This window comes from Cannabis sativa, chromosome 7, assembly GCF_029168945.1.
Source record: "Cannabis sativa cultivar Pink pepper isolate KNU-18-1 chromosome 7, ASM2916894v1, whole genome shotgun sequence".
NCBI lineage: Eukaryota > Viridiplantae > Streptophyta > Magnoliopsida > Rosales > Cannabaceae > Cannabis > Cannabis sativa.
The window spans coordinates 62,105,371-62,249,549 of NC_083607.1; the positions used below are offsets into that span (position 1 = coordinate 62,105,371).

General features: G+C 33.0%; 7 protein-coding genes, 1 non-coding gene and 1 pseudogene across 11 annotated transcripts; 5 read left to right on the top strand and 4 right to left on the bottom strand.

Annotated features, from left to right (window-relative positions):
* Positions 1 to 45,345: 45,345 nt before the first annotated feature.
* LOC133039813 (dynamin-related protein 4C-like) lies at positions 45,346 to 46,239 on the top strand. The gene has a single exon (XM_061118770.1). It carries the CDS (start codon positions 45,346 to 45,348, stop codon positions 46,237 to 46,239), a length of 894 nt encoding a protein of 297 aa, XP_060974753.1.
* Positions 46,240 to 57,040: 10,801 nt separating this feature from the next.
* LOC133039941 (dynamin-related protein 4C-like) lies at positions 57,041 to 59,309 on the top strand (annotated as a pseudogene).
* A 10,204-nt stretch (positions 59,310 to 69,513) lies between these two features.
* LOC115698423 (small nucleolar RNA R71) lies at positions 69,514 to 69,621 on the bottom strand. The gene has a single exon (XR_004008170.2). It is a non-coding gene; the product is annotated as a small nucleolar RNA R71 (small nucleolar RNA).
* A 446-nt stretch (positions 69,622 to 70,067) lies between these two features.
* LOC133039942 (acyl-acyl carrier protein thioesterase TE1, chloroplastic-like) lies at positions 70,068 to 80,589 on the top strand. 2 transcript variants are annotated; one of them, XM_061119076.1, is made up of 4 exons: positions 70,068 to 70,411; positions 71,708 to 71,820; positions 72,615 to 72,739; positions 73,986 to 74,073. In XM_061119076.1, the coding sequence occupies exons 1-4, from the start codon at positions 70,111 to 70,113 to the stop codon at positions 74,002 to 74,004; spliced, it is 558 nt and encodes a 185-aa protein (XP_060975059.1). In that variant the 5' UTR covers positions 70,068 to 70,110; the 3' UTR covers positions 74,005 to 74,073. The 2 variants fall into 2 exon arrangements, with proteins under 2 accessions (XP_060975059.1, XP_060975058.1); XM_061119075.1 differs by lacking the exon at positions 72,615 to 72,739 and adding an exon at positions 80,274 to 80,589 and having other exon boundaries at positions 70,083 to 70,411; positions 73,986 to 74,081.
* Positions 80,590 to 99,106: 18,517 nt separating this feature from the next.
* On the top strand, positions 99,107 to 103,120 carry LOC115696813 (putative disease resistance protein RGA3). Its single transcript, XM_061119077.1, has 4 exons — positions 99,107 to 101,971; positions 102,181 to 102,369; positions 102,466 to 102,586; positions 102,672 to 103,120. Exon 1 carries the CDS (start codon positions 99,155 to 99,157, stop codon positions 101,951 to 101,953), a length of 2,799 nt encoding a protein of 932 aa, XP_060975060.1. The 5' UTR covers positions 99,107 to 99,154; the 3' UTR covers positions 101,954 to 101,971; positions 102,181 to 102,369; positions 102,466 to 102,586; positions 102,672 to 103,120.
* Positions 103,121 to 104,029: 909 nt separating this feature from the next.
* On the top strand, positions 104,030 to 108,568 carry LOC133039943 (putative disease resistance protein RGA3). Its single transcript, XM_061119078.1, has 5 exons — positions 104,030 to 107,537; positions 107,634 to 107,682; positions 107,833 to 107,927; positions 108,057 to 108,148; positions 108,252 to 108,568. Exon 1 carries the CDS (start codon positions 104,100 to 104,102, stop codon positions 107,352 to 107,354), a length of 3,255 nt encoding a protein of 1,084 aa, XP_060975061.1. The 5' UTR covers positions 104,030 to 104,099; the 3' UTR covers positions 107,355 to 107,537; positions 107,634 to 107,682; positions 107,833 to 107,927; positions 108,057 to 108,148; positions 108,252 to 108,568.
* Positions 108,569 to 113,585: 5,017 nt separating this feature from the next.
* On the bottom strand, positions 113,586 to 117,581 carry LOC133039944 (putative disease resistance protein RGA1). Of its 2 annotated transcripts, XM_061119079.1 has the most exons (4): positions 114,412 to 117,581; positions 114,209 to 114,256; positions 113,981 to 114,079; positions 113,586 to 113,865 (listed from the first exon to the last, which is right to left on the bottom strand). In XM_061119079.1, exon 1 carries the CDS (start codon positions 117,439 to 117,441, stop codon positions 114,430 to 114,432), a length of 3,012 nt encoding a protein of 1,003 aa, XP_060975062.1. In that variant the 5' UTR covers positions 117,442 to 117,581; the 3' UTR covers positions 113,586 to 113,865; positions 113,981 to 114,079; positions 114,209 to 114,256; positions 114,412 to 114,429. The 2 variants fall into 2 exon arrangements, with proteins under 2 accessions (XP_060975062.1, XP_060975063.1); XM_061119080.1 differs by having other exon boundaries at positions 114,209 to 117,578.
* Positions 117,582 to 122,457: 4,876 nt separating this feature from the next.
* Positions 122,458 to 125,614, bottom strand: LOC133039945 (disease resistance protein TAO1-like). Its single transcript, XM_061119081.1, has 3 exons — positions 124,961 to 125,614; positions 123,593 to 124,876; positions 122,458 to 123,231 (listed from the first exon to the last, which is right to left on the bottom strand). The coding sequence occupies exon 2, from the start codon at positions 124,453 to 124,455 to the stop codon at positions 123,595 to 123,597; it is 861 nt and encodes a 286-aa protein (XP_060975064.1). The 5' UTR covers positions 124,456 to 124,876; positions 124,961 to 125,614; the 3' UTR covers positions 122,458 to 123,231; positions 123,593 to 123,594.
* An 11,533-nt stretch (positions 125,615 to 137,147) lies between these two features.
* On the bottom strand, positions 137,148 to 141,904 carry LOC133039947 (putative disease resistance protein RGA3). 2 transcript variants are annotated; one of them, XM_061119083.1, is made up of 5 exons: positions 138,768 to 141,904; positions 138,567 to 138,614; positions 138,339 to 138,437; positions 137,839 to 138,223; positions 137,148 to 137,744 (listed from the first exon to the last, which is right to left on the bottom strand). In XM_061119083.1, exon 1 carries the CDS (start codon positions 141,744 to 141,746, stop codon positions 140,460 to 140,462), a length of 1,287 nt encoding a protein of 428 aa, XP_060975066.1. In that variant the 5' UTR covers positions 141,747 to 141,904; the 3' UTR covers positions 137,148 to 137,744; positions 137,839 to 138,223; positions 138,339 to 138,437; positions 138,567 to 138,614; positions 138,768 to 140,459. The 2 variants fall into 2 exon arrangements, with proteins under 2 accessions (XP_060975066.1, XP_060975065.1); XM_061119082.1 differs by having other exon boundaries at positions 138,768 to 140,449.
* Between the last annotated feature and the right edge of the window lie 2,275 nt (positions 141,905 to 144,179).

Consider the following 144,179-nt stretch of genomic DNA (forward strand, 5'->3'; position numbering starts at 1 on the left):
TTTTTTCTCTCAATCTCTCTCTCTTTTTCGGCCCCTTTGAAGCAGCAAGAACTTGAAATTTTCCTTTGATTTTCAAGCCTTTTTCCTTTCAATCTAAGTGTTCTTCAAGCTTTGGTAAGGTTTCTAACCTTTCCCTTTTGTAATTTATGAAAAAATGTTTAAAAAGATGATTGTTGCATGTGATTTGTTGTGATGCTTGCTGCTGTGATTTGTTGTGGTTTTCAGAGGATTATTCTTGTTATTTTAAGTAGATTAGAACTAGGTTAATGCATGTTATTTGCTTTGATTCAAGATTTGAAGTTTTTAGCTCAAAAATATGGTTTTTCAAAGAAATGTCTTGAATCTGTTGTTTACTTGCTGTAGATGTTTGCTGCTATTTTCAGAGGTTATTTTATGCATGATTAAGTAGGTTTGGGCTGAATTGAATGCATGTTAGTGGGGTTTGATCAAGTTTGAGTTTAGAACTCAAAGCTTGATGCTTTAATGGTGGTTTTGGTTTGGTTGCATGAAGCTTGGTTTTTATGTTTTAGAATTGTTCCTTAGGGTCTAAATAGCAGGTCTGGAAGTTTTGGTATTGTTTGGATTGGATTTGTGCAATATGTGAATTTTTGAAAAGTTCCTGTGAGGAACCAGAATTCCGGTTGTGCAACCGGAATTCCGGATGAGGGTTCAGGAATTCCCGTAACCTAATTCGGTTGCAGTAATCCTGTCCTACCAGTTGGGGAATTTTCAAGAACCCTAGATTTCCTCGTTTTTATGTTATTTGGGGTATTGCCATGCTTTTTATCGATAGGGAAACTTTTAGTTCCTAGTTTAAGTCCCCGGGAAGTGATTTAGTGTATCACTTATAGTGTTGTGATTTTTATGGTTTAGGAGCCTGTAATCCGCCGCGCAGATAGTTCCAGTCAGGTTGACCGGCACACCTGAATTCAGAATTGAGGTAAGATTAGTATAACAGTATGCATATGTAGATTACATGTTTAGCGTGCATGTTAGGAAGCCTGTTAGATTACATTAGATATGTATGTTGGCTTCGAACCATCCGTCTGTGTCACATCGGTATAGGCTGGAGTATGACCAGCAGCTGGAGTATGACCAGTATGGCCGAGTATAGGCTGACACTGTATCACATCGGTATAGGCTGGAGTATGACCAGCAGCTGGAGTATGACCGAGTATAGGCCGATACTTAGGTTGGTGGTTCCGTACTATTTGACGTATCACATCGGTACAGGCTAGAGTATGACTAGCAGATGGAGTATGACCAGTTCGACCGAGTATAGGCTGATACTGTAACACATCGGAACAGGCTGGAGTATGACCAGCAGCTGGAGTATGACCAGTTCGACCGAGTATAGGCTGTTACTTGTCAATAGTACCGTCCCTATGAACGTTCAGGACTCAGTATCGTGTTGGACACGGCAATTAGGGTTATGGTCAGGGGTATGGGCATCTGATCATGACCGAAATTTATGTATGAGTATTATTATGCTTTTCTTACTGAGTCTGTCGACTCACAGTGCTATGTTTATGTGTAGGTAAGGGCAAGGCTAGAGCTTATGGACCGTGAGCGAGCCGGTGAAGATTGTACATGTTGGGGCGGTTAGGCCTGGAGTGTACGATCATCGGGACAGCGAGGCTATTTTTGTAATTAGTCGCTAGGCGACAAGTATTTTGTATAGACAGTAAAACTTTTGTATATGGTTTTGTAATCGGGATCTCGAGTATTTTGTATAAATATTTTACAAGTTTAATTAAAAAGCAAAAATTTTAATTAATCACGTTTTCCATAAACCTCGTTGATTAGCAACGAGCTGCACAGTATGTTTAAAAATCACGTAATACGCCTATGCTAGTTAGGGTGTTACATCTTTCAAATAGGAGTCTGGTCTCGAGTTTCTAGTGAGAAAATCTCACTATAACACATGCCCCTAGTTTCGCGACTTGACAGGTGCGGTCATGAGGGAAACTATAAGCGAGAGACAGGTGAAAAGTTGTCACGAGGTGGTGACCTTTGGTTGTCCCATCGAGGGTTTCGAAAAATGACGGCTATAATTATTGCATTTTATCCTGCCGATGGTGCCACGTCACGAAACTCTTCGGTTTCCGTGTAGGCGTGCCCATGGCTAACCGTTGGATGGGAAGACCTTAGGCATTCCTGTTGCCACGTGTCATAATCCCAATTTATGAGGTCTATCAGTATTTAAGCTTCCTGATACGAAAGGATTCTCTTACTTTCCCTCCCATTCTCATTTTTCCATTTACCCGAAAACTCTCAAAGGCAAAATCCCTCTTTTAGATAAATTTGTGCTTTGCCTCTTTTGAATCTTCAAAGTTTCTGAACCGATCGAAACTTTTCACAGGGAGAATCGTCGAATCTCAAGGTTAGTTTTTGAATCTTCCTTCGAATTTGGTTTCTGGGTTTGAGAAAAACTCTGCATTCTGAATTTTTGAATTTTTGAGAAGTAGAAAATGCATGTTTATTTGTAGGGAATACACGTAGGGCTTTATTTTTCCGTTAGAAGTGGGTAATTCTCAAGAGAAAATAGATCTGAAATTTGTATAACCGTGAATTCTAGGAAGAATACCTTGAGTATTCGCGTCTCTTTAATTGCTATTTTGAATACTCGCCAGTATTTGGATGAACATCTTGAATACTCGCATGTATACTTCCTTAGGAATTCTGGAGATTTTGTCACTCTGACCCATTGTTTAGAACTTAGGGTTTTCTTTATACTCTCTGTGTATTTTTGTGTGGGAATACTGGTTAAGTCTTTCAAATGGTTAGTGTGTCATCGTGGCCCAATGCTCATGGGTGCGATCGCATGTTCCTTGAGTCACTGTGAAACCCCCAGCCATTTGCGACGTATAGCCAGTTTTCTTTTTCCTTGTGCAACCACGTGACTAGAAAGGCATGTGCGGTGTGTTCGCAGGTTGTGGTTAGCTGGATTTCTTGAAATGGTGGGTGTTTCCCAGTAACTCTATGGTCATGCTTAAGAACGCATGCCCCTTGGGTCACTGGGATACACCCAGCCATTTTTTGAGGCACTCTGCTAATCGCACACGTGTGATTTACGCCTTGGGAGAGTTGGTTGGATTTTCTCGAAATAGTGGGTGTTTCCCAGTAACTCTATGGTCATGCTTAAGAACGCCTGCCCCTTGGGTCACTAAGATACACCCAGCCATTTTTTGAGAAACCAAGCCAATTTCCAATGAAATCTTATATTTTGTGTGCGGGTGAGGTCACTTATATTATTCTCGCACTTTCACCACGCTGAAAAGATCTTCTATCTTTCAGATGAGCGACTTGTCGGACAGCCAGATGCTCAACTCTGGAGGCAATGCTTTTGACGGTGACCAGGATCAAGAGGATAGCTTCATCCAAACTTCAATCTCTGAAGCGGAGACCCCCATTGCCAAAACCGCGGAGCTTGGCCCATTGTCTTCCGCGAACATAGAAAGCATGGTTCAGGAGCTCGCTGAATCGGGGACAATCGAGATCCACGATAGCGAGTCCACGGTATCTGCTCGTGAACATCTCGTTCACTCTAGGCATGCTCCTGATGCTGAAGTCGAAGAGATGGGCGAGGACTGGGAGGCTTCTGATCGCGAGTCAGATGAGGAAGAGGATGCTGAGGGGAGTGGGAGTGATTCAGTGGACAACGTGCAACTGAACGAGCCTTTCTCATGCGAGGACTTGGTTTCGCAAGTTACCAAATCTGACCTCACTACGTTTACGAGGTTGAATTTGCTGCGACTTGGCACCACGCGTCCCCGCTCCACCCAAAGACCGCACCTTCCTTTAACTAACACCGCGATCATACCTTCAGACGATGTAGTTGTTTCCATTCCCATACTTCGATGTGGAGTATCGATTCCTTTCCATCCATTTATCACTGCTATTCTTAAGCGGTATGATGTATCCCTCTTTCAACTAACCCCAAACAGTTATCGCATAGCTCTTGGGTTCTATGCGATGTACATGGAGTATGCGCATAGGGAGCCTTCGATGGAGGACTTCAGCTATTTTTATGATATAAAGAACGTGGGCCTTCATAATTGTTATATTGCTTCAGCAAGTGGGCCACTTCTGAAATCAACGGGGTGGAAGGCATGGTTTCCAATATGGGAGATTGGAAATCTAAATGGTTTTATGTGTTCAAAGTACCTGGAATTAGGACCAATTTTAATCGTCGACCTAGTACGTCGCAAGTTTAATTACTTAGTTAATATTCATGTTACCTTATGATATTGTCTAACACGCTCTTCCTTATTAACCGCAGATAGACAGGCTCGACCTGTACTGGACCCAGCTCGCAGAGAAGTCGCTAAGTTCTCAGAAGCATCCCTGTTCAAGATCGCAACTGGCGACTACTGTGCATGACCTTGAAGTTGCGGGAACACAAGCTAATTCCAGAGAACGCTAGCCTTCATTGGGAGCCAATATACAAGGAGCCATCTGAGAAGCAAAAAGAGAAGATAGACAAGCGTCTTTCCAAGCCAAATTCTCGACCAACATCAGGTAACATATCGCGCATACAGACTTGTGAATGTATTTGAGTTTATTTTTATTTTAACTTATCTTCTCTTATCCTCACAGAGATGACTTTCCTGAAGCAAGCCCCTGTACTTAATCGCAAGCCGAAGACTGGAACAGCGACGACCTCTCCTATCGTTCCCCAGAAAAGGAAGGTTGACGTCGTGGTTACTCCAGCCGCTGACTCGTCCAAGAAGAAAACCAAGCCTACCCAGGACAAAGGGAAAAAGGTTATGCTCGATCCAGCTATTTGGGCCCGAGATATCTTAACTCTCCAAGAGAAGTTCGTGGGTGAGGAGTTCATGTTGAAGGTTGAAGGGACTCCTTCTGAGGAACTAATGCCTCGTTCTGCAGAGTTGGCTTCGCAGTTCATCACTATGTTTTCGAGGGCATTCATTCCTGGTTCCAAGGAGGTCGAGCTTTTGAAGAAGCAGATCGTCCAGCTTCAAGAGTACAACAAGAAACTGAAGCAGGATGCGAATACCAAGGACAAGGAGCTCGAGGACCTTCGGAAGTTAAAGGAGCAGGTGGAGCTGGAAGTCAAACTTTCTTAGACGAACATCGAGGAGCTGTCTCGCGACCTAGAGGTCGAATAAGAGAATGGAAAGAAACAGTACGACCAAGCAGTCTCCGACTACATATACACGACTCTTTCCAAAACACCAGACTTCGACTTCTCAATCCTTGGAGCAGAGGCGGCTGAGATGGCAGAGGCTTTTCGTGCTATGTCGCCCACGCAAACTCAAGGAGGTGGGGGAATATTCTTCCTGAGGACATTGAAGCTGCGAATACTGAAGAAGTCGCTGACGAGGCCGCCAGCAAGGTTGCAGATGGATCAACCACTCCAACTGCCCCTACTTCTCCCAATGCTTGACTTATTTACTTTATTATTACTTTAATTTTGCCAAACTTTTTAAGCGATACACGGGTACTCGCAGTTTGTACTTAGACAAATTTATTTTTATTGTCTTTTGTATTTCGAACAACATATATTCCTTCGGGGATATTTATTTATGTTATGTTATAAGATTTTCGCAGTACACGGGTACTCGCATTTTTTATTATCTCGATTGCGGTTTAATTACAGCTTGGTGTAAAAAATGCTAAGGTAGGATCAATTTTTTGAAAGCTCGAGAAAATTCATCTCTATCAATAGTACAAAGTGAGTGGGTTATATACCCTCTATACTTAGAATATTTATGTAGATAAATTGACTAATTATAAATACATAACGAGTACAAACGATACATTGTGGGTACTATTGATAATAAAACTTCAAGCTTTCGCCAGGCTCTTCAAATCGTAGTACCATCGAGTTCGGCAAGTCGATATGTTGCGTTGCCAACTTTTTCAGCGATAAGGTATGGTCCTTCCCAGTTGTCTCAAAAAACCCCATGCGATGGGCTTTTCGTGTTTGGCATAACTTTTCGAAGAACCAAATCCCCTACTCGCAGAATTTTCTCCTTGACCTTAGAATTAAAATACCGAGCAGTACGCTACTGATAGGCCGCATTTTTCAAGTGAGCCTGGTCGCATTTTTCTTCTAAAAAGGTGGAGCAATTGTTTTTCCTCGTTCTAGGTAATGTTGAAAACATCTCTTCATAGGAAACCCACCCCAACCTCGACTGGTACCATGGCTTTGCATCCGTAGGAGAGCGAGAAAGGAGTTTCGCCAATCGTGGATCGGGGGGTTGTGTTATATGACCATAAAACTTGCGAAAGTTCTTCTCCCCATATCCCCTTACGCTCTTCAAGTTTTCCCTTGATAGTATGCTTAATTATCTTGTTGACGGCTTCAATTTGCCCATTGCTCTATGGATAAGCAACTGCTGAAAACGCATTTTTAATTTCCAACTCATCGCACAATTGTCGCATTTTCTTACAATCAAATTACTTTCCATTATCCGAGATGAGTTTGTAAGGGATGCCAAACCGGCAGATGATGGAATTATATACAAACTCGCGTATTTTGGCTGCTGTAATAGTCGCAAGTGCTTTTGCCTCATCCCATTTGGTGAAGTAGTCGACTGCGACTACGGCGTATTTGACTCTGCCTTTTCTTTTGGGTAACTCTCCAATTAGATCGATGCCCCAAACCGCAAAGGGTCAAGGACTTGTGATGGAGTGCAAGTGGCTTGGAGGTTGGTTGACATATGTGGCTATCCACTGACACTTGTCGCATTTTTTAGCGAAGTTTAAAGCGTCTCGTCGCAGCGTCGACCAGTAATACCCTTGCCGCATGATTTTTAAAGTAAGAGAATTACCCCCGCACTACTACAAAAACTTCATTTTAAGTCCATTAAAGTTGGACTAGATAAATCCTTCTAGTCCATTTGATGTTGGACATAGTATCCAAGGACATAAAATGGGTGTTTATCTAGTCCAACAAAATTAGACTAGAAAAACATTACTTGTCCAAAGTTGATGGACTTGATATTAGGACACACAATGAGAACCCCTTTTTAGTCCAAGTATGCTGGCCGTGAATCATATGAAAATTAAAGTTTATTAGTAATCCTGGACACAAAATTTTAGTCTAGTAATCCAAATTTTTTTTCTAGTCTAGTAATCCTGGACACAAAATTTCTTCAAAAAGATTTCATCTCCAACACCATTTTTGTTGGACATGAAAAAGGAACATGGAAAGGGTTATTTGTAGTAGTGCCGGTATGGTTGTCGCAGATACCACCATGCACCTCACGGAGGATATATAGTCACATATTCATCCCCGTCAATGCATTTGAGCAGTGGTTGGATGAAGCTTCTGCGATAAAGTCTTCCATTATAAATGGCATATCGAGCAGCTCGATATCGCAGTTTTCTTGCTTCTATTTTGTCTTCAGGCAAGATCTCCTTTTCCAATTAATTCACTATGGGAGTCTTCACGGATTAGTACCGAGCTATGGGAGTCTTCCATCGTAAAATTTAGTTTTTCTAAAAAATTGAATTTTAAATATATTATTTTTTATATCTAAATGAATTTTTTAATAAAAAATAAATAACTTTTTAAATCGATGAATTAGTTTTAATATTTTAAATTTTTTTTAATTTTTTTTAATAATTCAAAATATATATTTTTTTTAAGATCTAAATTAATTTTCTAAGATTTACTAAAAAAAAAGTGTTAAATCTTTCTCATATTTATTTTGAGGGGGTACGATTTGATAGTTGTCAAAGTTTAGGGGGCAAAGTTGCTAATTTACAAAGACATGTCATTATTTAAACGGAATAATGGGACGGGAGGACTAAATTTCTGTTGATGTAAAAGTTCAAGGGAAATTCTTAACAAGCTGTATATTTTAAGGGGAAAATTAGTATTGTCAAGAGTTCAGGAGTAAAATTTACTACTTATTCTTTAAAATATTATTGTACATTAGGCATTGTTGTACAATAATAAATATTATTATAAATATATCATTTATTTATATTTTATGCTAAATTTAACACCATATTATATATATATAGGTAACTATTCAATGGTTACATTTTTATGGTTACATTTTTCTTTGACCTGTAATAGTAGGTTACTAATAAATAAACATTCCATTTTTAAAATTAATTAATTATAATTAACTATTTTCTAAAAATAATTAATTAAATATATAAGAACACCTCTTTTAGCAATTAATATTTATAAATAATTTTTTTATTTATATTTAAATCCTTACTCTAATTATTTTAACAATTGAGCCATTTAATTATAATATTTACAATAAAATTTATTTTTTTTACAAAAATTAAACTTTTTTTTACACAAATTGAAATTCTTTTCTTTTAATAAAATTTTAAATAATTAATTATTTTTAAATGATATTTAATTATTTTGTTTCAATTAGATGAACTAAGTATGAGGCCTCAAGCTAGTCAATCGATAACAAGTGTAGCCATTTTTTTTCTAAAAAATCCTTCAGCTTATTTCACTTTTTACTTTTTAAATATTTAAATAAAAAAATTAAATAATTAAGTGTAATAATTTAAAATTAAAATTATAAGTATAATAAAATTTAAATTATGAAATTATATGTGTATAATTTTAAATTATAAAAAGTTTTGCTATAGAATTTTAAATAATTTAAGTACAAAAAAATAAATTGCTACACTACAAGAAATGTCACTTTTGCCAGCACAAAAATGTCCTGGCAAAAGTTGGTATTGCGCTGGTAAAATAAAATTTACTTGTGATGTGTTGGCAAAAGGAGGTTGGCAAATCAATGTTGGTATTAGAACTTTCGCCAGCATAAAATGAAAAGCGCTGGTAAAAATGACTTTTCTCAGTGCGTAAATGCGCTGGTAAAAGTTAGATTTTAGCGACTGCAAATGTACGCTGGTAAAACTTTGACCTCTTTGCCAATGCAGTTTGCGAAATGTGCTGGTAAAAGTGTAGCGAACTGTGCTGGTAATAAAAGTGATATTTCTTGTAGTGCTAAAAGATCCTTATAAGGAAATAATAATTATAATTAATTTATTTTTAAAATATAATTAATCTTAATTAAAGTTTTATAAGGAAATAAATTATTAGGTTACTTTCAAGTTACAAGTTATTTATTATTTATTTTTATTGAATTTCCAAATTAATAACAACCATTTAATAGTAATCCAATGGCTTAAAAAAATGTAATCATGATGGTTACAATAAAAATGTAACCATTAAAACATCTTCTATATATATATATAAATATGGGTGACTATTCAATGGTTACATTTTTATTGTAACCATATGGTTACATTTTTCTTTAACATGTAATAGCAGGTTACCAATAGGTAAACTTTCTTTTTTTAGATTTAATTAATTATAATTAACTATTTTCTTAAAATAATTAATTAAATAGACATTCTTTTTATAGAATTATTTAATTATAATTAACTATTTTCTTAAAATAATTAATTAAATATTTAACAAGAGCTCTTTTAGCAATTAATATTTATATTTAAATCTTTACTTGAATTATTTTAATAATTAAGCCATTTAATTATAATATTTACAATAAAATTTATTTTTTTACAAAAATTAAACTTCTTTTGACACAAATTAAAATTCTCTTTTTATAATAAATTTTTAAATAATTAATTATTTTTAAATTATATTTAATTATTTTATTACAATTATATGAACTAAGTATGAGGCCTCAAGCTAATCAATCGATAACAAGGGAAGCCATTTTTTTTCTAAAAAATCCTTCAACTTATTTCATTTTTTACTTTTTAAATATTTAAATAAAAAAAAAATTAAATAATTAAGTGTAATAATTTAAAATTAAGATTACAAGAATAATAAAATTTAAATTATGAAATTATATGTGTATAATTTTAAATTATAAAAAGTTTTGCTATAAAATTCTAAATAATTTAAGTATAAAAAAAATAAATTGCTAAAAAATCCTTATATAGTAATAAATTGCAAAAAATTAATTAATAATTATAAATAATTTAATTTTAAAATATAATTAATCTTAAGTAAAGTTTTATAAGGAAATAAATGATTAGGTTACTTTCAGGTTACAAGTTATTTATAATTTATTTTTATTTAATTTCCAAATTAATCACAACCATTTAATAGTAATCCAATGGCTTAAAAAAATGTATGATGGTTACAATAAAAATGTAACCATTGAAACCTCTTCCATATAAATATATATATATATACTATTAGTCAATTTGAATAATATAATAATTTAATATTTTTCTTATATAATTTAAATGATAAATACACTAATAATAATATACTATATTACTTGAAACTTTAAGTGCCAGTTAACACTTTTCCATCTTGTTATGATAAATGATAATGGACATTTATTATTTATCCAATTGATAATATTATTGCATTTACCTGAAAAAATTATTTCATCGTTTATGCTAATTTGATATTTCTGATTTTTTTTTTTTTTAATTATGTTCGTGCATGTTGTAAGTTTGATTGGAGTTTGTAATTGGTATATGCTTAATAAAAATAGCTGATTTACCAAAAAAAAATATTTATATATGGAGGAGCTTTGAATTACTAATTAATATTTTTGATAAGAAAAATATTAAAAAATACTAATAGTGTCTAGTATTGGCCTTCTTGGTATAAAATATTGGGTCTCATATAATTTAATTATAATAACTTTTAGAGAGTATTACTAACCAATTAAAAAGTGACACGTCTAAAAAATACTTAGTACTATTAATGTTATTTATTACTACTCGATATTTTATATCCTAGGAAATAACATATGAGATTAGGTAACCGTATGATATTTTTATAAGATAAGAGCCCTAGTAGAATTCATTAATATAATGTCTTGAAAAAATCACCGTAATTAATATTAATATGAGCATATTATAATATTCAATTGAACTATAGTACTACTACTATAAGTGCTATAAATATTGTTATTATTATAGTAACTCATACATATAATAACTTGAGAAATATTAAAGGGTACTAGTGGTGCCTAGCACCTTCCTATGTGTATTGTTATTAGTCAAACTAATTATCGGGTCCCATATAATTTAATATAATAGCTTTTAGGGAGTATCGCTAGCCAATTATAACATGACATGTCGAGAAGGTGCTAAGCACCACTAATTTCTAATAGCAATGTTCTAATAACTTACTAGTACATACAAGTGTGATCCATCGATATATTATATATGAATATGGAGAAGAGTACTAATAAAATTGGTGTAATGTTCATGATGATTATGATCATGATGTTTCTTCCATCTATTACTTTTGCAATTTCAGGTGAGAGAACTCTCAATAATATTAATCCACTACTTCACTACTCATCAGATCATCAATCAGAATCAGAAATAATTAAGGTCAAGATGAAAAGATTGGGACTATTAAAAATATAATTTTGAATAAGGAAAGTTTGTCACAATGTGGTGGTCAAACAAATTGCTCCCCTCAAAATACTTGCCCACCTGGATATCAATGTATTGGATTAGGGTCCTGGATTCGGTTTCGGGTCAGGGTCAGGGTTAGGGTTCGGGTTTGGGTCCTGGGTCCGGGTCCTGGTCCCGGTCTGGGTTTGGGTCCGTGTCCCAGGTCCAGTCCGGGTTTGGGTCCGAGTCCGATTCCAGGTCCCAAGAGATCCGAGTCTTGAATTAAGTTTTTTTTTTCTTTAAATAAATTGTAATCGGGTCGGATCAGATCAGATCTGATCCAGAAAAAAATTAGGCGGGGTGGAGCGGATTTGATCCAAGATCTAATAAGTATCTGAATGTTTCGAATCAGACGTGAACCGTCGGGTCGGAGCTCCAACCCGATCCAACTAAATGGATCTTTTTGACATGCCTATATTGGAATACCATTTGGTTTAAAACCAATTTGCGTTTAAAAATATGTACTTTATCCATGGATTGATACCTACATATATAATATATATATATGTGTAAAATATATAATAATAATGTCAATCGTATGTATAATTATAATGAATAATAATTAAGATTGTTACACAGGCATGTTGAATCTCTTTGCCATTGATGAACACTCAAGCAAACAACAATTACCAGAAAACAGAGGAAAAACAGAGACGAAGAGAAAGATGAAGAAAGAGAGAGAAAGGCAAGAAAAGAGAAGATTGAAACAAAGGAAAATCTTATCATTGAATGAAAATGAGTGTTGGCATTATATAGCCAATGATTACATGAAGGAGAACAAAATAATGATAGCAGAAATCAGTTAGAGCCAACTGTAACAACTAACTGATTTAAACAAACACTCAATAACAGAATAAACTAATTCCCCTAACACGGACCCTAAAGGTTACAATTTGAAGTATCTAGAGAATCTTTGATGTCTTCAATTGTAAGCTTGGATTGAAAAAGAGAGAACCGGTTTGTAGAGATTGCCTTTGTAAGACCATCTACAGGTTGGTCTTAAGCTGGCACATGTTTAACTTGAACCAGTCTCTGAAGTATCTTTTCACGCACAAAATAAAGATCAAGTTCAATGTGCTTGGTTCTTGCATGAAGAACCGAATTTGCTGTGAGAAGAACGGTGCTGAGATTGTCACACCATATCACAGGAGGTCGTCCAGTCTTGATTCGCAGTTCAGTGAACAATGAGTGAATCCAAGTGAGTTTAGCAACTGTACTGGCAAGACTTCTAAATTTTGCTTCTGTGCTTGATCGTGATATGGTGTGTTGCTTTTTACATTGCCAAGCAACAAGGTTATCTCCATAGAAAATGGTGAAACCAGAGGTTGAACGACGATCATCGATATTAGTGGCCCAATCTGCATCACAAAACGCAACAACTTCTTGCAAAGAAGACTTTTTGAGATGAAAACCATGATTGATTGTACCACTGAGATATCGTAAAATCCTCTTCACGACTAACTAATGGCTTAATTGAGGATCCTTCATGAGTTGACAGACTTTATTGACACTGAAAGAAATTTCAGGTCTTGTGATGAGGAGGTATTGAAGTGCACCAGCAATTGATCGATACAGCTGAGGATCAGGAGTTGGTTCACTACCATATGCTAATAATCTGAGGCTGCTAGCCATTGGGGTAAGAGATTGTTTGGCATCATGCATTTGAGCCTTAAAGAGCAGATCCCGAATGTATTTCGCTTGGGAGAGATGTAAACCTGAAGATGTAGGTTGCACATCAATGCCTAAGAAATAGTGTAAATCCCCTAGATCTTTGAGTGAGAATCGATTCTTAAGAGCAACAACCAAATCTTTGATTGCTTTATTGTTGCTGCCAGTTACAAGTATGTCATCGACATACACTAACACTAAGGTAGTGTATGTGGAAGTGTGTTGTATGAAAAGAGAATGATCAGATTTAGATGGAACAAATCCAAGTTGTAAGAGACAATGGTGAAGCTTGTCAAACCAAGCACGGGGGTGCTTGTTTTAAGCCATATAAGGCTTTATGCAACTTGCATACAAGGTTGGGAGGAGAAGTTATTTCAAAACCTGGGGGTTGTAGCATGTAAACTTCTTCATTCAATGTGCCATTTCGAAAGGCATAATTGATGTCAAGTTGCTTGATTGACCAACCATTTGATATAGCAATAGTAAGAAAAATTCTAATTGTCACAGGTTTGACAACCGGGCTAAAAGTTTCAGTAAAGTCAAACTCCGGTTGTTGATGAAAGCCCTTGTTAACAAGGCGAGCTTTGTACTTGTTATGTGTTCCATCTGAGTTCTCTTTTTCCCTGAAAAACCCATTTGTAGCCTATGGGAGTTCTGTCCTCAGGTAATGGAATCAGAGAATAAGTTTCATTTCTGGTTAATGCCAACATTTCATCTGTCTTGGCTTGGTTCCATTATTCTTGCTGCAGAGCCTCTTTGACAGTTCTTGGAATTTTAGAGATTAGATAGGCTTTAGGCTTGTGAATTCTTGATTTTCCCCTTGTTTGCATGGCATGAGAGTTGGTAGTGACTTGTGTTTGTGTAACAGGTTCTAGTGTTGGTGCAACAGCAGTGATGTTTGGTGTGGCTATTTCAGTAGATACTGTTGGTGCAGCAACAGGTATGTCAGCAGCTGGAGTGGGTAAAATAGGTGCTGAATTGTTGTTGTTGCTGTGTAGAGAGGCAGACTGCCTTGTATCAGTGGCCTGTTGGTTGATAGCAGCAGGTCTTGGTTCCTGTGTAGGCAAGGAATAAAAACTTGCCACAAATGGCACAGTATTAGTAGTAACAGCAGAGGGAACATCAAGACAAGATGAGTTGAATGCATTAGACAATGGGATTTTGTGCAGGTGTGGCAAATTCAGAGTACATGTATGAATCAGTGGCCAGTTTGGGAATGGAAGAAAAAGGAAAAGATGTTTCATCAAAGATGACATCTCTTGAAATGCATAATCGGCCAGAGGAGTTTAAACATTTATACCCTTTGTGGTTTAGACTATACCCTAAGAAAGTGCATGGGGAAGACCTAAATTCAAGCTTGTGTTTGTTATAAGGTCTTATATTTGGAAAACATTTGCAACCAAATGTTTTTAGGGTAGTGTAATTAGGGGTAATGTGGAATAGCTTCTCTATTGGAGATTGGTGTTGGAGAATAGGTGTGGGAAGTCTATTGGAGAGATAGACTGAGGCTCTAAAGGCTTCATCCCAATATTTGAGAGGCATAGATGCTTGAGCTAGTAAGGTTAGACCATTTTCAATAACATGTCTATGCTTTCTTTCTACTAGGCCATTTTGTTCATATGTAATGGGACATGGATGCCTATGAGCGATGCCAAATTGTTTTAGATGATTAGTAAAAGATCTAAATTCCCCTCCCCAATCTGTTTGAATGCATTTGATCTTTTTACCTAGTTGTAACTCAACCTCTGTTTTGAATTGCAAAAAGGTTTTCAATGCCTCAAACTTATTTTTGAGCATGTAAATCCATGTGAATCTAGAATAAGCATCTATGAAATGAATGTAGTATTTATAGCCATTAACAGAGGTGGTTTTGGCAGGACCCCATAAATCAGCAACTATCAATTGTAAGGGTTCATTGTAAACAGTCAATGATGCTTTTGGAAATGTTAACTTGTGTATTTTTCCTAAGCAACATGCAGAGCAAACAAACAAGGGATTTTTATTGTTAATACTGATATTACAAGTTTGAAGAACAGATTTCACAATCTTTTCTGATGGATGGCCAAGTCAGTTGTTCCATATATCATACTTAGATAGTTGAGATCTGTTACAGTGAGTACAACTTGAAGAAACAGATTCATTATTTGGGGATAGAGAAGCAGTAAAAACACATGGGACAACAGCTGGTGTGTTGGATTACACATGAAACTGACATTGTTTAAAAATATAGAGGCCATTCTGGTGTATCCTAGTGAGAAGGATGGCTTGTGTTTCCTGGTCCTTGACAAAACATTTATCAGCATGAAACTTAAAAAAGACATGATTATCATGAGCAAATTTAGAGACACTGAGTAAGTTTTTGGTAATTTTAGGAACATGTAATAGATTGTTTAGCACAAGAGGATGAGAGTTATTTGTATGAATAAAAGATTGGCCAATGTGTTTGATTGACAAACTTGTACATCTCCAACATAAAGCTGATCTGCTCCTTCATACTCAGTGCTGATGTTGAGGTTTTTGACATTAGGAGTGCAGTGGTTTGATGCACCAGAATCGGAATACCAGTTGCTGTCATCAACAGGAGTTGTTTGAGCCACATTCTCTTGAGCATTGGGAGAACTGGATGTGGGAAATACTCCTGTAAAGCTTTTATCAAATCTGTAAAAGCAGTCGAGAACAGTGTGTCCAAGCTTGTGGCAAAGCTGACACTGAACTCGACTTGATGAGGTGGAAAATTTGCATCCTCTACTGAAACCAGAAACACCAGAAGTACCACGACCATTAGCATAGTTAGGATTAGGAGAAGGATTAGTGTAGTTACCTCCATTGTTGCTAACACGATTGTTGAAGCCATTTATCCTAGCTGATCCAGAATAGGATGAGGGTGGGAATTTGCCTTGATTTGGGAATCTGTTGCCACGATTTGCATAATTTTGATAGGCGATATTAGCTTCAGACAATTGATCCATCTCAGTAGTGGCAACATTAACACTCAGATCACTTTCTTGATCAAGATCTGTCTTTTCGATTCGAGACTCGGAGGCGAGTACGAGAGCCTCGATTTCAGCGACTAAGTATTCTTCGATTCTGGGGTTGGTTGATATGATGAAAGTATCATATTCAGGTGGCAGGCCTTTAAAGATCGCAACAATGTGATCTCTTGAGCTCAGAACTTCTCCAATCGAGGCAAGAAGATCCACATGTTGTTTGACTTTTAGCAAGTAGTCATTTAGTGACATTTATCCTTTTCTTAATTTCTACAATTTTGTTTTGAACTCCAGAATCTTGGAAGAGACTTGTAGAGTGAAGTGTTTCTCAAGAGCACTCCAGATTTGTCTCGCTGTGTTGCATCCGACCATGCGTGTAAGAAGACTCTCCGTCATCGAAGAGAGTAGCCAGGAAACAAGAAGTTGATCTTGAACCTCCCATTCAAGAAAAGCTGGATTGTAAGTGTTTGAGGCTTGATCTGCATCATTTAGGAACTGAGGAGGAGGAGCACGATCTTGGATGAACATTAGCAATCAGTTTCCACGAATTACAGCAAGGACTTACTGTTTCCACAAAAGAAATTTGTGATCGTTTAATCTAATGGACATATTGTGATTAAAGTATACCGGATAGAACTCATCGGAGTTGTTTCTCGATCGACTTAGATTAGAAGCTCCATTAGGTTGCACGACTGGTCTGTTAGGATTTGAATTGTTCTGAGTGTTGTAGGTGTTAGCTCCAACGTTTGCCATGTTAGCCGAGAGTGGGGGAAAAGCTCTGATACCATGTTGAATCTCTTCGCCATTGATGAACACTCAAGCAAACAACAATTACCAGAAAACAGAGGAAAAACAAAGACGAAGAGAAAGATGAAGAAAGAGAGAGAAAGGCAAGAAAAGAGAAGATTGAAACAAAGGGCAATCTTGTCATTGAATGAAAATGAGTGTTATTATATAGCAAATGATTACATGAAGGAGAACAAGATAGTAATGCACAAATAAATAATATGGCATATTATATAAATCTTAATTAATTTAGCGATTGTAGTACTTAAATTACTAAAGTTATTTCTTTAGCACCGAAAATATATAAATTATTATATTTACAAAAGTTAAGTATTTTATCTTCTTTAAGTAATATTTTTATTGGTCATGTTAAACGGTCTGCTAACAAAGTCGTGCACTGTATTGCACGGGGTGCTTGTTATTGGTCATGTCGTCTTTTTTCTAAGAGTGATATTCCCTTTGCTCTTTAGTCCATTGTATTAGCAGATATTTCTGTCTAATAAAGATTATTTTCATTCAAAAAAAAAAAATTAATCTCTATTTGAATGCTATTTAACTGAATTGTATACACTTTTTTGTTCCAAAAGTCTATATACACTTCCCTGTTTAATTTGGAATTAATGTTTAATATTATTAATCCTATTAATATATTCATAAAATTTTGAATAAGCCTAAATTATAATGAGAAGAAAATTATCACTACAAAAAACTGCTACTTCTAGTAACAACTTTTTAGTCACAACATAATTTTTTTTGTGACTAAATGTGATTTTTAGTCATAATAAAAAATTATTTGTGACTAAAATATAGCATTTAGACATAAATTGTCACTAATTTAGTTTTAGTCACAATCACTACAAGAAATGTCACTTTTACCAGCATAGTTCGCTACTGCGCTGGTAAAAGTAACTTTTACCAGCGCATTTCGCAAACTGCGCTGGTAAAGTGGTCAAAGTTTTACCAGCGTACATTTGCAGTGGCTAAAATCTAACTTTTACCAGCGCATTTACGTGCTGGGAAAAGTTATCTTTGCCAGCGCCTTTTATTTATGCAGGCAAAAGTTCTAATACCAACATTGATTTGCCAACCCCCTATTGCCAACACAGCACAAGTAAATTCTATTTTACCAGCGCAATACTAACTTTTGCCAGCACAAAAATGTGCTGGTAAAAGTGACATTTCTTGTAGTGAATAAGTATTATGACTAAAAATACTTTTAGTCATAACAAATTGTAGTTTTTGTGACTAATACATTAAGCCACAGATCTTTTAGTCACAACATAAGAATAATAATTTATCATTAGTCACAATTTTTTTACTTTTAATCACAAATTTTGTTGTGACTAAAAGTAAGATTTTTTATAATGTATATATATAAAGATATGTTGTTGCTAAGAAGAAGAATTCATGGTATATAATACAGTAAGAGATAAGATATGGCTATTAATGAGGGCTCATCTTTCTTGAAAATAAAATCTCCCATCATTAGTCAATAACAATTATCTTTGTATTAATTAATATATAGTTGAGGCAAAAGAGATCGAAACTCATAAATGTCATGATAGAATAATTAATTAATATATATGATCAACATATTCAATTGAAGTAGTTGTAGAATACTGCTATAAATAGAATGATAATTATGAGAAATGATATATACAAATACAATAGTGAGTTCATCAAAATCAAGAAATCAAATCATAATCTAAAATATATATCATATCAATATGGGCAAGAGTGGTGTGATGATGATGGTGATTTACATAGTAGTTGTTGGTGTTGTGTTTGTGCCATCTCCTACTTTTGCAATCTCATCATTAGATCAGGATCGTATTGTGATGAACGGTCAAGATGGAAAAATGGTGAGTATTATGGACCGTGATACTCTTTTTGAGGTACTATTGAAGGAAAGGTTGTCACAAGACAATCGATGCGTGGGTAGAGGTTGTGCTCCTTGGAGTCCTTGCCAACCTGGTTGTCATTGTGCTCTACCCACTGGACCAAGTAATATCGGAATATGCATTTAAAAATATAAATATATATAATAATAATGTCATTTGTAATGAATAGTAATAAGGCATGTTATGTGTATGCATGCATTACATTATAAATGACTTTTATGTTTACGTACGTATAGTAAATACTTATATCTACATATATGGGTATATAACTATATGTACTTTTTATCATGTATTTTCTTTTATCTTTAATGAAATAATGAAATAACATTAGATATATATGCAGTTTTGTGATTAATGTTATCTCTACATATGGGTACAATTATATTTTGTGTTGTATAGTTATTAAAATACTTGAATTTTTTTAAAACAACTATATTAATACAAAACACATACCAATATTTAAAACAACAAACAAAAATTACAAAGACTTTAAAGCCCAAAACCAATCAATATCTACACTTATAGCTTTAATGGGAATGTAGGTAATAGCTTATCCTATTATGTACAATAGTCTTTACATTTGTGCTCCTAAAAAACAATATTTCTAGTAGTCATCCATGCATATTATGTACACAACAAAAAGAAGAACCGGCAAAATTTAGAAATTTTACTTCTTGACAACCACCCCAACCAATCCTTCAACTCTCTAAAATAAAATTTACTCAAACAACCAAAGGTGCTCAACTGTTTCTTCTTATTATCATCACAAAAAAGACACCTGCTATATGCTAGAATCGCCAAAGTATTTACGTCTATCTCTAGTTTGTAATTTCTTGGAGGCAACCAACCAGCCAATAAATTTACGCTTTGACATAGTACTCCTATTCCACACCAAATCAGCTCAAAACACTCTTTCAAGCTCAGAATTTAACAACTTAATTATAGGTATATGAAATATTGTAAGTACCTAGGTCAACATTTGGGATGCTCTTCAGCTAATCTTTAACAGAGACAATCTTACTTTAATACCAGCTTGCTTCAAGCGGGGCTTTATCAGGAAGAAGGTGATGAAATAGATGCATGTATATGATCACGAGGTTATATTTGTTTTTGTTGAGAAAAATGAAGAAACCAGTGACTAGTAACTTGTCACCAGTAACCACTTTGCTATTTTCTCCATTTGTAGCCGTTGTGGTCCTACTCTGCCTTTTGCTCTTGGTCTGACAACTCATCATTGAGGCAATCATTGCCTTATTAATTTTAGCACGTTTCTGTTATTCCCTTGTTATGGAATATTCCTTTTATTGTTAAGATTTGCTGAGGTGTAATGATCTAGAATGATCCTGTAATTATCTATATAAGGAATGAATGAAATCATGCTCATTGAGCTGAATATTATTCAAACCATATCCTCTGTATTTCCTTTCTTGGTATCAGAGCATTCAATTGGCAATGTCGACTGGTGAAAACCCAAACCCAGAAATGGCCACAAACCGTTCAGCTCCTACAGGAAATAATGGTACTAACCATTCGACCACCACAGCAGCAAATACAAGCCAGGGAGTTATCGTCCCACAGTTTGGAAGCACCCTAAATCAACCTTTTGCACTCAAGCTGGACAGAAACAATTTTTCATTATGGAAAACAATGGTATCGGCCATTGTCAGGGGACATCGTCTCGATGGATACCTCAAAGGCACCAAGCCCAAACCAGCTGAGTTTATTGCTACTGCTGCAGAAGAAGATGGACAGCAAAGTGGAGATCTGGAAATCAATCCAGAATTTGAACAATGGATCGTGCACGATCAACTTCTCATGGGGTGGCTCTACGGGTCAATGACAGAAGGCATAGCTACTGAGGTTATGGGATGCGATTCCTCAGCAGCTCTCTGGCAAGCTCTTGAAGCTTTGTATGGAGCACACTCCAAAGCAAAAATGGATGAATACAGGACCAAAATCCAGACAGCAAGGAAAGGTTCGCTTAGCATGGTCGATTACTTGAAACAAAAGAGGCAATGGGCTGATGTTCTAGCCCTGGCAGGTGACCCGTACCCTGAATCTCTCCTTATTTCTAATGTTTTATCTGGTTTGGATCTGGACTATCTTCCCATTGTGTTGCAAGTTGAAGCTAGAGCTTCAACAACCTGGCCAATATTGCAGGATATTTTACTCAGTTTTGATAGTAAGATTGAAAGGTTGAGTGCAATTTCTGGCACCAACAAACAACCAAACAGTTCTGCAGGTCCCAATGCCAACTATGCCAATAAGACTCCACACACAGGAGGAAACCAAGGATACTCAGGAAACAACAATGACTCGGGTCACAATGGTGGTCGAAGAGGGGGCCATAACAACAACAACAGGGGAAGATTTGGCACTAGAGGAAGAGGAGGAAGGTCAGGAGGACCGAGACCAACTTGCCAAGTTTGTGGCAAGTATGGACACTCGGCCGCTCACTGCTACAACAGGTTCGATGAGAGCTACATGGGGTCTGTTCCTGCTGGTGCAACAGGTGCAAACAAACCCAACAATCAGCAACACGCTTCTGCCTTCGTTGCCACACCAGAAATGGTGGAAAATGATTCCTGGTACGCTGATACGGGTGCGAGCAATCACACTACAGCAGATATCAACAACCTGAATCAAAAAGCTAAGTACACTGGTAAGGAAACTTTGACAGTAGGTGATGGTACAAAGTTGAAAATAAACCATGTTGGAACTGGATGTTTATATGCTATTGATAGAGGACCTTTGATCTTGAAAGAAATGTTGCATGTACCTGACATAACAAAAAATTTGATTAGCATTTCAAAACTAACCAGAGATAATAATGTTGATGTTGAGTTTACATCTGATTTTTGTTATGTGAAGGACAAGGAAACAAAGAAGGTGGTTCTTCAGGGGAAGCTTAAAGATGGTCTCTATCATTTCAGTTCACCAAACACAACATCCAATCTCAGCCGTAGTAGTTCATTTAGCTGTCAGTTTACTCCCTTTACTGGTGTCTCGAGTCTGTCCAAGTCCAATGTAACTCAGCATGTTGCTGAAAAGTCTTTTAATTCAATCAAGGACAAATGGCATAGGAGATTAGGCCATCCGTCCACTCGTGTTCTAAATTCTGTGTTATCTCAAGTTAATGAAAAGTGTCTTAAAAAAGATCTTGAGCATTTTTGTGAAGCCTGTCAACTTGGAAAATCTCACCTGCTGCCATTTAAAACTAACCATGAAAAAGCTAAGTCTCCTCTTGAATTGGTGCACACAGACATTTGGGGCCCTGCCCCAGTAATGTCCAACACTAACTTTAGATTCTACATACACTTCATTGACGATTATAGCAGGTACACATGGATTTACCCTTTAAAGGCCAAATCCGATGCTCTCTCTGCCTTCACTCACTTCCAAACACTTGCTGAAAATCTCCTTGACAGAAAAATAAAATCTCTTAAATCTGATGGTGGTGGCGAATATCAAGCTTTCAGCAATCATGTTGCTGAAAGAGGCATTAATTTTCAACAATCATGCCCTCATACCTCAGCCCAAAATGGGAGAGCGGAGAGGAAACATAGACACATTGTGGAAATGGGTCTAACTCTCCTTGCTCAGGCTGGCATTCCTCAAAAATATTGGTGGGATGCCTTCCAAACTGCTGTGTACTTGATCAATAGGCTACCTACTCCCGTACTTAAAGATAAATCACCCTTAGAGGTCCTCTTTGACAAAAAGCCAGATTACAAATTCTTGAAGACTTTCGGCTGCTCGTGTTATCCATGTCTTAGGCCATACCAATCCCACAAATTCCAATATCACTCAACCAAGTGTGTTAATCTTGGCTATAGTGATAGGCATAAAGGGTACAAGTGCCTTAGTAGCACAGGAAGACTTTACATTTCAAGGAATGTCATCTTCAATGAAGATGAATTCCCTTTTAAGTTAGGATTCCTCAATACTCATCAAAATGAACAACCAGTTCATGTGTCTGTTCCCTCTTGGACTGCTATGCTAAATATACCTCTTAGGTCGAGTCAAACTCACTCTGAGCAGTCGAATTCTCAAACAGCCACACAACCAGCTGCTGACCCTGAAGAAACATCATCTGCACATAACAACAATCAGGTACCTAACTCACCTTCTTCACTAATCTCTGGTGAACCTGAAATAGTTTTCGAAGAGAATCAAAATTCAGGTACTGATTCCACATCCGAGAACATGCCAGCTGATGATCATGAAGAAGTAATACAACCTCCTGCAGCAACCACTGTTCCCACTCATCCTATGATAACTAGAGGGAAGGCCGGAATATTCAAGCCCAAAATGTACCTGGCAGCAGCTAAATTGAAAACAATTCCATATCTTGATGTTCCAACTAATGTGCAAGAAGCTTTGGCACATCCAGATTGGAATCGGGCCATGAATGAAGAAAAAAACGCCCTGGTGAGAAACCGCACTTGGATCCTTGTTCCTTACATGGATGGTATGAATATTGTAGGAAACAAGTGGGTTTATAAAATTAAACTCAACTCCGATGGATCCGTTGAAAGACTTAAAGCGCGCTTGGTGGCAAAAGGATTCAATCAAAGGGCCGGTATTGATTATAGCGAAACGTTTAGCCCTGTGGTCAAAGCTTCAACCATCAGAATTATCTTAACCATTGCTGTCTCAAAAGGTTGGGCCATTCGACAACTCGACATAAATAATGCTTTCCTTAATGGGAAGCTTGAGGAAAAGGTCTATATGCAGCAGCCTGAAGGATTCATAGATCCTAACAAACCAAACCATGTCTGTCTTCTCAACAAGTCCCTCTACGGTCTCAAGCAAGCGCCTCGCGCTTGGTTCGATAAACTTAAGTCCACCTTAATAAACTGGAAGTTCATGAACTCTCGAGCCGATTCCTCACTGTTCTGGTTTGCTAATTCAACAGATATTATAATAGTGCTTATCTACGTGGACGACATCATCATCACGGGAAATGATGCTCTTAAACTTCAACAATTCGCAGACAAGCTGAATCAAGTTTTTGCCCTCAAAGACCTTGGAGATTTACACTACTTCTTAGGCATTGAAGTGGTGCGTGATGAAACAGGAATTTACATGAGCCAGTCAAAATACATCCATGAACTGTTGATGAAAACTAACATGATGCATGTGAAGCCTTGCCCAACTCCAATGACAGTTGGAAAAATGCTTTCAATCTCTGATGGAGAACCTTTGGAGAATCCAACAGAGTATAGGAGTATAATTGGTGCCTTGCAATACTTGACACACACCAGACCCGACTTAAGCTTCTCTGTAAATAAGCTAAGTCAATTCCTTAAGGCACCAACAACAGCTCATTGGTCTGCAGCAAAAAGAATTCTGAGGTATTTAAAAGGAACTTTGTTCCACGGGTTACACATCAAGGTGTGTGATAGACTTAATTTGATTGGTTTTTCGGATGCCGATTGGGCAAGTTGTCCAGATGATAGAAGATCAACAGCTGGGTATTGTGTGTACCTTGGAGATTCTCTGGTGTCCTGGTCTTCAAAGAAACAAGCAGTCGTTTCCCGTTCAAGTACAGAATCAGAGTACAGAGCATTGGCTCAAGTCTCAGCAGAATTGACTTGGATTCAATCACTGCTGCAGGAACTGAAATTTCCCTTGCCAACAACACCAGTGACTTGGTGTGACAACTTAGGAGCAAGTGCTCTGGCCTCAAATCCCGTCTATCACGCGCGAACTAAACATATCGAACTGGATATCCATTTTGTACGAGATAAAGTCCTGAACAAGCAGCTGGATATACGATACGTTCCTTCACACGACCAAACTGCAGATTGCCTCACCAAAAGCCTCACTGGTTCTCGCTTTCATTTTTTGATTGACAAACTAGGTGTGGTTGAATCCCCACTTAGTTTGAGAGGAGGTGTTGAGAAAAATGAAGAAACCAGTGACTAGTAACTTGTCACCAGTAACCACTTTGCTATTTTCTCCATTTGTAGCCGTTGTGGTTCTACTCTGCCTTTTGCTCTTGGTCTGACAACTCATCATTGAGGCAATCATTGCCTTATTAATTTTAGCACGTTTCTGTTATTCCCTTGTTATGGAATATTCCTTTTATTGTTAAGATTTGCTGAGGTGTAATGATCTAGAATGATCCTGTAATTATCTATATAAGGAATGAATGAAATCATGCTCATTGAGCTGAATATTATTCAAACCATATCCTCTGTATTTCCTTTCTGTTTTTCAATTTTTTTGTTATAAAATAGCTGATTTGACAAAGTTAGAAATTTTTTTATTAGAAATCATAAAAAATTTTGTGGTAACCTAAAACCATTTTTATGTTAGTCCATGTACTAAAGGTGATCAATATGCCCATTTAAATAATTAGGTCACTATTACAAAAATGAATTTTAGTGACCCACGCTAAGCAACACTAAAGATTTGTAGTGACCCTTTATTGCCGGTCACTAATGTGAGTTACTAAAAAAAATAGTATATACTGATCATTCAAAATGAATCACTATAATATTTGAGTCTCTATCACTATAGCCTATTAGAGTTGCATTCTGTCATTCTCTAAAGATGACAGCAATTCGCAATAAGCGTATCTATTATTTTTTTTTTAAAAAAAAAAATTATTTTCCTACATAGTGACCTTCACATAGGGTCATTAATGCATTTTATTTTTTTAATATCAAATTTCTCAGTATAGCCCCATCTCTGGGGACAAACGGTCTCCCTACAGACTTGTCACTGCAACTCAAAAGGACATTGAGATCCCCCATAAAGGCCCATGGTTCAAAAAATCGGTCGACATCCTTCTTAATGTTCTCCCAAAACTCGAATTTTTCTTCCTCATACGGAGTACCATAGGTAGCAAAAAGAGTCCAAGAAATAGACTTATCAAGATCCCAGATTCTACATACAAAGCCAAAAATACTCTTAGAAATAGAAATAATACCTGCCTATTTGTTCCAAAGTAAGCAAAACCACCCGCACGCCCAATCAAAAGAATGAATTCACCATTATCAAAATTCAGAGCACGACTGATCGTTATCATTTGTTCTATCCCCAGTTTTGTTTCCATCAGAAAAACGCGTACCTTAAATCTCTTCACCCAAGCCACTAGAGCTTGGATTGTCGAGGGTCTTCCAAAACCCTGACAATTCCAAGAAAGGGCTCTCATTGGGGAGGAGGGGACTTGACAAGGGCCGCCTCCTCGCCCACTTGAAAATTTTAATCCACTTGAATCTCAATAACCATACTTGTCTGTGATGTACTAGGATTATCCCCAACTTGAACAACATCACAGCTACCCAGGACACCAGAGTTGCATTGAAGAAGATATCCTATCCTAGCCAGTCGTTATTGACTTGATTTGGAGAGGGAGTTGGACTTCTTAGATCCTCTTCTTCCCCTCACCCCCTTAGAAGACCAAGAGATCTTATCATTTTTGCCTTTAGAGAAGGAAATTTGCCCAACATCTGGACTCAGAAAAAACTGGTCGAAGGACTATCAGTAGATGTGAAAATAACAGGTGTCACACTTCCACAAGCCTTTTTTTTTTGAAAGCTTGACTTTCCTCGTCTGATTGTTAAGGGATGAAAGGCCCCCTTTAACCACTGAAGGGGAGATGAGTCCAGTCAAAATAGAGGAGCCCAATAATTTCTTAGCCAACAGGGCCACCTTATCAGTATTGGGCGTCGGTAAAAAAAATTGGTTCGGGGTGATGGTGAGGTGTTCTAGATTTATAGATGGCTTCGTGGGGTAATTACACCATTTGCTCAGCAGTAGAGCCCGCATTGGACATGATACTAAGGATGATATGACTATCATTAGGGTTCTTATCTAATTGAGTAATATGGTGATTTGAAATTAGCTCAAGGGGATTGAAATACACCTTAGAGAGAATTTTGGCAATGGAATCTCCGTAATAATTGCCAGGTGTCGCTTTTTTATTCCTCCCTGTACGAAAATCATGTGACGAGCCACTACTCGTACTTGGGATCGTATTCGTACTACGAGTGGCACCACAACTCACGTCCTCTAGTACTGCATACCTTTCCTGCCCATCGTACCTTTTTCTTTCATCAATTTTGACGGTCTCTCCTCAATCGCAAGTTTCTTGCCATGGTCCTTGAGAAGCGGCGGGGGAGGGAATGCATATGCCCTTTGCTTCGTGCATCTACTCCTTTCGTGGCCCAGGTAGCCACAGTTGAAGCAAAAGGTGGGAAGTTTCCTATACTTAAATTGAATCCATTCCCATCTGCCTCTGGTAATTATACTGAGAAAAAAACCAGCTGGAAGTTGTTGGTCAATAAGAATATCGACCTTGAGTTTCAAATAACCTCTTAAAGCAATAACTCCATTCGCTGCACCATCTGATTTAATAAAAGTGCCCACCTTATCTCCGATGGCAAAGGAATTCTGGGCAGCCAGATATGAAGTCGGAAGACCATGTATCTCCACCCAAAAGGCTACTCTAGACATATTAACACTTTTCCAATGACCATCCTCTTGCCAGTCTCAAACGTTCAGTAACTGCTTAGAAATTATCCACGACGTTTTCTTCAAAACTTCCAATTTATATTCATTAAACTCAAAGAAAATCTGCAAAGACCATTCCATAGTTTTCATACGTCATTTTCCTTCCAAAGACCAGATACCTCCCAAAATCTATTTGACTCTTCCTTTAGGAATCTGAGGCACCCAAAGCTTTTAGCGAGAACCCCACTTCTGGCAACTTCATCGTTGATCTCAAAATCAGCTTCCAGCTCGAGGGTGACTTCATCCAAAAACTGTTGTCATAATAGTTCTATGTTTTCTTCTAAAACAAGGTTTCCATCTCCATTAACCAGCCCCTGATTTAGGTCCATGATCTCCAACCTCACAAACACAAAAGAAAGGCCGAGAAAGGAAAATAGGGGAGAAATAGAGAAAAAGCACCCGACGACAAACGCAACCAGTAACACACCGGAAGAAAGAATAAAACCAACAACTCACACACGGGAGCACAAAAAGAAGATATTACTTGAATTGATGGCATATCCAGAATTTAAGTCGAGGGATAGTACTTAATCATGCAAAAAAAAAATATTATTATAATTTAAAATATTTACAATATTAATAAATTAAAATAACTATATAAATATTTTAGTTCTTATTTTAATAATTTTTTCATTCTAAAAATTTATAGTTGCAAAAATAAAGTTTAAATAGTTTTGCTTATCACGTGTATAAAAAAAATACAGTACTCATGTGTGTAATTAAATATTTGAACCTTTTTTTAGGCACTATAAATTATTTGAAAATTTTGCAGGTAATCTAAAATAAGTACAACGTACACATTTATGAAAAAAAATTGGAACAAAAACTTTTTTGAATACAAAAACAAATAAAAGTCTACCGAAACAAGATTTTAGAGAGTGTACTACTATAGACTTAATTATACCCAAAAGTTTCTTAAAAGTTTTGCAACAAAAAGAAAAACGAACAATAATTAATATCACAAACATACTATCCTTTGCCTTTTATCTAAACGTTGTTTCTTAACATGTCGTTTTGATTTGGTTGAAGTGTGGAATAGAGAGCTTCTCCTTAATTTCGCAATCAAATAAAAAATGATTAGAGATGCATAAGAGGAAAATGAAAATGCAAGTCAAATAATAATTTTTTTCTAATTTATTTTGTCTACAAATGAAGTTAAGTTGTACACTTCCTTAGATATATATAATTGAATTTACTGTTAATTACAACTTAAATTTAGAAATGGAAATGAGAATCTTGAATTAAGCTATTACGTACAATCCCATTAAAAGTATAAGTGTAGACATTTTTTTGATGAATTAAGTGTAGATATTGTTAATTATTACGTACATTCCCATTAAACCTATAAGTGTAGATATATAATGTCACTTTTATCAGCACGGTTGTTACTGAGCTGGTAACTTTTATCAACGCATTTTGCAAACTGTGCTGACAAAAAGATCAAAGTTTTACCAGCGCAAATTTGCAGTGACTAAAATCTAACTTTTACTGAAAAGTCATTTCTGCCAGTACTTTTCATTTTGTATTGGCAAAAGTTATAATACCAACGTTGATTTACCAACCCGTTTTGCCAACACATCAGAAGTAAATTTTATTTTACCAATGCAATATCAAACTTTTGCCAGTACAAAACTGTGCTGGCAAAAGTGACATTTCTTGTAGTATATATTGATTGGTTTTGGGCTTTAAAGCTTTGTAAGTTTATTTGTTGTTTTGGTAGTGCAAGTGTGGATACTTGATTATTGTGATAGTTTTTTCCACAGTTTTGTATTGTTTGTTCGTGTAAATAAAATTCTTTTACTTCCAATAAAAAAAAAAAAAAAAAAAAGAAAAAGAAAAGAGAGAAGAAGAAGAATATGATTAGGAAATATAGAGATTGGGTGGAAGCATATTCCATAAAGCTTTGTAAGTGATTATTTTGTGTTGTATAGTTATATTATTAGTTTTGAGATTAATATACAGATTCCAATTTACCAAAAAAAAAAAAAAACAGAAACATCATAGAGTTACATTCATCATTTATATATATTATGATTTTTTATAATATGTATTAATGTTACACGACTGCATATATATATATATAATGTCATTTCATTATTTGATTAAAGAAAATACATGATAAAAAGTACATATAGTTATACCCATATGTAGATATATAAGTATTTATTATACGTACGTTAACATAAAAGCCATTTATAATGCATGCATGCTTGCATACATATAACATGCATTATAATTATTCATTACAATTGACATTATATATATATATATATATATATATTTATTTATATTTTTAAACGCATACTCCAAAAGTACTAGCGGGGACTAAAATACAATGACATCCAGATTTGCAAGGATTCCATGGCATACAAAAACCCCTACAATTGTTATCTTGTGACAACCTTTCCTTCAATAGTACCTCGAAAAGGGTATCACGATCCATAATAGTCACCATCTTTCTATCTTGACCGTTCATCATGATATGATCCTGATCTGATGATGAGATTGCAGAAATAGGAGATGGAACAAACACAAGACCAACAACTACTATACAAATCATCATCATCATCACACCGCTCTTCTCCATATTGATATGATATATATTTTGGATTATGATTTGATTTCTTGATTGATGAGCTCACTATGTATATATATGTTTGTATATCATTCCTACATATCATCATTCTATTTATAGTAGTATACTACAACTACTTCAATGAATATGTTGATCATATTAATTATTTTATTTAATGAGAAAAGATAAAGAAACCACACCACGTGAAATGTGTCTAGGCATCCAAAGACGATAATAATAATAATAATAATAATAATAATAATAATAATAATAATAATAATAATAATAATAAGGTGTTTATTCATTTTTACACTTAAAAACTGTTTTTTTGTCTTTTTACGGAATCCTACATGGAAATTCCTATTGTAACTAGCGCTGCAACTTAAACTGTAATAAAAAATCGTATAGCAAAGAAACTACTAATTAGAAACTCAAAACGTAAATTTGGAAAAAAAAAAAAAAAAAGTTAAAACAATAGTATATGGAGTTCATTAGATATATATAATTGAATCTACTGGTAATTACAACTGAAATTTAGAAATGGAAATGAGAATCTTGAATAAAAAATTGAGTGGAAATAATCTCACAATTAAAGAAGAATTTTATTTTAGTATTATTATTGGTATAATTTATTATTAATTAAATAAATAATATAAAAAAAATATTAATAACTTATAAGGTAGTTCGAAGGTGTAACATTTCTAATGGGGATTGCTTAAGTGGTCTTTGTCACATGTACAATAATACCATCAATATTTTTAAACAAACTTTATCAATATCATTGTTTAAAATGCCATTTCCATGTGACATTATTTATTTATTTTTTTAAAAAAATTACTTTATCACTAGCTAACTTTTGTTTTTAAAAAGTAATATGTCGGGCAACTCTATAAAAGAGAAAATATATATATATATATATATATATATATATATATTAAAGTGTGTACTTTTTCATTCATTGAAAAAAGTTGAACTTTTTTTTTTTTTTTTTTTTTTTTATCTTGATAAAGTCTTACTTGGTAGTGATGATAATTTCATGAAAGATAGTGTTCTCTTTAAACTTGATTTTACACAATAATTGGCCACTACCACTTATTTGCATTGTCCTGTGATTGTCAAAAATAAAGTACTTTTCCAATTATAAGGTTGTATAGTATAATGTAATAATTAATAATAATATATTGAATTTTTTGGCATACAAAATATTTTCTATATTTTTTCTAAAAAAAAAAATATTTGCACTACAACAATGTGTAGTTTACGATGTGAATTTATATCACCAAAAAAAAAAACAAAAAAACTAATAATTTATAAAAGTATGCATGGGTATTACTTATAAATAGGTATTTTATTATTGGTCATTAGATTAAATATAATAGTTGATATTTACAATTGTTAATTAATTTTCAAAAATTAATATTTTTTATTTTAACCTATTAGACATGGCATTCATTTTTTTTCTTTCCATACTTTCTATTCCTTTTTCATTCTTAAATTAATGAAACTATTGAAAAATTAAAGTAATTCTGGATGGAACTGTTATAAATTTAAAAAAATAATAAAAACCACACGTCGACCCTCCTAAACTCACCATTTCTGGTTACTCTCAAGATTTCTACACTCTGGTCCAACACTCACTCTCTCTATATATATACTAGAAAAAAGTTACGTGTCAAGCACATATACTTAGTTTTATGTTAAGTATATTTTATTTTATTTACAAATAATACAATAAATAATTGAAGAAAAAATATTATTAATTATTGTTTGAAATTATTTTTAATGTATACAATAAATAAATAATACATTTTACATTAATTAATGTAAGTAATGGTGTTGCAAATTAAAAGTATACAGAATGCAATATATTAATTTTAAAAAATCTTGATTATCGAACAGCACATTGTTCTCAAATTAATTCAAAAATAAATTAAAAATTAATGTTCAAAATATTAATTAAAAAATATCGTACTTTTAAGAAATTTAAAATATTTTCACACAACATGAATTAAATAATTGTAATTAAAAAAACAACAAAAATATTATATATATGAATACGATATAATAAAACAACCTTTTAATCTTCAGCTTAAAATTAAAATCTAATCACAACAAGCTAATAGACTTTTCGTTGTTGATTGAGACCACCAACACATCTCACTCTTGGGTAACTACCATAACTTCCAATTGATATTGGTGCCACAAAGTTAAGAAATCAACAAAATTAAATTCTATTGCTCAATACTTCACAAAGTATAGGACTTTTCAAGAAAATAAAATGAAGATACGAAGCTACTCGATCTTTAACCAACAGTTTAAACACTTTCACAAAGTTGTTCTACATTTAGCTGCACACAAATTGAAAGAGGATGAACAAAAAACATCAAACTGAATTTATTATACAGATATATAAAACATAAATACAACTATTGTATTGTATTGCTGACTAAAAAGGAACATGATAAGGTATTACAATCAGAACCTTCTTTGACAATGAGTCAATGACTACAATAATAATCACAATTGTTCTTCTATTCATTAAAACCCAATAGCCATATTGGAATGTCAATGTTACAGAACCATTCCTATAGAACACACATAGATTACCTACATAAATATTTCTCTCAAAAAACTCAAATCTTGAAGCATTAAACTGAATCATATATCATAATCCACTAATTTTTAGAGTTTCTAAACAATCAAAATATTAATCTCAATATTAGGTATTTATTGAGATTATAAGAAATAAAAGATTGCAAATAATTGAAACACAAAGAGGTAAGCATAAGAATTTTAAAAACATTGAAGAATCATTATTCGACTTCAATAGATCCTTTTGTTTCTGTAAAATGTCAATTAAACTAAAACACTAATGTTCCATGATCATACACATATATATGCCAAAATCATCACCTAAAGAGTCAATCGTATTTTTTTTTTTATTTAATGAGATTTATTTTATTTATTTTATTATATATAAATAAAAAGTGATCCATGAATTTCTCATAAACTATTTTATTTTTAATAATAAACCATTTTTTTTTAATATAAATAAAAAGTCACCCATGAATTTCTCATAAACTAAGAATTTTGTTATATAGGCACACTTTATATAGAATAGATATATATCATTTGGATGCAATTATACTCGATGCACTTTATTTTTTTGGTATTTTTATGAAAATCGACATAGAAACACTTATAGTAACTAACGGAGCAACCTAAATCGCAACTAAAATTCACATAACAACATATATAAAAATCACTGGAGAAACCATTACTTGAGCAACTCTAACCGTAAATTTTAAAAAAATAAAAAATAATATATGAGTAATTATTCTTTTTTTATATATATATTTTTAGTTAATTTAAAAATAATAAAACAACATTACTTGGTATTTAATTTTTGTAAGAAAATGATTAAAATGATAGGAGTGTTGGTAATGTATAAACGGTTGCCTTCTAGTGCCAATGGCTTTCAACCAGCTCTTATGGGAGGAATGCAATCTATGACAGCATTTTCAATGGTCCCATTGATTATGGAATAATCTTTCACAATTTAAGTTTAACTGGGATGTATATTATCAATAAGTTAAATTATATTGTTCCTCCTAATTGTTTATTCAACCCTCTTAAATGATAAAGGACATTAATGACAAACACGAAAATTGATAATTCTTCCTCTAATCTCAATTTTTGCTTAGTATGTTGTGGAGGCTTGAACTCCCCAACAAGAACCAACACAACACCAAGAATAACACACACAGATCAAGAACACATTCAACATAAAACCAGCAACATAAAACAGAACTTAAACCAGTAAAACAACTTAATGAAAGCAGTAAAAGACAAATAGAACTTACGTGGTTGGGCTACACAATCAATGTGATCATGAGCTTAATCCACGGGAGAAAGCAACCTTAATCATGGCTGTGGTGATGAGTTTTATTGATCTGAACATATGTACAAAACAGGGATAAAACCTTTGAAACAAAATGGAGTCTTGCTCCTTACAAAGTGTCTCTCAAATGGCTCTCTCTTACAAACTTAAGAGAGACCAATTACAGCTTCCAACAACACTCTCAATCCTCTCTCAACACTCTGAATATTTTGTCTCTCTCTCTCTCTCTCTCTCTCTCTCTCTCTCTCTCTCTCTCTCTCTCTCTCTCTCTCTCTCTCTCTCTCTCTCTCTCTCTCTCTCTCTCTCTCTCTCTCTCTCTCTCTCTCTCTCTCTCTCTCTCAAAGTAAGAGGTCTTCAATATATATATGTTGTTAACAACTAACTAACCTTAACTGTCAAAATAGTTAAGTTAGTTTGGGAAGTTACTAACTGTCAAAACTGACAATGAATCCAAATTCAAGAGGTCAAACCTCAACAATTCCACTTGGTTTGATCACTTGAATACCTCTGTAAAGATTTCCAATGGGAAGACTGGTTTCTAATTCCAATGAAGGTTGTCTCCATGAGGAGACATGGCTTTAGTTGATTCTGAGTAAGTTTAGACAATATCTAAACTTGTCACTTGTAGTACTCTTTGTTAAGATGTCTGCAGGATTGTCATTTGTTCCAATCTTCTTGACTTGAACTTGCTTTGAACTGATTATATCTCGAATGAAATGTAGTTTTATATAAATGTGCTTTGACCTCTCATGAAACATGGGATTTTTCATGAGATGCAAGGCACTTTGATTATCATAGAAAACAGTGATGTTTTCAGATTCTATCTCCATTTCAGTCGACATTCCCCTGGGCCAAATAGCTTCCTTGATGGCTTCTGTAGCAGCCATATATTCAGCTTCAGTGGATGACAGAGCAACCACTTTTTGCAAGTTCGATTTCCAACTAACACACCCTCCATAAACAGTGAACACATAACCAGTTAGGGACCTTCTGGTATCAATATTTCATGCATAATCAGAATCTACATAGCCAGTTACATCACCATGTATTTGATCTCTGCTATCAAATACTAACCCTGTGTTCAGGGTTCCTTTAATGTATCTCATTGTCCACTTGAGTGCAGACCAATGTTTTCTCCAGGATTTGCCAAATATCTGCTTGTAACACTCATGGCATGTACAATATCTGGTCTAGTTACACCATTGAGTACATTAGGCTTCCTACACAGCTAGCATAGGGTATATTACTCACGTGTTTTCTTTCAGCATCAGTTGTTGGAGCTTGAGTAGCAGATAGCTTGAAATGTTGAGCTAATGGTGTTGATACAGCTTTGGAGTTAAACATTCCAAACTTATCAAGAACCTTCTTGAGATAGTTGCTTTGAGATAGTATGATCTTGTGAGGTCTTTCTCTGCTTGTGTCAATGCCTAGTATCCTTTTTGCTGTCCCCAGATCCTTCATTTCGAATTCTTTACACAATAGCTACTTTAACTTGTCAATTTCAGACCTTTCCTTCCCAACAACCAGAATATCATCAACATACAATAGTAGATAGATTTGGTTAGCAAAATAAACACAAGGATCATATTTGCTCTTAATGTAGCCAATCTTGTTCATGTATTCATCAAACTTCAAGTTCCATTGTCTAGGAGCTTGCTTAAGACCATATAGAGATTTCTTCAAAAGACAAACTTGATCTTTGTCTTTGCTTTCAAAACCTTCAGGCAATTGCATATAAATCTCTTCTTCTAGATTTCCATGTAGAAAGGTTGTTCTCACATCCATTTGATCCACCCCAAGATCAAATTTTGCAGCCTTTGACAAGATCATTCTTATTGAGGCTTGTTTGACAACTGGTGAGAAAATTTCAGTGAAATCTACACCCTCTTGTTGAGTGAAACCCTTAGCTACAAACCTTGCCTTAAATTTCTTTGTACCATCCTTGGAATCACCTTCCTTTTCTCTAAAAATCCATTTGCAGCCAACAACTCTTTTACCAGTAGGCTTCTTAACCACAATCCAAGTTCTATTTTTTCTGAGTGAAGTCATTTCTTCTTGAATTGCCTCTAACCAGGCTTTACCATTCCTTCCATTGACAGCTTCAAAATAGATTGAAGGGACTGAACTGTCAATTTCATCTGCAACAGTGAGTGCAAATGCTATAAACTCAGCATATCCAAGTCTATCAGGTGGCCTTATTTTTCTTCTATCTCTGTCACTAGCCAACTGATAGTTGCTGAGGTCATCTTGATCATCATCTGATCTATCTTGACTGCCATCAATCTGTTGGTCTTGTGTCTGAATTGAGTCATTACTTAGTTCCACCTCAAGTTGTAATCTGCTTGAATTTCTTTCTTTTGCAGGAGCAGCTTCAGTTTGACTTGTAGTCACTTTCATGGCCATCTCATCTTCTCTGAACACAACATCCCTACTTATGATACAGTTCTTAAAACCAGTTTCAAGGCACCATAACTTGTATCCCTTGATCCCATCAGGATAACCTAGAAATAAACACTTAATGGCTCTAGGTTGAAGCTTATCTTGTCTAATGTGAGCATAGGCTATGCAACCAAATACTATTAGATGCTCATACTTAGGAATTTGACTAGTCCACATTTCTTGAGGAGTTTCGAAGTTAATGGCTGTTGAGGGACACCTGTTGATTAAATAACAGGCTGTCTTTAGTGCTTCTCCCCAAAACTTTCTTTCCAAACCAGCACTATTCAGAATGCATCTCAATCTTTCAAGAAGAGTTCTATTCATTCTTTCAGCTAATGTATTTTGTTGTGGATTCTTGACAACTGTGTTGTGTCTTCTAATTCCTTCTCTTGTACAATAACTCTTGAACTCATCTAAGCAAAATTCAAGGCCATTATCAGTCCTCAAAACCTTGATGCAACACCCTGTTTGTTTCTCTATCATGGTTCTCCAAGCTAGATTCTTATTTTTTAGCAAGAACACCCAGACCTTCCTAGAGTAGTCATCAATGATACTGAGGAAGTAGTTTGCACCCCCAATGTTTGAATATTAGAGGGACCTCAGAGGTCAGAATGTGTGTAACTCAGTTTCTCAGTGGTTGTATGCATGCCCTTTGGGAATTTTACTTTGCAACTTTTTCCCAATGCACAAGATTCTCAAAACTCTAACTTTTCCTTTAGACCACCTTTGAATACCCCTTGCTTGTCAAGTTCTATCAATCCTCTTTCACTCACATGTCCCAACCTAAGATGCCACATTTTAATGCAATTTTCAAGAGTTTTGTCTATCACTGGTGCTGCAGAACCAGTAACAGTATGCCCATCAAGATAATATATGCCATTTCTAAGTTTTCCTTTAACAATAACATGTGAACCCCTGGTAACTTTCAATATACCATCATCTATCTTAATAGTATGGCCATTTTTATCAAAAGCACCAATTGAAAGAAAATTCCTTTTCAGATCAGGTATGTTAAAGGGTACAATTGTCATTTCTTGTTTTGTTAGTTAACTAACAACTGTCTTTCAGTTGTAGGTTAGCTATCAATTCTGTTACAAGACTGTTAGATCCAATCTTGGTTCTACTATCATTGTATCTTGTATATATATCTCAACTGTATCAATAATAAAGATTGAACTCTTTCATCATATCTTTGTCCTCTTCTTTCTCTTTCCTTTCTCTCTCTTTTCTCTGTTTCTGGTTTATCTTGTTCTTACTCATGCTACAATGTCAAGAAGGTTCAATACTCCTAACACTACAAGAAATGTCACTTTTGATGTGCTGGCAAAAGTTGGTATTGCGCTGGTAAAATAGAATTTACTTGTGATGTGTTGGCAAAATAGGGTTGGCAAATCAATGTTGGTGTTAGAACTTTTTCCAGCATACAATGAAAAGCGCTGGCAAAAATGACTTTTTCAGCGCATAAATGTGCTGGTAAAAGTTAGATTTTAGCCACTACAAATGTGCGCTAGTAAAACTTTGACCTCTTTGCCAGTGCAGTTTGCGAACTGCGCTGGTAAAAGTGACATTTTTTGCAGTGTAACATGGTATCAGAGCAGTGGCCTCCACTGGTGGCGAATATGGCAACCATAGGTCCTAGAACTGCTGCAACAAGAGCATCAACAGCTGACAATAGCAATGGTGTCAATCAGATTGGCAATCAAAGTCAAAACAGAGATACAGATGAGAACTCTCCAGTATACTTTAATAAGTCAATTTCCATAAAACTTAACGATCACAACTTTCTTCTTTGGAAACAACAGGTTCTCGCTGTTATCCGTGGAAATCGACTGCTAAAGTTCATTCAAAACTGAAGTCGAGTTCAGAAGTCTTGCCAATGTTGTAGCTGAAATTGCATGGCTTCAATCTCTGTTTTCAGAACTTCACATTCACCTATCTCATCCACCAACAGTTTGGTGTGACAATTTAAGCACTGTTTTGCTCACTACAAATCCAGTGCTTCATGCTCGCACAAAACATATTGAATTGGACCTTTACTTTGTGCGTGAAAAAGTCCCAAATCACCAAATTACTGTCAAGCATGTTCCTGCTACAAACCAATTAGCTGATGGCCTAACCAAAGATATCTCAAACCAAAGCTTTTGCAAGTTCAGAACCAAACTCACCATTTTGGATTCATCCAATGCTGAGTTTGCGGGGGAGTGTTAAAGGGTACAGTTGTCATTTCTTATTTTGTTAGTTAACTAACAACTGTCTTTCAGTTGTAGGTTAGTTATCAATTCTGTTACAATTCTGTTAGATCCAATCTTGGTTCTACTATCATTGTATCTTGTATATATATCTCAACTATATCAATAATAAAGATTGAACTCTTTCATCATATCTTTGTCCCCTTCTTTCTCTTTCCTTTCTCTCCCTTTTCTCTATTTCTGGTTTATCTTGTTCTTAGTCATGCTGCAATGTCAAGAAGGTTCAATACTCCTAACAAGGTACATACCTTACTTGTTGCAAAACTCTGATTTCTCCATCATACATTTTCATCTGAACCGAGCCTATTCCTTCAATTTTGCATGATTTGTTGTTGCCTAATAGGACACTTCCACCTTGTTCTTTTGACAGTGTGTTGAAGAGCTTTCTGTTTGGAGTCATATATGAAATGAGCACCCCGAATCCAATATCCATTCTTCACCAGAATTCATGCTTGAGGCAACAAGTACATCAGCAAATTCATATCCATCTGCAGCTAAATTAGCTTCACCTTTAAACTTGTTTTTCTTGTTTTGTTCTCTCTTTAGATTGGCTTTGAGAGCAAGACAATCATTCCTAAAATGTCCTTCTTTCTTGCAATAATAGCATTGTTTCCCTGCAGCATTTCTTGAACCAGATCTTGCTTTGTGTCCCCCATTTCCATGATGATTCTTGTTTCCTTTATACTCTCTTTTCATGCCTCTGCCTCTTGTAAACAGACCTTCACCACTCAATTCAATCTTGTTATCTTCTTTCCTTTGAATCTCTTTAGAGCTTAGAGCAGCCTTGACTTCTGTCATGGTGAGAAAATCTTTTCCATATAGAATAGTGTCAACAAAATGTTCATAGGCTTTAGGCAAGGAGCTTAGTAGGATAATTGCTTGGTCCTCATCATCGATCTTAACCCCAATGTTGCATAAATCTAGAATAATTTTGTTGTAGTCATCAAGATGTCTTCTTAACTCTTTGGATTCATCAATTCTTAGAGTGTAGAGTTTCTTCTTGAGGTATAATTTGTTGGCCAGAGATTTCTTCATGTAAATCTCAGAAAGTTTGTCCCATAATCCCAAGGCTTTCTCCTCACTAGAGACTTCTCTTCAGACTTCCTCACCCAAACTTAACAGAATTGCACTGTGTGCTTTGGTTTCTATTTCAAACTTCTTCTTCTTATCATCAATAACTGCTAGAGCTTTGAAATCCAAGGCCTCTGAAATACCTTGATGAACCAACAATGCTTTCATTTTGATTCTCCATAGACCAAAGTCATTTGTATCATTGAACTTGTCAATTTCGAACTTTGAGCTGGACATTCTCGATCTTCTTGGTAAGTTCTTTGAAGAACAGATTTGATTCTTAAATTGCCGAGATGAACCTCAGCTCTGATACCAATTTGTGGAGGCTTGAACTCCCAACAAGAACTAACACAACACCAAGAATAACACACAATGATCAAGAACACATTCAACATAAAACCAGCAACATAAACCAAAACTTAAAACCAGTAAAACAACTTAAAGAAAGCAGTAAAAGACAATTAGAACTTACGTGGTTGGGCTACACAATCAATGTAATCATGAGCTTAATCCACGGGAGAAAGCAGCCTTAATCATGGATGTGGTGATGAGTTTTATTGATCTGAACAGAGGTACAAAATAGGGATAAAACTCTTGAAACGAAATGGAGTCTTGCTCCTTACAAAGTGTCTCTCAAATGGCTCTCTCTTACAAACTTAAGAGAGACCAATTACAGCTCTCAACAACACTCTCAATCATCTCTCAACCCTTAAAATTTTTTGTGTTTCTCTCACTCAAAGTAAGTGGTCTTCAATATATATATGTGGTTAGCAACTAACTAACTGTAACTGTCAAAATAGTTAAGTTAGTTTGGGAAGTTACTAACTGTCAAAACTAACAGTGAATCCAAATTCAAGAGGTTAAACCTCAACACATGTTATTTCTGAAATTCTCCATCTTATTATTTAAGCACCATGTTATTTCTCGAGACTATACATGTATGTATATTAGATATTGATTAATCCAATCTGCGTAGTTGAGCCTACTATTCGCAGATAAATTGCATGTCCTAGCCACTAACTTTAATGATGTCCCAAGCCTTGAATCCCATCAAAGAAATACTAAAAATCAAAGAATAGAGAAGAAAGATGGTAACCTTGGTGATTTCTAGCTTGTAATCTCAAGATATCCTTAGTAATTTAGAGATATATTCAAGGGTTTTTTTTTTAAGTTTTCATGCGTTTCAAGAAAATTATTTGAGGATATTAGGTTTTTTTTCTTGATAGACTGTTATAATTATTTGAGGATATCTAATTTTATTGGATGCAATTGCCATAAAAAACTAAAAATATAATTCTATTAAAAAAGAAAATTAACTTGTTGGTGACTTGTTATAATAAGTCACCAATTGCCACATTATTATAATTTTTTATATGCATTAATAGATATTACCTATTAAAAAATGTTCCTGTATTGTGATAATATCATATTAGTTAAATCAATTAATTAGCTTGAATATAATGCAAGAGAAGAAAAAAAAAATCATCGATAAAGTGTGAAGTAGATAGTACTCTATGTAGGACTCAACTAGAATCAGTGTTCCCTCCCTAAAAGACAATTGATATACATTAAAAAAGAGAAGTAGGGCTCAATCCATTATTGTTTGATCAAAAGTACACACGTGGTCCGTACAAGTCATTGTCAGCTTTACAGAAAGTCTTGTAAATTTCAGTAATGGGAAACCAAAGAAAACATCACTTCAATAACACGTGATCCGTACAAGTCAATTAAATCAGTGATCCCTACACAACTCAATTTCAACGTGTACATCAAACAAGTAGGGCTCACTCCATTATTGATCACTCCTACAATGCACATATTATTGATCATTCTTATGTATATAAAGTTAAGTGGTATTGTTATATATATATATATATATATATATATATAAAAGGTTTACTAAGGTTATTTATAGTCTTCTCAGATATATAAATCTCAATCACATGCAAATTTTCTATGATAAACATAGAAATCTTATAAGCTATCTAAACTATACAGGTACTTTCGTCCTATATCAAAATTCAATTCTATTTCACTATAGTATAATCGATACTCATTTCTCAGATATCGCATCGAAATCATAAAATAGTTAATTGATGGCCAGGTAATTAAAATAATTAAGCACGAATGAAATAGATTACATAGAAATTAGAGGAAAAATAAATCATATTAAAACTGTAAAAAAAATGTCAAACAACATCCATCTAATCTTAATAAAGTGTTTAGCTACATATGTTCATGGAAGTAAAATCACACATATTAACTTAAAGAAAGAGAAGAAGATAGAGAATAATATAATGTTGAAAACCCTCTGCAGAATGCTTCCAGTATTGACTTCTATCTCTGAAATTCGTACTCCTTTTTCCCTCTGAATTGCCTTCCGTAAAACTATTGAAGTCCACTTATTTTATAGCCAAAAAATGATAAAATAAAATAAAATATTGCTGAAGAAAAAACTGCTTAGGATTAGAAAACCTATTCTGTCTAGGATTAGAAAAGAAAAGTGAGCTTTCTGTTGCGTCGACTGATAGTATTTTAGCCATAACTCTCTCGATATTACTCAGAATTGGACGATTCAAGATGTTTCGAAAAGATAAAAGAGGGATCTAGAACTTTTATGTTTTGACTTTTTTCAAAATCTAATTAGAATATAGTGGAATTCAGGCTTGAAGTTTCAGTTTTATTTTCTTGCACAATTTTCTCTATTTTATATATAATCTTTTTGTGAGATTTTTTTTTATCTTTTTTTTCATCTTATTCCTATGATATATTCTAATCTTCTTCTATTTTAAATATCCAAGAATAAAAGATAAAAAGCGTAAAATTGCTCCAAACAGAGTAGAACTAAATTAAAAATATACTAAACTTAATTTAAAATTAGTACTAAAAATAGCCTAACAGTTATAAAAGAGCCACGTAAAATACTCACTTGAGAAGGTTGGATAACATCTCTCTCCAAGCTCTTTAAATCTCCTCCAAGTAGAATAGAATGACTCATTGTGTTGTTGGACAAAATCCTCAAGATATAGCATCTGGATTTATCTTGCAGGTCAAACTCATCAATAAACATTAGTAAAATTAAAAAAAAAAAAAAAAAAATTTGAAACAACAAAATTAGTACTAAAAAACTTAAAAGTTTGAAACAACAAAATTAGTACTAAAAAAAATAAAAGTTTGAAACAACAAAATTAGTACTAAAAAAAATAAAAGTATGAAACAACAAAATTGGTACTAAAACTAAGAAGAAAAACTAAATTAGAGCAAAATTTAATTTTTAATAATATTAACTAACAATCCCCGGTAACGGAGCAAAAAACTTGTTGTGATATTTTGCACAGTGCACGTATCGTTTACAAGTAATAAACTCACCAAGAGTGAGATCGATCCCATGAGAATTGTAGTTGAGTACGTTAAAATTAAACTTTTACTTCTATTTGGTTAATTAAAAATTAAGAATAGGTTAAAACTAGGAAATAATAAAAACATTGAAAGGAGAAACAATTTAAGGAAATTAACATTTAATAAAAACTAGGACTTCGATTTCAATTGTATCTATTGAATATGAGTTAATATGATTATCTTCTTATTATCAATTTTTATGCAATAGCAGGTTTACTAAAGTAATTTATAGTCTTCTCAAATATGTAAATCTCAATCATGTGCAAACTTTCTACTCTCGTGATAAATTTAACATGCAACAGGTATTAAACACAGAAACCCGATAAGCTATCTAAACCGTACAGGTACTCTCGTTCTATATCAAAATTCGGCTCTATTTCACTATAGCATAATCGACACTCACTTCTCGAAATCATAAAACAGTTAATTAATGGCTAGACAATTAAAAGTAATTAAATACGAATAAAATAGAATACATAGAAATTAGGAGGCAAATAAATCATATTAAAACCATAAAGCAATGTCAAACAACATCCATCTAACGGTAATCAAGTGTTTAGCTACACATGTTCATGGGAGTGAAATCACACATATCAACTTTAAGAAAGAGAAGAAGATAGAGAATAAAATAATGCTGAAAACCCTCTGCAGAATACCTTTAGTATTGATTTTGGTCTCTGAAATTCATACTCTTTTTCCCTCTAATTTGCTTCCCAAAACTATTGAAATTCACTTATTTTTTAGCCAAAAAATGATAAAATAAAATAAAAATCGCTGAAGAAAAAAACCTATTTTGCTTAGGATTAGAAAACCTATTCTGCTTAGGACTAGAAGAGGAGGTGATTTTTCTGCTGCATTGACTGATAGTATTTTGGCCATAACTCTCTCGATATTACTCAGAATTAGATGATTCAAGATGTTCCGGAAAAGATAAAAGAGAGATCTAGAACTTTTATGTTTTGACTTTTTCCAAAATATGATCAGAACATAGTCGAATTCAAGCTTGAAGGTTCAACTATATTTTCTTGCACAATTTTCTCTATTTTATAGATTATTTTTTTCTGAGATTTTTTTTATCTTTTTTTCCATCTTATTTATTTGATATTTTATAATCTTCTTCTATTTTAAATCTGAAAAAATAAAAGATAAAAAACGTAAAATTATTCCAAACACGAGTAAAACTAAATTAAAAATATACTAATAAACTTAATCTAAAATTAGTACTAAAAGTAACTTAACAATTTTATATTATATTTTATCAAATGTGAATAAAAAACATTCCAAACTATATGAAAAATTCTAAGTTGATATGATTTTTCACTATTAAAATAAAATATAAAATATTTTTTTAAAAAAAAATAAGAGATTTAATTATTATTTATTTTATTATAATTAATTTATTTTAAATATTTTTAATTTTTTAATATATAATAAATAAGTAAATATAGTTTTAGTTCAAATAAATGTATTAGATTCTTTTAATTAAAATAGTTTTTTCTACAAGTTGAGTTGTACTAACTTTAGCTTTTAGATGTAGCTTTTTTATAAATTCTTCAAAAAGTTATTTTTTGATTATTTACCAAACACATTTTTATCACAGCTTTTTCAAAAAGTAGCTTTTAGCTTTTTTAAAAACTGTGCCAAACTGGCCTAGTCACACACAACAAATTATTCTGCATCAAAATTAACTTCAAAGCGAGTCATTTGTGAAGGCAAGCTTAATCTTCAATTGTTACGTTTATAATGGAGCTGACACTACAAAAAATCTTACTTTTAGCCACAACCAAACTTGTGACTAAAATTAAAAAAATTGTGACTAATTATAAATTATCATTTCTATGTTGTGACTAAAAAGTCCATGGCTAAAGGTATTATTCACAAAAATTATAATTTGTTCTGACTAAATGTATTTTTAGTCACAATACTTGTTGTGACGAAAACTAAATTAGTAACTAAAGACTATATTTTAGTGGAAGTGACATTTTGTTGTGACTAAAATAACAATTTTTTTTTTTTGTAGTGTGGGACGATATTATTGAGGAAAATGACAAAATTTCAATTTAAGGTTTGCAACCACCTTCCAACTTAAAAGAGTTGACTTGAGGGTATGGTTTTTCAAGGGTGTGACATTTGGAGGTTAGGAGTTAAGCAATTGCAAAGAATAGAGTTGGTCAAGAATCTTATGAAGAAGCTCGTTAAGAAGAAGCTAAGCTTTTTGGGACACATTCTTTGCTTTCTAAGATAGATAAATCGATTGTGGGAATTCCTGTTTTGTCTCAAAAACTCATGCAAATTAAAGCTAGAAGTATATCTCGAAACTTACCTGAAATAGTGAAAAAAAATCAATGATAATTAAGCTGAGTCATAACATTGTTGAGTTTAAGGCTCTTCCTAGGACTTTGACTTCTGTGGGTGAAGCCATGAGTGCTTTTATATGAAGATCATTGGTGGAGTCAAAGAGTCATTAAGGAAAGTTTTGTTGAGAGGTGAATTTGATGAGTTTCCAAATGATAAGAAAATGCATTGTAAAGCTAGGTTAGTTGAGATGCTCAATGGTTTTTCAGATGAGCTTAAGAAGTGTCCAGCTAGTGACCCAACTCGAAATTTCTTAATGGATGAGATAAAGCATTTGGAAGAAGCTAAAGAGATTTCACTTCCTAACTTTCTTCCTAGGAATATATTTCTCTCCATATTGCAAGAAAAGGTTAATGGGATTTCGAGTATTCCCAAGGCTTTTGTGAAAAAGCTATTTGGTTATGTAGAAGAAGTTGTTATGACTGTTTTGATGAGTCATGTTCAACACTATAATCATCTTCAAATCTCAGCCAAAAGAGCTGGACTTTATATGATTGAGAAGATGAAAGGAAAATCCATGAAGTGGGTTAAGGAGATTGTGGAGATGGAGAAGTTGACTGATTATACTTGTAACCCCGAATTCGAAACCAACTGGAAGAAGTTCATGGCACAAAAGGATGTGTTCTTGAGTAATGTCAACATCCAAAATTCTATCAATATTGAAGGTTTTGGCACAGTTGACTTGGTCAACCCAAGGAAGTCTCCTCACTTGTTACCTCAAGCTTCTGACTTGAGGATGAGATTGGTGGCTTATTGGAGCATTGTACAAAGAAGGCTTGTTTACTCAATGGCTCTACATTTACAACTGAGTACTGTTCATAGGCTTGTGAATGAGAATTTGGAAAGAGAGCTTGTGAGTCAAATTATGGGTTCAAATGAAAATGGATTGATGAGAATGTTGGAGGAGTCACCCTCGGTTGCTTCAAAAAACTCAAGGAGTGTAAGGAAATCTTGGCCCAAATTAGTCTTGTAATTAGCTTTGGCTTTTGGGGTCTAGTTTTAAGTATATTATATTAGTTATGATAATGTTGTGCTTTTGTGTTAAAACTATATTTTGTTATAAGTACTTAATGTTGTTCTGTTTATTAATTATTATTATGTTGTGTAATGCTAAGTACTCTTTTAAGTTAGCATTATGTAATATTATTATCAGAAGAATATTATGTTATCATTATGTTATCAGAAGAACTATCTGCTTTAAACTCCTCAAATTAAAATAGCATTGAAAAAACAAATACTCAATAGATTCATTATGCTGATCACAAATAAGACAATAAAAATCAGAAGTCATACTAAAACAAAATAAATAATCTCTTGTTGTTAATCTATTTTTCAAAGCCAATCACGAAATGAACTTTGTGCTTAGGCACACTTAAGTGATCCCAAATAAAAGAGTAAGTGATTAACATTCTCCTTCATCTTAGTATAAACACCTGCAATTATATAATTGTTCTTTTGGAGCTCATCAGCAATACCAATACCATTCTTTAACTCATCTTTGACTCGAACAATTTAAGTCCAATACCAACTAGCTACTAGTGCTTGGAGCAGAGTAGCTCCACCAATTATCATTCCTCAAGTAAATATTATGAACCTATTTTACTACAAATTATCCTCATCAGCTCCACAATGCAACATCTCTGAAGCCAAGGCCTCCTTGAGCTTTAGACTTACAAATCTCTTTTCATAATCTGATTTCTTTTCCAAAAAAAAAAGCTCAACAAATTTAATTAATTCTTTTAATTAATAATAGTATTTGAGACACGAGTAAGTGTTTATAGAGAACAACACAAAATTAATTAGAACACACCTTCTAGTGAAAGAGATCTTCAGAGAGCTCCAAATACGGATACGGTGTGTCATCTTGTCAACCATACACTCACAATCAACCTTTGAGATACGCTTATTATTGATCTTCATGATACCCAAGTAATTAAAAGGTAAAGACCCTTTCACAAACCCTTTCATAGAATCAAGGTATCCCACACTTCTTGATTCATAGTTGCTCCATAAATGGCTGATTTGCCTTTATTTGCTTTAAGCCAAGAACTCTTAGAGTTGAAAACCTCTAAATAAAAGATGAATTGAAGGAAAGTCACCCTTACTAATTAAAGAGAAGTAAATCATATATGAAGTAGAGATGGATCAATTTCAACTTCTCACAACAAAGATGGTATTTGAATTCATGTTTAGAGGCTTCTTTGTTCAAGATTCTTGTAAGGTATTCTACGCCAAGCACGAACAACAAAAGGCACATAGGATCTCCTTGTCGAAGACCTCTTTTAGCGTCTATGTATCCAGTGAGAGCACCATTGATCATAAAGGAGAATCGAGGAGTCGTAACACAGTTCATGACTAAGTCAGCAAACTTAGTTGGGAATTTAAACGCCAAAGCATTTCATAAAAGAATTCCCAATCAAGAGTATCATAAGGTCAATCTTGATCATGCACGAAGCCTTGCATTCTTCCTACCATAACTTCTCACAATATTCTGACAGACCATAATGTTATGAGCAATAAATCTCTCTTTCACAAAATCACTTTGATTCTCTGAGATTAGGAAGGGGAGTATCTCACGAAGCCTATAAAAAATCAATTTTATCGCCACTTTATAAACAAAATTACAACAGGCAATAGGGAGATACTCACTCACATTCAGAGGGCATTTATTCTTTAGGATAAGGATCACCGTAGTGGTATGATCTCTTTCAGAATCTTTCCAGAATGCAGGAATGAAAGAATAGCGTTAACAAAGTCCTTGCCTGTTATATCTCAAGTCTGCTTAACGAAAGCACTACCATAACCATCTAGACCAGGGGCCTTATCATCCAGAATTGAAAAGAGGGTAACCTTGACTTCATCTTTAGTGTAACACTGCTGCAAGAAACTAGCTTGATTCTTAGTAACCATTGAACCCTCTTCAACCACATCAACTAGAACATGTTTACGAAAAGACTCTCATTCGTACCCAAAAGACCTTGGAACTATTGACTGACATAGTTGTCATTCCTGGGAATCATCAGTTGGATTATTCTGATTATCATCACTGACAGGGGCTCTTAATGCCTTCCTAGCCTTCGAAACGCGAGGCCTTCCTCGAGGACGCCTTGCATGCGGGCTGGCCAGTTTGAGTAGGAGGTGCTGTTGGGTTTTATGCCCTAAATAAAACTCATTTCAATATAATCAGATTTACTTATTAATATAGATCAGAAATAACATTTAATGTTGCATGGTTCACATGATTTATTTCATGATTATATGTACATAATGTATAAATTCATCTGAAACCCTTTTCACATACTTGATTCTGTTTATTGTGCCGTCAACACATTGGAAAGTAAACATGACTATGTGAATAAAGTTTCCTAGATTTATCAGACATAGGGTTTTACTGATATGATAATCTACAACAGAGTTTACTTGCATTTGGAGAAGTGCTATGTTCTTTCCAGAGCATTGGTTAAAGTAAAGCTCAGGTTAGATGCATGGAGTATGCATCGGAAGGGACCGATATTGAACTTTGACTTAGATTTATTAAACTTACCGTAATATCTATTCAAGTCAATATCGCCTAGTTGATCCTAGATCAAATGTTCTTAATCCTGTTATGATTAGGCTCAATCTTGAAAGGCTATTCGTGTTCTTTGATTTGTTAGTTAAGCCTACTTTTAGGTCAGGGTGATACGTACATTTTGGGAACACGGTAGTGCAATTGAGTGGGAGCGCTATCATAAACATGGAATCTATAGCTTCTATCTGGCGAATAGTAAGCAAAGGATGATCTCCTTCGAGCTTGACCAAACGAACATAAATGGTGGAGTACTCATTTCACATAAGCTGAAATATCATTTATACGGGGTCAAGTGTTTTAAGGAATAAATACATTGTAGGGTGTAACGGTAATTTAATCCCTTTACAGTGTAGATCATTCATATAGAGGATCATTGATCACATTAGGATTATAACAATGGATAACTAATGATGTGTCTATATGGTGGAACATATAGAGCATTCTATATACTGAGAGTGCAATTCTAAGTTCTATGCGTGGATTCAACAAAGAATTAATAAGTTAGTGAATTTTAGTGCTAAATTCTTGATCTACTTATTGGAAGCTCGGTTATATAGACCCATGGTCTCCCCACTAGTTGAGATAATATTGCTTGTAAGACTCATGTAATTGGTTTTGATTAATCAATTATAATTCTCAAATTAGACTATGTCTATTTGTGAATTTTTCACTAAGTAAGGGCGAAATTGTAAAGAAAGAGTTATAGGGGCATATTTGTTAATTATGATACTTTGTATGGTTCAATTAATAAATATGATAAATGACAATATTATTTAATAATTATTTATAGTTATTAAATAGTTAGAATTGGCATTTAAATGGTTGAATTAGAAAATTGGCGTTTTTGAGAAAATCAAATGCAGAAAAGATAAAACTGCAAAATTACAAAAAGTGAGGCTCAAATCCACTTTGTAGGGCCGGCCACTTTTGTAGGGTTTTCCCTCTGATATTTTCATTATTTTAATGCCAAATAATTCAAACCTAACCCTAGTGGAATGCTATAAATAGATAGTGAAGGCTTCAGGAAAATTACACTTTTCTTCTGACACTTCTGATTCAGAAAAAACTAAGCCTTCTCTCTCCCTATCTTGCTGACCACTCCCTCTCTTCTTTTCTTCTTCAATATTTCGAAATTCTTAGTGTATGAGTAGTGCCCACACACAGCAAGTGATACCTCAATCATAGTGAGGAAGATCGTGAAGAAAGACTTTCAGCAAGAAGGAGGTTTCAACATCAAAGATTCAGAGAAAGAGATCCAGGTTCAGATATTGATAATGCTCTGCTACAGAAAGGAATCAAGGGCTAGATATCTGAACGGAAGGAGTCATTTAATTCCGCTGCACCCAATGTAAGGTTTCCTAAACTTTATATGTGTTTATTTCATCGTTTTAGAAAGTTCATATTTAGGGTGTTAATAAACATACTTGTGAGTAGATCTAAGATCCTGGTAAAATAAATTCCAACAGGTGCATCTCTCTACGCTGCTTTTGCTGCAGCTACTTCGCTTTCTAATTTTGCGTTAGTCAATCTTTCACAAAGTTTGAAATTTTTTAACTCCACCAATGGCTCATCATAGCGATTTCGATTGTAAGCACCACGATTCCTCTTTTCTAGAATTTCATCTTCATTAACATCTCATTCAAAATCCCATTCAGTAGGACCTTCCTGCATTTCAGTTTTCCTGGGTGTTTGCCACTTAAGGCTCTTTCCCAAGACGGTATGTTGCCCCCTTGTTTAGTACAGAATCATTGTTTAAAGTATTTTCCATGATCATGAGATGATTAAAGTTTCGTTAATGGAGGGAGATGCATTTTCTTAGAGTTTATTAATTTGCAAAGGCTCTCAATGAAAGCACTAAAATATTAACTCAGATTTTCATTAACTAATAAATGAGCCTTAATTGATAATTAAATAATACTGAAGAATGACTGTAAATAATAGACAAAGAAGTTTTACGTAGTTTTGAAGTTAAATCTTCATAGTGCACGAGTCCATCTTATTTTTAAATTTTTTGTTTACACAAAGTACAAGTATCATACAAGTATTGATCGTAAGGATCTTTGTATTCTTTGAATTCCCCCTTGCACCATAGGTTCTGTCCATATTTATAGAATTTTTGAGATTAGCGGTTATTTCTTTGAATTTAAATAACTGCTCGTGAAACGTGGACAATTCCCACATTTCATACATTCACAACGTGTTATTAATATGTACATGTTAAATTAACCATTTATTTAGCCTTATCATATACGCATGTAGTTATTTACCGAGATACCCACTTTTAAAGTGCTACTCGCAATTCACTTAGATAAACTTCTATGCAGACTTATCTCAACCTATCTCACAGTATACTTGCTCTTTGTAATGAATCATCATCTCGTCTTTGTACATATCTTTGTATTTCTTATAAGGACGCATTTGTCCTGTATTTAGTTATGCCTCGTGTTGTACGATGACGAGACGATATATGTGAGACACATGTTTGGACATTCTTCTCGCATTGATCATATGATGAAGTTTTGGGAATTCTTTTTCATAAGCTTTTAAGTAAGCTATCTTCTGTATCATTTATGCTCATTAGGTTAAACACCTTTATACTGTCTTGTTCGACCAATCAAAGTTCCTTGTCTTATTTTTCTTGTACTCTCCTCTTCCCGAGTTGGTTGTTATTGATCTTGCTGATCTACTAGTCAGCTATTATTTTGACTTATCCTTAGTCACCTAAGGAAAGAATTCAATGGTCTCAACTAGTATAAGGATCATGAGCCTATACAACTGGGCTTCCAATGAGCTGAACTAGAATTTACCGAGTAAATTCCCTAACTTATTAATTCCTTGTTGTATGCACTCATAGAAATTGGAATTGCACTCTCATTCATATAGAACGCTCTATATGTTCCACCATATAGATACGCTATCAATATTTAACCATCGTATAATCTCAATAATGAAAGATCCTCTATAGATGATTTACACCGAGTAGGAATAAATTTACCGTTTCACTCCTCAATGTGTTTTATCCTTAAAACACTTAGCTTCCTGTAAATGATATTTCAGTGAAATATAATCACTGAAATAAGAGCTCTTCCATTTACCTTTATTAAGCCAAGCTCGAAGAAAATCATCGTTTTACTTCTAAATACCTATAGAAGCTATAGATTCCATATCTATGTTTAGCGCTCCCACTCAATCATACTACCATGTTTCCAAAATGTACGTATCATCCTGACCATAAAGTAGGTTTAACTAACAAATCAAAGAACATGAATAGCACTCATGAGATTGAACTCAAGCATATTAGGATTAAGATCTTTTGATCTAAGATCAACTAGTGATATTGACTTAGAAAGATACAACGGTAAGATTATAATATCTTAACCAAGATTAATATCGGTCCAATCCAATGTATACTCCATACATTCGAAACTAGTATACTTTGCCAATGTTCTGGAAAGAACATAACACTTATGCTAAGTGTAAGTATACTTCATCGCTGATTATCACATCAGTGTAAATCCAATGCACTGATGAAACATGGTCTACTTTGTCTTTTGAAGCATATAATCACAATCACATTCCACTGTGTTGACATCACTATAATTGTAAATGACTATATGTTCTGGACTTAATAGATTTTGTATATACATTAAACCATAAACAGGAAAACTACATGACTTCTAATCTTTTATTGATAACAAATCCGATTAGATTGAAATGGATTTTATTTAGGGCATAAAATCCCAACAAACTCCCACTTGCACTAACATAAAACAAGTTGTGCATTTCAATCAATCTATTGTCTTGATCTTCAGATCAAGTGTAGTATATTTGACTCAACCCAAATTTCTGGAACTATGTTCATAAAACATTATGGAACATTATTTACTATATGCATTACTCATCAAGGAATACTGAATTCCTTACTGCTTATTTAGTACATCTGAATAAACAGAAGACACATCTCTCAATCTTTTAAAGAAAGAAATAGAGATAACACAGTGTAGAATTTTCTTCAGTTGAATAACTTTCTGGTAATTTCGAATTTACAAAGTTATATATCTTCACTAATGGAGCTTGAATTATTATAGATGGATTTTTACACTCTTCTAGAATAACTCCTCCACCCCCAGAGTAACCACCATCTCGAATTCTTTATGAGTTGGTGTAGATATTAGAACTTGTAATATATACATCCCTATTATCTAACATATAGGTCACTTTCATAAATCTTTCTTGACTGTCCCTTATGTTCATTGTTTGATTACATCACAGATGGCTCCCACTCAACAGTAGGAGTCTGGTTAAATTCATACATAAAAGTACATTTAACCTCTCTTACTATTGTTTTGAGGCATATCTAGTTGTGACATATTATTTTAGTCTGAAACTGTAAGTTCCTTCTAGACTAAGTCATCAACATAGCAATCTAGTATTAATGTAAAATACTTGCTTAAGATTAAGTAATCATTAGAAATACCATAAAATTTTATGAGGATTAGGAATTTTTTCCCAAGTCATTCGAATAGACTATGCAAGAATTCTACTATCTTATTCTCATAATCCTGATAAGTTATTTCTATCCATATGAATGGTTAGATTTACTTTCTCAGTAGTGTTCTAAAGTTCCTATCACAAGTATCAACCAAATAAAGATGGGTTAAGAATTTTAAAATTCTCCCTCTCAAATAAGGTAGTGTGATACAATGTCAAAGAATTTTATTGGTATAATTACTATTACAACAGTAATATATTAATTTGAAAATAATTCAAGATCAAGAATATATTCTGATAATTTGCTAATTCATTATATTACATCCATGTTTAAAAATATGTGAGACAAAGAGTATTGTGGTGTATTGAATATAGTCTAGAGTTCAAAACGAACTACATATTTCAATAGTATAGTCCACCCCTAAGTATATAGAGATTATGATCCACTCCTAAGGATTGTAGAAATCATGGTCCATTAGAGATCATGGTCCATCCCTAAGTGATATAGAGATTATGTGGAGTTATGAATATAATCCAGAGTTCAAATAGATATAAAAGATCATTGAACTGCATATTGTTCTTAACTTTTTCCACCCCTATCAGATCAAAAAATCTTTCTATTAAACAAATTCTTAATAATTAAGGGTGACTTCATCCAAAAACTATTGTCTCAACAGTTCTATATTTTCATCTGAAACATGGTTTCCATCTCCATTAACCAGCCCCTGATTTAGGTCCATGATCTCCAACCTCACAAACACAAAAGAAAGGCCGAGAAAGGAAAACAGGGGAGAAACAGAGAAAAAGCACCCGACTACAAACGCAACTAGTAACACACTGAAAGAAGGAATAAAACTAACAGCTCACACAAAGGAGCATAAAAAAGAAGATATTACTTGAATTGATGGCATCTCCAGAATTGAAGTCGAGGGATAGTACCTAATCATGCAAAAAAAAATATTATAATTTAAAATATGTACAATATTAATAAATTAAAATACCTATGTAAATATTTTAGTTTTTTTAATAATGTTTTTATTTTAAAAATTTATAGTCGCAAAAAAAAAGTTTAAATAGTTTTGCTTATCACGTGTATAAAAAAAATACAGAACTGACGTGTGTAATAAAATATTTGAACCTTATTTTAAGCTCTATAAATTATTTGAAAATTTTACAGGTAATCTAAAATAAGTACAACGTACATATTTATGAAAAAAAAGGAACAAAAACTTTTCCGAATACAGAAGCAGATAAAGGTCAACTGAAACAACCTTTTAGAGAGTGTACTACTATAGACTTATACCCAAAGTTTCTTAAAAGTTTTGCAACAAAAAGAAAAACAAACAAAAATATCATAGACATACTATCCTTTGCCTTTTCTCTAAACGTTGTTTCTTAACATGTCGTTGATTCGGTGGAAGTGTGGAATAGGGAGCTTCTCCTTAATTTTGCGATCAAATAAAAAATAATTAGAGATACATAAGAAGAAAATGAAAATGCAAGTCAAATAATAATTTTTTTCTAATATATTTTGTCCATGAAGTTAAGTACACTTCATTAGATATATATATATAATTGAATCTGAAATTTTGAAATGAAAATGAGAATCTTGAAAAAAAATTGAGTGGAAATAATCGCACAATTAAAGAAGATTTTTTTTTTATGAATCAGCGAGATTATTATTACTCTAATTAAAGAACCAATTACCTTAATAGCATCTCAACCGAGACCTGAGAAATAATTTATACATCAATAAATATTCACATGTGTATTTCTTTCTTACTTTTCAAACCATGATCTATTTTTAGCACTAACTTTTTTAGGCCAAACACTTTTAATTCTATACAAAATATCTATTTTTGTTTTACTTACTATTTGATCAACTTGTACATTTTTTCGTTCCCAAAGAACTAGAAGAAGAATTTTATTTTAGTATTATTATTAGTATAATTTATTATTAATTAAATAAATAATATAAAGAAATATTAATCACTTATAAGGTGCAACATTTTTAATGGGGATTGGCTTAAGTGGTCTTTGTCACATGTACAATGCCATTAATATTTTTAAACAAACTTTATGAGTATCATTGTTTAAAATGCCATTTCTATGTAATATTATTTATTTATTTTTTTAAAAAAATTACTTTATAACTAGCTAACTTTTTGTTTTTAAAAAGTAATATGTCGGATCATAGTGTGAGTAAATTTTAAAATTGTTAACTATTAGAGTAATTTTATAAAAAGAGCAACTCTATAAAAGAAAAAATAAAAAATATATATATTTTAAAGTGTGTACTTTTTCATTCATTGAAAAAGTTTGAACTTTTTTTTTATCTTGATAAAGTCTAACTTGTAGTGATATCATTTCGATGAAGAATAGTGTTCTCTTTAAACATGATTTTACACAATAATTGGCCACTACCACTTATTTGCATTGTCCTGTGATTGTCAAAATACACTTTTCCAATTATAAGGTTGTATATTAATAAACATTACGAATATTAATTAAATTGACCATATAATATAATTCATGACTCACCTTGCTCCACTAAAAAATGTCACCATCATCAAATTATAGCGTGAGAACTCCAACAGCGTCAAGCTGATCAGTCGATCTTTACGTAGAAGAATATTCACTGTTGATATATAATTTTTTGGGGTAAGTTAAAAAATACGCCTTTTATTAATTTATGAATTAAATTTACTTCTAATTTTATATTTATTTGAAACATATTTCTTTTTATATATATTGTACCTAAAATATTCTAACATAAGAGAGTCACATGGAGAGTATCTTGAAGTGATAGAGGCAAAATTGGTACAATGTAAAAAAAAAAAAAAAAGTAAAAATGATAGATTTTAAAAAAAAAAATAAAAATAAAAGAGGACAATATAAAAAGAATATAGAGTGTAATTTACTCTAATTTTATAAGAGATAATGTAATAATTAATATATTGAATCTTTTAGCATACAATATATTTTCTATATTTTTTCTAAAAAAAAAAAAAAATTTCCACTACAACAATGTGTAGTTTACAATGTGAATTTACATCACCAAAAAAAAACTAATAATTTATATATGATGTGATAATATCATATTAGTTAAATCAATTAATTAGCTTGAATATAATGAAAGAGAAAAAAAAAACCTATTATTATTATTATTATTATTATTATTATTATTATTAATTAGGTGATATATTCTTGGAAAGTTTGATGATGATGTCACCTTTTCTAGCTACGCACGTGCTATGCATGCAGCTTTCTTCACGTGCCTATATACGTACGTGTCAACTAACCAAACCCTAGCTACTAAAATCAAATCATAACCTATATTTTCTTTTTTGGTTAAAATAACCTATATTTACTTAACAGTCTTTTTTTTATGCTAAAAATATTTTCTTAATAGTCAAGGAAACTAATTTCTTATCAAAAATATATAATTTTTCAGATAAATGGGGAGTAATAATTAATTAAGATAAAACAAACCCTTGTCATTTCAATCAAAACTATTCAATAAATAGACTGATAGACCTATAATGCTATATGTACGTACGTGCCATGCATGCAGGTTTACTTTCCTTCACGTGCCTTACGTACGTGTCAAGCAACCCAAACCTAGCTACGTACTAATATTATCTTAACTTTTCTTAATAGTTAAGTAACTAATTTCTTATTAAAAATATAATTTTTCATTACGAAAAACGTACTCTATCTCACTAAAAGAATAACTTCGAAGATTTTGATGTTCTCTTTCAAAACAAAATTGATATATATATAATAATTATATTGTTATATAAAACCCTAGCTTCTCACTCACTCACTCATTTTTTAACTATATTCTCTCTTCAATCTCAGATAAGAAAAAAAAATGGGGAGTACTGATAAGAAAAAACAAACCCTAGTTACTGATCATGATGATCGTGAAGGCATTGGAAGCCTCTCACCAATAGTTTCTTCATACAACGATAAGATTCGTCCTGTGCTCGATGCAGTGGACAAGCTTCGAAACCTGGCAGTCATGGAGGAAGGAATACAGCTTCCCACCATCGTCGTCGTCGGAGACCAGTCTTCCGGCAAGTCCTCCGTCCTAGAATCCCTAGCAAGAATCAACCTGCCACGTGGACAAGGAATTTGTACAAGAGTCCCACTCATTATGAGACTCCAAAACAGCTCGAGTTCTCAGCCGGAGCTTTTTCTCGAGTACAACCAGAAAAAAGTTCCGACCACCGAAGAAAAAGTCTCCGAAGCCATAAACACGGCGACTCAGGTCATTGCCGGAGATGGTAAGGGAATATCTAAAACCCCTTTGACTCTCGTTGTGAAAAAGAAAGGGGTTCCGGATTTGACCATGGTTGACCTTCCCGGAATAACTAGGGTTCCGGTTCATGGTCAACCAGGGAATATTTATGATCAGATTAGGGATATCATAATGGAGTATATTCAACCCGAAGCAAGTATCATTCTGAATGTGTTATCAGCCACCGTTGACTTTCCCACGTGTGAGTCAATTAGGTTATCTCAAAGCGTCGATAAAATGGGTGAGAGGACTCTTGCCGTGGTGACCAAGTCAGATAAGTCACCAGAAGGGCTTTTGGAAAAGGTTACTTCTAATGATGTTAATATTGGATTAGGGTTTGTTTGTGTGAAGAATAGAGTTGGTCAAGAATCTTATGAAGAAGCTCGTTTAGAGGAAGCTAAGCTTTTTGGGACACATTCCTTGCTTTCTAAGATAGACAAATCGATTGTGGGAATTCCTGTTTTGTCTCAAAAACTCATGCAAATTCAAGCTAGAAGTATATCTCGAAACTTACCTGAAATAGTGAAAAAAATAATGATAAGCTGAGTCAGAACTTTGTTGAGTTTAAGGCTCTTCCTAGGGCTTTGACTTCTGTGGGTGAAGCCATGAGTGCTTTTATGAAGATCATTGGTGGAGTCAAAGAGTCATTAAGGAAAGTTTTGTTGAGAGGTGAATTTGATGAGTTTCCAAATGATAATAAAATGCATTGTAAAGCTAGGTTAGTTGAGATGCTCAATGGTTTTTCAGATGAGCTTAAGAAGTGTCCATCGAGTGACCCAACTGGAAATTTCTTAATGGATGAGATAAAGCATTTGGAAGAAGCTAAAGAGATTTCACTTCCTAACTTTCTTCCTAGGAATATATTTCTCTCCATATTGCAAGAAAAGGTTAATGGGATTTCGAGTATTCCCAAGGCTTTTGTGGAAAAGCTATTTGGTTATGTAGAAGAAGTTGTTATGACTGTTTTGATGAGTCATGTTCAACACTATAATCAGCTTCAAATCTCAGCCAAAAGAGCTGGACTTGATATGATTGAGAAGATGAAAGGAAATTCCATGAAGTGGGTTAAGGAGATTGTGGAGATGGAAAAATTAACTGATTATACTTGTAACCCCGAATTCGAAACCAATTGGAAGAAGTTCATGGCACAAAAGGATGTGTTCTTGAGTAAGGTCAACATCCAAAATTCTATCAATATTGAAGGTTTTGGCACCGTTGACTTGGTCAACCCAAGGAAGTCTCCTCACTTGTTACCTGAAGCTTTTGACTTGAGGATGAGATTGGTGGCTTATTGGAGCATTGTACAAAGAAGGCTTGTTGACTCAATGGCTCTACATTTACAACTGAGTGTTCATAGGCTTGTAAATGAGAATTTGGAAAGAGAGCTTGTGAGTCAAATTATGGGTTCAAATGAAAATGGATTGATGAGAATGTTGGAGGAGTCACCCTCGGTTGCTTCAAAGCGAGCCAAGTTGGATGGGAGCATCAAAAAACTCAAGGAGTGTAAGGAAATCTTGGCCCAAATCATGGACCGAAATCATGATCAAAGCTAGTTAGTCTTGCAATCAGCTTTGGCTTTTGGGGTCTAGTTTTAAGTATATATATTAGTTATGATAATGTTGTGCTTTTGTGTTAAACTATTTTGTTATTAAGTACTTAATGTTGTTCTGTTTATTAATTATTATGTTGTGTAATGCTAAGTACTCTCTTAAGTTAGCATTATGTAATATTATTATCAGAAGAATATTATGTTATCAGAAGAACTATCTGCTTTAAACTCCTCAAATTAAAATAGCATTGAAAAAACAAATGCTCAATAGATTCATTATGCTGATCACAGATGAGACAAAAAAAATCAAAAGTCATACTAAAACAAAATAAATGATCTCTTGTTGTTAATTAGTCTATTTTTCAAAGCCAATCACGAAATGAACTTTGTGCTTAGGCACACTTAAGTGATCCCAAATAAAAGAGTAATGCCAGCGATTAACATTCTCCTTCAATTAGTGTAAACACCTGCAATTATATAATTGTTCAGTAGCTCCACCAGCTATTATATGAACCTATTTTACTACAAATTATCCTCATTAGCGCCAGTTGTCCAAATAAATTTACCAATTGCACAATTATTCCACAATGCAACATCTTTGAAGCCAAGGCCTCTTTGAGCTTTAGACTTACAAATCTCTTTTCAAGACACATTACTGGGCCCATTATAATCTGATTTCTTTTCCAAAGAAAAGCTCACAACAAATTTGATTAATTCTTTTAATAATAGTTTTTGGCAAAATAACAATTTGAGACGAGTTCGTGTTTATAGAGAACAACACAAAATTAATTAGAACACACCTTAAAGATACGCTTATTATTGATCTTCATACCCAAGTAATTAAAAGGTAAAGACCCTTTCACAAACCCTATCATAGAAATCAAGGTATCCCACACACTTCTTGATTCATAGTTGCTCCATAAATGGCCGATTTGCCTTTATTTGCTTTAAGCCAAGAACTCTCAGAGTACAATTGAAAACCTCTAAATAAAAGATGAATTGAAGGAAAGTCACCGTTACTAAAGAGAAGTAAATCATCTATGAAGTAGAGATGGGTCAATTTCAACTTCTCACAACAAGGATGGTATTTGAATTCATGGGCTTCTTTGTTCAAGATTCTTGTAAGGTATTCTATGACAAGCACAAACAACAAAGGGGACATAAGATCTCCTTGTTGAAGACCTCTTTTAGCCTCTATCTATCCAGTGAGAGCACCATTGATCATAAAGGAGAATCGAGGAGTCGTAACACAGTTCATGAGTACTAAGTCAACATACTTAGTTGGGAATTTAAACGCCAAAGCATTTCATAAAAGAATTCTTAATCAAGAGTATCATAAGGTCAATATTGATCATGCACAAAGCCTTTCATTCTTCCTACCATAACTTCTCACCATATTCTAACAGACCATAATGTTATGAGCAATAAATTTCTCTTCACAAAATCACTTCGATTCTCTGAGATAAGGGGAGTATCTCACGAAGCCTAGAAAAAATCAATTTTGACGCCACTTTATAAACAAAATTACAACAGGCAATAGGGAGATACTCACTCACATTCAGAGGGCATTTATTCTTTAGGATAAGGGTCACTATAGTGGTATTGATCTCTTTCAGAATCTTTCCAGAATGCAGGAATGAAAGAATAGCGTTAACAAAATCTTTGCCTGTTATATCTCAAGTCTGCTTAAAGAAAGCACTACCATAGCCATCTAGAGCAGGGGCCTTATCATTCGGAATTGAAAAGAGGCTAACCTTGACTTCATCTTCAATGTAACACTGCTGCAAGAAACTAGCTCGATTCTCAGTAACCATTGAACCCTCTTGCACCACATCAATTAGAACATGTTTACAAAAAGACTCCTTCGTACCCAACAGACCTTGGAACTATTGACTGTCACAGTTGTCATTCCTGGGAATCATTGGATTATTCTGATTATCATCACTGACAGGGGCTCCTAATGCCTTCCTAGCCTTCGAAACGCGAGGCCTTCCTCGAGGACACCTTGCATACGGGCTGGCCAGTTTGAGTACGAGGTGCATCTCTCAACGCTGTTTTTGCTGCAGCTGCTTCGCTTTCTAATTTTGTGTTTCTCCATTTAGACTCAGTCAATCTTTCCCAAAGTTTGGAATTTTCTAACTCTACCAATGGCTCATCATAGCGGTTTTGATCGTAAGCAGCGCGATTCCTCTTTTCTAGAATTCATCTTCATTAACATCTCGTTCAAAATCCCATTCAGTGGGACCTCTTCCTACATTTCAGTTTTCTTTGGTGTTTGCCACTTGAGGCTCTTTACCAAGACGGCATATTTCCCCCTTATTTTGTACAGAATCATTGTTTAGAGTATTTTTCATGATCGTGAGATGATGAAAGTTTTGTTAATGGAGGGAGATGATTTTTTAAAAGTTTAATTCTCAAAGGCTCTCAATGAAAGCACTAAAATGTTAACTCAGATTTTCGTTAACTAATAAATGAGCCTTAATTGATAATTAAATAATACTGAAGAATAACTTTAACTAATAGACAAAGAAGTTTTGTTTGTGGTAATTTGCACACGCAAGTGTACGTATCGTTAACAAGTAATAAACTCACCGGGAGTGAGGTCGATCCCGCAAGGATTGTAGTTAAGTACTTTAAAATTAAATCTTTACTTCTGTTTGGTTAAATAAAAATTAAGAATAGGTCAAAACTAGAAAATAACAAAAACAGTGAAAGGAGAAACAATTTAAGGAAATTAACGGTTAGTAAAAACTAGGGCTTCGATTTTAATTGTATCTACTGATTATGGCCTAATATGATTATCTTTTTGTTACCAACTTCTATGCAATAGCAGGTTTACTAAGGTAATTTATAGTCTTCTCAGATATATAAACCTTAATTACATGCAAATTTTCTATTCTCGTGATAAATTAAACATGTAATAGGCATTAAACACAGAAATCCTATAAGCTATCTAAACCATACAGGTACTTTTGTCCTATATCGAAATTCAGTTCTATTTCACTATAGCATAATTGACACTCACTTCTCAGATCTCGCATCAAAATCATAGAAAGTTAATTGGTGATCAAGCAATTAAAAGTAATTAAGCACGAATGAAATAGAATACATAAAAATTGGGCGAAAATAAATCATATTAATACCATAAAGCAATATCAAACAATATCCATCTAACCCTAATCAAGTGTTTAGCTATACATGTTCATGGAAGCAAAATCACACATATTAACTTTAAGAAAGAGTAGAAGATAGAGAATAAAATAATGCTAAAAACCCTCTGCAGAATGCCTCCATTATTGACTTCTATCTCTGAAATTCGTACTCCTTCTTCCCTCTAAAATTGCTTGACTTAAATCAACTCTAGTTCACCCTTTATAAAGGTTTCAGGGACTAATAAAAGATATAAAAACGCACATGTTAAATGCCTATTCGAATTAGGAAACCACCAAAACCCACGTGAGACAAAAATACGATTTTTGTGCTGTTTAAGGGGGCAGGTCGCGGCCCCAAAAGGGCTGGGCCGCGGTCCGTGTTGGAGTTTCACCAGATGGCTTCGTTTCGACAGTGATTTTTCTACTACGTCGACTGATAGTATTTTGGACATAACTCTCTCGATATTTCTTGGAATTGGACGATTAAAGATGTTCCGAAAAGATAAAAGAGAGATTTAGAACTTTCATGTTTTGACTTTTTCCAAAATCTAATCAAAAGATAGTCGAATTCAGGCTTGAAGTAGCTTTATTTTTTTTACATAATTTTCTCTATTTTAAATATCATCTTTTTGTGAGATATTTTTATCTTTTTTCCCATATTTTTTCCTCCGATATTTTTCTAATCTTCTTTTATTTTAAATCTGCAAAAATAAAAGATAACAAGCGTAAAAATGCTCCAAACACGATTAAAACTCAATTAAAAATATACTAAACTTAATTTAAAATTAATACTAAAAATAACCTAACAAATTCTCTCAAACTAAGATTTTACTCGTCCTCGAGTAAAACACTAAATAAATATTAAATAAGTCAATATCCAAAACATGAGTCATTTTCAAGTAGCTTCAATAACATGATAATGAAAAAATTTACTTATGCATATAATCCAGAATTTCAGTTCAATTACACTCTTGACAGATTTCAATTTATTTTTATTTAGCTCATGAAACCATATAATGCAATTAACTAACAATTAAACCACTTTATGCATGCCAATTACAATCATCAATTTATTATTCCAAAATTCCATATGCTAGCAATACTTACTATTCTCCACTAATAGATTGATGCACAACTAAGAATCAGAAGGTCTTTCTAGGCTTGTAATGTTAGGCTTAGGGTAAAAGTAGTTGAAATAGTCATTTAGGCTTTCCTAAACCATAAGCTTCTCCAATTATTTCACCCACCATATTTTTCACACAATCCTAATACCCCTTTTTCTAATTACATGAGAGATATATTTTTCAACAAGGATGCAACAACTTTATATTTATTTTTTTTTTTCTAATTTTGACACTGGTTGTCAAATTTTTCTTTCTTTTCTTTTTCTTTTTTTTTCAAGCTATTGCCAATCAATTTTTTTTTATTCTCTCAATTTTCACATTTTTTTCTACACACATACAACAAATTTCCCATCCAAATTCCCCTAAACTAAAGATCTACTTATGGTATAATTAGGGTTAAATTGTGGATATTCATGGGTTTATCTTTTCTAAGCTCATATGTGTAGAAAAAAAATAAGTTAAGCCTCAAAAAAGGGTAACTAGGATAAACTTACAGGGATGGCTTGAAAGGCACAATCGATCCAAAAAAAATACCTAAATCACTTTCCTAGTCATGCATAATTTATTATTTCGCCTCAAATAGCAAGCAAGCAAGTTCTAGAATTTTTCAAACAACTTTCCACAAGTCAATTTTAACATACATAAATCAATTCAATTACTAGAAAATTACCTAATATGATTCTGTGTTCTTTTAAAACACAAAATTGAAATTAGTCAAGAATGTAATATCACCAAGCACACGCATATTTCAAAAAATAAATAAACTTTTCAAATCATGCTATCTACCTACTTTCAAATTGACTCATATTAAGAAAATTGATTCAAAACAATAAAAACTAAAAACTAAAAATTAAAAGACATAAAACTTAAAAAAAAAACTAAAAATAAAAATTTAGTCACCCCCCAAACTAAATTGACACATTGTCCTCAATGTGACATTAAAGAAAAAGGAAAGGAAACTTAACTGAGCCCCACATCAACAAGCGGTTGATGCCCGTAATAAGCATCATGCAAGACAACTTAAAAATTGTTGTTGTACTTGCCTTCAAGCTTGGCAAGCGATGAGTTTGAATCAAAGTCAGTAGCAACAACATAAGACTTTGGATGATGAGCTTGGGGAGAAGTCTTTCGTAGCTTGTAGAGTATATAATATGGTGTTGATGAAATATATGGATCCATTGGTGGTTTATTTGTCAATATCATTGATGAAGTCGAATCAATGTCATAGTATCTACACTTTCATCTAACAACCTTTCTTCTTGTTGCTCACTCTCCACTTGGCTATCCATACCCTTGCTTGTGATTTCATATTCAATGATTTCTTGATCATGGATGAATTCATTCTCTTCAATGATTTCATTCGCTCCACGACATTCATTATTTATCAAGTAAGAATCTGATGTAGCCAAATTTTGAGTTAATATTACTTCAAAGGGATCTTGATCTTCGATTGTGGACTCATTATCTTCATTGTATTCAACTAATGACCCTCCTTCATTGTATCAATAACTCCCATAACTTTCATTATTGGAGTTATTACATTCTGAATCATCAGTTAGTGAATTATCACATAAGGATCTCACCATGTCATTTAAGCGATTAATCTCTCCTGGAAGTAATTGTAGAAGTGCTAGTAGTTGCTCCTCTTTTTCAGTTTGTTGGGATGAATTTGGGCAATAAGGTTGGTATTGGTGACTCCAACCCTGCAGTGATGGATCCCAATGCCACTCGTAATCAAAATCTACCATATTATTTAACAGATTTATTACATCGTAGCCTCTCATTAATAGAGGCGCTCCAGTTGCCTCTGCTCCATAATCAATCCAGCTTCTTGTTTCATCGTTAAGTCCATTATAAAAGAGCCACGTAAAACATCCACTTGAGAAAGTGGGAAAACATCTCTCTCCAAGCTCTTTAAATCTCCTCCAAGCAGAATAGAATGGTTCATTGTGTTGTTGCGCAAAATCCTCAAGGTATAACATCTAGATTTACCTTGCAGGTCAAGCTCATCAATAAAACATTAGTAAAATAAAAAAATTAAATTAAATTAGTACTAAAAAAATAAAAATTTGAAACAACAAAAGTAGTACTAAAACTGAGAAGAAAAAGCAAATTAGAACAAAATTTAATTTTTAATAATATTAACTAAAATTCTCCGACGACGGCGCCAAAAGCTTGTTGTGGTAATTTGTACACGCAAGTGTACGTATCGTTAACAAGTAATAAACTCACCAGGAGTGAGGTCGATCCCACAAGGATTGTAGTTAAGTACTTTAAAATTAAATCCTTACTTCTATTTGGTTAAATAAAAATTAAGAATAGGTTAAAACTAGAAAATAATAAAAACAGTGAAAGGAGAAACAATTTAAGGAAATTAACAGTTAATAAAAACTAGGGCTTCGATTTCAATTGTATTTTTTGATTATGGCCTAATATGATTATCTTTCTGTTACCAACTTTTATGCAATAGCATGTTTACTAAGGTAATTTATAGTCTTCTCAGATATATAAACCTCAATTACATGTAAATTTTATACTCTCGTGATAAATTAAACATGCAACAGACATTAAACACAGAAACCCTTTAAGCTATCTAAACCATACAGGATCTCGTCCTATATCGAAATTCAGTTCTATTTCACTACAGCATAATTGACACTCACTTCTCAGATCTCGCATCAAAATCATAGACAGTTAATTGGTGATCAAGCAATTAAAAGTAATTAAGCACGAATGAAATAGAATACATTGAAACTGGGGGAAAATAAATCATATTAATACCGTAAAGCAATATCAAACAACATCCATCTAACCCTAATCAAGTGTTTAGTTACACATGTTCATGGAAGCAAAATAACACATATTAACTTTAAGAAAGAGAAGAAGATAGAGAATAAAATAATGCTAAAAACACTTTGCAGAATGCCTCCAGTATTGACTTCTGTCTCTGAAATTCGTACTCCTTTTTTCCTCTAAAATTGCTTGACTTAAATCAACTCTAGTTCACCCTTTATATAGGTTTTGAGGGACTAAAAAGATTTTAATACGCACATGTTAAATACCTATTCGAATTAGGGAACCACCAAAACCCACGTGAGACAAAAATATGATTGTTATGGTGTTAATTAGGGGGGCGGGCCGCGGGTCGCTGTCCGTGTTGGAGTTTCACCAGATGGCTTCGTTTCGATGGTAATTTGTCTACTGCGTTGACTACTTATAGTATTTTAGCCATAACTTGCTCAATATTTTTTGGAATTGGACAATTCAAGATGTTCCGGAAAGACAAAAGATAGATCTAGAACTTTCATGTTTTGACTTTTTCCAAAATCTAACTAAAAGATAGTCTAATTCAGGCTTGAAGTTTCAGCTTTATTGTTTTACATAATTTTCTCTATTTTAAATATCATCTTTTTGAGAGATATTTTAATCTTTTTTCCCATCTTTTCCTCTGATATTTTTCTAATCTTCTTTCATTTTAAATCTGCAAAAATAAAAGATAAGAAGCGTAAAAATGCTCCAAACACGATTAAAACTCAATTAAAAATATACTAAACTTAATCTAAAATTAATATTACAAATAACCTAACAGTTTTACGTAGTGTTGAAGTTAAATCTTCATTATCCACGAGTCCATTTCATTTCTAGGTTTTTTGTTTACACAGAGTACAAGTATCATACAAGTATTGATCGTAAGGATCTTTATATTCTCTCAATTCCCCCTTACACCGTAGGTTTTGTCCATATTTATAGGATTTCTGAGATATATTGGCGGTTATTTTTTTGAATTTAAATAACTTCTCGTGAAACTTATAATTCTCACATTTCATACAATTACAACGTGTTGATAATATGTGATTCTAAATTAACCATTTATTTAGCCTTATCCTATACGCATGTAGTTATTTTACCGAGATACCCGCTTTTAAAGTGCTGCTCGCAATTCACTTAGATAAAACTTCTATGGAGATTTATCTCAATCTATCTCACTGTATACTTGCTCTTTGTAATGACTCATCATCTCGTCTTCGTACATATCTTTGCATTTCTTATAAGGACGCATTTATCCTGTATTTAGTTATGCCTTGTGTTGTACGATGACGAGACGATATATGTGAGACACATGTTTGGACATTCTTCTCGCATTATTGATCATTCATGATGAAGTTTGGGCAATTCTTTTTAAGCTTTTGAGTAAGCTCTTCAAATTGTATCATTTATGCTTGCTCCTTAAGTTGAACTCCTTTATACTGTCTTGTTCGATCAATCAAAGTTCCTTGTCTTAATTTTCTTGTACTCTGCTTTTCCCGAGTTGGTTGTGATTGATCTTGTTGGTCTACTAGTCAGCTATTATTTTGACTTATCCTTTGTCACCTAAGGAAAGACTTCAATTTATAACCGTGACTAGTATTTTTTGAGGCAATATAAATAACATATTAATTCTTCAATATTCTAGCTGGTTCATTTTTCATCTCTTGTACATGTGTCGTGACCATATTTTTGCTCAAAATATGGGCATAACATAATGAGATTGGGGCCAAAAATTATTGCAAAGCTAGAGGTAAACGTTCTATCATCTAGATCAGTTGCAATTAGCATCACAAAAGTTCTTAAATTCATAATTTAGAGGCTTATTAAGTTAAAGGCCATAGTTGACAGTACCATTACATATCTCAGAATGCGCTTGATTGTAAGCCAATGAGTTTGGAGTGGTTTTTGCATAAACTTACATACTTTGTTAATGGAGATTGTTTAACATTTTATTTTGATTTTAATATGATTTAGTTCTTTCTCAATTTTCTATGTGCATATTTCATTTGTACTTAATTATTTTTAATTTCTTGATCACCAATTAAATGTTTTATGATTTTAATATAAAACCTGATAAGTGAGTATTGATTATGCTATAGTGAAATAGATATAAATTTTGATATAGGACGAGAGTGCCTATATGGTTTGTGTAGCATTTAGGATTTTTATGCGTAATGCCACCTATGTGTTTAAATTTATCATGAGAGTAGAAAATTTACATATAGGTTGAGATTAATATGTCTTAGCCCGAATATAAGTTTTTTTAGGAAATCTGCTATAAAATAAAAATTGGAATTTGAGAATTAAATTATATAACCATATAAAGTAGATGCAATCAAAATAAATCATTCTAAGTTTTAATCATTGTAAATTTCACCTTAATTATTTATTTTCTTTCTTTTTTTTTAGTAGAAATTAAATATATTATCTTATTTTTATTGTCACCAAATAGAATTAGAAATTTAATTGTTTGGTAATTAACTATGGTCCTTGTGGGATTGACCTCACTCTTGTGAGTCTATTACTTGTAAAAGGTACGTATACTTACGTGTTGGAAAATTTATTACAAGTTTTTAGCGCCGTTGCCAGGGACTATTTTAGTTAATATTAAATCAATTAAATTTTATTCTAATTTGGTTCTCTCTTTCTATTTTTTTGCTAACATGTTTGTGTCGATTTTTCTCTTTTCTCAAGAATAAGTAGTTTATGCGTCGTCAAAAACCAACTGCAAGAGTACCTGTTGATCTTGAGATTAACCTGCACACAAAATAGAAAAAACAAGTGGTTAGAAAAAGTTGCTACAAGGGTTGAATTAGAAGAAGTCATGGCTCATAATGGGCATAATGGTGTTGTGGATCAGGATAATGGCCACAATCTACCTGACAGAAGATTGAGGGATTATGTGCTACCCACCAGGGATCCAGTCTTGTATAAGGCCACCTGCCATTGAAGCAAATAATTTCAAAATCAAACCAGCCATTCTTCAAATGGTTCAATCCACAATCCAGTTTGGGAGACTTCCGTCAGAAGATCTAAACATGCATTTAGCTAACTTCGTTTAGCTTTGTCAAATATTCAAGATGAATGGAGTTAGTGACGATATTATTCACTTGAGATTGTTCCCATTCTCACTGAGGGAACGAACGAAGAGTTAGTTGTTGTCTTTATCACCTAACTCAATCAACACTTGGGATGAATTGGCCTTAAATTAAGTTTCTTTCCAAGTTCTTTCCTCCAACTAAAGCTATCAGGCTGAGAAGGGAGATCAATAATTTCTACCAGCTCGACCGTGAGTCTCTTTATGATGTTTGGGAGAGGTTCAAGGATCTTATTAGAAAGTGTCCCCCATCACGGGATGGCAAAGTGGATGCTGGTCCATAACTTCTACAATGGTTTGACTAGTAATACCCACACACTCATAGATATCGCTTCTGGTGGGGCCTTTATGTGAAAAAGCGTTAATGAAGCCCATGAGCTCTTAGAAGAGATGGCCATGATGAACAATCAACAATGGTCACTTAATTTTATATCACACTTTATAATAACATATACATTATACATATGTACCTACAATAAAATTTTAATCCAACAACCATTTCTCTCTCCCTATCCTAATTGTCTTCAATTCAGCCTTATATCGACTCATAGTTAACTAGCTAGTCTATAATATTATTGGGCCAGCATAATAGTTAATTATTGGGTATTTAATATATTCTAGGCCGGCCTTTAGGTTTGCCTAATTATAATCAATAATTTGCCAATCCTTTTATATTTTCTACTATATATATATATAAACAAAGTCCCCATATGAGTATTCGATAAAGCTATATAGAATTAGCAAACAATATGTTGCACACCATTTCAATATTGCCAACTCCTACCTACAATAATAGGCCACTAGGACATGTGTCCACGTGTCACGATCTTCACCGTTCATCGCCATCATTAGTAGCTTTTCCAGTTACTATTACTCATCAACGTCGTCTTCGGTCTTTGTTTTTCCCCATTATAAAATGCCATAATAATAATAATAATAATAATAATAATAATAATAATAATATTGAAATTGAGCTCAAAGTTCGTGATTATGAGCTTGATCACTATGGTGTCGTAAACAATGCCACTTATGCAAGTTATTGCCAACATGGTAAACATTTTTTTATATATATAATATATATATAAGTGATTTCTTAATTACGTAGTACGTACGTGCATGTGCATGTGCATGTTTATGTATGTGTACGTGCATGTGCATGTGTACACACAGGCTTGACCCTAAGTATAAATAGGCTATAGGTGTTTAGGGCCAATAACAGATTTAGAATTTTTACTTTGTAATAACTTATTTATCTTAAAAAAAAATATTTATATACTATAATCACTCTTCTTACATTTAATTTTTTAAAAGGTAATATTTTTTTTTATGGGGCTATAGCCCCACATTAATACTAGTAGTTTAATTTGTCCCTGCCTAGGGTCCACCTAGCCTAGGGCCCAAAAGAAATTTGTCACCTTTTAAAATTACACATTTTTTTACTAATTTTAAAAAATACCATATTTTTCTTTAAATAAGGGCCCAAAATATTTTTTTTCATATGACCCACTTAAATTTAAGGCCGACTTTGTGTATGTATGTGTTGCCCTATTAGCTTATAATATATATATATAGTAGAAATTACATTGTATACCCACTTTACTTTATTTGTTTTAATTTTTACTTTTATTTTCATATCCTTTAAGATACCCACTTTTATAGATGATGTTCTCAATTATACTCTTTAAGTTAATGTAAATTATGTGCTAGACTTAAGTGGAGAGTGAAAGTATATTGGGCAACTCACCCATTCACAAAAGTGGATACATTTTAATGAAATATAATATGATGATATTTTTAATTAATGGATACAAAAAAGAGATATTCTTGAAGTACTCATCTCTATAATATATTTGTTTTCGTTATTATTATTAATAATTTTTTTTTTGAAAATTAGTAAAAAATTATATTAATCACAAAACAATTACAATTTAACTACGCTAACCAAATATTTGTAATGGTAAATTTGATAAGTATATATTACCACCGAACAATACACTTTACAAACTAAGTAGCACCGCTTTTAAAAGGGTCTTCAAATAATTTTTAATACAATTTTTTGAACCAATCTATATCTTTTTGAGTAATTTTTTTACATCTAATTCTATTTTTAATTAACATCAACTTTGATTGTCTTTAAAATAGATTTTCCATTGTATAAACTTTCATATATTTCGAAGCGCCAACCAATTAATTACATGAAGTCTCTAACTACCATTCTTATCTTCTATTTAATCTTTGAGTATATGTACCTTGAATATAATTCTATTAAAAACAGAGTATATAAAAAATTATTTATTGATGTTTTTTTTATATATTTTATGTATAAATTTATATATTTTCATATAGGTTGTTATGAGGTCATGGAAAGTGTTGGTGTAAGTTGTGATAACCTTCTGCGCAATGGGAATACATTGTTAGCATTCTCAGAATTGTCAATCAATTTCCATTCACCTTTAAGAGTACGTATATTTAATTCTTTTTTTTTTTATCTCTTTAATAATTATGTATATGTATATATAATAATTATATTTGATATTTACGGTAAAATCTACTAATTATTATATATATAGAGAAATTTAAATAATCATACCACAAAATTTTAAAAATAATCAAAGATATTTACTCTATAGGTAGTGCCCTAATTTCATTTGATACCCAAATTACCTCTCTCATTGCAAAACTCATCTTTCTCTTTTCTCTATTTTCGATCTTCCCTCTCCCCCGTCTCTACCCAAACTAGCGTCTCCTCCCATTTCCTACAGAACAATTGATCCCACCCATGACTGATGATCATTAATGGCCAAGAGACCATCGTACATTTATCAACTATCGTACCATATTAAACCTTCATCCCTAACCTCTAAATTACATTAATATTGTAACCACCATCGTACCCTATCGAGTATTCACAAAAATTTTATCAAACTTTATCATGCCATAAATTTTTTTCATGACATAGAATGTAAGCAACTATCATACCACTATCTCGTACCACTATCGTACTATATCATGTGTACTTTTATCAACTATATCCTACCTTATCGAACCTTCATCCCTAATCTTTAGATTACATTGCTATCGTACCCAAAAAATCAAGGAGAACCTAAAAAAATACAGATTTCACCAAAACTCAATTTTTACTAAAAAAAAAAATATAAAGAAACTACAGATCATATATCTAAACAATAATGGTGAAAAGAGTCTCGATCGTTTTCTTCGATTTATGGGTCTCGATCTCTTTGATGGGTCACAGTGTGGTGGCAGTCATCGGTGTACGGTCTCTTGGTTGATGGTCGTCAGTATGGGCGGGACTGGTTGCGCTACGAGAATGGGAGGAGACACAGGTTTGGGTGAAGACGAGAGAGGGAACAAGAGAAGGTAGAGAAAGAGAGAGATGAATTTTGGGTGAGGGAGGAGTAATTTGGGGATCAAATGAAAACTAGGCTTAATTGCCTAGAGTGAGTATCTTTAGTTTATTTTTAAAATTTTAGACTAATAGAAGTATCATTAATTAAATTTCCCTGTGACCCTATAATAAAAGAAGAGTATTAAGGGCAATAATATATTTTCCCTAGTCTATTAAATGATAGTTAGGTCTATTAAATTTGGGGAGTTCTATTTGCATCCCATAAAATGATAATTAGTACACCCTATTATTAAAAGAATACTTAAAATAATTTTAAAAAAAATGCTCTTAATATATTTTTTAATTTTTTTTCACACGTTATTTTATGTTAACGTCAATACTTATTTTAATTTTATTTTCATATATTTTTTTAAATCATGTATATATATATATTTTATTTTATTGTATAAGATTTAAAATCTAATTTATTTTTATTTGATAGTTATATTTTTAAGAATATAAATTAAAAGAAAAAAGTTAAAAGAACTTAGGACAATCAAAAATATATATATTTTATATAAAATAAAAATTATTAAAATAAAATTTCTTCAAAAATATTTAGGGTGTAAATAAAATTTGTTACAACACATGCATTTTATTAGGTAACATTTAACAGACTCATAGCTAGCACTTAATAACGAAAAGAGCACCGCTGCAACAAAACAATAGCAAAAGAAATTTACACTATCGTCATTTTTTTCTGTAATTAAAGCATATGTTTAACAATTATAAATAATTAACGAACACTACAAATATCTTTAGAAAAAATTTACAATACACCTTGTCTATTGATGAACTCCCTATTTGTTTCGGCATAAGAGAATTGAACTAAAAAAAATTTCTCAAATATCGAAATAGATAGGTGTGCATCAATAAACTTCTTTTTAAGGGTGTGCATTGTGAGAACACCCATAACTTTATTATGCGTACAAAATACGTATTATTACATTATTGGTTTACTTTTAAAAAATAAATATATTACTTTATTGTTATGGGGGGTTGGGATGGGAAAGAATAGATATCATTTTAAGTTTATTTTTGTAAAACAAATATATGTCTGTATAAGTACTCTTTACAAATTCTAACATTATATATTCTCAAACTAATAAGACTGTTTTATAAAGAATTATACAACAAAAAACTTAAATCATTTTGCAAATTGAGATTAGTTAAAAGTACTAATTAAAATGGTTTATTAATTTTTGCTTATATTGCTAGAGTGGAGACAAGTTTGTAATGAAAGTTAAGTGTTCAAGAATTTCAGCAGTGCGCTTGTACTTCGAGAATAACATCTTCAAGCTTCCCAATCTAGAGGTTATAAATATTTATATATATATATATATATAAATATATATATATATATAAAAAACATATATATAGAAAAAATGTGTGTAATTTGAGTGTGTCTGAATCTCTATGATCTATTGCATTTGGTAGGTGCATTTGATATTTATTATTCTAAATTTTTCATATACACACTTTTTAAGTCAGTACCAAATTCGAACTTTTAGAAAGTTTCTAATTCTTATTCATTTTATTGAGTGATAATGTACTAAAAAATTCACAATAATAGTAAGAAAATATTTTGAATAATTTATTGGTGGATAATCTATTTTGTCATATATGTATAGAATATAGTTATATATTTAAATTTTATTTTGAATAAAATATATTAAATAAGTTATCTAAAAAAATTTTAAAAATTATGTAGAATTAATATTTGTTAGGGTTATTACTATTTTGACTCAGTGTTTTGTAAAAATTACTAATTAGCTAGATTTTTTATTTTGTTAAATGACAAAATAAACCATATATTTTTTAAAATTGTACAAATAAGATCATAAACTCAATTTTTGACAATTTTTTTAATATAACCAACTCAAAGATATTTCTTAATATGAACAAATGCAGAAAACAAGTTTTGTCAAAATACCTCTAAATTGGGTTTTTTTTTTTTTTAATGAATAAGATGATTTCATTACTCCAAACAACCAAATATACACCCAAAGAGCATCCTCAAATAAAAAGAGAGGACCTCACTTCTATACTATGTACACATTACAAGGACACAAATCACACTTTTACAATGAATCGAACCACATTTTGTCACAATTAGAGACTTTCTTTGGCCATATACATGATACTCTATTCTTAGTTACATTTTGTACTTGTTGAAAAATCACTCTACAATTATTCTCTTTACCCTCCCAAAACTTAATGTTTCGGCAGATCCATAGTTGGTAGATCAGGGCAGCAAGAGCAGCTGCGTGCACACCTCTCTTGAGCTTACTCATCCTAGCTTTTCCAAGCCACAACACAGCCTTTTCAACAGTTTGCACACTAGTCTTCCATTCCAACCAGTTTTTAACCAAATCGAAGCATTCTCGGGTGAAAGAGCAAGCAAAAAAGAGGTGATCAACACTCTCTTCTGCATTACTGCTGCATAAATGGCAGCTGCTGTCAATCTCAGGTCTATAAATCTTCACTCTATTCTTTGTCTTCAATCTTTGTAGCATAGCGAGCCATAAAATAAAACTATGTTTAGGACAATTCAATCGGCTCCACACCACAGATGTCCACTGTTTTTTCACACCAGCAGGAACCAGCTTTGTATAGCCAGTTGATACTTTATACTGATTACAGCAGCTTTGTCTTTCATTTTCATCAAAAAGCTCCATGACCTTACCCTTCAATGCAACTAATTTTCTCCAATACCATCTATCATTTGTGTTAGCACTATATTGCCACCAATCTGCCCCTTTAATATACACACAATGAACCCATTTCACCCATAGGTTATTCTCTTTTTTAGCTACCGCCCATATGGACTTAAACATTGCTGCATTGTTCCAATCCCCTACTGATTTCAACCCCAATCCACCTGCTGACTTTGTATTGCACACCTTACTCCAAGCAACAACAGCCACACCTGTCACTTTGTGCTTCCCATTCCACAAAAAACCTCTACAGATAGACTCTATTTCCTTTATAATGGTCTTAGGGAGGACCATTATTTTACTCCAATATGAGTGGATTGCCATTAACACTGAATTTATAAGCACTATCCTCCCTGCAAAAGATAAATTTCTAGAGCTCCAGGTTCTAATTCGGGCAACCATCTTTTCCACAAGAAGATCACACTGCTTAGCTGAAAGCTTTTTTGGGCAAATGGGAATATCCAAATATTTGAATGGTACTTCTTGTTTTGAAAAACGAAAAGCATCCAAAATTCTTTGGATATCTGCATCGCCCATGTTATTACAATAAACAGCAGTTTTAGAGGGATTCGGTTTCAAACCTGATGTTTGCGAAAATAGCTCAAGACCTTGGAGCATGAGATAGATGCTTTTGTAGTCACCATTACAAAACAACAGAACATCATCTGCAAAGCTAAGGTGATTGAGCTTCAAATCTCCACATCTATCATGAAACTTGAAATCCTATTTAAGCCCCACTTTCTTCATTATTCTGGATAAGTATTCCATTCCCAAGACAAACAACAATGGGGAAATTGGGTCACCTTGCCTCAAACCTCTTTTTGATTCAAAGTAACCATGAAGAGACCCATTAAACATCAATGAGAATTTCGGGGTTCGGACACATACCATAATTAGCTTGACAAAGCTAACTGGAAAATTGAAAGCCATAAGCATCTCTTCAATGAAATCCCATTCCACTGTATCATAAGCTTTTTGCAAATCCAACTTGATCATGCAATTCGCCTTGGAGGTTTTCCTTCCATAGTGCCTTATTAAGTCTTGACAGACCATAATGTTATGCCCAATGAACCTTCCCTGTACAAAACCACTCTGATTCTGTAAAATCAAATCTAGTAGCACTAGTTTTAGCCTTGAACAGATCATCTTGGACGCTGCTTTGTATAATACATTGCAGCAAGCTATTGGTCTATAATCACCAACAACATTGGGGCACTTTATTTTTGGCACAAGGGTTAAACTGTATTGTTCACCTCTCTAAGAATTTGTCCAGAGTGCAAAAAAGAGGTAATGGCTTCATAAACATCTTCCCCTACTAAATCCCAATTGTCTTGAAAGAAAGAGCTACTAAATCCGTCAGGACCAGGAGCTTTGTTTCCAGGAATATTAAATATTGCCTTCTTGACTTCCTCTTTTGTGTACTTCATAACGAGCATGTCCGCTTGATGATTAGACAGAGAAGGCCCTTGCTCTATAATTCTCTTCATAACTGATCTCCTCTTAGGCATCTTACTCCCCAAAATCTGATTGTAGTACTCAAGAAACAAAGTTAAAATTATATGAGGATTATCAACTCTTACCCCACTAATATCCATGATAGAGAAAATCTGGTTTTGACTTCTTCTAGCACGAATACTATTGTGGTAAAAAGCTGAATTCGAGTCCCCCTCTTTGAGCCATAAAATCTTTGCTTTTTGTTGGAGAAAAGAAGTATAAGCATTTTGGACCGAGGCAAAATCTAATCTGGCAGCAGCTTCACGGTTCTATAAATCTATATTCATCGGGTTCTGGTGTAGTTCCTTTTGACATTCCTCCAATTCCTCTTTGGCCTTGGCATGTGCAGCAGGTAGCTCGGCAAAATATTGCTTGTTTAACAGTTTAAACAGCAGCTTCAGCCCCTTCAATTTAGTGACAATCTGAAACATTTTCGTGCCCTTGTCCCTTTCCAACCATCTATCTCGAACCAACTTGTTATACTCAGGATGGGAAGCCCACATCTTGAAGTACCGGAAGGGTTTCTTACCACCAAGCAAAGGAACCGAAATCGTTAGAACAGCTGGAGCGTGATCTAGTAGCCCCTCATTAAGGAAAACGACTTCAACATTCGGGTGTGAGTCAAGCCAACTTGGATTTGCAAGGACTCTATCTATTTTAGAGTAGATCCTCTCATCTCCAAGTTGCTTATTACACCAAGTAAAGAAATTACCAACAAACTTCACATCCTCAAGGTTGCATTCTTCAACACAATCACGAAACTCCGAGGAGTTCTTATGCTTCACTTTGCTGCCTATTCTTTCTTCTTTAGTAAGTATGTCATTAAAATCTCCAAGAATCACCCAAGCTTCTTTTCTTGCTATGTCTCTTAAGTCCCCCCATAAACTCCTTCTCCCAATCTCATCATTAAAACCATAGACAAATGTCACAAAGCACTTTGTTTTCTTGTCTATAGTTGCAACAAAGAGATGAATGAGTTGACTAGTACACTTTATGATGTTGACATCAAAACTATTTGGATTCCAACTTACTATTATCCGACCACCCTTGTGCCAAGCAATATTGGAGGTGAAGCACCACCCCGAAAACATCCTTATATATAAGGCTCCCAAATTTCGAGCCTTAACTCTTGTCTCGAGAAGACCAACAAGACCAACCTTTTGAGAACTAATCAATTGCTTGACTAGGTTTTGTTTTTGTTGGCTATTGATCCCTCGGACATTCCAACTCAAAATTTTATCCATTGTTAAGAGAGGGCCCTCCCCCCCTCCTATGTTATCATCTTCTAGAATTTGCCCTGCTTTTCCTACATCATTATCTCCCTTTTCCTCACCAATTTCATCTCCATTATTCTCCCCCAAAGCAAGAAACTTGTTACTAGTTGTAGTAGCAGTATGTTCTTTCTCAGGTTTAGATTTCCATCCCTTTGGAACCTTTTGGAAGCCCTCGGCATCAACTTTGTTACTATCATCCTGTTCTTTTATCACACCCTGCTGCTGCCCAGTATATTTCTTGACCCACTGCTGCTGTTTTTTGGGTTCTTTCCTTCTACAATCAGCCGTCAAGTGCCCCAAACCTTCACAATGCGCACATACCACAGGTTTCCATTCATACGAAATGGTGACTGAAGTATTACAACCATTCTCATCCTCAAATTCTATCATCTCGGGCAAATCTTGCTTAATGGCAACCTCGATCAAGACTCTTGGAAAACTCAGTTTTTCTCTATTTTTAGTGGCCTCATCAACCATAACCGGCTTCCCAATTTGTCCAATAATCTTGAACAAAGATCTCTCTCCCCAATACTTCAGTTCTAGGTCATCTAGATGAACCCAAATAGGTACCATCCTAATGTCTTCTTTTTTCACATTGATAGAGGGCTCCCATTCTTTCATGACAACTGGTCTTCGGTTGAAAAAGATATAACCTCCCCTGAGCACATCATCTCTAGATTCAACTGAATAAAACCGAATGATATAGATGCCATATGACAGTAAACCAACTCTCTCAATCTTATCAATCCACATTCTCCTCACAAAACCCTCAAACACAGCTAACGGGGGATTTGCTCCTAGAACATAACAGACTATAGATGGTTTCCAGAAATCCACCTCCTCTTGAATATCATCATTGGTAATCTTCACCTTATTACACCCTGAATTTGAAAATAAATTCCTAACGACAGAACCAGATCTCAGTATAGGAGGATTCGTAGCCATACCTTGCGAAAGCTTTGCAGAACACTGCTCAGAGGCTTCCATGAAGTGGGCGAAATCCTTCCTGATGTCTTCCTGCTGCATAATCGATCGAAGAGAGGACTTCGGTGATAACGCCTCTGGTTCCAGCAATCCTGGTGGAATTCCATTAGATCCATCAATCGAATCTTCATCTTCAGCATCCGATAGCTCAATATGGGCAATACCAAGAACCGCATCCATTGATTTAGTCTTCTTGACATCCGAAACAGAATTCGGACCCTTCTTCTTCACCAGCTTCGTCGAATTCCCTTTCCCACGCCCTCTTCCTCTTGTCTTCGCCATAGCTCCTGCACCAGCTGCCAGGAGTCGAGAGAGAGAGAGAAAAAAAAAAGGATTGTGCCTAAATTGGATTATTACTAAGTTTTATTTTAATAAAAGTTCAGTTCAGAGTAATTTTAAAAAATACAGGATCTAATTTATCATTTAATAAAATACAGAATTCAACCAATAAATTTTATAATATACATAATTCAAAATGATATTAACTCTATTTATTAGGACTATAATGAACAATGTAATATATATATATATTTATATATGGGTGCACTTTTAATGGGTATTACCCATGAATGGGTAAAATTAGAAAATTTTGAGCTTTTATGCTTAATTTTTCGATCTAATTAAAAAAAATCTCTCTTTTTTATATCATATAGGCTGAGATTGTTCCATCGGTAAAAAAAAAAATTAAAAAAATTTTTAAGCAAGAAAAATAAGAAAAAAAAAAAGTTGAGTTTGAGTTAAATATTTTTGTATGCACATATTTTTGATATAGTGTAAAAAGAGATATTTTTTTATATTTTTTTTGATTAAGTAGTTAAATTACGCATAGAAATTCAAATTTGTGATTTCATTATTCGTTATTAGATCAAAATTCAATGGTTTGATATTTTTAAAATTAATATTTATAGTTAAATTTGTTTAGTAATCATTCATGGGTAATACCCATTAAGAAGTGTTCCATATATATATATATATATATATATATATATTTATATATTAAGGATTGTGCCTAATTTGTTATTGCAATTAAAACACAGCCTATTTTGGAAGCAAAGGTGACAGCAGTTTGGTTGGATAAGAAGTATCGCCCTAGCCCTATACCCATGGAGATCGTAACATCTTTACTTGATAAATTTATGATATAATTACATCAAAAAAAAAAAAAAAAATATAGAAGAAAATTCAAATATTATTATTTTATAAATTAATTTACAATAATGTATAGTAATTAAAAAAAATTAATAAAAAATAAATATGATCACAATATAGGCAATATATGTGGGAAATGTATTAGAGTGTGTTTAATAAAAATTATTCATCACTGTGCAATTAGTTTAATTATTTTCGATGTTAGATGTGTAGTAAATTAATTTTTATTGTACTGTAATTTTTATTGCTCGAATTCGATTGAGTGATGAATGCTCGACTGTTAGGGAGGTCGTATTGTATTGTATTGTATTGAATTAGATTATATATCATATTTTTATGTAATACTATGTTAAACTTTAATTTATATTGAAATATTATATATTTAGGTGTCCATAAAATTTAATACCACTTATAGTTTTACATAAAAATATTACATAAATGTTGTCGAGTGAATTTCGCAACACCAAATTATACGATACTATTAGTAACAGGGAGAAATTTATGTGAAGAACAAGTGCGAGTATTCAACCTAGAGTGGCGAATACTCAAACTGGGAATGAGAAATAATTAACAAAAAACTGGAAATAACAATGAGACAAAGAATTATAGTGGTTCAGTCAGATCACGGTCTGCTTAGTCCACTGTAGCAAGAGTTTCGTAGGTGCCATTTCACGGTGGATCACCCCTTTATACACAAAGCAGGTGTCCAATTAGTTACACAAGGATAGCATTCATTGCCAATCCGTTTTTACACATTGAATTACAATAATTAACTAAACAACGTTAACATTAATAAATGAACGGCAGTTACTAAGTTCATCAACGTATGCGTCTTCCAAATCTGCGAGTTGACTGTTCATATTCTGATGATAAACTCGCGGGTTTATCATTATGTTTAAGATGCCTGCGTCCTTAGATAATCGCCTTTTGCGGACGTCGCATGATGGGCTGATAGGACCTAAACATGCAAGTCTATATTGGCTTATCAAGGCCGCAGGGTTCTTAGGACAAACTCGCATTTACAGAGAGTCGGTCTCTTGGTTTATACACGGACACGGGGAGGATACTCGCATATAGTTCGATGTATGCGAGCTACTCTCTTGTCTCGGATGCGATTAGACTTCGGTCATGCTCGCTACCTTTCGCTGATTCTATTTTAAGCGAGGTTTAAAACTTCGAGGAGTCCCTCAGGGACATCTCAGCTTTCTTTGGGAAATCTGAGTATACGTGTCCTCTAAATAGAGGTCTGGTATCGAGTTTCTAGGTGAGAGAAATCTCACTATAACAATAAAATACAATCTAATATAATACAGTGTAATACAACATACTAAACGAATCCTATATGTCTATTTAAAACTAACGCTTATCACTTTTGTTTAGATGACTTTTACATAGAATATGTCTCTATTTTTATCCAATTAATATATAGTCATTAATTATTAATATTTAATATAGATCTGTGATACAGTAATATATCTTTATATATTAAAAGTGCCTATCTAACGGCATTTTTTGGTTTAACAGAATATACTTAAAAATAAAAGAATATTCTGTTAAATTTAACGATTAGATTTGATCTCCCGTTAACAAATAAACCCAATAATTAAACCCAAAAAATTAAACAATCTTTTAAATATTAATAATCTCTTTTTAAATTAAAAAAATCATCTTAGCCACATATCTTTCTAACAAACTTATCTTGGGAGAATATTAATAATTTTTTTTTATTTATTTTTTAAAAAAGAAAAATCTTTATATATTAAAGTTAACCTCACGTTATCTAATCTTTTCTCTGGATAAGCATAGGAAGCATAATATTAACACTTTACAGAATATTTATAGATATAAACTTACATTACAATGCTATGTTAAAAAAAGAACTAAATAGAATAATCTACTACTCCAATAATAAATTATTTACAATTTTATAATTACACTAATATTATTTTTAATACATTATTAAATAATATTTCAAATATAAATATTTAATTTTTTCAAACAAAAACTTTGTAATCTTTAAAAATAAAATACATTCAAAATCTTAAAAAGACCAAAATTTTAAATAAAACTAGCAATACGTAGCTCGACACGTACATTTACCTAGTATATATATAAATATCAATAACGTGTTTTTATTTATTAATTAAAAAAATACCCACTCCTAGCAAGCTAGGGTAAGCATATTATCTAGTGCTATAAATACAATGTCAATGTTCTCTCTAGGTATTGCAATGCATACAATATATATAGATCAAGAGTACTATTTATAATAATAAAAAATAAGTCATATTCATTTTTTGATGTGATGACAATGATGATGAGCTATGTAGTTGTTCTTCTTCTTGTGTTATTTCCATGTACTAGTTTTGCAGGTAGAGGAGCTCTCATGAACAATAACAACGACAATATTCAACTTTACTCGTCAGAATTAGAATCGGAATCAGAATCAGAATCGAATCACCGTCATCAAGATGGAAAGGGCATTACTAGTGTTATTGATTATTCTCATTCATTTATAATGCTAAGGCAAAGCCAAAATAATCTTAATAAAGAATGTCCGGGATGGTGCATTCCTATTTGGGGAGGTTGCCCAAATATGTGTGCGTGTATTTTCGGAAAGTGTGCTAATTTATAATAGGATAGATCTATAGTATACCTTCCACAAAGGATGTTTCGGTAGACCTCTTATCCGTTTTACTTTATTTTTTCAATAGACGTTAACGTTATTTATGATTCACTTGAAAATTTTCAGAAAATTTCAAATAGTTTACAATACCCAAAAATATGATTCATATATTTTATTGCACGTGTAAAGGTTTTTTTTATACGTGTGGTAAGTAAATTTTTGAATTTTATTTTTGATATTGTAAATTATTCTAAATATTCTGAAAATTTATAGATTGTTCTGAGTGACTACAACGTACATGATTATGAAGAAAAAAAAAACGAAAAAACTGTCAGAGAGTGTCTATTTAAACATCCTATAATTAAGAAGATTATACACTATAGATTTTTTCTATATAATATTATAGAGAGCAATAACTAATTATGTATGCCTCCATTTCTTATTAATAAAGCTTATTTCACTTTTACTTTAGCAATTACGAACATTGTTTATTTTAAATTAAATCTTTTGTATTTACATTAATCTATATTTACTTAATAATTATTAGGTCTTTTGTATATATATACATTATTCTATATGTTTTGGTGGGTGTGCTCTTTTTTTATGAACCCATTTTGGGTGTCCCTTTTGCTTATAAGTTTTGGTATCAAAATAATTTTACTACCAAAATTTGTGCATATTTTCAATTAGTTATTAGCAAAACGTACTACAATTAGGTACTATTTAAATTTCTTAGTATAATTATTTAAGATAATTTTGGTAATCTTCCACGTCGAGGCCAACGTACGTCTTCGTGTATTTAAACATAGCCAAAGACATAGGCGTTCGAAAATTACTCTAGCTCCTCACTTTTATCTTCGATTTTTAAATTAAACAAAGATAAAGCTGAAATTTTATTGAATGCCAAAGTAAAATCAATGAAACCATCCTCTTTAAACCTCTATACTGGGTGTTTTATTTTTTTCTCATGAAGAAGCTAAAGATAAATGTTTAATTATAGTAGTTTAAATTAATTAGTGGTTGTATAGTATGATAAATTACCATATTTATGAATACTTCTATTTAGTATACTATAGTAACATTTTGAGAAATACTAAAAGACATTAATAGGGTCTAACACCTTCCTCACTTTCATATTACTATTAGTGTAAATAAGTATTGGATCTCATATAACTTAAAAAAAAATAGCTTTAGAGGATCACTAACTAATTATAGGATATCATCTATAACAAGTGTTAGACATTACTGGTGCCCAATAATAATGCTCTAACATTTTGAAATAAATTATATTATAGAAGTTTTATAAGTCATCTATATTTTCTTACATACATAGGTGTTAATACCAACTAACAAAAAGGAAACTTTTATATTAGCAATCACAAAGTGTATATATCTTGAATTAAATTCTAGAATTTATGTAATTAAAACATAGATACAAATTTTCAAGTATCTCAATGAAAATGTAAATAATTGATAGAAAATTAAAATATAACTCGATCACTTAGCAAAAAAATATGGTATAAGAGCATTGTATTGGAGATGCAAATTGATGTTTTGCTAAAGTTATTTGTAACTAAAAATATAGTATTTGGATACAAATCGTCAATATATAATTTAGTTTTAGTCACAACAAATATTCTGACTATAAGAACATATGTAGTCATTGTGATTTTTATGCTTAATACTTTTAGAGACGGACGTTGTAGTCATAACATAGAATTGTTAAAAGACAAAGCTAATAGCCTAGTATTAATATTATTATTTGTGTAATTAAATTTCATATAATTTTAAAAAATAATTTTTTTATAATTATGAAACGCTACCTAAAGTGTTCGACACTAGTAATATCTATATATATATATATATATATTTATAGGATATGCATGAAATAGTTAATGTGACTTGGGTGTTGAGAGAATTTTCAGACCTAGAAATTTAAAATGTGCATGAAACTAGTTAATTATATTTATAATCATATATGTGAGCCGATCATTGATGTTAGAGAATGATTTGTTGACAATATTTTTTAAAAGTTATTTTTTTAAATTATATGATATTCGATATTTAATTACACTAATAACAGTATGACATTGAGAAAAATTCTAGGCACTAATAATACTCAATCCCTTTTAGTATTATAAAAAAAAAGTTCAAAATATTTGCAATTGAATTATTATATATTTTATTTGATGCATGATCTTTTCATTAACAATATGTAGATGCTTTTATTATTATACTATAATAATTTCATTAATTTAGATTATGTCGTTTTAAATATATTATACACATTTAGTGATGTGATCAAACCGATCACAATGTTCAAATATCAAGAACAACTTAATTGATTTAAGTCTAAGACAGATTAACAGAAACTTAATGCAAAGAAAAATGACAATAAAACAGTAAAACAAACTGAATTTAACAAGACAAGATTGAAATCAATATTCAGCCATTAAGGAACTTTCCATTAAACATGTATGCCAAGAATACAATGTACAATAATTGGTGATTCGAACTAGAGTAAGTAGAAGAGAAATTGAAACACAAACTGTGCACACCAGAGAAACTGGTTTCTGTGCACCAGTACACTGCTCTCTCTCTCTGTCACTCTCTCTCTCTTGTTTCTGTAAAATTGAGGAATGAATCACACTAGCTAAGAGTTAGTTGAGTCTATTTATAGACAAACAACATAACTAACTTAACTATAAAACCGGTAAGGTAGTTAGAAAGTCCTAAGTACATTCAGCTAAGACTAAGTTTCTAGGCCACTTTTACAACAATTCCACCTTGGCATAGACACTTAGACTTAGGGAACATGAGTAAGAAAGGCTGAACATTAAAGGGAAATGGAAACTTATCCAATTTCCTTGATGTTGACCAAGTTCAGACAGTGTCTAAACTTGGTTTGAGTGACACATTTTGTAAAAATATCTGCAGGATTGTGATCAGTGCAGATTTTCTTCACTTGAACTTCTCCATTGGCAATGATCTCTCTGATGAAGTGAAGTTTGATGTCGATATGCTTTGATCTATCATGGAACATCGGATTTTTCATTAAGTGCAAGGCACTTTGGTTGTCACAATGGACAGTCATGTCCTCAGAGTTGAACCCGAGTTCTTTTGAGAGACCTTTTAGCCACAGTGCCTCTTTTATTGCCTCAGTTGCAGCCATGTACTCTGCCTCTGTGGATGACAGAGCTACAACTTTCTGCAGGTTTGACTTCCAGCTGATACATCCACCTAAAGCTGTGAAGATATAACCTGTCAATGATCTCCTTGTGTCAATGCATCCAGCATAATCAGAATCGACAAATCCTTCAACCTCACATTCACTTTTCTCTGTAGTTTTGTAGATTAAACCCATGTTCAGAGATCCTTTAACATACCTCATAACCCATTTTACTGCATCCCAGTGCAGGTTTCCAGGGTCAGCAACAAATCGACTTACTATGCTCATGGCATAGGCCAAGTCAGGCCTTGTGCATACCATGGCATACATCAAGCAGCCTACACAGTTAGCATATGGTATGCCATCCATGTTTCTTCTTTCTTCTTCAGTTTGGGGAGCCTGCTCCTTAGTGAGCTTAAAGTGTTGAGCCAATGGTGTCATCACAGGTTTGGCTTCATTCATGTTGAACTTCAATAGGACTTTCTTCAGGTATCCCTGTTGTGTTAGCATGATGAAACCAGGTCTCTTTCTCCTGATTTCGATTCCAAGAATTTTCTTGGCTTCTCCCATATCCTTCATCTCAAATTCACCTTTGAGTTGACACTTTAACTCACTGATTTTGTGTTTATCCTTGCCTACTATTAGCATGTCATCAACATACAATAGAAGGTAGGTTTCCTTGTCAAAGTAAACACATGGATCATATTTGCTCTTGGTGAATTTTATCCTTGACATGAACTTGTCAAATCTGATATTCCATTGTCTAGGTGCTTGCTTTAGGCCATAGAGGGATTTGTGTAGCAAGCATACCTGGTTAGGATTACCATTGTCAAATCCCTCAGGTTGCTTCATGTAAATTCTCTCATCCAAAGTGCCATGTAAGAAAGCTGTCCTCACATCCATTTGATCTATTTCTAGATCTTGAGCAGCAGCTTTTGCCATAATGGCTCTAATAGAAGCTTGTTTCACCACAGGTGCAAATATATCATTGAAATCGACACCTTCTCTCTGTGTGAATCCCTTTGCCACAAGCCTTGCCTTGAACCTTACTGAATTTTCATTGACTCCCTCTTTCTGTCTAAACAGCCACTTGCTATCGATCAATCTTTGCCCTGGTGGTCTGTTCACAACAGACCATGTTTTGTTTCTGATCAATGATACCTTTTCTTCATTGATTGCCCTCAACCAGTGTTCCCTGTTCTTGCATTTCAGTGCCTCCTTGTATGTAGTGGGTTCAGAATTTTCGAGTTCACTGGCTGCAGCTAGTGCAAATGCAGAGAAATCTGCATAACCAAGTCTTGTAGGGGGTCTGATGTCTCTTCTTTCCCTGTCTCTGGCCAAGAGATAGTCATCAAGATCTCCTTGTGTTTCATGAGATTGTTCTTCAAGCTCTTGAGCTTGATTCTCATCTGCTTCTGAGTCTTTGTCTGTGCAGTGTGACTGATCCACCTCAAGATTGACTCTGCAATATGGCTCTACTTTCTGCAGTGTTGGATTTGGTAATGGTTTCATGGCCATTTCTTCTTCTCTGAATGTGACATCTCTGCTGATGATACACTTTTTGAACCCTGATTCAAGACACCAAAGTTTGTATCCCTTAACCCCTTCAGGATATCCCAAGAACATACACTTCACTGCCCTAGGCTTCAGTTTGTCTTGCCTCACATGAGCATATGCAGTGCACCCAAAAACCTTTAGATGGTCATAGGTTTGAGCTTCTCCAGTCCACTTTTCTTGTGGTGTCATGAAATTGATACCAGTGGAGGGACATCTGTTTATTAGATAGCATGCTGTGTTCAGAGCTTCACCCCAGAATTTTCTTTCTAAACCAGCTCCTTTGAGCATGCATCTAACTCTTTCAAGCAGAGTCCTATTCATCCTCTCTGCCAGGCCATTTTGTTGAGGAGTGTCTCTTACTGTCAAGTGCCTGGCTATCCCTTCTTTGCTGCAGAACTCCTTGAACTGGTTTGAGCAAAATTCCCATCCATTATCTGTTCTGATCTTCTTAAGTTTCTTACCAGTTTGGTTCTCAAGGAGTTTTCTCCAATTGACAAATGTGTTGAAAGCCTCATCTTTGGTTTTCAAGAGATAGACCCACACCTTTCTTGAGTAATCATCAATGATACTCATGAAATAGTAAGCACCACCAAGTGTAGGAATTCTTGAAGGGCCCCAAAGATCTGAGTGCACATATGCCAACTGTTCTTTGGTTGTGTGCTTTGCTGGTGTGAACTTCTGTCTGCAGCTTTTGCCATATATGCACTCCTCACAGAAATCCATTTTGCATGACACCTTCCCTTTGAGAATTCCTTGCTTCTTCAATTCCATCAAGCCTCTTTCACTCACATGTCCCAGTCTCAAATGCCACATTCTTGTCAAGTCATCATCACCTGTACCTGTAACATTTGAAGCTAGGCCAGTAACTGATTTTCCATTAAGAAAATACAATCCATTTCTATATATTCCTTTCATTACAGTAGTGGAACCTTTAATTACACTAAGTGAGTTTTCATCAATTTTGATTTTGCATCCTTTTGAGGCTAAAACACCAATAGACAAGAGATTTCTCTTGAGTTCAGGAACATACCTGACATCAGTGATGATTCTTTGAGCACCATCATTCATCAGCATCACAATGGATCCAGTCCCTTGAATTGTGCATGCCTTGTTGTCACCCAATAAAACAGTACCCCCTGTTTTCTTCTCAAGATTGCAGAACATTTCTTCACAAGGACACATGTGAAAAGAACAGCCAGAATCGAGTATCCATTCTTGTCCAGAATCTGTGTTTGACACCACCAGAACACCAGCTGAGTCATAACCATCAGCAACATCAGCTTGTCCCTTTTCTTTGTTCTTTTCTTTCTTCAATTTGTTCTTCAAAGCAAGGCATTCATCCCTGAAATGTCCTTCTTTCTTGCAATAGAAACACTTCTTGTCAGTTGTGTTTCTTGAACCTGTCTTTGCTTTCTGGTTCCCTCGATCACCACCATGTTTGTAGTTCTTGTGTCCTTTCTTGTCATGTCTTCCTTTGACAAATAGACCTTCTCCATTGTGCTCTGTCTTGTCATCTGATTTGCTTTGAATTTCCTTAGAATTCAAGGCTGCTTTCACTTCAGACATAGTAAGAGTATCTTTGCCATAAAGAATTGTATCAACAAAGTGTTCATACAATTTTGGCAAAGAACTCAGTAGGATTATGGCTTGATCCTCTTCATCTAGCTTCACACCAATATTGTTCAAGTCAAGAACAATCTTGTTAAAGTCATCTAGGTGTCTTCTAAGCTCCTTGCCATCTTCCATCCTCAAGGTGTACAGTTTCTTCTTCAAGTACAGCTTGTTTGCAAGGGACTTCTTCATGTAGATCGTAGCAAGCTTTTCCCACAGTCCAAGGGCTTTCTCCTCATCTGCAACTTCTCTCAGTACTTCATCTCCAAGACTGAGAAGAATTACAGAATGTGCCTTGGTCTCGATTTCTTGTTTCTTCCTCACATCTTCAATTGCTTTCAATGCATCCACATTAATGGCTTCTGCAATGCCTTGATGTACCAGCAAGGCCCTCATCTTGATTCTCCAAAGACTGAAGTCATTAGCTCCTGTGAACTTGTCAACCTCGTACTTAGTTGATGCCATTTCTTGATTTCAATCTTGTTGCAGTTAGACTTTAATCAAACACTTCTTGATCTCCTCGATTGAACCTCAGCTCTGATACCATTTGATGTGATCAAACCGATCACAATGTTCAAATATCAAGAACAACTTAATTGATTTAAGTCTAAGACAGATTAACAGAAACTTAATGCAAAGAAAAATGACAATAAAACAGTAAAACAAACTGAATTTAACAAGACAAGATTGAAATCAATATTCAGCCATTAAGGAACTTTCCATTAAACATGTATGCCAAGAATACAATGTACAATAATTGGTGATTCGAACTAGAGTAAGTAGAAGAGAAATTGAAACACAAACTGTGCACACCAGAGAAACTGGTTTCTGTGCACCAGTACACTGCTCTCTCTCTCTGTCACTCTCTCTCTCTTGTTTCTGTAAAATTGAGGAATGAATCACACTAGCTAAGAGTTAGTTGAGTCTATTTATAGACAAACAACATAACTAACTTAACTATAAAACCGGTAAGGTAGTTAGAAAGTCCTAAGTACATTCAGCTAAGACTAAGTTTCTAGGCCACTTTTACAACATTTAGCATTTATTTTGTTGTTGATCGATGCTTTTAAGATACTTACAAAAAGATTCGTAACCATCTCCATATATAAATATATGTGTAGTGATGATATATACATGTATAAATAACATAATATTTTACTTTCATAGCTAGTACTTATATTGTTCTTCTATTGTGTTTTTTTTTCATGTATATAGTTATACGTGATTAAACATGTTCGTTCTTTATGATCTAGATCAAGATCGCATGTATATTTTATTTATTTATGATGGAGTTATTTCATGAAAAAATTAATATAATTTATAGATCTATAGCTGGTAAATATAGTAATAATATCACTCTCACGCACGTACCTATATATATATATGCAATAATTAAGAAAATTCTAAAGATTATATGTTTATATATATATGTATTTTATTTTACATCACGATTAACGTTTATATTTAAAATTAGGATAATTAATATTTTTGTCTCCCGAACGTTAATTTGTACTAAAATATCATGTCCGTTAAAATTTTAAGATCGTTAAAAATCTTTCTTTTGAATTTTTGAGATTGTCAAATTTAAGAACTTTTGTCTAATTTTAATAAGGAAAGTCTAACATGGATGAAAGTCAGAGGGCATGATTTAACACATGCATGTCAAAGTTTGAGAGTCATGATTTGATAAATATGAAAGTATGGGAGCATAATTTAGTACATGGACAATCGCAGAATTAATAAAATTGAATGAAATTAAGCAAAAGTTGTTAAATCCAATAATTTTAGCAGTTAAAAAAAAATAAATTTTTAACCGCTAGAAAAATTTAGATGGCATAATTTAATAATGTAAAAATTCTATGTAAAATTCTTAACGAGCCTTAAAATTAATATCTTTTACAAATCTAGCTAGTAGTAATTATATATTAGACTGACACCTATATGAAATAATTAAGGAAAATGTTATTGGATACTAATGGAGTTAGCTAGACTTGAAATTAAGGGGGCCAGATTATAATACTAATGGGAGAATTTAAAACAACGTAATTAAAAAATTTAAATGGCATAATAAGTTAGTCGTAATATTTAAGAGATATTAGTAAAGCCTTATATATATTACTACTGTATAATTTAATGTTAGGAACTATTTATTATACTTTAATAATAATTATAAAAAAATATTAACTAATTATAATACATGATCTCATAAAGATGTTAGGTATACTATGATGGGCAATAGCAGTACTCGTAATAGTTATGGTACATTGCTAGAAAAAATACATTCTTAAAATATATTTTCTCTCTCTTATAGTATCATATATATTTATACGAAAAATACTAAAAGGTATCAGTAGTAGTATCTAGTATCACATAAGGTATACATTATTAGTAATTAGTAATTTTTTCTCCCAAACTTTGATATATGTATCAAATCATGCTCCTTGAACTTTTTTGGCCGTTAGAAATTTCCCTGAACTATTGAGATTGTTAGATTTAAGGACTTTTGTCTAATTTTAGTAAAAAAATTCTAACATGGATGAAAGTTCTAGGGGCATGATTTAGTACATATTAAAGTTTGAGAGACATGATTTGGTAGATATCAAAGTCTGGGGAGCATGGTTTAGTACATAAACAATCACTGAAGCAGTAAAATTGAATGAAATTAGACATTTAACAATCTCAATAGTTCGGGGGGAATTTTTAACAGCCAAAAAAGTTCAGGAGGCACGATTTGGTACATGTCAAAATTCAAGGAAAAAAATTACTAATTAGCTTTTAAATATCAGATTTCACGTAAAGTTTTTTCTTTTTGATAAATTAGAAGTATCATTACTCCACAAACAATTTACATCCTAATAGCATCTTCAAGACCTCAAATTATGTATCGCTATACATTTTACAATATTTAGACCCATTCTCTAGCTATCAACTATGCTGACTTTTTTTTGGCCAAAACATAATTATCCCATGTTTAATGTTGTCACAAATTTTATCCCTACAATTAAATCTACATGCATTTTCTCCACTATTGTTCTATAACTTCAATCCTTACAATAAAATATATAAGAATGTTATGACTATTAAATTACACTAATAACAATATTACATCTCATAAAAATACTATAAACATCGTAAATACATTTTAACATTAATCATAAATAAAGTAATATATGTATATGGTAAGAGCTTTGAAATAATATTAATTAAGATATTATTGATAATAAGTAGCTAGGTAGATGCCATTTATTAAATATTACTCGAAATAATACATGAGGTTAGGTAACCGTATACAGGATCAGCAGATTCATTAATAAATGTCTTTAAAAAATCACCAACTCATATATATACATCATTAACAATTAATTAATATTCAACTGAAGTAGCTAGCTAGTACTAGTATAGTGCTATAAATAGAACGTTATTAGTAATGCTTAACTCATATACACATAATAACTTATTACTAATAATATATATAGTTATATATGAATATGGAGAAGAGTACTAAAATTAGTGTGATGATAATGATGATCATGATGAGCTACATAGTAGTTACTACTTATGCAATTTCAGGTGGAAGAAATCTCAATAATGTTATTCAACTTCACTCCTCAGATGAATCAGAATCAGAAATAATCAACGGTCAAGATGAAAAGATGGCGACTTTTATGGAGGCTGATGCTTTTGTGGATATGCTATTGAAGGAAAGGTCATTAAAATGCCCAGATAGACGTTGTGAGCCTGGGAGATATCCTTGCCCTAGTGGATGTATTTGTGTTAGATCATCAACCACTTCTACGTACGGAACTTGCAAGTAAAAGTACTGTACTTTATATATCCATATCGATTGACACCTACATATATAAATATATATATATATATGTGAAATATCTATGAATAATGTCAATCGTATTATAAATATTGTAATGAATAATAAGAATGCTATACTATACATGCATGATGATATCGTGTGATGCATATGCATGCATGCATGTGTGGCTTCTATGTATGTATGGTGTAACCAACTTTATGTATTTCTTTATCGTTAATCAAATGGAAAAGTACTATTATCATATATATTGATTAGTAAGTATTGTGTATGTTTCACTATATATTATTGTGTTTAGAATAATAATTAGTACGAATTTTGATTTGGCTCCAAACTATTATCAGTTTTTGATTGTAGCTGATCCTTAGAATGTTTTCAGTTCTTAAAAAAAAATCTTAAATTGCGTTGAAATATAAGATTTCTATTTTTTTTGTTCCTATCTTTGATTAAATTACATCTAAAATATTCCAATAACTCATGTAGTCTTTGGAGGTCTATGCCTTTAGTTCTTACCAATAACCGAATACATAGAGTCTTTTGTTCTCGATTATTACAAAATCACAACAAAAAAACTACTACTTTTAGTGATAACTTTTGAGTCACAACATTATTTTTTGTGTCTAAATGTGACTTTTAGTCACAAATTATTTGTGACTAAAACATATAACATTTAGACACAAGCTGTCACTAATTTAGTTTTAGTTACAACAAGTAATGTGATTAAAAATACATTTAGTTAAGTACTTTAAAATTAAACCTTTACTTCTATTTGGTGAATTCAAAATTAAGAGAAAATTAAATTTAAGAACACTAGTGAAATTAAAAAGCAAATAATTCAAAAGAGAAATTAACAATGATTAAAGTTATGGCTTCGATTTCAATTGTATCTATTGATTATGGCCTAATATGATTATCTTCCTATTACCAATTTCTATGCAATAGCAGCTTTACTAAGGTAATTTAAAGTGTTCTCAGATATATAAATCTCAATTACATATAAATTTTCTACTCTCGTCTAATTAAACATGCAATAGGCATTAGTACAGAAACCCTACAAGCTATCTAAAGTACCATACAGGTACTCTCGTCCTATATCGAAATTCAATTCTATTTCACTATAGCATAATTGACACTCACATCTCAGATATCACATTAAAATCATAGACAGTTAATTGGCGTTCAGGTAATTAAAAGTAATTAACTACAAATAAAATAGAATACATAGAAATTGAGAAAAAATAAAATCATATATTAGAACCATAACACAATGTCAAACAATCTCCATCATAGACCCTAATTAAGTGTTTAGCTACTCATGTTCATGGAAGCAAAATCACACATATTAACTTAAGAGAAGAGAAGAAATTAGAGAAGAAAAGAATGCTGAAAACTCTTTGAAGATAATGCCTTCAGTATTGCAGTTGATCTCTACAATTCGTATTCCGTATTCTGCTGTTTATTTCCTTCCGAATTGCTTGACGAAATTAACTGAAATTCAATGCTTGTATAGCCATTGAGGGACTAAAGATAGAAAAATGCATATGCTGAAAATCCTATTCAGATTTGAATTAGGAAGCCACCCAAGCCCACGTGAAGAAGAAAAAAGATAAGATTTTTGTATCAGCAAAGGGGCGGGCCGCGGCACCCTCCTTGTTGGGCTGCGGCCCGTGTGCTAGCTTCACACGTAGACGCCTGCTCTTGAGGATGTGGGTCGCGGCACGCCCAATCCTGGGTCACGGCCCGTGTGTCTTTTTTGTACGATGCATAATATCTTTTCTTCTAGACAAGATTCCGATTTTTCACATTAATATTTTATCCGATTTTTTATCTTTTTTTTTCCTCATCTTTTTCTGTTGATATTTTTCTAATCTTCTTCTATTTTAAATCTGAAAAATAAAAGATAACAAGCGTAAAATTGCGCCAAACATGAATAAAACTAAATTAAAATATACTAAACTAAATCTGAAATTAATACTAAAAATAACCTATCAGAAACTAGATTATTCATTTATCAAAGTGTTCGGGTCAACATATTTTCCATGTGTCAAACCTTACCAATCGCATAAATTTTAGTTCCATTCACTTAAATGTGTTAACTTAGGCTATAGTGATCACCAAAAAGAGTACAAATGCCTAAGTTCACCTGGAAGGGTTTATGTCACTAGAAATGTCATTTCTAATGAAAGATAATTCCCTTTTTATAAATAAGGTTTTCTAAATAATTATACTCCAAAAAACAGGTTGTTGTTCAAACCTCATAGTGGTCTCAAGTACCAAATCTCCACATTCAAAATTTTATCCAAAATAGAGTCCAAAACCATGTTGATACAAATTCTGCTGCTGCACAAGAAGCATCTCATGGAGCAGCACTGAACCTCCTTTCCAAGAGGTAAGTGAAAACACATTATTTCAGCTACTGAACACACTAACTTTGACAATGATGATGTTGAAGATGCAGCTACTAAACCACTTCAGGACGTCCAACAGGAACCACGACCTACTCCTGTTCAGTCTCATCCGATGATAACTCGTGTCAAGGTTGGCATTTTCAAACCAAAAGTCTATATGTTGGGCAAGCTCTATGGAATTCAGTTGGAGAGGAACCTAGAAGCATTGAAGAGGCCTTGAAATCTAAAGTCTGGAATCAAACCATGAACAATGAGATGGGTGCCTTGAAGGCAAACAAAACCTACACATTGGTGCCATATATTCATCTCACTATAATTTAGTGGGAAACAAATGGGTATACAAAATTTAAAGGAATATGCAGATGGGTCTGTAAAGTGTTTTAAAGCTAGACTTGTAGACAAAGGCTATCATCAATGACCCGGAATTGACTTCAGTGAAACTTTCAGTCTAGCAATAAAATCTTTGACCATCAAAATCATTTCTCACAATTACTGTCAGTAAGGGGTGGGAAGTTAGACAACTGGATATCAACAATGCATTCTTGATGACACCCTTGAAGAGAATGTCTATAGGCTTCAACCACTAGGTTTTGAAGACAGCACCACACCAAATGATGTGTGCAAACTCTACAAGTCATTATATGACTTGAAACAAGCTCTAAGAGCTTAGTTCGAGAAGCTCAAAAAGACACTTCTTGGCTGGAAGTTTGTCAACTCAATAACTGATACATCCCTATTCTTTTACATGACAAACGAGATTATAATTCTTGTTCTAATTAATTTATGTGGATAACATCATTATAACAGGTAATGATGATACCAAATTGAAGCAGTTTATAAATGATCTGAACAAGAATTTTCCTCTCAAAGACTTGGGAACACTTCACTTCTTTTTGGGAATAGAAGTACATCAAGATAATATAGGACTGTATCTCACAAAGAGCAAATACATCTCTGATTTTCTCCACAAATTTGATATACTGAATTTAAAACCTTGTCCTACACCCATGATTTCTGGCAAGCCTCTCTCAAAATCTGATGGTGAGTTAGGTTATTAATAATAAAAAAAATATGAGTTAAGTTTGATAATTTCATTCTTTCAACAATTATCTAGGTAGTATTAAGCATTACATTGACTTTGTTTCATACTGTCATGCAGATTATAGGGGCTCACTTTTGGGCCACCCTTTCCTGACCTATGGCGATCGAGTGGTCACCTCCTCCTTTTGATTGGATCAAGCTCAAGTGTGATGTTCATCTTGAGGAGAATGACATGTGTATCGCCGTTATTGCTAGGAACACCTTGGTGCACTGGTTTGGGTGGTTACAAAACCATTATATGCTTCTCTGATTTGCTTTGTGGGGAGGCAGTTGCTTGCCCTTTTAACTTTGGATGTCGCGGCATAGAAGCGTTACAAGTATATATGTTATTGTGGAGAGCAACTCTAGTGGGGTTATTGATGCCCTAAATGGTGTTTGTACTAATTGGGGGTTGATTACTGCACTAGTCATTGCAAAAAAAATTTATTTGTCTTTTGTTGATTTTTTATTTTCAAAAGTTGTAAGATATTGTAATTTTGTCGCTTATAATGTGGTTAAGTGGGCATTTTTTCTACAATTACTATAATATGGTAGAGATCTAATTTCAGTATCATTCTATGAACCTTTTTATTTTATTTTTTTTAAAAAGCTCATATCAAATGCCCCATATAATTCCTAGTTCAGTAGTAAAAATCTTATTTATTTTAATTTTTAATAAAATCAAATGAATTTTTTTGCTAAACACCAAGATGCAATCTTGGTTTGTACAACCTAAGTGAATATGATGGGTGATATTGCCAAGATAAATATTTAATTTAAAATTATTATTAAACTAGTTAAAGATAACAATATGGTTGATAATTTCAAGATGAATATTATTTAAATTGAAATTAAATATTAATTTCGAACTTAGAAATTGGAGAAGAAAATACAATCTTTGTTTCAACAACTGATTTAAAGAAAAAATAAATATTTATTTTTTAGCTAATAAAGACAACTGTCGATATTATTAAGATATATATTTAATAGTGGTCATAATTAGCATATAGCCTAGCAATTCACACTTTTTCTTAAAAAAAAATCTCAAATTAAAATCCATCTCTCCCAATATCAAATATATAAAAAATACTAAAAGGTATCATTGGTGCCTAACACTTTTATTGTCATATTACTATTGGTGTAATTAAATATATTGGTTCCATATAATTTAATATAATAGCTTTTGGTAAATATCACTACCAATCATAGGAGGCTACATCTAGAACGTGTTAAGATTTATAAAACACTCAAGAAATACAAATAATTAAAGATTTAATCATATTTTTAAAAGTGCTTTAATATAAAAAAAATCTTAAATTATATTTTATAGAACATTTGCTAAGTTAAAGAAGAAGAAGATAACGAGATGAGCAGAAGCACTAACCTGAATTCATTGTTAGAGATTGTAGAGAAGATTAATTATGATCTTCTAAGAATACACTATTTCACTAAAGTATTTTCTCTGATAGAGAAGAAAAGAATACATGAACCCTAGTATTTCTTGGAGACCACTACGTTATAGACTCATTATATAATGAGTTTTGGGTATTTATAAGTTGACCCCTTAACAAATTATAACTTAACTAACGGTATCTACATTATTTTTATGACAACTTAATTTTGTATCACACTTTATAATAGTATATACATTATACATATGTGCCTACAATAAGATTTTAATCCAACAAAGATGCTAAACAATACTGGTGTCTAATAACAGTGCTCCAAATATATATACATTTAATATTATATTTTTTAACCAATAACAAAGATGTCATTGATACTATCAACATGTATTTTATTTATTAAATAAAAGGCTATGTTTGTTTTAGCTATAACATTTTATTTATTGAATAAATATGATAGTATAATTACATAGTAGTGCTATAGTTTAACATTTCTCAAAATATAAAAAATAAAATATATATATATATTTATATATATATTTGCTACTTTGGTTAGACCACCATGGAGCAAAGAATCCATGCACATACGCAGAGATGTCTACTTAAATATAAGATAATTCATTTCACATTTTAATCAATAACCACTCTCTTAAGTTCTATCCTTATTTCCTTTCTAATCATACCTCATAAGTGAAAATGGCCGAAGGAGTTTTATTAGACATTGCTGCAACTCTTATTGAGATGTTGATATCCTCAGCATTCGAAGAGATTGGATTGCTTTATGGTGCAAAAGACAAGTTCCAAGAACTTGTTGACACAACTAAAGTAATCAAAGGCGTACTTCTTGATGCAGAAGAGAAAATGGTTGTCGATCAAAGTGTCAAAGTTTGGCTCAAACAACTTGGAGATGCTTTCTTCCTTGCTGATGACTTGGTGGACAAGTTTCATACCAAACTTCTTCAGCATCGAGTCATGTTTGGGAATAATAAGTTTACCAGACATGTATGTATTTTCTTCTCAAACTCTAATCAGGTGAGGGAAGAGGAAGTTATTGGGAGAGAGGATGAAAAGAGAGAGATTATTCGAATGTTGGTGGAAATGGAGTTTGGGGAGGATGTGTCATTCATTCCAATGGTAGGGATTGGAGGGTTAGGGAAAACTACACTAGCTCAATATGTTTTTAATGATTTAAAAGTCGAAAACTATTTTGAATTAAAAATGTGGGTGTGTGTTTCTGATGTTTTTGATGTGAAATTACTTGTGGAGAAAATTGTAAACTCTAATACTTCTAATAACAGTCTAGAAAATTTACAAAATGAACTTAGAAGTAAGATAAGTGGTAAGAAGTATCTCCTAGTGTTGGATGATGTTTGGAATGAGAATGGTGAGGAATGGGATAAGTTAGAGACGTTGTTAAAGTGTGGGGGAAAGGGTAGTAAAGTCTTAGTAACCACACGTAGTGAAATGGTTGCTAGGATAACTCAGACAGTTCAACCATTAAAAGTAAGAGGTTTGAGCAAAGATATGTCTTGGTCTTTATTCAAAAGAATGGCATTTAAGAAAGGTCAAGAGCCGGTGGAGGGCTCAAAAGAAATGGAGCTAGGGATGGAGGTTGTCGAAAAATGCAAGGGAGTTCCTTTGGCCATAAAAACAATAGGAAGATTATTGCAAGAAAAGTTATGGCTGTCTAGAGATCCACAAAAGGAGTTGTCAAGGTTTTTGAATAACGAATTTGCAAAAATAGATCAAAATGAAAATGATATCTTGCCCACCCTCAAGCTAAGTTATAATCATCTCCCTTCACATTTAAAGCATTGTTTTGCTTACTGTAGATTGTTCCCTAAAGATCATGAAATTGATGTGAGGGAGTTGGTACGACTATGGATGGCACAAGGATTTATAAAATGCTCTAATAACAAAAACCAATGTCTAGAAGATATTGGTTATGAGTATTTCATAAATCTATTGTGGAGATCTTTTTTCCAAGAACCAAAGATTGATGGATTTGGTGATATAATGACATGTAAAATGCATGACCTAATGCATGATCTTGCAATTAAGGTGGCAGGATCAAATAGTGTCATAATTGATCAAAATCCTAAATTTTCTAATGAAAATTGTCTCCATGTGTCATTAGTTAATTTTGATTTTGATCTTGAAACCAACAACTCACTCGAGATTTTCGAATTCTTTTCTCAACAAAAAAGACTTCGAACTTTACTTTTACATCATCGTAAAGGGTTGAGCTTCTCAGAACTTCAAGATTATTTACCCAAATTTAAGTGTCTACGAGCTTTGAGTGTACCTTTCATGAGTATTGAGGTGTTGCCAAAGAATTTGTGTGAGTTGGAACATTTGAGATATCTTAATCTTTCTTGTAATTATTTTCTAAAATTGCTCCCAAGCTCTTTGATAAGATTACAGAATTTGCAGACTCTAAGTGTCGTAAATTGTGAAAACCTTATTAAATTACCTCAAAAAATGAAGAAATTAGTCAACTTAAGGCATCTTATGATTGAAGGATGTTGTAGATTGAGAGAGATGCCTCCTGAATTTGGGTATATGAGTTCCCTTCACACATTAGATAAATTTGTTGCATCTGAGTCGAGTGGGTTTCATGAATTGAGCAATCTTATTAACAACTTACAAGGAAGATTAGCTATTAAAAAACTCAGGCACACAATTAATTATTCTGCATCAGAAACAACTTCAAAGCAAGCCGTTTGTGAAGGGAAACATAATCTTCAATCGTTAAGTTTAGAGTGGGAAAAAGTTTATGAAAATAACAATAATATGGTGGAAAATGATGAAATGTTACTTGAAGGTTTGCAGCCACCTTCCAACCTAAAAGAATTGCATGTGTGGCATTTCATGGGAGTGAGATTTGGAAGTTGGCTTTCTTCATTGAATAACCTTGTTAAACTGAAGTTAAACATGTGTTACAAGTGCCAATATCTCCCAAAATTAGATCAATTACGTTCTCTTGAGGAACTTATGGTATCAGGAGTAGAAGCAGAGTACATGTGCTCCTCTGGCGAAGATGATGATTTTGACGCCAACTTGTTCTTTCCATCCCTGGTGACTCTTACAATTGGACATTGTTCAAATCTGAAGTGGTGGTGGTGGAAAAAGGAAGTGGATGGGAATAATATTAGATCATTTCCTCGTCTCTCTAATCTAGTAATAACAGACTGTCCTAACCTCACTTCAATGCCCTTGTTTCCAACTATTGAAAAGGTTAAACTGTTAGCAAGTAGCTCAATGTCATTAGAAGATACGTTTAAAATGATGAGGGGATCAAGCAAGGCACACAACACTACTCACCCAAACATTTCATTGCTAAGGTCTATCCATATAAGAAGCTGCCCCAGTTTGACATCACTACTGGTGGAAGAGATTGATAACCTTACTTCCCTTGAGTCTATCTTGATAGAAGACTGTCCCAATTTGACATCAGTACTGGAAGGGATTGATAACCTTACTTCCCTTAAATCTATCTTGATAAAAGACTGTCCCAATTTGACACTAGTACTAGAAGGGATTGATAACCTTCCTTCCTTTAGGGATATCTCTATAGAACACTGTCACAATTTGGCATCACTACTTGAAGGGATTGATAACCTTCCTTCCCTTAGGTCTATCTATATAAGAGACTCCTCTGATTTGACATTATTACTGGAAAGGATTGAGAACCTTCCTTCCCTTAAGTCTATCTATATAAGAGACTGTCCCAATTTGACATCATTACTGGAAGGGATAGATAACCTTCCTTCACTTGAGTTTATCTATATAAGAGACTGCCCTGATTTGACATCAGTTCCCGACAACTTCAGAAAAGTGAAGAATTCTTTTATTAAGAATTGTCCAAAGCTTGAAGAGAGATAATGTAATTGAAGTTTCTATGTGAGTTTATATGTCTTTCTCTCTCTCCCTCTCTATTGTTAGTGTTTAATTAGATTAATGTGTTTATGGAGCATAATGCATGCATTTCAATTTTATTTATAAGTTTATTTTTTCATTTGTTGTTTTTGTGAGTATCATGTGTACAAGTAGAACAGTATATGAATATTGATATGGTTTTCTCATCCTCATCCTTGTTATTTGATGGTCAGACACCATTGGAGTTGTGATAAACAAGCAAAAGAGGCAGAAAGGGAGTGAGGACAATGGAATGGAACCCTCTCCAGCTGTACATGTTATTATGTAGAAGAGAGTTCAAACTCTGGGATGGTTCCTATGACAGGGCAGGGAATGGGGTCAACATTAATTCTTCTTGTCTAGACTGATTTACATAGTGGCATGTCTCTTGAAATGATCTCATCATCTTCTCTTTACTTATTATTTATTGTATATTGGATTTCTCATACATGTTTGTTTGTGGTTTTAACTCTAGGAAGACTTTTGCATTGAAGTTATTGGCAAAGAGTATAGAGTAAATTATTGTTGGAGAATACAGAGAATAAAGATGCAGAATTGGGCATCCTTGGCTGTCAAATATCAATTGATAAATTCATACAGGTACAAAAAGAGAATATCTATCTATGCATACTGCTTTGTTTTGTTGTTGAGTTTAATTATTGACTATGAATGATTCATTTCATAGGTTTTGATTGGACACAAGAGAAATGGTGGAGAGATTGGACAGAGACAATATGCCATTTGGCCAAAGTGCAGAGAGATGATCAGACCGAAATAGATGGAGACATAAGTGGAGTTAGCTGTGAAAAACAACTAGTACTTTCAGAGTCTCATTCTTCCATTTCAACAGATTCAGTCGATGAGAAGATTGGCGTTGTCAAGAATTTCAGGAGAATGGTTGGTGTCAATCAAAGTTAGAAAACTCTATTTTTGCATTCAGTGAATGGATCGTCATGCATATTTGAATCCATTGTAAGTAAACTAAGGTGCAGCAAATGCAAAACCCAACTATGGAGAACTGCAATTATGGCATTAATTTGGGCTGTTTGGTTCGAAAGAAATTCTAGAATTTTTGAGGGCCGTGACGAGGTTCAAAAGAGGAACTTTGGGAGAAAATAAAATTCTGGTCAGCTACTTAGGTATATAAGGCTAAACACTTTGAATTCATATCATCATTCTTCTCTGGTGATGGCCTTGGATTTAACTATTAAGATGAGAAGTGTAGGATTTGCAATCCTAATTCTATGATCTTATCTCTGCTGACATTCGAAAACAAACATGGCAGAAGTGCCAACAAAACCAGAAAACTAAATCGAGAGCAATAACTCTCTTAACACAAGGAATAATTGAATGCTTTCTTTTTTATTGATCTGAATGTGTATTACAAGACTTAGTTGTATTGTACAAGAGGCAGCCTATTATAGACTTGTAGGTTGGTTACAATGAATAGGACAAGACAGTTAAGTTAGTTGGAATAACTAACTTAACTGTCAAAATAGTAAAAGACAAATACAACCTGTACAATGTGAAGTCACACTAGATTTTACAAGAAGCTTATATAATTTTATAATAAATTGCTTATACTAATCTTTATTACTACCACTATTGTTAATGCCAGACAATTCTTTTGTCTATACTTTATATACTCATCAAAGCAGAGTAACAGAAAAACTATTCTAACACACTAACATAAGTCTTGATTGAAATTTGTTCTAATCTAACAACTACAATACGAGCCTTTATACCCTTAATCTTTATTCTTAATGATAAATTTACACAAAATAGTTTGCTACTTTGGTTATAGCATTGAGCAAAGTATTAAATGCAAAAGCAAGATTGAAGAGAAAAAGAAAATAAGCACATAAAGCAAAGACAATGTCTCTTGGAAAAAGATGAAGCAAGGAATATAACAAATCCATGTTAAAGCAATTAATACAATAATACTTTACTTTGGAGTGTTAAACTTGTTCTAATGCATCATCTTTGCTATAAATATTACAAATCAAAACGCCCTTCATCTCACACAACACAACATAATTTCGATCAATACAACCCCTCTTGAGTTCCTTCCCTATTAACCTTCGCCCTTTTTCATCATACCTTCTAAGTGAAAATGGCCGAAGGAGTTTTATTCGACCTTGCTGGAAGTCTTATTGAGATGCTGGGTTCTGCAGCATTCGAAGAGGCAAGACTGCTTTATGGTGTGAAGGACGAGTTTCAGAAACTTGTTGGGACGATTGAAGTAATCAAAGGCGTACTTCTTGATGCGGAAGAGAAGATGGTTGTTGATAATCAAGTCAAAGCTTGGCTCAAACGGCTTGGAGATATTTTCATTGTTGCTGATGACTTGGTGGACAAGTTTCATACCGAACCTCTACAGCGTAGAGTCATGTCTGGGAATAAGTTTACCAGACAGGTACGTGTTTTCTTCTCAAGCTCTAATCAGCTAGTTTTTCGTTTTAAGATGGGCCATCAGATTAAAGAAATAAGAGAAAAACTAGAGGATATAAGAGCCATTAGCAACAACTTTCAGTTAACTATTCGTCCAATAGAAATGATAGATGTTAGGGGAAGTAGTATGAGAGAGACCTACTCATATGTGAGGGAAGAGGAAGTTATTGGGAGAGAGGATGAAAAGAGAGAGATTATTCAAAAATTGGTGGAAATGGATTTTGGGGAGGATGTCTCATTCATTCCAATTATAGGTATTGGAGGATTAGGAAAAACCACACTAGCTCAATATGTTTTTAATGATGAAAAAGTCCAAAAACATTTTGAACCAAAAATGTGGGTGTGTGTTTCTGATGTTTTTGATGTGAAATTACTTGTGGGCAAAATTTTGAAGTCTTATACCACTGGGAGTCTAGAAAATTTACAAAATGAACTGAGAAGTAGGCTAAGTGGAAAGAAATACCTCCTAGTGTTGGATGATGTTTGGAATGAGAATGGTGAAGAATGGCATAAGTTAGAGATGTTGTTGAAGTGTGGGGGAAAGGGTAGTAGAGTCTTAGTAACCACTCGTAGTGAAATGGTCGCTAGGATAACTCAGAGTACAGTTGGGCCAATTAAAGTAAAGGGTTTGAGCGAAGATATGTCTTGGTCCTTATTCAAAAGAATGACGTTTAAGAAAGGTCAAGAGCCAGTCGAAGGCTCAAAAGAAATGGAGCTAGGAATGGAAGTTGTCAAAAAATGTAAGGGAGTTCCTTTGGCCATAAGAACAATAGGAAGGTTATTGCAGCAAAGGTTATGGCAGTCTGGAGACCCACAGAAGGAGTTGTCAAGGTTTTTGAATAGTGAGTTTGCAAAAATAGATCAAAATGAAAATGATATCTTGCCCACCCTCAAGCTAAGTTATAATCATCTCCCTCCACATTTGAAGCATTGTTTTGCTTACTGTAGAATCATCCCAAAAGATCATGAAATTGATGTGAGGGAGTTGGTTCGACTATGGATGACACAAGGATTTATAAAATGCTCTGATAACAAAAACCAATCGCTAGAAGATATTGGTTATGAGTATTTTATAAATCTACTGTGGAGATCTTTTTTCCAAGAACCACAAACTGATGAATTTGGTGATATAAGGACATGTAAAATGCATGACCTTATGCATGATCTTGCTATTAAGGCGGCAGGATCAAATAGTGTCATAATCGATCAAAATCCTAAAATTTCTAATGAAAAATGTCTCCATGTGTCATTAGTAAATTTTGATTTTGATCTTGAACCCAACAACTCATTGGAGATTTTCGAATTCTTTTCTCAACAAAAAAGACTTCGAACTTTACTTTTGTACAATTGTGTAAGATTGAGCTTCTCAAAACTTGAGAATTTTTTGTCCAACTTTAAGTGTCTACGAGCTTTGGGTGTACCTTCTTTGAATATTGAGGTATTGCCAAGGAATTTGTGTGAGTTGGAACATTTGAGATACCTTAATCTTTCTCGTAATTCTCATTTAAAAGAGCTTCCTAGCTCTTTAATAAGATTACAGAATTTGCAAACTTTGAATCTTAAGAATTGTAATAGGCTTGTTAGATTACCTCAGAACATGAAGAAATTAGTCAACTTAAGGCATCTTATGATTGAAGGATGTGATGGATTGAGAGAGATGCCCCCTGAATTTGGTTATATGAGTTCCCTTCACACATTAGATAGATTTGTTGCATCTGAGTCCAGTGAGTTTCATGAATTGAAAAACCTTATTAACAACTTACATGGAAGCTTAAGTATTGAAAGACTCAGGCACACAACAAACTATTCTGCATCAAAAACAACTTCAAAGCGAGTCATTTGTGAAGGCAAGCATAATCTTCAGTCGTTAACTTTAAACTGGAATTTAGGTGACGACAATAATTATAATATGGTGGAAAATGATGAAATGTCAATTGAAGGTTTGCAGCCACCTTCCAACCTAAAAGTGTTGCATGTGTGGGGTTTCATGGGTGTGAGATTTGGAGGTTGGCTTTCTTCATTGGATAACCTTGTTAAATTGAAGTTATATTGGTGTAAGAAGTGCCATTATTTCCCAAAATTAGATCAATTACATTCTCTCGAGCTACTTTCCATTTTTGGGGTTGAAGCAGAGTACATGTGCTCCTCTGCGGAAGATGATGATTTTGACGCCAACTTGTTCTTTCCATCCCTGGTGACTCTTCAAATTGAATATTGTTTCAATCTCAAGTGGTGGTGGTGGAAAAAGGAAGTGGATGGGAATAATATTAGATCATTTCCTCGTCTCTCTAATCTAGTAATAACAGACTGTCCTAACCTCACTTCAATGCCCTTGTTTCCAACTATGGCAAAGGTTGAACTGCGTACAAGTAGCTCAATGGCATTAGAAGATACGTTTAAAATGTTGAGGGGAAGTAAGGCACACAACACTCACCCAAACATTTCATTGCTCAGCTCTATCCAGATCATTTACTGTGAAGATTTGACATCAATAATGGGGATTGATAACCTTCCTTCCCTTGTGTCTATCACTATACAATATTGTCCCAATTTGACAACACTGCTGGAAGGGATTGATAACCTTCCTGCCCTTAAGGATATCGATATAAAATTGTGCCACAATTTGACATCAGTACTGGAAGGGGTTGATACCCTTCCTTCCCTTACTTCTATCTGTATAGAACAATGCCGCAATTTGACATCAGTACTGGTAGGGATTGATAACCTTCCTTCCCTTGAGTCTGTCAATATATTTAACTGCCCCAATTTGACATCAGTGTTGGAAGGAATTGATAACCTTCCTTCCCTTAAGTCTATCTATATAAGAGACTGCCCCAATTTGACATCATTTCCGGGAAACTTCAGAAAAATGTGGGGTTCTATTATTATGGACTGTCCAAAGCTTGAAGAGAGATAAAAACTTCAGAAGTTTCTATGTGAGTTTATGTCCAAAGCATGCATTAATCTGGAAAACAGAACCAATGGGGGCCTGCTAACCACGTTTTAAAAGGCAAAGCGGAAGTGGTGTTCAGTTCAACAAGAAAGGAGACGGGACAATGGAGCAGAGATATTGTAACTAATGTTTTCCCTTGCTGAACATGTGAGCTTATCATCTCTTATCATTATTATTTATTTGAGCATTTTATTATGTAATTGTGTATATTTGATTTGTTATTATGTTGGTGGTTTTAAACAGGAACAACAAGATCAAAGAAGAGTTCAAACTCTTGACGGGGCAGGGAATGGTCAGCATTAATTCTTGTCTACACTGATTTTCATAGTGGCATGTCTCTTGAAATGATCTCATCATCTTCTCTTTATTTATTACAGTGTCTTCTTCAATCCTCAAATTCATTCTTATTCATTAACTTAGTTTTCATTTGTGGCTTTGACAGTGAATTTTATTTATTGCATCGAAGTTATTGACAAAAATAAAGAAGCAGAATTGGGCATCCTTGGCTGTCAAATATCTATTGATAAATTCATACAGGTACAAAAAGAGAATATTACCAAATTAATTATTTGATGATATTATGTTAGTACCTTTTATTTTTGTGTATACATATTATAAACTCATTAATGATGTTTGATTCACTTTGACTTGTGTGTACATATACAGCTTTATTATTTCAATCATAAGATAGGCTGTGAGCTGTGAAGAGAATATGAGATTGGTTGTCCAATGATCAAGGAAGTCATGTTTCAGACTAAGTAAGAAATGACTCCTTACAACACAACTCTAATATCTATCTATGCATACTACTTTGTTTTGTTGTTGAGTTTAATTGTTCACTATGAGTGAATCATTTGATAGGTTTCGATTGGACACAAGAGAAACGGTGGAGAGATTGGGCAGAAACAATGCCATTTGGCTGAATTGCAGAAAGATGATCAGACCAAAAAAGATGGAGACATAAGCGGAGTTAGCTGTGAAAAAGAAGAGTCTCATTCTTTCATTGCAACACTTTTAATTTGAAGATGCTGTTGATGAGAAGATTGGAGCTGTCAAGAATTTCAGGGGAATGGTTGGAGAGTCAATCAGAGTGAGAAAACTCTCTTTTTGCATTCAGTGAACGAATCGTCATGCACATTTGAATCCATGGTGAGTAAACTAAGGGGCAGCAAACACAAGACCTAACTATGGAGAACAGTGATTATGGCATTAATTTGGGCTGTTTGGTTGGAAAGAAACTCTAGAATTTTTGAGGGCCGTGACGAGAGTTCAGAAGAGGAACTTTGGGAGAAAATAAAATTTTGGTCAGCTACTTAGGTATATAAGGCTAAACACTTTGAGGATGTTAGAGTCAAACCCGAATCTTTTCTTTTCGTTCTTTTTTTTGTACTGTGTTTGGTTTTTTGCTGTAGCATTTTCTTTGGTATCGCACTTGTAACCACGGTATTCCTCCGCCACAAGTGAGGTTATCTATATATAACGGGGAAGGGGTCAGTCTTAGACAAAGGCCTCTTTCTCTTTTTCAAAAAAAATCGAGCTATGTACCTTGGTCATTCTTTTCTTTTTGAGATCAAGAACTTAAAGAAATTATTTTGCCAGCCATTAAGGTTCTATGATGTATGTCATGTTGTGTTTATCAGTTAAGTAACTCCATAATGCATACTCTGGTGCCATATATTCTCTGCAACAATAAAGTTTATTTACTTACATGTTAAATAATGATTTTAAGATAAATATTTGATGTTGTAGCTTAATTAAAGAAAGATATAATTAATTAAATTTTGTGTGGCTTTATATCTCTTTGTACAATTTGGTTGTTGAGTTTTTCTGATCTAACCTTTCCTTTTTCCTTGAGTCTATCAAAATATTCCACTGTCCCAATTTGACATCACTGCTGAAATTGGGTTGATCTTCCTTCCATTGGGAATGTCTGTATATATGACTACTGTCCCAATTTGACATCAATTCCAGACAACTTCAGAAAATTGCAGTATTTTTATCTCTCTTTTTCTGTCTGTTTTCTTAATTAGATTCATTGGTAGTGTAATTTTCATAATTGGTAATATCGATTTTGATCACTTTTTAATGCACCTTAATTCTTATCTTAGTTTTATTCAGTTTGTGTTGTGATCAACATTGTAGATTAACTAATTATATGTAAGGAGAGAGCTTAGCTACTGATGACTCTCACACACACTGTACAAGTATTATCTAAACACTCAATACAAAAACAGAGTTTTCTCAATATCAAATCTAAGAAGCTCAGAATATGACTTATTTATTGCTCAAGAATGTAAATCACTTTTCACTCTTTGATGATTTGATTAGTTCATGCTTTCACAGCAATTTGTTGTGTGAAAGAATCTCTTAGGAAGATTCTTTTGAGAGGCGAATTCGGTGAGTATATTTTGTTGTAATTAATCCTTAAAAACCTCAACTAACCTTTCTACTTAGAGAAACAAGAGAACAATGATGAGAAAACGAACAAGATCAAAGATGAGTTCAAACTCTTGACAGAGCAGGGAATTGTCAGTATTAATTCTTCTCTTCACTGATTTGCATAGTGGCATGTCTCTTGAAATGATATCATCATATCATATCATAAGTGGAGTTAGCTGAGAAAAAGAACTAGTACTTTCGGAGCATCGTTCTTTCATTTCAACAGATTCAATTTGAAGAAGCAGTTGATGAGAAGATTGGAGGTGTCAAGAATTTCAAGGGAATGGTTGGTGTCAATCAGAGTGAGAGTGAGTATGTTTGGCATGAATAATTCATTATTCAACATATTAATTGGAACTATATGTTAATGTTTTATAAGGGTGTTGTAGTGTGGAAAGTGAAATAAGATATTGGGAGTTGTTATTGTGACAAAACTCTGTTTTTGTATTGGGAGTGTTTTGAAAATACTTGTACTTTGTACAGTGTGTGAGACTCATCAGTCATCTATTTATTAAATCAAATTATATGAAATTCCATATTAATATTGATGCTCTAATACTGTACCAATGTAGCAATCTATAATTGGTTATGTTATTTATAAAATCATAATGTATAGGATTCGATACTGAAATGTACTACCTCTTGTAGTGTTCACTATCAACTTCAGGTTTCTGCTAGGCGAGCTGGTGATAATTTGATTGCCAAAATGAAAGAGAGATCTTTAAATTGGATGATTGAAGTGGTTGATGTTGAAGAAAGATGGGATTCATAATTCATGGGGTTTTGGATGATGAGAACATGCTGGCTTTTGAGGTGAATTTGGATGGTTTTGATTTGGTGAGATCCTCATCTTCTTCATCAAGCATTTGATTTGAAGATGAGAATGATAACTTATTGGAAGATTATTATGCTGATGAGATGGGTTGATTCAATGGCTTTTCACTTGCAGCATAGTGTTTTTTAACCTTGTCAATTATGAGCTTATGATCTACTTCTGATATATTTTTAAAACATTTGTGTTATCATCTGTATGGAGCCTATTTTATTAGTGTTGCTAAGTTCAGATAATAATACATGATAATGTTACAACGGATAATGTGTTTCTAGTTATAAAAATGGTTGTAAGATGTCATACTTTGTAGAATAGTATAGAAGTGAGAAAACACTAAGAAAATTGTTAATTAAAACTCAAACACACTACACATGACTATTGACTACATGACATATGGTTGGAAAGAACTACTCTGACTCACTTGAGTCATAAAATTCCAACCATCTCTTGAAACGCTTCATCAGTTCCATCACATATATGGGGCTAGTCCACAGTGGAAAAATAGAAGCCAAGATCAACCCCAAAAGTATGATCTAAAAGATTTATTAGAGTGGACAGCTGAATATAATAACCAAAAAGGAGACATTATTTCAGATGTTAATCCTCATAAAAATAAAACACAATTCACACATTCAAATAAAGGAAGAAAAAGTACAGACCATTTGACGTGTAACCTTGATGCATTGTGATTTGAACTCTGGATGGTAGTGTGAGGCCCATATCATGACTTTCTCATTCTTCACATCAATATCAGCTAAAAACCAAGGAATAAACAAATCATTTGCAACTGATTCGAGTGGGACCAAAATCTGTTACATTATAACCTCCTTTCCTCGACCACCAATTGGATATTCTCTTCACTCGGTCCAAACTCCAATAGTGCAATGGTGGAATTGGCCTATTCACATGGTCTCCAAACCATATGACATGATCAAAGTAATAAACCTATGTACACAAGTTAAAGTACCATCAAACAATAATATTGGTTGGCACATTATCCATAAAATCCATGAATGGAATTTTACCTGTAGGAATATGGTGCAACCAGCCAAATACTTGCTCTTTGAAGTCTTGCTTCTCTCTTTCTCCTTCAAGTTATCAATAGACCTCAATAAATAATCGACCGCGAATGACCCCCCAATTCTTGTCTTTTATTCTCTCTGCATCTTATAATGCAAAAAGAAACGAACCCTTCACACATTTTGCATCTGTGAGGCAAAACATGCAACCCACAGCGAGCAAACAGAAGCGGATGATATGTCATCCGCTTCTTTTGACTCCTTTAGGACATCACACAACCATTTAACAGTGATGTCTGATGTCCTCTGTATCTTCCCCTTTCCCTTATATCGTCTCCCCCATCTGCAATCCCCATCACATGCTCAAAAGCCTCCTTATTAATTGGATATGTTTTTCCAGATATCTCCATTTTGGCTGTGGTTGGGTTGATGTGTTCCACCAAGTATGTTATTAATGGACCCTTTACTACTAGCTTTTCTATACCCATAAGGGAACCAAAGCCAGACTCCTTAACAACCATCTTTTAGTCTGCAGTCATACCATTTATGACACTGCATAACTTATCAGTAGAACATCTAGACACTATACTCTCAAGTGCTTTCTTGTTTTGTTTCCCTGTCAAATCCAACACATGTAATCCTACAACTTCATATTCTTGAAATTTCTAAGTATTTGCCTTACAAATATTGTTCTTAAATTTATAAGCATGTGAAAAATGCTCTATGAAAAATATACCGTCATAAAAGATAAATAATTATGTTCTATACGAAAATATAATACAAAATGAAAGAAAGAAAACAAAGGGAGAGAATCAATAATAAATCTAATAATAAAATATCTGTTATAAAATAATATAAAATAATATAAAGTAGATGAGAAGAAAGAAGAAGAAGATGAAGAGAGAAAGAGAAAGTGAATGAGAATTTTTGAGTTGTTTATTCCAATGGTGTGAACCCCTATTTATACAAATACAACAGTGAGATATTAAGAAACTAAGAAAAAGGGAAACTAAGGAAAAGATGAATGTTGATTACAATTAATGGTAATAAATAAAAGATTTGGAAATCCACATAATTATTAATATTTATAACACTCCCCCTTGGATGTCCATAATAACTGTCTTATTAAAAATCTTGCTGAAAACTTGATCAAAAGAAAAAGAGTATAGTGTAAACTAACTCCCCCTCATTTAGGCATTTGTGGAGATCTTCTAATCGACGAATTTCGATCTTGTCTGCTGTCTTCTCAAATGTTGATGTTGGTAATAACTTTGTGAATAAGTTTGTAAGATTGACACTTGATTGAATATGTTGAACACCAATATGTATTTTCTTGAAGCGTATAAAGAAGAATTTCGTGAAATGTGTTCTAACTCTATCTCCTTCAATGTACCCTCCTTTTAGTTGAACGATGCAAGCAGTATTATCCATAGAGAATTGCTTGGGCTGATACTTCTTTATTGAGTGAAATCCATATGTTTCCCGAATATGCTATGTCAATGATCTCACTCACACACATTCTCTACTTGCTTCATAAAATGCAAGTATGTTAACATGATTTATAGTTGCCTCGTTAAAAACTTTGCCAGAAAAACCCAGTGGGACAAAATCTGAGCTAGGAAAAAGAGTATAATATATATTTCATATTCATAATTATTTGCAAGTTGCCTCGTTAAAAACCTTGTCAGGAAAACCCATTGGGACAAAACCTGAACTAAGGAAAAAAGAGTGCAACATGAATATGTCTCCCCCTCATGCACATATGATCCATAATTCTTTTGGTGATAATATATCTCATAAGATTATTGTTATCACTTTTAAAATATCACCATATATAAACTTTGATCATATATTTTCTATAACTCTTCTAGAGTATGTATGGACTTCTAAATTATAGATGAGGGGTCCGTGGAACATTAGTCTTTATCCAACTAATTGTATCATTCATGTGTGTACACAATTTTGTTCATACGAAAATTTAAAATTTCAAGTAGATATGAACATAACACATTAAATGGTACTATAAATTTTCATTTGTGATGAGATCATTTCAAGAGACATGCCACTATGAAAAATCAGTCTAGACAAGAAGAATTAATGCTGGCCCCATTCCCTGCCCTGTCATAGGAACCATCCCAGAGTTTGAACTCTCTTCTTTGATCTTGTTGTTCCTGTTTAAAACCGCCTACATAATAACAAGTCAAATATACATTACATAATAAAATGCACAAATAAATAATTATAATAGAAAGAGAATGATAAGCTCACATGTACAGCAAGAGAAAACAGATAATACAAACCTGTTAAGTTTCCATAAGATGCTGCATCCCTTTCTGCCTCTTGTACAGCAAGACAAATTTGTTCCTTCTTTGCCGAATCTCCCAACACAGAGTTCCAATCTTCAAACAACAGAGGTGAGGATGAGAAAACCATATCCATATTCATATATTGTTCTACTTGTATACATGATACTCACAAAAACAACAAATGCAAAAACAAACTTATAAATAAAATTAATATGTGCTTACCAGGCCCCCATTGGTTCACAAGGATGAATTATACAAATTGACCTGTTTCTGTTTCATTTAAAAGGAAATCAAATTAATTCCAGATTAATGCATGCATGCATGCATGCTTCATAAACACATTAATCTAAATTAAAAAAACCCTAACAATTAGAGAGAGAGAGAGAGAGAGAGAGAGAGAGAGAGAGAGAAAGACATAAACTCACAGAGAAACTTCAATTACATCATCTCTGTTCAAGCTTTGGACAATCCTTAATATAGAAATTCTTCACTTTTCTAAAGTTGTCGGGAATTGATGTCAAATTTGGGGAGTTATATACATAAATAGACTTAAGGGGAGGAAGGTTATCCTTCCCTTCCACTACTGTCAAATTGGGGCAGCTTCTTATATCGATAGACTCAAGGGAAGGAAGCTTATGAATCCCTTCCACCAGTAGTGATGTCAAATCTTGACTGTTATTGATCTTGATAGACTTGAGTGATGAACTGTTATTGAGCTTTATATTTTCTAATACCATTGAACTACTTCCACGCAGTTTAACTTTTTCAATAGATGGAAACAGGGGCATTGAAGTGAGGTGAGGGCTGTGGTATATTGATAGATTGGAAAGACGAGGAAATGATCTAATATTTTTCCCATCCACTTTCTTATTCCACCACCACCACTTCAGATTTGGACATTCTTCAATTCTAAGTCTCACTAGGGAATTAAAGAAAAAGCTTTTATCATAATCATCTTCGGCAGATGAGCACATGTACTCTGCTTCTACTCCTGATATCATAAGTTCCTTAAGAAAACGTAATTGATCTAATTTTGGGAGATATTGGCACTTCATACACCTTAATAAATTCAATTTAACAAGGTTATTCCATTTAAAAGCCCAACCTCCAAGTGTCACACCCTTGAAATCCCATACGTTCAACTCTTTTAGGCTGGAAGGTGGCTGCAAACCTTCAAGTGACATTTTGTCATTTTCCACTGCAATCCATTTTAACTCTAAAAATTGAAGACGATGGTTGCCTTGACAAATGACTCGCTCTGAAGTTGTTTTTGATGCAGAATACTTTGTTGTGTCTGTGTCACTGAGTCCTTCAATTGTTAAGCTTCCTTGTAAGTTGTTAATAAGGTTGCTCAATTCATGCAACCCACTCGACTCAGATGCAACAAATCTATCTAATGTGTGAAGGGAACTCATATACCCAACTTCAGGGGGCATCTCAATCAAACTAATACATCCTTCAATCATAAGATGCCTTAAGTTGACTAATTTCTTCATTTTCCGAGGTAATCTAACAAGCCTATCACAATTCTTAAGATTCAGAGTTTGTAAATTCTTTAATCTTTTAAAAGAGCTAGGAAGCTCTTTTAACTTAGAATTCTCTGAAAGATTTAGATATCTCAAATGTTCCAATTCACATAGATTCCTTGGCAACTCCTTAATTTCCAAAGAAGGTACACTCAAAGCTCGTAGACGCTTATACTTGGACAAAAAGTCCTTAAGTTTCGAGAAACTCATCCCTTTACCATTATGTAAAAGTAAAGTTCGAAGTCTTTTTTGGACACTTTTAGTATCAAAACCAAAATTTACTAATGACACGTGGAGACATTTTTCACTAGAAATTTTAGGATTTTGATCGATTATGACACTATTTGATCCCGCCACCTTAATTGCAAGATCATGCATAAGGTCATGCATTTTACATGTCATTATATCATCAAATTTATCTATTTTTGGCTCTTGGAAAAAGGATCTCCAAAGTAGATTTATAAAATACTCGTAACCAATATCTTCTAGACATTGGCTTTTGTCATCAGAGTATGTTATAAATCCTTGTGCCATCCATAGTTGTATCAACTCCCTCACATCAATTTCATGATCTTTTGGGAACAATCTACAATAAGCAAAACAATGCTTCAAATGTGATGAGAGATGATTATAACTTAGTTTGAGGGAGGGCAAGATATCATTTTCATTTTGGTTTATATTTGCAAACTCAGTATTCAAAAACCTTGACAACTCCTCTTGCGGGTCTCGAGACTGCCATAACCTTTCCTGCAATAATCTTCCTATTGTTCTTATGGCCAAAGGAACTCCCATACATTTCTTGACAACCTCCATTCCTAGCTGCTTTCCTTTTGAGCCTTCAACTGGCTCTTGACCTTTCTTAAACGCCATTCTTTCGAATAAGGACCAAGATATATCATCGCTCAAACCCTTTACTTCAATTAGCCCATATTTCTCCTGATTTTTTCTACGGAATTTTTTACTTTGAGTGGTTATATAGAAGACTTTTTCACTACGAGTGGTTATTAAGACTCTACTACCCTTTCCCCCACACTTTAACAACGTCTCTAACTTAAGCCATTTTTCATCATTCTCATTCCAAACATCATCCAACACTAGCAGGTATTTCTTTTCATTTAGCTTATCTCTAAGTTTAATTTGTAATTGTTCCAAGTCGAGGTTTTGTAGATTGTCAGACGTAAGAGACTTCAAAATTTTCCCCACAAGTAATTGCACATCAAAAACATCAGAAACACACACCCACATTTTTTGTTCAAAATGTTTTTCGACTCTATCATCATTAAAAACACATTGAGCTAGTGTGGTTTTGCCTAACCCTCCAATCCCTACCATTGCAATGAATGACACATCCTCCCCAAAATCCATTTCCACCAACATTCGAATAATCTCCCTCTTTTCATCCTCTCTTCCAATAACTTCCTCTTCCCTCACATATGAGTAGGTCTCCCTCATACTACTTCCCCTAACAACTATCGTTTCTATTGGACGAACATCTAATGATTGAAAAGTGTTATTTTCTCTTAGATCTTGTAGTTGTTTTCTTATACGTTTAATCTTATGGCCCATCTTAAAACGAAAAACTAGCTGATTAGAGCTGGAGAAGAAAATACGTACTGATTTAGTAAACCTATGCCCAGACATGAGTTTATGCTGTAGAAGTTCGGTATGAAACTTGTCCACCAAGTCATCAGCAACAATGAAAACATCTCCAAGCTGTTTGAGCCAAGCTTTGACTTGATTATCAACATCCATCTTCTCTTCTGCATCAAGAAGTACGCCTTTGATTACTTCAATCGTCCCAACAAGTTTCTGAAACTCGTCCTTCACACCATAAAGCAATCGAATCTCTTTAAATGCTTGAGAAATCAGCATCTGAATAAGATTTGCAGCAAGATTTGCAGCAATGCTGGACGAAACACCATCGGCCATTATTGTATTTTTGGAAAGGGTGGTAATTAAAGCTGAGATGAAGATCAAATCCTCTTTGTAATTATAGCTTTTTATACAGATATATTATAAGAGAGTGATGAGAAATAAAATATGTGGATGTAGTATTAGTGATCAATAATCGTTTGAGGCCTACTTCTTTTATATGTATGTATCTTGACTTGTAGAGATCACATGTTATTGAATAGTATTCCTTTGATTTTTCATTGATGTAATGTTAATACTAAAGGACAATAAAAGTAAGGAGAGAGAGTTTGAATTTTCTTATGTTGAAATATTTAGAGTAGAATTGTGGACCACTTATCTCTTACACATTAGACTAATCAATTGTAAACACATTGTAATAATTGAACAAGTGGGGTTCCATGCTGAATTTTCTTGATCATCTTATGATATTTTCTAGAGTATTGATATTGGGCACTAGTGATGCCTAATACTTTGTATAAATGACACTTTACGATTAGTTAACGATAGAGTCTAAAAGTTATTTTAAGTTATATGGAACTCAATACTTAATTAATTACACCAATAGCGATAAAATACAAAAAAAAAATATGCTAAATAATATCAGTTGTACTTTTTAACAATTATCTCTTTTTAAATGTAGCAAAATATAAAGAAAATTGATTAGTCATAGTACTAATGTTGCCTGATGAAGAAGAGTGTCACTGAGTCATAGAAGGCTGCTTTACAATACCCAAAGAAAGCTACCAAAGATCAACAATAATATTACCATTCATGGAACGTACAAATTCTTTGTAAACACCTCAATATTCATGGAACCTACATTATAAGCAACAAATTGAAGAATTATTTTGATTCAGTTAATTCAAGGAACCAAATTTTGATTTAATTATTTTATTTAATTAATTTTTGTGTGTAAGCTTGTATTGTATTTTTATTGCTTTACGTAACAGTTTCATTGTCTTAGATTTTTAACTAGCTAATAAATATGACCAGTTTATTATCATATATTATGAGTTGTTGTGTGTTATTTTTTTTTTACTTACTTTATTATGAAACTAATTCTGTTTAGATTTATGACTCAGTATTTCTAGAGTTGATTTCCACCTTTTTATTATTATTATAACTGGTTTTTGAGGTATCATATGTTATTAGTTTTTACTCACTTTGTTGTGGAACTAGTTTGTTTTTAATTTATGTTTCAGTATTTTAGGAACTGATTTCTTAATTTTTTTTTTAATTATACTTGGTTTGAGTTATTTTGTATTATTTGTTTACATTTATTAATTTATAGAATTGGATTAAAATAATGTGTTATTTGTTTTCATTCGTTATGTTATAGAACTAGTTATATTTTAATTGTAAAAATTATTATCCTAACCAGAGTGATGAGAAATAAAATATCTGTTAGTATTAGTGATCAATAATGGTTTGAGGCCTACTTGTTTAGTATGTATGTATCTTGACTTGAAGAGATCACATGTTATACAATAATCTTAAACCAATGGACAAGAAAAATAAGGACAGAATTTGAATTTATCTTGTGTAGCAATATTTAGAGTAGAATTGCGGACAACTTATCTTTTAGGCAAAGCATCTTTTTATAAGAAAACAAAAAAGAAAGAAAGGAATATCTTGGAACATTGTAATAATTGAACAAGTGGGATTTAATTACTTAATAATAAATTCAAGATATATTTGTATATATAGAACACAATAATAATATATAATAATTAGGTATATGTACCTGATTAATCCATAGTAATTATCTCAATTCGATCCACAGCAATTACTCCAATTCGATAGTGCAATACTATCAACTAAGTCTTCCTCCCTAGATCTCTAAATCGGAAGTAGTTTATTTATCTGATTATCAAAAGGTATACAATCGTGATGAGACAATATGTATTTATATAGTTAGGGAAGGGATTTAGCTACAAAATCCTAGTTGGACTGGGCCTGCTCATCAAAGGCTTCAGTCAACTAGAAAAGTCCACACTTCTGCTTCACCTAGACATTACACACAGATGCTAAGCCCATTAACAATTGATCACCAACAACATGGGCTAACACAGCAAAGAACTATCCAATCAACTCAAGTTTTAATAAGGGAATTTGTTAGGCTAAAATTAGTCTAAGATTCGGGTCATATTTCGGTTAGTTTTCACTCTTTGTTTCTAGTTTTAGGGCTATATTACGCTTGATTCTTTTGTTTCAGGTCCTCGGGCATTTAAAGAAAGTATGTACAAGAATTGAGGAAAAATGGTGAAAGAATCGAGAAGAAAAACCAAGATTGGTGTCGCTGCCTGTTCCCGTCGCGACGGGGAATTTGCCAGTCGCGACGGAAGCGCGAAAGTTTCAAAAAAATTCGAAGTTGAACTCCCGTCGCGACGGGGGCTTTGCCAGTCGCGACGGGGACCCCAGTGACGGGATTTTTGGGCAGTTTCGTAATTTCACGAATTTTTAAGTTGAGACTTGGTTTAAATAATGAGAGTTCGTGAAAATTAGGGATTATTCAGAATTGGAACCCTAGAAACAAAGGAGGAGGCTAGAAGAGCGGCTTGTGGCGACCCGGATCAATTGCTTCAACTAGTTCTTTCTCTTCTCTTTAATTTTTCTATGTTCTTTTCTATTTCAATGTTAATTATGGATTTGATTATGGATGTTTTGAACTAAACTCCTATTTAGGGAGAACGATGAATGTTGTTTAAGTTTTTCCTAGTTAATGAATAATTGCCATTCCTCCATCTTGATTGTGAACACTATTCATATTTGTGTTTAATTTCCATGTGCAAGATTGATCACCTTTTACATGTTTTATGATCTCGATTCGAAATCTGAAAAGTGAGAATTGAGAATGCTAAAATTGGATAGTCTAGGTTTTGATGTGAAACGAAAGTATTTACATAGCCTTTGTGACATTTAGATTATTGCTTAATGCTGATTTCATGTTAATTTAATTAAGAGATTAATTAGAGAGCATGAGATTTAGAACCTAGAAGATCTGAAAAGAGCTAGGTTAATTTATAATCTGTCATTCACTTCAAGAGAAGGATAGCAATTAGAGATTAACATTGGTAACTTAACAACAGGATTCGTCTCCCTATTCTCTCATCTTGATTAATATTCACTTGTTTCTTTAAGTTTCTTGAATTTCTTTCTTCCTTTTTTAATCATAAATACTTTTGATTTGCCAAATAGAATTATAAGTATAGTTTAGTAGTAATTAATCCAATTCCCTGTGGTTCGACCTCACTTGCGTGAGTATACTACTTGATTGCGTGCACTTGCGTAGTAATTAATAATTTTCGCAACAGGTTGAGATGCAAAATGGCCCTAAATTTAGAAACTAAGTTAGTAAATGTCCAATTTTTAAAAAAATTAAGTAAATGGCCAAATCTAATAAATTAGCTAATAAAAATTATTAAAATACATTTATCACATATATTTTTTAAAAAATATATATAATAATAAAATTAAGTTATATAATTTTTTTAGTATTGCATATTATTATATTGTAATAAAAATAAATAAATATATTAGATTATTTAAATATATACAGCAGTATTAGATATATCGTAGTACTAAAAATTAATATACCGTAGTAATAAAATTATATACCACAAAGAAATTATAACAATACTAAATTAATACTCAAAAAATATATATCATGCTAACAAAATTATATATACCACCATTAAAATATGAATACATACCAAAAAATTTATATATAATAAAATAGAAACTAAATATCATATTAAATAAATGATATATTATAAACAACAAAAATCATATACCATACAAGAAAACGTATATACCTACAATAAAAAATAAAATAATATAATATTATTAAAAAAATTATATATATCATATTAACAAAATTATATATCACATTTATATATACTAAAATAAAAACTAAACATACATTATCTAAAATAAAATGTTATACTATACAATAAAACTTATATACCATATAACATAAAATATATACCTTACAATAGAAATATATATAATAATAACAACAAATAAAAATAAAATTATATAGGATGCTAATAAAATTATATATCATGTCAACAAAAGTACAATAGAAAATAGAACTTAAATATTATTTAAAAAAAATTATATACTGTATAACAAAAAATACATATACCATACACCAAAACAAATATATACAAAAAATAATAATAATAAAAATATAGATTACTAATATATATATATATGTAAGTATACTATACTAACCAAATTATATACTACAATTAAAATACATATACCATGACCATTGTATATAATAAAATAAAAACTAATTAAATATTATTTAAAATAAATAATCATACAATCAAAAAAATATAAAAATAATAATTAAATATATGTAGCATGGCAATAAAATTATATACATACAATAAAATATTTTATTATGCTAATAATATTATATACCACTATTATACACATCATAATAAAAAATAAATATCATCTAAGAATAATAATATACCATACAACAAAATAGAAATATACCGTACAACAAAATCTATATACTAACAACCCAAAACAACTCATAAAAAATTAAAAAAATTGACATAACTTTAAAATAAAAAAGATTTTAACAAAACTAGCTAATATAGATATACCATAATATTTAAATAATTTGCTTCTAATTCTAAAAAAATAATAAAAAAAATTAATGATTTTGAAATGAGGACATTTACTAACATAGTCTTATGATTTAGGGTCATTTGCTATATTTTTTTAAAATAAGGACATAAACTAACATAGTCCTATAATTTGGGGTCATTTACTATAATTTTCTTAAAAAATAATGTACACCTAAATAAAAAGTCTAAGAGAGATCACATGTTATACAATAATCTTAAACCAATGGACAAGAAAAATAAGGACAGAATTTGAATTTATCTTATGTAGCAATATTTAGAGTAGAATTGCGAACAACTTATCTTTTAGGCAAAGCATCTTTTTATAAGAAAACAAAAAAGAAAGAAAGGAATATCTTGGAACATTGTAATAATTGAACAAGTGGGATTTAATTAGTTAATTTTTTCAATTATACATTTGATTTGAGTATTGTCTCATCCTAATTTGAACCACATATATGAGAAATCCCATAATAACCACAAATGAAAAATAAGCAGATATTATAGTAATTAATGTTGAGTTTGCATCACTTGTTTAGTGACATTGAAATGTGTTCACTAGGCCATTTTGTTCAAAAGCGTCTATACAAATTGCACTGTTGCAACTCAAATATCGAAATCCAAAAGCAACATTCCTCAAACTTCATCACAACACGCGAGATTCAGAGTCTGCAAATTCTGTAACTTATCAAAGAGAATTAGAAGTGTTTTTAACTTATTATTATAAGAAACTTTATAAAACATCTCAAATGTTCCAACTCATACAAATTCTTTAGAAACACCTCAACATTCATGGAAGGTACACTAAAAGCTCACAGAAATAATTGTAAGCAACAAATTGAAGAACTTGCCTTCACATCTAACTTGCCTCTCACAAGAATCTTCCAAAGAGATTCTTAAACAAAACCAATGATTCTCATAAAAGAAGCAGTGGTAGCTTCTGCAACAGAGAACATACAAGAAGAAAGGTATTAGATAAGAAATCTTGTTCTACCTCGCCACCAATGCTTCAGTAACATTGTCTTGTGCAGTATCTTGTTTCTTGTTGAACACCACTCCTTTTTCGACACTTATGCTTGTTGATCACAACGGTGTCTGACCATTGCGGACAAATCTTCCATCACAGAGTTGCAATATCAAATGTTGATCAATTCATCACAAACTGAAAAATTAAATGAGATTATTACAAGCTCTATTATATCTACACAAGGATTACTAATTTCCATGTATGTAAGCAAGAAATCCCATGTAATAAAATAAATAAAATTCACAAGTTAAAGTGGAAAGAAAAACCACAAATGAAAACAATGTTAAGGTGGTTTTATTTTATACTCCATGCAGGTACTTGTATTTTCTAAGTGCTCTTTCTCCAAAGATATCAAAACACATATTACCAATTATCAATATTAATTTGTTTCATTTAAAAGGAAATGATACTACAAGAAACAATTTCAGAATGCATGCTTCATAAACACATTAATCTAATTAAAAAAGCACACGCATAGAGAGGGAGATTAACTCACATCTATAATGGAGAAACTTCAATAACAAATTTGTTCACTTTGCTGAACCTGTCTGGAATCAATGTCAAATTGGGGCAGTTGGAGAGGTTGACAAACTGAAGGGAAGGAAGGTTATCAACCCCTTGCAGTAGTGATGTCAAATTGGAGCAGTTTTTTATAAGGATAGACTCAAGGGAAGGAAGGTTATCAATCCCTTCGAGTAGTGATGTCAAATCGGAGCAGTCTTTTATAAGGATAGACTCAAGGGAAGGAAGGTTACCAATCCCTTCAAGTAGTGATGTCAAATTGAGAATGCTACTAATCCTGATGGACTTGAGCAATGAAATGTTTGGTTGAGTGTTGTGTGCTGCAATACCATGAATGTTCCTTCTCCTTATCATTTGAAACGTATCTTCTAATGCCTTTAAGCTAACTTCCAACATGAGTTCAACTCTTTCAATAGATGGAAACAAGGGCATTGAAGTGAGGTTAGGACAGTTAACTATTTGTAGATTGGAAAGACGAGGAAATGATCTAATAATAAACTCATTACCATCCACTTTCTTTTTCCACCACCACCATTTGAGATTTGAACAAAATCTTATTTCAAGAGTCACTAGAGATGGAAAGAACAAGTTGGTGTCAAAATCATCATCTTCACCAGAGGAGCACATGTACTCTGCTTTGACTTCTGAAATCTTAAGTTCCTGGAGAGAATGTAATTGATCTAGTTTTGGGAGATATTTGCACTTCTTACAATCTGACAACACCAACTTAACAAGTTTATCCAATGAAGAAAGCCAACCTCCAAATCTCACACCCATGAAACATGAGACAAACAACTCTTTTAGGCTGGAAGGTGGCTGCAAACCTTCTAGTAACATTTCGTCATTTTCCACCTTATTGTTATTGTCATCAACTTCTTCCCATCCTAAATGTAACAATTGAAGATCATGCTTCCCTTCACAAATGATATGATATTACATTGTCATCATATCATATTAAGTCTCCACTTAGCTTACTTATAAGTTCATTAATAGAGTTATTACATTGTAGAGCAATGAAGAACTCAGTTTCTCAGTTTGTTATTAGACTTGTTATAGCCTGGAAAGTGACATAAGATATTGAGAGTGAGAAAAATCTGTTTTTTGAATGAAGTGTTTTGATACTAACTAAGTTGTACAGTATGTGAGAGTCATAAGATATTAAACAACAGATTCTGATATAAATATATAACCCATCCAATCCATGGAGATTCATGCTTCAACTTTTGTCATCACACTGCAATGTTGATCCCTACACAAACTGAAAAAAGAATTAACAGATACGAAAATTACACTACCAATGAATCTAATTAACAAAACTGAGAGATAAAAAGAGATAACTCACATGTATAATGGACAAACTTCAATTTCAACCTTAGGACAACCCTCAATATGAAAATACTGCAATTTTCTGCACTTGTTTGGAATTGATGTCAAATCGCTAGAGGTATTGATCGTGATGGACTCGAGCAATGAAATGTTTGGCTGAGTGTTGTCTGCCTCAACACCCTCTGAATGTTCCTTCACCTCATCATTTTCAACCTATCTTCTAATGCCTTTGAGCTACATTCGAGTTCTACTATTTCAATAGATCGAAACAAGGGCATTGAAGTGAGGTAAGGGCAGTTGTATATTATTAGATTGGAAAAACTCAACCACCAAATTGTACAAAGAGATATAAAGCCCCCAAAAATTTAATTAATGATATCTTTTTTTCAATTTAGCTACAACATCAAATATTTATCTTAAAATCATTATTTAACATGTAAGTAAATAAACTTTATTGTTGCAGAAAATATATGGCACCAGAATTTGCATTATGGGGTTACTTATCTGATAAACACAACATGACATACATCATAGAACCTTAATGGCTGGCAAAATAAATTCTGTAAGATCTTGATCTCAAAAAGAAAAGAATGACCAAGGTACGTAGCTCGATTTTTTTGAAGAAGAGAAAGAGGCCTTCGTCTAAGACTGAACTCTCGTCACTCACGGCCCTCAAAAATCCTAGAATTTCTTTCCAATCTGAAGGTCCTAATTACTATTGATTGAGTACAAATTACCTAAATTGATTATTTCTGTGAATTAAACGAAGTGTAAATCAAAGAACACAGAATTTACAAGCTTCCTCCGCATTGGAAACGCATTCCAACCGAGTAGTGCTTGGGTTCCCTTGAACCGGGTAAAGTAACATCCACTATAAAATCAATTCAATTACAAATACCAGTTCTGATTCAACAAATCAAACAATGTAATCTAAATTGACTTTTATACAATGTTACCTAATACTTGAACACACTCAAGTATCAAGATCTAATCACCAAAAGATCTCTGTAACCACGAACTCTGAATATTCAGATAGCTGAATCTCATTCAGCTGATTGATCTGAACTCTCCTCAGATCAGGCAGATTCTATCTCCATCTTCAACCACCAGAAGATCTTCGAAATATCAATCTGCACATTCAAGAAACAAACACAGAAAGAGAAGCCCTAGCAGAGCAAGAATCCAATAGAAGATTCTAACAGAAGAGAGTTAGTTAGTATGACAGATCTCACAGAATTTATATGCTGAAGATAATAAACCTAACTAACTAAACAACCAGCAAGGTACAGCTGGCACAAACTAACAACCTTGCAGAAAGCTGACATGGCACTAAAATGAATTTAGTGAAGACAGATGCAACTAACTACAGATAAGATGTTAGAAAAGCAAATGCAGTTTCAGAATTACCAAACAACAGTAATATCTAATTTGCCACACAAAAACACGACACTTACAATCTCCCCCTTGGCAAATTATGATCAACGACAACCCAAATTGAAATCACCAAAAGTTTAGACAAACCTCAAAAAAGATACACAGACAGTATTGAAAATATTAACACAATCCCAAAAAAAATAACTGTGTACAAAGTTTATCAAAAGGTAAAAACACTCCCCCTCGATGATCATAATCAATCACTGCTAGAGTACGAGACCAAGGGAACACAGGAACCAATAACCCTTGAGTCACCACCATCAGGAGCAGAGGACGGAGCTACAGTGGAAATCTCCCCCTGAACAACTGCCACATGTGAAGGCTCCCCCTGGACTGCAGCAGACTGTGAAGTCTCCCCCTGAATGGCAGCCCCAATAATGTCGCCTTGGTGAAACCAAGAATCAATCTCCTTGTCAATGCCAGCTGATGGAGAAGGGACTGGAACACTGGGACCCTCAGAAGGTAATGGTACAGGAGGAACTGCAGACATCTGTGGCTGACTGTGTGGGGCAGATGGATCTACGGCTGCATTAGATGGAGAGACAGCAGGAGAGGCCTTATGCTGATCAGAGCCATCTGCAGAAGATCGTCTTCAAGGCGAGCTCGAAAGAGGACGTACCCCTGATTTAGGGCGAACCTCTATAACTTTTTGGTGTTTGTTTTTCCTTCTATCTTTACTGTGTTTTGGCTAGATCTGTGTGTGTATGTTTTATGGTGTTTCTGGGGTTATTTCTAGGTGAGATCGATCAAGAGATCGAGAAAGATCTCTGGTTCTAGGGTTTGAGAACCAGAGAGAAAGGAGAGAACGAGAGATAGAGTTTGAGAACTCTCGAAGGTTCGAAGTTGCAAATGAGCTAGGGTTAGCTCTGATTGAACTTGATTTTGTTCAAGTGAGAACGAAAAATTGTTTGCGCAAAACGATCTGTCGTGCAGGAAATAAACGACAAGTTCCATTGTCGTTTGGATTTGGTTTTATATTGAATTTTCTGGGACAATTTTGTCCCTGTCGTTTTGACATTTTGCTTGAGTTGGTGTAGGGACAATCTTGGAATTTCACCAAGAAAATCCTACATAAGTCAATACTAAATGTAGTATTGTATTAAATAATATTTTTGACAATACAATACAACACGGCGTACCGAACGATCCCTAAACTAATGATACGACAACTTCAACATAAGGCGGTGATGTAGTGATGTCGCGGCCAACATCAGGGAGCAGCCCTAACCTCCATGATTCATATAACCTCACAATAAGAATTACATATTTAACTACATCATAACATGTCTTTACAGAGTAAAATGCCCAAAATAGGAAACAGAACCACCCAACAAATGGAAATATAATGCACAATAGCAAAATGGCAGCTAGAGCTCCAAACCAGAGGTTGATTCTTTCAATATAAGCATTAGTAGTCTTTGCTGATTCTTTCAATTTTACTATTTCAGTGATTGCTTATGTATTAAACTATGCTTTCCAGATTTTGATATCTACCAAATCATGCTCCTTGAACTTTGATATGTACTAAATTATGGTCCCTGAACTTTCATCTATGTTAAACTTTTTTACTAAAATTAGAAAAAAGTCCTTAAATCCAACAATCTCAATAGTTCAGGGAGCATTTTTAACGACCTTAAAAGTTCAGGGGGCATAATTTAGTACATGTGAAAGTTCAAGGACAAAAATCCTAATTAGCCAATAAATTATATATATGTGTGTGTGATACAAGGTAGATGACATGTATGTAATGTTTTCACTTGTGATGTAAAACTTGTATTATATAAGTAAATTAAAAATCAAGTGTGCGTGAAGTATTATATGGAAAGCATCACATCAATAACATATATTATATATATTAGTAGCATTTTGTTCCTTTCTTCTCTTTTTCTTTACGACCGACCCAAAGAAACCAAAGTCAATTCTACTCATTTATATATCTTCATAATATATAAATTAGTCACCATCATTTTTAATAAATGACATACATTTATATATTAAAAAAATAATTAGTCTAAAAATGTATCTGTACGTTATAGGACTATATCTAATGCTAAATTTGTATATGGAATGTAACTATATGAATAATGGTATACATTTACATGCATATGTTCATTATTACATCATATACAAATTATTTATTTTTAATTTTTAATAAATTTTTTGTCTTAATTTTTGGAAATAGATGTGTTAATTTTTTTTCAAAACATGACATGGACTAATTAAGAGCCATACATCTAGCATCTTATTTGGCAAATAACGGTTTGGCAAATAACGGTAAGTAGTAATAATTGCCAATAAATGATGAACTTAGATATTTTAGCCGTCAAAAAATTAAAGAAGGTATTTAAGTATTACAAATGTAAAAATTTAGGTATGTTAGACTTATTATTTGGACTTACATTAATTTTTATTAGTTTTATTAAAATTTAAGTTGATTGGATGGTTCTTTGTTTAGTCCATATAATGTTAGTCTAGTTGAAGGAGAAGTTTGACTGTGCGAGTTTTTCTAGTTGACTAAAGTTTTTGATAAGCAGACCCAGTTCAACTAGAGTTGTGTAACTAAGTGCACTCCTTAACTCTATAAATACATATTGTCTTATCACAATTCTATACTTTTTATAATCAGATAAATAAATTTGCTTCTGATTTAAAGATTTAGAGAGAAAGACTTAGTTGATAGTACTACACTATCAAATTAAAGTAATTGCTGCCTAATTATTATCTATTATTATTGTGTTCTAAATTATATACAAATTGTATCTTATGTTATTAATTTTTCTAACAAAATATTTTTACCGCAAATTACTTATATATTCATCCTAAAATATACATAGCTACCAACTATCCATTGCATTACAAGATCAGTAGTAGAGAGATATTTATAATTATTAATCCCTTCTCATGAAAAACTTGCATTCCATTTTATTCACTACTTGCAATTCTTACATGATTTTGGATTGGATGACGTTTGTGTAAACACAGTTACATTTACATGCACTAATACAAAAGTTAGTACCTTAAATTGATTTGCTTGGTCAAACAGAATAAAAAAAAAAGAGAGCAAAAAGGATTAGGTCATTGAAGATAGCATTATATATTTGTTATTATATGTACTATTTGTAATTTTATATATCTACAATGAATTCATAAACATTACTCGTGTAAATACAAAATTACTGCACGTAAACAATTATTAATCCTACATTGCTTAATTTTTAATTATTGTTAATTTTATGAATAATTGTTTAATCTATAACTTTAATAATATAAAGTATAAACTATTCTGCTTATATTTCTACATTTGTGTAACAAAAGTGCATATGTTTATTTTGAAAGAAATACAAAATTACATTTGTTAATTTATGAATTTTGATTAGTCAACAAAACCGACATTGTATCTTTCCAAAAAGATCAAAACGACATGTATATATATATATATAACAACCATATTAATATATTATATATATATATATATAGATCAACCTGCAAACACTAAAGAGAAAGAGAGTTAGTTAGTTAATAATTGTAATTATGTCTTATCATCCCATAATTTTTTTCAGCTATCCCACATTACTTGTTCTTACCCAATTGATGTTTCAATCCAAAAACTATTCACCATTTGAGACTCATTATCTCATAATATATGCATCTGTTGTATCTTTGCTCATCTATGTTTTGGTTTGGGCCACTGAGATCACTATCCAACGTCGAGCTACTGCTGAAAGTGTTGCTGTTGTTGTTGTTTCGATCTCAACCAAAATCAGCCTCTTTTTTGGAATTTTGGCCTGTCTTTTTCTTTTGATCATTCTAAATACTCTTCTTGGGTTATTTTTCTTCTTATTTTGGTTAATTTACTCTGTTAAGATTGGTTATGATGAGCTGATTATGATGCTTCATGATCAAAATGGCCGAGGCACCTTACTTACACTACTACCTATAAGTGTTAGTGTAAGTACGAGAGGAGCCTCGGCCACGGAGAGTGCGCCGGTGCCATCTCAAGACGAGTCTCGGCCACCAACAACACATGATGATGAAATTTGAGGAAATGATATGAATATTTACTGTAATGCATTGATTCTATTTTCCCCTGTTTTTTCTTTCTTAATTTTCTTTGTCATTGAATATTCCTCTTGTACCTTTGTAACTTGTAAGCTTATCTAAGTATAAATTAAATAAATATAATTATCAGCACCAACATTCTTTATCTAGCCATCTATTTATTTCTTTCTTGGTCAAATGTTTTTAAAAAATAAATCATAAGAAAGAAAAGGTCTACTCTCTTTGAGAGACTATTTTAGAATTACTACTCTGTATACCATTATGTAATTGTTTAACATCTCATGCAAAATTAGCATTGCCGAATGCCAGACTCGAACTTAGACCCGGACCAGAACTCCGAACCTCAATCCTAAACCCTAGACCCAACACGGACCAGGCCCTGGCCCTGACTTTGCTCCAGTCCCCGAATCTGGACGGGGTCCTAATTGAGGTCAAATTTAATAGTAAAATAATACAAATTATTAATATAAGTCAATACTAAATATAGTATTGTATTAAATAATATTAAGATAATACAATACAACACGGAGTACCGAACGAACCCTAAACTGATGATACGACAACTTCAACATAAGGCGGTGATGTAGTGATGCCGTGGCCAACATCAGGGAGCAGCCCTAACCTCCATGATTCATATAACCTCACAACAAGAATTACATCTTTAACTACATCATAACATGTCTTTACAGAGTAAAATGCCCAAAATAGGAAACAGAACCACCCAACAAATGGAAATATAATGCACAATAGCAAAATGGCTGCCAGAGCTCCAAACCAGAGGCTGATTCTTTCAATATAAGCATTAGTAGTCTTTGCTGTGCCCCATGCCAAAACATAGATAATCAAAGCTACAACAAATGCTGCCATTATCCCAAATTGGGTCTCAAATGGTGAAAAGCTTTCTGATTGAAACTTCACTTGGATTAAGGTTGCCAATGTGGAGATGCTGAACCCAATAATCTCATGAAACACCATAATTTTTTTATTATGAATAATATCAGATGATGGACAACGTGAGGTGTATATATATAATATAGACAAACAAAAGGTTTAAACTTTTGATGGGTTTTACATGCAATTGAAAATTGGCGTAGGCGTCTATAGAGATATATACAAAGTCATGTTATTATAGATTTATGTACATGCAAATTACACAATCATGTAATTATAGATATATCTACATATAATATTCAAAGTCATGTAATTATTCATATATATACACGTAAAACGCAAAGTCATAGATGGGTCCATGGCCGAGTTAAGAAAGCACAAAGTTAAGACAGTGGACCTACGTACTTTAATTTTTATAAAGTCAAAATAGAGAATTCTAAATATTTAGAATATAAAAAGAATACACAGCAATGTAATAGGTATATGTACATGTAAATTACACAATCGATCATGTAATTATAGATATATATATATATACATGTAAAACTAGACATGTAAAACACAAAGCCATGTAAGTGAAAGCAAAACAAAAATATAATCATTGGTGGGGGCAGTGGACCCACTTGAAATTCTATACGGTCGAAAGTGAAATGGAATATTTAGAATATAAAAAGTTTCTATGTGAAAGATCTACTAGCAATATACATGTAATTATAGATATATGTACATGTAAATTACACAATCATGTAATTACACATGTAAAACACAAAGCCAAGTGAAAGCAAAACAAACATGATATATGGCTAACTGGGTGTTTGCTCACTAAAGATTTAGTTGTATTCTGATTTTCTCTATTCTTGAACTATATTTTTGTAATGACCGTAAATCTAACTATGAATGCTTTTCTTTAAAAAAAAAAAAAAAAAAGCAAACCAAACATTGGTGGGGCATTAGACCCACTTGAACTTCTATGTAGTCCAAAGTGAAATGGAAATATTTAGTGTTAATTCAGGAATACATTCACATGGCTAATTTTGAGATTTGGCTCTGATACCACTTGTAAGGACCGTCGGACACCATTTATTTATCTATTGGTATGATATTGTCCGCTTTGGGCGTAAGCCCTCACGGATTTGTTTTTGGGCACCTTCCCAAAAGACCTCATTCCAATGGAGATAGTGTTCATCCTTATATACCTAAGATCCTTCCTATTTCTAGCCAATGTAGAACTCTGGATGTACACCCAACACTGTTTCTATTACTTTTATTGTTTTCTAATTTTAATTTTCTCTTAAATTTGATATAACCAAATAGAAGTAAATATTTAATTTAAAGTACTTAACTACAATCCTTGTGAGATCGACATCACTCTTTGTGAGTCTATTACTTGTTTACGATATGTATACTTACGTGTTAATAATACCACAACAAGTTTTTGGCGTCGTTACCGGAGATTGTTAGTTAATATTAATAAAAATTAAATTTTGTTCTAATTTAGTTTTTTCTTTTTAATTTCAGTACTAATTCTATTTATTTCAATTTTTTCTCTTTTCTCAAGTTCAATTAGTTTATGCGAGGTCAAGAAGCAACTATCAAATTGCCTATTGACCTTGAAATTGAGAAGACTTGCAGACAAAATAGAAGGAGGAAAAGATTGGAAAGAGCTGTAACAGGGACTAAACAAGAAGTAGGTACGGTTGAACGTCAATAATGGTAATAATGGAGGTGCTGTAGAAGATTAGGCTAATGGTCCCAATCAAAATGATCGTAGCCTGAGGAACTATTTGATACCTAACTTGATAGGGGTCAAATCCTGTATTAGGCCACCTTGATGCTAACAATTTTGAGATCAAGTCGGCCACACTATACAGATGGTTCAATCCACAGTCCAGTTTGAGGGATTACCAACAGAAGACCCAAACATGCATCTTGCTAACTTTGAAGAAGCTTTGTCAATCATTTAAGGTCAATGGGAAGCCTCATTAAGGGATTGAATAAATGAATATTACAATAATTTAATTTTTATTATAGAATTAGTTTTGTTTTTAATTTATGTTTCAATGTTTTAGGAACTGATTTTCCCTTTATTTTTTAATTATAATCACTTTGAATTATTGCGTGTTACTTATTTGTACTCATTATGTTATATAACTGGCTCTATTTTAGTTAGAGTAATTTGCGGCAAAACCCCCTCAACTATCAATTTACTTGCAAAAAACCATCCAATCTCATCTTTTGGTGGGAAAACCCTCCAAAGTACTGTTTCGTTTACATTTTTAAGGTGTCGTCTATTCAGCCTCGTTAAGTCTTAATTTTGCCCACGTGGCAATGACAGGTCAATAAAAAATTATCCTACGTGGCCATATTTTACAAAATAAAAATTAAAATAAAAACAAAAAATTTAAGAGTAATTTGCGGCAAAACTCCCTCAACTATCAATTTACTTGCAAAAAACCATCCAACCTTAAAGTTTTTTGGATGGTTTTTTGCAAGTAAATTGATAGTTGGGGGAGTTTTGCCGCAAATTACTCTTAAAGTTTTATTTTTATTTTGTAAAATATGGCCACATAGGATAATTTTTTAGTGACTTGTCATTGCCACGTGGGCAAAATTAGGAGCTGGACAAACGACATCTTAAAATGTAAACAGAATAGTACTTTGGAGGGTTTTCCCACCAAAATATGAGGTTGGATGGTTTTTTGCAAGTAAATTGATAGTTAAGGGGGTTTTGCCGCAAATTACTCTTTTAGTTATAACCGGTTTTGAGTTATTTCGTGTTATTGGTTTTTATTCATTATAACACTATTATAGAACCAGTTCTACTTTAATTATAACTTGTTTGAGTTATTTTATGTTATTTATTTTTATTTATTATGTTAAGGAACCGGTTATATTTTTAGTTATATCAGACATCTACCTCTGGTGACTTTTCCAATAACTTTTTCAGCAATGGCGACTTTTTCAGTGACGGTGATTTTTCCGGCGACACTAACTTTTCCGACGACTTTTCCAACAAAACTTATTGTTATTTTACAAATATGAGATTTCTACTTTTTTTTTTACAAAAATATAACAGAAAAAAGCTCATATAAATGTAAAAATAAAAAAAAATAAAAAAAACTCATAACCCTATAGTATTATTTATTTATGTCATAATGTAAAATTCACTCTAAAATATTAATTGATCCAATTCAACATTCAATAGATGTTGAATAGATTCAATAACTAAAATTAATTGAATCTAATGGTAAAATCTAACATCCAATCATATATTAATTAAATTCAACACCATACATAAATAAAGTAATTTCTTACTTTGTGTGAATCATAACCTCCTTTCGTCGACAACCAATTGGATATTCTCTTCACACGCTCCACACTCCAAAAGTGTAGGGGTAGTTCATTCAACTTATTCCCTTCACCCCATTTGACATGATTGAAGTAATAAAGCTATATACGTAACACAACTAAAACTCATCAAAACATCATTAATTAATACTAACATCATCATATAATTAATTGATCACTATGAATAATTCATTTGATAGGTTTCGATGGTACCGGGGATTGTACATGAGACAAATGAAGTGCAGATGCTGAAAGATGAACTCAGCAAAATGAAAAATGAAGTTGAGTCAGTCACTTCAAATCCAATAACAAATTAAATACATTATTAATCTCATAATAATCTCTGACTTAATTAATATTGACTTTCACTGAAAATCTTGCTCATCACTCTATTATATATTAGACAAAACAATTAGTTTGTTATTTCTGTTAGAAGTAGTCACAGACACTTTCCAAACTTCTTTCTCTCTCTCTATGAAACTATTTTCCACTGCTCTGCAATCATTGAGTTTTGGTTGTAATAAAAGCTTGCACATACGATTACTACATGATCTAATTATTAGTATTATTATTACTCAATTCTCTATACTCATGTTCAATATTCAATTATTGTTTTCACATTAAATATTAATTGTGGCAAAAAGTTGTTTGGCCATGCGACGATTTCAAGACTGGCTGGATCAGAAGATTGGGAAGAAATGTTCTTTGGAAAAGACCTTAGGAACTGTGAGCATGTACGTATGGATTATAATTGATTAGTTTTATTTTAGTTAATCTCATAAAACGCTTTACTCCAGTACTCCCCTCTATCAATTAATTTTATATATATATATATGTATGTAACAGGTTTTGGTCCCACTGTCAGTCCCAATGGGATGGTGGCATATATGTGATGGCATTGATGAAGCATTTCAGGGTTCGACAGCAGGATAACATGTCTCACAAGGTATGTTTATGTTTATGTTTATTTGAATGAAATTAGACAACAGCTGTGTGTGTAATAAGGATCCTAATTTGGCTCATTTTGTTACAGATTGACTTATTCGACCAAAAAGAAGATATTGTTTTACAACTTGTACGCCATCCAAAAAATAAGGTCCGCCATAATAAAGTTTGCAAGTTTTTCAAGAAAAGGTTGGAATTGTATGGGTCAAGGGAGTCAGAGTAGTTTTTTCCAACCATATGTCATGTACTCAATAGTCATGCGTAGTGTGTTTGAGTTTTAACAAACAATTTTCTTAGTGTTTTCTCACTTCTATACTATTCTACAAATTATGACATCTTACAACCACTTTTATAACTAGAAACACATTATCCGTTGTAGAATATATCATAATTAAGGATATATATGATTCCAATTGATCAACTACAAACCAAACCACGTACAGAGTAACATTATCATGTATTATTATCTCAACTTAGCAACACTAATAAAACAGGCTCCATACAGATGATAACACATATGTTTTAAAAATATATCAAAAGTAGATCATAAGCTCATTGTTGACAAGGTTAAAACACACTATGCTGCAAGTGAAAAGCCATTGAATCAACCCATCTCATCAGCATAATAATCTTCCAATAAGCAATCATTCTCATCTTCAAATCAAATGCTTGATGAAGAAGATGAGATCTCACCAAATCAAAACCATCCAAATTCACCTTAAAAGCCACCATGTTCTCATCATCCAAAACCCCATGAATCCTATGCATTTTGTTTTTATAAATAACATAAAAAATCGCTAACTAATTATAAATTGCTCTGTGATATAGTATATAGTGTCACTTATTTAAATCATCCAATTATGTAATCGCAATACTTAGCCATTTTTGATTAATTAGCAAAGAATTAATACTTAATGATCATTACCTGCCCTGTCCTAGCTAGGTTCCTCAATACAATATATAAGGCTATATATATAGAATTGTTGAGTAAAAAGAACAATCAAACGATAAAGTATTCCATGTCCAATAAATAAAAGATAATATATTGTGTTGTTAAAGGTGTGTGATGAAGATTGATTGACATTATTAAGGGTTCTTTTTTCTTTGGCTTTTCCTTTTTTATCTTGTCAAATTTCATGAATGTTGCACTCTTTTTTATTTGACTAAACTTTATATAGTCAATGACTATCTATAGCACATGTTTTTTACCACTTAAAAGTGACTAATAGCCTAATAGAGGATGGTGATCAAGTGTACAGGCAGGCCCGGCCCTGGACATAGGCGGGCTAAGCCTGTGCCTAGGGCCCACTCAGACCAGGGTCCCAAAATTTTTTTTTCCTCTTTTAAAATTATACATTTTTTTACCGATTTTGAAAAATACCACATTTTTTCTAATATAAGGGCCCAAAAAAAAATTTTTTCCGTATGGCCCACTTTGTTTCAGGGCAGTGAATGTTCTCATTCTGTCATATAATAAGGTGGAATTATTGGAATTAAACCCACTTAATCCCTGTGCATTTAAACAATAACTCAGCAAAAGAGTTGGTTAATGCAGTTGACTGCATCTCCAACTCGGCAAGCGTCTTCTCCTTCCTTCATCTATAAATATTTCTAAACTCTTTACATTTCAAGTTATCAACACAAGTATAGATACAGTTTTAGAGGTTCTTTGTAAAATAATTTTGGCATGAATAATTCATCAACAATTATTTGTTATTTAACACCCTCTGAATGTTCCTTCACCTCATCATTTTCAACCTATCTTCTAATGCCTTTGAGCTACATTCGAGTTTAACTCTTTCAAACAGAAAAGAATGATCAAGGTATGTAGCTCGATTGTGTGCACAAATCCATCGCCTTCAGTTTGCCCACCATGGATTCAAATTTGCATGATGATCCATTTCCTGAATACAAAAACATATTGACTCCAACCATTCCCTGAAATTCTTGACAACGCCAATCTTCTCATCAACTGAATCTTGAATGTGTTGAAATGAAAGAATGAGACTTTGAAAGTATTAGTTCTTTTCCACAGATAACTCCACATATGTCTCCATCTTTTTGGGTCTGATCATCTTTCTGCAATTCATCTCTCCACCATTTCTCTTGTGTACAATCAAAACCTATGAAATGAGTCAATCAAAGTCAACAACAGAACAAAGCAGTATGCATAGATAGATATTAGAGTTCCTTCTGTTGTAATGAGTCATTTCTTACTTTGTCAGAACACTTGCTCTTTGAGGTTTTGTTTCCATCTCTCTTGTTGAATTTATTAATAGATATTTGACAGCCAAGGATGCCCAATTCTGCATCATTATTCTCTGTATACTCCAACAATAATTTACTCTATACTCTTTGCCAATAACTTCAATGCAAAAGTCTTCCTAGAGTTAAAACCACAAACAAACATGTATGAGAAATCCCATATACAATAAATAATAAGAAAAGAGAAGATGATGAGATCATTTCAAGAGACATGCCACTATGAAAAATCAGTCTAGACAAGAAGAATTAATGCTGGCCCCATTCCCTGCCCTGTCATAGGAACCATCCCAGAGTTTGAACTCTCTTCTTTGATCTTGTTGTTCCTGTTTAAAACCGCCTACATAATAACAAGTCAAATATACATTACATAATAAAATGCACAAATAAATAATTATAATAGAAAGAGAATGATAAGCTCACATGTACAGCAAGAGAAAACAGATAATACAAACCTGTTAAGTTTCCATAAGATGCTGCATCCCTTTCTGCCTCTTGTACAGCAAGACAAATTTGTTCCTTCTTTGCCGAATCTCCCAACACAGAGTTCCAATCTTCAAACAACAGAGGTGAGGATGAGAAAACCATATCCATATTCATATATTGTTCTACTTGTATACATGATACTCACAAAAACAACAAATGCAAAAACAAACTTATAAATAAAATTAATATGTGCTTACCAGGCCCCCATTGGTTCACAAGGATGAATTATACAAATTGACCTGTTTCTGTTTCATTTAAAAGGAAATCAAATTAATTCCAGATTAATGCATGCATGCATGCATGCTTCATAAACACATTAATCTAAATTAAAAAAACCCTAACAATTAGAGAGAGAGAGAGAGAGAGAGAGAGAGAGAGAGAGAAAGACATAAACTCACAGAGAAACTTCAATTACATCATCTCTGTTCAAGCTTTGGACAATCCTTAATATAGAAATTCTTCACTTTTCTAAAGTTGTCGGGAATTGATGTCAAATTTGGGGAGTTATATACATAAATAGACTTAAGGGGAGGAAGGTTATCCTTCCCTTCCACTACTGTCAAATTGGGGCAGCTTCTTATATCGATGGACTCAAGGGAAGGAAGCTTATGAATCCCTTCCACCAGTAGTGATGTCAAATCTTGACTGTTATTGATCTTGATAGACCTGAGTGATGAACTGTTATTGAGCTTTATATTTTCTAATACCATTGAACTACTTCCACGCAGTTTAACTTTTTCAATAGATGGAAACAGGGGCATTGAAGTGAGGTGAGGGCAGTGGTATATTGATAGATTGGAAAGACGAGGAAATGATCTAATATTTTTCCAATCCACTTTCTTATTCCACCACCACCACTTCAGATTTGGACATTCTTCAATTCTAAGTCTCACTAGGGAATTAAAGAAAAAGCTTTTATCATAATCATCTTCGGCAGATGAGCACATGTACTCTGCTTCTACTCCTGATATCATAAGTTCCTTAAGAAAACGTAATTGATCTAATTTTGGGAGATATTGGCACTTCATACACCTTAATAAATTCAATTTAACAAGGTTATTCCATTTAAAAGCCCAACCTCCAAGTGTCACACCCTTGAAATCCCATACGTTCAACTCTTTTAGGCTGGAAGGTGGCTGCAAACCTTCAAGTGACATTTTGTCATTTTCCACTGCAATCCGTTGTAACTCTAAAAATTGAAGACGATGGTTGCCTTGACAAATGACTCGCTCTGAAGTTGTTTTTGATGCAGAATAGTTTGTTGTGTCTGTGTCACTGAGTCCTTCAATTGTTAAGCTTCCTTGTAAGTTGTTAATAAGGTTGCTCAATTCATGCAACCCACTGGACTCAGATGCAACAAATCTATCTAATGTGTGAAGGGAACTCATATACCCAAATTCAGAGGGCATCTCTCTCAATCCATCACATCCTTCAATCATAAGATGCCTTAAGTTGACTAATTTCTTCATTTTCCGAGGTAATCTAACAAGCCTATCACAATTCTTAAGATTCAGAGTTTGTAAATTCTTTAATCTTTTAAAAGAGCTAGGAAGCTCTTTTAACTTAGAATTCTCTGAAAGATTTAGATATCTCAAATGTTCCAATTCACATAGATTCCTTGGCAACTCCTTAATTTCCAAAGAAGGTATACTCAAAGCTCGTAGACGCTTATACTTGGACAAAAAGTCCTTAAGTTTCGAGAAACTCATCCCTTTACCATTATGTAAAAGTAAAGTTCGAAGTCTTTTTTGGACACTTTTAGTATCAAAACCAAAATTTACTAATGACACGTGGAGACATTTTTCACTAGAAATTTTAGGATTTTGATCGATTATGACACTATTTGATCCCGCCACCTTAATTGCAAGATCATGCATAAGGTCATGCATTTTACATGTCATTATATCACCAAATTCACCTACTTTTGGCTCTTGGAAAAATGATCTCCAATGTAGAATTTTAAAATACTCGTAACCAATATCTTCTAGACATTGGCTTTTGTCATCAGAGTATGTTATAAATCCTTGTGCCATCCATAGTTGTATCAACTCCCTCACATCAATTTCATGATCTTTTGGGAACAATCTACACTAAGCAAAACAATGCTTCAAATGTGAAGGGAGATGATCATAACTTAGCTTGAGGGTGGGCATGATATCATTTTTATTTTGATCTATTATTGCAAACTCACGATTCAAAAACCTTGACAAGTACTCCGTTTGTTTATCTCCATCCTCCGGTAACCTTTCCTGCAATAATCTTCCTATTGTTTTTATGGCTAAAGGAACTCCCTTACATTTTTCGACAACCTCCATCCCTAGCTTCATTTCTTTTGAGCCCTCCTCCGGCTCTTTACCATTCTTAAATGTCATTCTTTTGAATAAGGACCAGGACATATGTTTGCTCAAACCCTCAACTTTAATTGGGTTGACTTTATTACTCTTAGTTATCTTAGCGACCATTTCACTACGAGTGGTTACTAAGACTCTACTACCCTTTGCCCCACACTTCAACAACGTCTCTAACTTATTCCATTCTGTACCATTCTCATTCCAAACATCATCCAACACTAGCAGGTATTTCGTTTCACTTAGCTTACTTCTAAGTTCATTTTGTAAATTTTCTAGACTGTTAGAAGCATTAGAATTTACAATTTTCCCCACAAGTAATCTCACATCAAAATCATCAGAAACACACACCCACATTTTTTGTTCAAAATGTTTTTCGACTCTATTATCATTAAAAACACATTGAGCTAGTGTGGTTTTCCCTAACCCTCCAATCCCTACCATTGGAATGAATGACACATCCTCCCCAAACTCCATTTCCACCAACATTCGAATAATCTCTCTCTTTTCATCCTCTCTCCCGATAACTTCCTCTTCCCTCACATATGAGTAGGTCTCCCTCGTACTACTTCCACTAGCAACTACTGTTTCTATTGGACGAACATTTAATGATTGAAAAGTCTTATTTTCTCTTAGATCTTGTAGTTGTTTTCTTATACGTTTAATCTTATGGCCCATCTTAAAACGAAAAACTAGCTGATTAGAGCTGGAGAAGAAAATACGTACTGATTCAGTAAACCTATGCTCAGACATGAGTTCACCCTGTAGAAGTTCGGTATGAAACTTGTCCACCAAGTCATCAGCAACAATGAAAACATCTCCAAGCTGTTGGAGCCAAGCTTTGACTTGATGATCAACATCCATCTTCTCTTCTGCATCAAGAAGTACGCCTTTGATTACTCCAATCGTCCCAACAAGTTTCTGAAACTCGTCCTTCACACCATAAAGCAATCGAATCTCTTTAAATGCTTGAGAAACCAGCATTTGAATAAGATTTGCAGCAATGCTGGACAAAACACCATCGGCCATTATTGTATTTTTGGAAAGGGTGGTAATTAAAGCTGAGATGAAGATCAAATCCTCTTTGTAATTATAGCTTTATATACAGATATATTATAAGAGAGTGATGAGAAATAAAATATGTGGATGTAGTATTAGTGATCAATAATCGTTTGAGGCCTACTTCTTTTATATGTATGTATCTTGACTTGTAGAGATCACATGTTATTGAATAGTATTCCTTTGATTTTTCATTGATGTAATGTTAATACTAAAGGACAATAAAAGTAAGGAGAGAGAGTTTGAATTTTCTTATGTTGAAATATTTAGAGTAGAATTGTGGACCACTTATCTCTTACACATTAGACTAATCAATTGTAAACACATTGTAATAATTGAACAAGTGGGGTTCCATGCTGAATTTTCTTGATCATCTTATGATATTTTCTAGAGTATTGATATTGGGCACTAGTGATACCTAATACTTTGTATAAATGACACTTTACGATTAGTTAACGATAGTGTAAAAGTTATTTTAAGTTATATGGAACTCAATACTTAATTAATTACACCAATAACGATAAAATAAAAAAAAAATACTAAATAATATCAGTTGTACTTTTTAACAATTATCTCTTTTTAAATGTAGCAAAATATAAAGAAAATTGATTACTCATAGTACTAATGTTGCCTGATGAAGAAGAGTGTCACTGAGTCATAGAAGGCTACTTTACAATACCCAAAGAAAGCTACCAAAGATCAACAAGAATATTACCATTCATGGAACGTACAAATTCTTTGTAAACACCTCAATATTCATGGAACCAAATTTTGATTTAATTATTTTATTTAATTAGTTTTTGTGTGTAAGCTTGTATTGTATTTTTATTGCTTTACGTAACAGTTTCTTTGTCTTAGATTTTTAACTAGCTAATAAATATGACCAGTTTATTATCATGTATTATGAGTTGTTGTGTGTTATTTTTTTTTTTTTTTTACTTACTTTATTATGGAACTAATTATGTTTAGATTTATGACTCAGTATTTCAAGAGTTGATTTCCACCTTTTTTTATTATTATAACTGGTTTTTGAGGTATTATATGTTATTAGTTTTTACTCACTTTGTTGTGGAATTAGTTTGTTTTTAATTTATGTTTCAGTATTTTAGGAATTGATTTTTTAATTTTTTTTTTTAATTATACTTGGTTTGAGTTATTTTGTATTATTTGTTTACATTCATTAATTTATAGAATTGGATTAAAATAATGTGTTATTTGTTTTCATTCATTATGTTATAGAACTAGTTATATTTTAATTGTAAAAATTATTATCCTAGCCAGAGTGATGAGAAATAAAATATCTGTTAGTATTAGTGATAAATAATGGTTTGAGGCCTACTTGTTTAGTATGTATGTATCTTGACTTGAAGAGATCACATGTTATACAATAATCTTAAACCAATGGACAAGAAAAATAAGGACAGAATTTGAATTTATCTTGTGTAGCAATATTTAGAGTAGAATTGCGGACAACTTATCTTTTAGGCAAAGCATCTTTTTATAAGAAAACAAAAAAGAAAGAAAGGAATATCTTGGAACATTGTAATAATTGAACAAGTGGGATTTAATTAGTTAATAATAAACCCAAGATCTATTTGTATATATGGAACACAATAATAATATATAATAATTAGGTATATATACCTGATTGATCCATAGTAATTATCTTAATTCGATCCACAGCAATTACTCCAATTCGATAGTGCAATACTATCAACTAAGTCTTCCTCTCTAGATCTCTAAATCAGAACTAGTTTATTTATCTGATTATCAAAAGGTATACAATTATGATAAGACAATATGTATTTATAGAGTTAGGGAAGGGACTTAGCTACAAAACCCTAGTTGGACTGGGCCTGCTCATCAAAGGCTTTAGTCAACTAGAAAAGCCCACACTTCTGCTTCACCTAGACATTACACACAGATGCTAAGCCCATTAACAATTGATCACCAACAACATGAGCTAACACAGCAAAGAACTATCCAATCAACTCAAGTTTTAATAAGGGTTGAGATACAAAATGGCCCTAAATTTGGAAACTAAGTTAGTAAATGTCCACTTTTTAAAAAAATTAAGTAAATGGCCAAATCTAATAAATTAGCTAATAAAAATTATAAAAATACATTTATCACATATATTTTTTAAAAAATATATATATAATAATAAAATTAAGTTATATAATTTTTTTAGTATTGCATATTATTATATTGTAACAAAAATAAATAAATATATTTGATCATTTAAATATATACAGCAGTATTAGATATATCGTAGTACTAAAAATTAATATACCGTAGTAATAAAATTATATACCACAAAGAAATTATAACAATACTAAATTAATACTCAAAAAATATATATCATGCTAACAAAATTATATATACCACCATTAAAATATGAAT

Excerpts from the sequence above, each read along its gene's own strand:
- LOC133039945 (XM_061119081.1), bottom strand. The coding sequence starts at position 124,455 with ATGTTACTAGAAGGTTTGCAGCCACCTTCCAGCCTAAAAGAGTTGTTT.
- LOC133039947 (XM_061119082.1), bottom strand. The coding sequence starts at position 140,402 with ATGGCACAAGGATTTATAACATACTCTGATGACAAAAGCCAATGTCTA.
- LOC115696813 (XM_061119077.1), top strand. The coding sequence starts at position 99,155 with ATGTTGGTGGAAATGGAGTTTGGGGAGGATGTGTCATTCATTCCAATG.
- LOC133039942 (XM_061119075.1), top strand. The coding sequence starts at position 70,111 with ATGTTGCACACCATTTCAATATTGCCAACTCCTACCTACAATAATAGG. Across the intron at positions 70,412-71,707 it reads TGCAAGTTATTGCCAACATG|GTTGTTATGAGGTCATGGAA; the intron begins GTAAACATTTTT and ends ATTTTCATATAG. Across the intron at positions 71,821-73,985 it reads ATTTCCATTCACCTTTAAGA|AGTGGAGACAAGTTTGTAAT; the intron begins GTACGTATATTT and ends TTATATTGCTAG.
- LOC133039813 (XM_061118770.1), top strand. The coding sequence starts at position 45,346 with ATGAAGATCATTGGTGGAGTCAAAGAGTCATTAAGGAAAGTTTTGTTG.
- LOC133039943 (XM_061119078.1), top strand. The coding sequence starts at position 104,100 with ATGGCCGAAGGAGTTTTATTCGACCTTGCTGGAAGTCTTATTGAGATG.
- LOC133039944 (XM_061119079.1), bottom strand. The coding sequence starts at position 117,441 with ATGGCCGATGGTGTTTCGTCCAGCATTGCTGCAAATCTTGCTGCAAAT.